The sequence below is a fragment of the Lissotriton vulgaris genome, unplaced genomic scaffold, assembly GCF_964263255.1.
Source record: "Lissotriton vulgaris unplaced genomic scaffold, aLisVul1.2 SCAFFOLD_1857, whole genome shotgun sequence".
NCBI lineage: Eukaryota > Metazoa > Chordata > Amphibia > Caudata > Salamandridae > Lissotriton > Lissotriton vulgaris.
Window position 1 is genome coordinate 199,273 of NW_028253705.1, and position 144,179 is coordinate 343,451.

The window sequence follows — 144,179 nt, forward strand, 5'->3', positions numbered from 1 at the left end:
TCTCACAGGAAACCATTTGCTGGGCCTTCTCCTGCCAGAGCCCCAGGCATAGCAAAAGGCTTTTTGTTTATGTCCCCTTAGCGTTTACATGTCACATCCCCAAGGGATGATTGATCAGATCAGGTTTTTTCTTTTTTCAGTGGGGGAGAGGAGGCATATAAGATCTGAGCCTACAACTCTCCCTAACATACCATCATCACAGATGTTTTACTCGGACGCCCTGGGTTCCCTTTTTTGATTCACAAGTTTGTGAACCTTTTAAAGGCTTGTTACTTTGTGTTTGAGGGCTCCTACACAGGCCTGCTTCTAGAGGGAGGGCCGGGTGGGCAAGACCCACCCTGGCTCTCCCAAGGTCTGTACTCAAGCAAACAGTGTCCATTTGTTTTTTTGTTTTTCAAGTGTCTGTGTGCCCTTACACTTTGTTTAATCACCTCACTTGTATGATGTTTAGTTAGGCTCCTAAAAGTATCTGCATCTATAGAGGATGTTGATGTCTCCCACACACAAAAGATCACCAGGGTGTCTGACACTCCCACTACAGCAAAATACAGTGATTGCAAGCACCCATAGCAATTGGGAATCAGGCAGCGAACTGTCACATGTGTATACACACACAAACACACACTCTTGGTCTCAGGGAGAAAACTTAGAGAATATATATATTAGTAGTGAGTTTTTTTTTTCTATAGTAGGGCCTTTCCTAAATGCGAAAAATGTTGCTTTTTGACAGTTAAATAAGAACGTTTTATGGACCATTCGGATTACTTCACATAATATGCGTGTGAATTTAGATAGTTATAAGTGCAGTTTTGTGACTTTTGCTGGAGTCATGTGTAACCTGCAGGACTCTGTTTTGAACACCAACACAGACTTCTCAGCATTTCATCCTTCTGAAGTTAATGAAATGGAAGTCTCTGGTTAGACAAATACAAATTCTTGCTATTTAGAATACTTTATAATGGTACAATGTGGCTCCATATATTTTATGAAGGAATATATTATATCAAGCACTATCAGACACAATTGTATATTTGTTCGATAAAAAATAAAGGTTCCAGTGTGAGTGTAAGTTAAAATGGAATGTAAACTGCAACACACAAAAAAACAAGTGTCAAAAGTACTAAATCACATAATTGAAGATTTTTTAAAAACATCTCAGAATTAACAACTACTGTAACTGTTTGTGAATATTGCAGGAAGTCTCGGCTTATTGATCACTAATTCTGTATATCATTGTGTGTTTTTTGTCAAGATACAATTTATGTATGCTAATTCCTTTGAGGAATATTTTTGCGCTGTAGCCTGCACATATTTCACCATGAACTTCTGTTAAAAACTATGCATTAGATTATCCCAGTGACCAAGGCCCATGTAAGGAGTTGACCTTGAACACTGTGCCTGATCTTGGTAATCCGAGTAAGATGGTAATACCGCAGTCCAGAGATTAATACTGTGCACAAGCCTGAACAATACAGAGCCTTACTTTAGCCTTTGAAAACCAGAATTGGGCAGTCCTTTTTACCCATGCTAATAGCATGAGGAACAGGATGGGAATTATCCCCGTTGACAGTATAAGCTGCTAAATCTTAAATCCTGATTACCTAAATTTATCAGCCATCTATTCCCAAATCAATTAATAAACAATCCCAATAGTATGGCTGATAGTGAACCAGGCCGAGGTTTTCAGGTGGAGGAGAGGAATGCTATCAGAGGAGGAACTTCCACTTCAGGCAAAGGATAGGTGTGATGCAAAAGGAACGGCTGTATTGCGGCATTTCTATACATACATTATATTCAACTATGAAAGAGTGATTTGTAAATCTCACTAGAACTCCTTAACTTTAGGTTATGTACTTTTAACATCACATGTTTTTAGAACATTAAAATATGCCTTGAAAACAGTACATGTCACCACTTTAGTATACTAAATTACACTAATTCCTGGTCTTATTATTGGTTGATACTGTAATAAATAATAATATAGATAATAAAAAGAATTAATCAGTATGACATTATTCCTGTAAAATATGAGTTTTGAAATTGCTGCTGAAAGGATATTCAACTAATGATTCACAACTAAAACACAGAGTATGGTCAGCTATGGTAACAGAGCACCTCCACCTTCGCAACCCATACATTTTAGTCATGCACTGTAGCCAAAAGTCTCATCCCTACTATTACGTCTAGGCATGGCTATGCTTAGTTGACCTTGAGCACGGTCACTGCCCTTGCCCTCTAACAAATTCCATGAACATCCAAACTGGCACTTCTTGCAGCTGTGCTCAGAGGGTAGGGTGTGCAGCCATGCCTCATGCCTAGTACTGTTGCAAACAGTACAATTTGGGTACTGAGAAGGGCCAATGTTCTGTTCAATTAGGCCAAACATTAGTAAACATATACATCTTTCACTTCGCAGACTTGTGAAAAGTGGGCCTATATTGTCAGTGTCTAATACAGCAGATTTTTTGTGTGTGGAGGTTTATATAGCATGAACTAGGCCCCGAGGTATCAGCGCACTTTGCATGAGCACCAGTTACGTTACAGACGGACACTTTCATTTTAGTAGGCACGGGGAGATTATGCGATTTTCCCAGAATCACAGGATGTTGAGCGTCCATGCAGAGACTCAAACCCAGTTCCCCAGCTCAGAGATCTACCACCTTAGCTGTTTGGCTACATTCTTTCCACAATGCTCACAATCTTCCTGAATGCTTTTATTTTTTGCCTCCACCTCATCCATCATTTTGGCACACCCATGTTTCTTCATGGCCCTCCCGGAGTCAGAATCTTGGAGCCAGGCATGCTCCTGCAGAGAGGAGAAGAAGGTCAGAGGTCACCAGACAGGGCGGGTCGTTTGGGAGGACATTGTTATCTTGCAGCTCGGAAACACGACAATGAATCTGCCGGACCATGGAGAGAACCAGCCTGGGATCGTGAGCGCCTGATGCCCAAGATCACACATGCTGTACAGTCCCGCTGGTATCTGTTGGTACAAGCATCTCTGCGGGGCTGCAGAAGGCTGGTGCTGGTATGAGGTTGGACACCCTGGAAAGGGGGAAACATTGTGATGAGAGTGTGCACATATTGTGCGAGCCAGATCAGGGACAGTATTTGCTGGGCCTCCTCCTGCCAGAGCCCAGGGCATGGCAAACTGCTTTTGTTTACTGGCTCCTGTCACCTCACTAGGAGCCAAGCTCTGGGGAGGCGGAGGTTTCATTTTGGCGCATGTTACCCAGGTGCATCCACTGTTAGCCTCTTAAACTGTCACACAAGCAGTGATAATGGTACAAATACAATTGTGCTTTATTATTTATTTATTTTTCTCCAATAGTGCAAAGTTTCTGCTTTTGTGCTTTTATTATTTCCATGTTTGCCCTGGCCTTCCGGGCCCCTTTAGTGTTTACACATCACATCCCCTTGGGATGACTGATCAGATCAGGTGTTTTTTTTCCAGTGGGGAAGAGGGGGCATGTAAGATCTGAGAAGCCTTCAGCTTTGATAATTTTCTTCATTTTGTTTTAATATGCAAATTCAGGTGTTTAAGTTTCACTCGCACACAAAACAGATACAATGCAAAGTTCTCTCTACCTAATATAAACTTACTTTAACTTGTGCTTGTGTTGGTTGTCTATTTACTTATGTATTATTGTGTAACGTCCTCTGTTGTGTCTGCAAAACGTACCCTTTGTCCCGAATTTTTGTCCTGAATTTTTGTCCTGAATTCTGACCCTCTTTCCTGAATTTGTGTCCTGAATTTTGACCCTTTGTCCTGATTTTTTACACTCACTGTCCTGAATTTGCACCCATGCCAGTTGGTCACCCTACTTGTGCTGTCCTTGAGAAATCTGTTGTTTTGAATATAAACTTAAAAGGGACTTAACATCATGCCTCCGCTCTTTCCCATGGTCTCATTGTTTCCCGTGTGTGCCATTTACCTTTCCTCCATTTCGATTGGCTGGCTGTAGCATATTTTCCTGCATTTACCAATGCTTGTTCCTCTTCTGCTTCTCTTATCAGTTTCCCACCACTGACATACTGTTAACATCCGCTTTGGTGGAACTATATATTCATAAAGTTTTTCCTTTTACTATTGCAGTATATTTATATAGCAAATTATCATAGGGAGGAATAGAGTCACAGAATGTCGTGAGGCACAAGCCGAAACTCGAACCAGAATCCCCAGCTCTTGATTCCGCAGCTCTGGCCACTGCGCCACATCCTCTCCACCTCTGTTATTTGACAGGGATCTCTTTCCTTCTCCCGGACGATGATTGCATGAAAACAGCTCTTTATTAATTACATAAATTTCCGAAACCAATGCATTGTTTTTTTTAACTGTCAGGATTATGTCAATTGCTCTGATTAATTTACACTGCTTTAAGGGTGGCTGTTTGATTAATGCTTGCTGCCTTGGAAATCCCAATTCTATTTGGGTTCATTGTAAAATATGTAGCTCTATGTGCTTGCTATAATACAGTGTGGTCTCTCACCTCCTTTTGATGTTGTGTGCCACGTGCAGTGATCCGTCATGTACTGAATTCTGTGGAGCAATGTCTGTGCTAAACCTATGTTGAACTGTGTGGGATGTCGGTCCTGGTCAAAATGGGTAGAGATGCTGGTAACTAACTGATCATGTAATGTACAATTGGTATCAAGCAGATGCTTTGAGGTCTGTATTAATATTTTGAGTGCAATTCATCTTTCTTGCTGTTCCTCGTGTGTTTCTTCTGCGGCTCCTCCATCTGGCACTCCCCTCATCTCACTACACACCATGCAAAAGATTTACCACAACTCATTCTTTCTACTATGAATGGTAAATTGTCTTTAAACGTCGTTCTCTCTCTCTTCTGTGGTCTGAGCGGTTTCACTAGTTTCTGTACAGCTAATACTTATCTGATGTGTCTGTCTCTCTGATCCGAGTGGACCTTTCTAGCAGTCCCTAATCTGGGTAACTCTCATCTGGTTTGTGCTGATCAGAACGCGGGATTGGGAAATCCTTAAATGGTCATGTTTCTCATCAGTGAGTGGAAAAGTTCTCACCCACCCATGAATACCACATCTAGGCGCTTTTACGGACATATGCTTGAGTTATTCTGATTTACTCTGTTTCTATCTTCAGGAGGGTGTTGGGTTTGCTCACATTAAAAAACCTTCTCAGCCGTGTTTTTTTTCACAGGATAATATTGTAGGCAGGAAGTATCCCCCTTTGATGTGGAGCCGATTTGGCAACTTGACTCTGGACGGGTTAAAAAACTGCAAGAAAAACGAACACAGCTAAAACTTTTACCTTTCTGTTACTCTCAAAAAGACATCCTTTCTAGTTCCCATGATCTGAAACTATGCATGTATCATTGTCTTTGAGATAGCCTTCACAAACATTGACTGGGAACTCCCTGGCCAATTCACTCTGGGACTCACAGAATGTTCATTTTTCTTTTGTCAATAAACCCTTTCGGACTCTGATTGGTGTGTGAGATTTCTTTGTCAGAGCCTGTTCCTTTTTGCCTGGAAGCGACTGCCCTTGGCTGGACCTGAGGACCGAGTCTGACTGGACCTCCACGTGACACCCCGAAGCACCCAGGGTAACACAGAGGTTTCTTTATGAAGAAGCTTGGATAATGGACAGCCTGGTGTTTTGTCCAGCTTGTGAATCCAGCCAAAAAGTGTTCAGGGCATTTTAGTATTTTGCAATGGGAGTTTGATTGTGGTTACTGCCTGTAATAGATAAAAAAAATTTGTTTGAATTGAGATTAGTCAACTGTGCAGGTGACAAGAGGATAAAACTGGTTTAGCCAGGTATGAGGGTGTCCTGGGACTTAGGAGCTAGAAGCGTGAATGGAACCTATGGTATAAGAGCAAGAGGTTCTAGCGCAGGAGACAAGAGTTGCCTTGAACACCAGTATAGATCCCAGTGGATGAATGTGTTGCAAGAGGTACACTGACTCAGCTGCACCATACCTTCTACAAGGCTCAGGAGGCTGTGTCCAAAGATGTTCTGATTGCAGGTTGCTAAAGTATACACCAAGTGAAGGATGGAATGCTTGAATTAATCACAGCCACTCCTTAATTTTCACACCATGCCCCTTCACTTTGAACTCAGCTATATGCAAATCAGTATTGACCCTGCTCCAATGGGAACCGTCCAGCCTGCACTGCCAAGCCAGGTCCTTCCTGAACATGAACACAAGCAATCCAGGACCAGATTCACCCTTAATATGGGTTCATCAGCCAAGTATAACTTGTTGTGGGTGACAAAGTGTGCACAAGACCCACGTCTGGGCATACCCATCCCACTTAGGGTAACATATTAAAGTATACAAAAAGTGATGGATGGAATGTTTGCATTAAACTCAGCCACTGGTTAGTGGTCGGCCTTATCCGAATCCATCATTATTTTGCACATCACACAACTTCAGATTGGAACCAGCTATATGAAAATCAGTCTTAACTCTGCTTCAATGGGAACCTTCCTGTCCTTAGTGCGACCCTGGTCCTCCCTGAACTGAAACACAAGCAACACAGGACCGCTTTAGCGCTTGTTATGGGCTCATCAGCTGGGTATAGCTTCATTACAATACCACAGTGTGCACAGGAACCTCGTCTGGGAATACCGGTTCCACTTAGGGCAATATACTAGAGTATACAAAAAGTGATAAATGTAATGCTTGAATTAATCTTTGCCACTGGTAATTACTCATGGCCGAATCTCAATCCATGATTATTTTTCACACCATGCCACCTCAGTTTAAACATTGCCATAGCCAGGTTGTGACACCAGAAGCAGAACTCATTGAGCAATTTTAATATGATCCGATCTTGTGACTTTGGGGTGGTACTTGGAAATCTGCAAAAAATGAAGGAACGCATTAAGCAGTCTCCTAAAATTCAACTTGTGACCTCCAGGTCGCTCGCTTTGCTCTTCAGTGATACACACAAAGCACAGTTACTATTGCACCAGTATTGGAAACTGAGACCTGCTGGAAACAAACAAGTATCTGCTGATGTTTCCTTAAACTATTGTCCTTTTTTAACAGCTGAAACACTTAGGGCCAGATGTAGGTGGCCAAATAGCGAGCGCTAACGCTGAAATTCGCAGAATTTAAGCGTTTGCGATCGCTATTTGGCAGCGAACAATGTAGGTGAGTTGAAACCTACTAGCAAAATAAGGAATTGCAAATTTGCGATTCCTTATTTTGCTCTTGCATTTAAGGAATCGCAAATTGCAATTCCTTGAACGCAATGTAAGTGGCACAAAAGAAAGTGCACTTTAGTCTTAAGGAATCCTTTAAAAAAGCATTTTTTTGCTTTTTTTAAAGTGCCATGTGGCACACATTCATGCCCTAGGGCATGTATGTGCATCACATGTGCACACATGCACATTTCAGGGGTGCAACAGGGCGTTCTTTTGGAAGCCTTGCACCCTTCAAATTGCGCCCGCAAATTGTGAGTGCCTCTTGGTGACTCGCATATTGCGGGAGCAAATCCTATTCATTCCTATGGGCCTCTTTGCCCATAGGAATGAATGGGAAGGTATTTCTTAATTGTGAATCACAATTTGCAATTCACAATTAAGGAATATTAAGGCATCATAAAATATTGTGATTCCTACCTACATGGCATTTTTCGATTCCTTAATAGCGATTCCCTAAAAATCGCTATCAAGGAATCGCAAACATGCATTTACCTACATCTGGCCCTTACAATAAATGTAGTCATTTGAACAATTCTGTCTGTGGGCAGTCTGAATGTCAAAAGTTAAAAATTTCATTGATGCTATTATTTACAATGTCACTGAACTGCAATACTGTGGCAACTATATAAATATGAAATACCAGCATTTGTAAAGCGCACAGCTACCTCCGGAGAGGTGTCCCAGCGCTGGGGGCTGTCGGAAAGATTAAGCAAGCTATTGTCCAGAATCACATGGTGCTGGGCTAACCTGCCGCCAGAGCCAGGGATCAAACCGTGAACCCTGCGGTCCAGAATCAGGCACCATGGCCGCTGCGCCACACCTCCTCCAAACAATGTGTGTATGCTGTTGTGCATTGAGGTGCTGGGAAAGGCTTTCACTTTATTACATGGGGGTTGCTTAAAGTCCAGACCTTTGCTTTGAACAAATGTATTAAATCTTTTGGCAGCCATCCCAAGTGACCAGCCCCACTTAGGCAGTAGGCATGGACAAGGGGAAACTTAGCCTATCCAATCACCCTTTTTCCACCTAATAGTTCCCTTATCCAAATGCTGCAGCAGAAAGGCAGTGATCATCGGGAGACTGAGTCGAGTCACGGTTAAGATGTGCATCTTTTGGATACAAATAAATATAAAACCCTGAGGGTCTGACCGCCATTTTAGCCTAATTTTAAAGAAGATAATATAAAGTTACTTCCTGTTTGTTGCACTTCTTAGTTTCCAGTCTGATGGTGTCCTGGCTGTGGGTTGTGCCTAAAGCCACAAGATATGGTGAACTTGTCTGCAAGATAAGCCAGGGTGCTGGTTGTGATGGGTTTATTATTATTATTACAGTGCTATTTAGTGATTGCTTTATTATTATTTATTAGGGTGTTCTTTAAAAGGATTATGCAACAATATGTGTTTTATTGTTGTAAAGAGATTTATTAGTAGTGATAAGTAGGGACCTACCACTACTACTAAGGCTACAAACACAATAAAAAGTTTAGTCAGAGTCTCAATTAATTATTCCCTTGCTCAACCATTGGGAGCTGGCTGCTAGCAGGCAGGGTTACCTTAGGCGACAGTTGTGATAGCATTTAAAACACTGATACATTAAATATATAAGACATAACACACAATAAAAATACAACATCAATTTATAATAATAGGCTATGTATTTATAAACAAATAGATCTCATAACAACAAACATCCTATGTAGTGAATTGGAGATATGAATGTTTAGAGAATAAACACTTTCCAGTGTTTAAAAACCAAAAGCCCCAACTTGGGACATCTAGTTGCTCTTGACCATGACAAAGTCAAGGTTTAAGGCTGACTGCACTTATAAACTTTTTCAGAGCTTTTTCTCTCAACTTCGATCAATGTACTTCTTCAGGCCGGATTGCGTCATCGGTTTGGTCCAGCACAAACCCCCGGTCATCTTCTGGAAGTCTTGAGCTTCAAAACTTTCAGCGGGACAAATTTGAAATCAAGGCCGGGTCACAGTTCAACGTCGGCGGCTTCATTCTCGACGATGTGTTGGTCACCTCAGTGTTTTTTTTTACCAAAGTTGCTCCAAACTTCTGGAACTTCCTCCTAAAGTTCCTCTTGTGTGTTCAAAATGTCCAAAACACTAATCCAAAGGTCTAGAAGCTCTGAGAAGGTCCTTGGGTGTTGGGACAACGTTTCCCACAATTCACCTGGTCAAATCCGTAAAAGTTCACTGGACCCACTCTCTAGATGGGTCTATCTTGGCGTAAATGATGTAGGTGGAGCTTTTAGAAGAGAGGATGTAGCCCCAGGCAAAGGCGAGCATGTAAACTTAGATCAAGTCAGCCTGCTTGTGATCGCCCGATTGAACTGCCTAAAAAGACAAAAATAATCATGATACATTTTATAGCATCCTCATTACGAAATCATGTAAGGTTAATGATTAAGAATCTGAGTACCATAATAGAAAAGGACGAATCTGAAAATCAGATTGCCCACTATAAATAAACACGGTCAAGAAGCTGTGCTGATGGAAATCCTCACTCCCATACAGATTATAGCACATCCTCTCTTTTAAAAGCTTATTTGCTCTTATAAAAAAGCTGCACTTTGAGTGATATCCTGTAAGCATTTCTGGTGCAGTGGTGATATTTGAATGTTATCTTTATTTTGGGTTCCATTTATTGATGGAAGTGCGCCTCTTGGTTTATCTCCTAGATTTCAGTGTCGACCTTTTCAGGTTTGATCTTCTCTCATTTTTGCGCCATTCTGTGTAATCGGTGTTGCCCCCGCATTAAATTTAATTGATACTTTAACTCTCTGTGCCTATTTAATTTGAAGGAAGGCTGACTGCATACTTGCCACTAAGTAAGTACATTTGCTTTACTGGGCAGACGTGTTATCCTTATACCAGTGACTTAGCAGTTGGCCTTGGTGTATAACCCACATCTATTTCTCTACAGGTATTCTTGATAGCCGCGTTCGACATATAAGTAGCTACCTTGGTCATTCCATTGGATTCCTTTCTTCATTGTGACTGACCTCCGCAAGTTATCAATGGTGCGTACCTCAGTATGTTTATTTGCATTTTCCCAGCCAGCTGGTTCTGTTGATATTCAGTTCCAGCTACACATCTTTTTCTTACTTTCTTTACTAAATTCCCATTCTATTTTCCTGCTGAAATCACATAGTAGATATTAGAATCAGCAAGAAATTATTTTTGCTTTTATCACTTAAATGACGTCTTTCCTTTTACCACTCTCTCTATATATACACTTGTTAAGTGATTCTATGCATCTAATTTCTATTTGGAAGTGTTTAGCTTTTGCCTCTAATGTAATTCTCTCATTTTCTGGCATATTTAAGGCATAAGAAAAACCTTTGTAAAAGGGTGTTTATGTGTATGCACATATTGTAAACTACAAAAAAGTTGTTCTGTCTTTTCTTTGCTGGTCTTTTCTCTGTTGCCGCCTTTTGTATAAGATTTTAAATGTGGCCCTTTGGCTAAAAAAGATTATCGTTATGTATAGTATGTGATGTGCTATATGTTGTTTTTTGGTTGTTGTATATTTATGTGTATTTTTGTTTATTTAAATTAACAGTCCTGCAGACGTCCTCCAGTAGGACGAAACGCGTCCGTGTTTGACATATAAGTAGCTACTTTGGTAATTCCATTGGCTTTTTTTCTTCGTTGTGATTGACCTCTGCAAGTTATCAATGCCCTGAAGAAGTCCTATAGTAGGACAAAATGCGTCAGCTGTTTCACTGTGAAAACTGATGTTTATGACCACTTTTTTAAATAAACCAGAAAAATGGAATAAAAGAAAAACTTTGAGTGATACCTGAACTGTATATAGTTTATATAGTTGCTCCCTTAGTCTTTGCAATTGATGTGTGGTGCACCTGTGCTTATATTTCAAAATGGTATGATCCTATGTGGATTAGCACTGTGATGGTGGGTGCGTTTCTGTATGCACACAAACCCCACAAAGTATAGAGGGGTAGAAATACCAAAGGCATAGCAGTTCAGGTGCTGTGGCTCTGAGGGTTCCACTGTCAGGCTTTTTGTTGATGTATGTGGAGCTCTTTTAACCGGATCACTGACAGAATTTCGACCACCAAAATATCGACCTACAAGAATATCGAGTCAACAATATCGAGGGCAAGAATATCGACATCCTATCTACAACATGGTAAGTACAAAAATATCGAAAAAATAATATAGATGTCAAAAATATGGATGTTAAAAATATCGTTTTTTTTTTCTTTTAATATATAAATGTAAAATAAAGTATATAACACTAATAAATAAAATCTACATTGTTAAAAGTATCTAATAATGTTTAAAATTAATAAATAATACATATATAAAAATAATACATTAATTAAATATATACAGTAAATATATAATATATATGTACTGAACAATAAGTATTAATAATTATTTTACTAATTTATAAATTAATATAATATATTCTAAATTACTAATACATTTACAAACATAAAACAATAACAAAAATAAAATGTAACAAATATAAAAAATTAAATAAACATTTAATATTTTTACAATTAATTATATAAAACATTGGATAGCGTAAGGGTAAAAACTACTATTCCCACTCCAGAGAGTGCAACAGTAGGGAAAGCGTTGGATAGCGTAGGAGTTAAAATTACTATTCCCACTCCAGAGAGTGCAACAGTAGGGAAAGCGTTGGATAGCGTAGGAGTAAAAATTACTATTCCCACTCCAGAGAGTGCAACAGTAGGGAAAGCGTTGGTTAGCGTAGGAGTTAAAATTACTATTCCCACTCCAGAGAGTGCAACAGTAGGGAAAGCGTTGGATAGCGTAGGAGTTAAAATTACTATTCCCACTCCAGAGAGTGCAACAGTAGGGAAAGTGTTGGATAGCGTAGGGGTAAAAATTACTATTCCCACACCAGAGGGTGCAACAGTAGGGAAAGTGTTGGATAGCGTAGGGGTAAAAATTACTATTCCCACTCCAGAGGGTGCAACAGTAGGGAAAGTGTTGGATAGCGTAGGGGTTAAAATTACTATTCCCACTCCAGTGGGTGCAACAGTAGGGAAAACTGACCCTGAACTCAAAAAATATCCCTTTACCCAAGAACTGAAAACTGACCCTGAACCCTAAAAATACCCCTTTACCCAAAAACCCAAAACTGACCCTGAACCCTAAAAATACCCCTTTACCCAAAAACTGAAAACTGACCCTGAACCCAAAAAATACCCCTTTACCCAAAAACTAAAAACTGACCCTGAACCCTAAAAATACCCCTTTACTCAAAAACTGAAAACTGACCCTGAACCCTAAAAATACCCCTTTACCCAAAAACAGAAAACTGACCCTGAACCCTAAAAATACCCCTTTACCCAAAAACTGAAAACTGACCCTGAACCCTAAAAATACCCCTTTACCCAAAAACTGAAAACTGACCCTGAACCCAAAAAAATACCCCTTTACCCAAGAACTGAAAACTGACCCTGAACACTAAAAGTACTCCTTTACCCAAAATTAATTAATATTACAATTAAATTACTTCCCACCCTATTCCCCTATGAACCCACAACCCGCTCCAGTAGTAAAACATATAATTTACTTAAAAATATACATAAATTATCAATTAATTAATCAATTAATCAATTAAAATAGTTCATTGCAAATTAATATTTAATAGCAAAATAAATGAATCATTAAAAAATAATGATTTAATTCCAAATAAATTACTTCCCACCCTATTCCCCTATAAACCCACAACCCGCTCCAGTAGTAAAACATATAATTTACTTAAAATTATACATAAATATCAATTAATTAATCAATTAATCAATTAAAATAATTCATTGCCAATTAATATTTAATTGCAAAATAAATTAATCATTAAAAAATAATTATTTAATTACAAATAAATTACTTCCCACCCTATTCCCCTATAAACCCACAACCCGCTCTGGTAGTAAAACATATAATTTACTTTTATATTTTTTTTATTTATAAAAACATATTAAACACATATTATAACAATTAATTTAATTACTTAACTAAAATTTCTAACACATATTAGTAAATCGAAATTACTTACATCAATATATATGCTATCGATATAAGTAATTTCGATATTACTTACCTTAGGGTCGATATTCTGGCCATCAATATTCTGGACATCGATATTCTGTCCCTTCGATATTAGCAACTCGATATAAGTGTAAGTCGAAATTAAAGATTCGATATTTTGACTGTGTACCCTTTTAACCCGCTGCTTTCGGGGAGTCCACTCCTTCACTTTTTGAAGCAAGGCAGTGTAGTATCGGTTTTCAGTAGGCCTAGTTACGCTGCTAACAACTCTCAATACCTTAGAATAGAAGTTGGCACGGAAACTGGAATAGAAAAGACAAGTTTATTAAGACCCCTTGGGGTGGTGGTACATTCAGACAATACCCTTCGACAATGCATGAAGTAGCTCACCGAACGGAAGGCACATGGTCCTTTTATACCCACACAGGGGCTCGGAAAATAGGCGGCGCAAACACAAGACAAATTTATGTACATATAAGGGCATTTTCAGTGTACATTGAACAAGTGGGAGGAGCTAACGATTTGACCAGTTTGGGGTAAACATATCACAACAGTGATTTATCAGAAACAGATGTGGCTCAATTGAGCATGCGGGTATTTCGATCACAAGTTAAAAATAGCCTGTTACTAGGCAGAATATGTGAACATCTAGCAGAGAGGTAGGACAAAGCACATGGCAAGCCCGAGGCAATGTAAGACATACAAAATGGAGGGTAGCAATAGAAAATGGCCTCCGAAAACGGGCAACATAACAATAGAAAACACGTTAGCTTCAGCAAATGCTAACCTAATTGCTGTCAATTTACGACAGACGACCCTTTTAGCATTTAGCTGAAGCTAGTCCCTCATTATAAATAGTCTGGGTATACATCGTATACATCTATTAGCATTATTTCGGCTATATCCTTATTTAACATCTGCTGAGCTTTTGTTTCAGCAATACTTCTCTTGGAAAGGATATAAGTAGTGATGCAAACAGAACATATGCAGAAAATAAATAATATTGCAATATTGTACATAAAATAGTCAATAATTTCCATCCCCAAGTGGTAAATAATGTCCATATCCAACCTGAAAATGTCCATGTACCAATTTCTGGATGAATTTCTGCAGCAATTTTATGTAGTTTGGAAATTGCACTATACACTGAGTGCGAATGGTCTAGGATGTAAATACAGCAACTACTTCCGATGATGCGACATGCAACACCTCGATCAGCCAACATTATATCTAAAACTATTCTATTTTGAAGCGCTACAATTCTTGCAATTTTGAGCTCCTCTGTAATATTCCCTAGTGCCATAGCTGTCTGATTAGCAACAGCTTCTACAACATCAGTTAATCGTCTTACTTTTCTACTGTTTAGTGCAGCACCCACAAAGGAAAATAGGCCTAAATTAAAATCAACCTATTGTTGCAAAGTAGTATCAGTTTGATCCACTTCATCTGTACTTATTGCTCTCTTAACTCTATTTACCGAAAGATCAAGATATAATACAAAATTTTTATGATACAATTCAGGTGGCAAAAATACAGGTGGCAACAAAAAGGATATATAACACACCCCTGGCCATCCCACTGGAAGCTGGTGATATCCTTTATTTCCACAGATAAAATAAGAATTGTGAGAAGCCGTAAAAGTGCTATTATTTCTCCCATCAATAGTCAGAACAACAGTACATTCACTTTCCCCGACTGAAACTGTTCCCACATTTTTAATACATAAATCTGCTTTTGCTTTAGTAACAGAAATCTCAAAAAGTTCATCCATATTTATTGTTCTTGTTTTGGTGAAAACATACGGTGAGGAAGCATTGTCTGGCTGGTATTCTTCCCACTCCCATTTAGTTCCTTTTGCTTGAGGGTAACCATCTTTGTCTTGGTAACAAACTTTATTAAGGCAGAAGTTAATCCCACCGACTGAAGGTTTTCTAGAAGCAAACAAAAGTGCGTACCAAGCTTGACAAGAACCATTGTGAGAGAAGGGAATTGAAATAAAAGGCGTTCCTCCTTTTTTCAGGTGGGCTGGTAACATTCCGCACACCCAACAATTAGTGATGTTCGTAGCATTGTGCGTATGATGAAGCATCTGGGTAAAAGTGTTATTCAAATAAGATTGTCGATGTTTTTGCTCATGGTAAGGAAGAGTAAAATTAATATGCTCAGGCGGAACAGGAGTAGTGGCAAACAAATATTTTCGAACAGCGGGCACTTTTTCCACAAACCAAGCTGTTATCGCTATAACCACCATAGCAACAACAAATCCTACAACACAAATGAGCTTCCTACCACTCATTTTGGCAACAAAGTGAATGAACTTTCTACAAAACTTGTTGAACAAATCGGTGGAGCCCTTAGCCCTAGGGCAGCCGTTGATTTCTTCACCGAAGGTCAAGACGGTTGTCACTACACTAGGCAGGGCTGATCCCCCCCTTGCCATATTGGCATTCCGTTTCACTAACCCAGGGCGGTAGCTCAACCAGTCTTCTTTGGCACAATATATTCTTTCCTTGGTCTCAGTTGATATCTCTATGCTCCAGGAATAGTGTGGTCAGGGAAGACCTCCTCAGATTCGTCAGGTGAGATGGCTGGGTTTTTCTCCGTATCCAGGATTTCTCGATGGCCTGTCAACACAGCAGGCTCCACCAAGGCAGGTGATACCTTTCTACAATGGGTATCATGGAGACACCTTTTCCGGTTTGTCACTCGGACTGCTGTTCTTGTGACCAGGAGGACTTGTTCTGGACCTCGCCACCTCGGCTCTAGACTGTTCGACCTCTAGAAGGATCGGACCATCACCTGGTCCCCAGGTCGAAGATCATGAGCCTCACCCGTAGATCTGTCAGGAAGAGCTTCGCAGACCTGTTGATGAATAGAAAGTAGATTATCTGTTAATTGTGCCAAATAGTCATTCATCAATATACAGGGCACATCATGTATGGGACGTGGCTTAGGAACTCCCCAGATATTCATTGGCCTTTCAAATACCACCTCATAAGGTGTAAGGCCAGATCTTGAATGTGGCACTGATCTTATGGATAGTAATGCCAGAGGAAGAGCGTCCGGCCATTTTAAAGACGTGGAAGCCACAATTTTCGCTAACTTGAGCTTCAGAGTAACATTGTTAATGATTGCAGATGAAAGACTGCATGGAATTTCTGTTTTATTCCTAACCCTTTCGAGACATGCTCAACAACTTGCCCTATAAAATGGGGTCCGTTGTCGCTCCATAAAAGTTTGCAAACACCATATCAGGGAAATAATTCCTTTAAAAGCACCTTAGCTGTAGCCAACGCTGTATTATCCTTCGTAGGGTATGGCTCTATCCACTTACTAAAGGCACAAACCACCACTAGGACATACTTTAGATTATTGCAGCGTTCAAGTTGGATGTAATCCATTTGCAATACTTCAAAAGGTGCAGTGGGTGTAGCAAACCCTCCTGTAGGAGTTTGTGTCCCTTTACCAGGATTATACTGCAAGCAGACCAAACAGGACTGTACTACTCTCTTAGCTGTGCTGGCAATCTCAGGATGCTCCCAAACTTGTGTACGCGATTTCCTTATTGCTAGAGCTCCAACATGTGCCAGCCCATGTGCCATTTGGACCATAGGTTGTAAATAGGCTGCAGGTAGTTTCCATCTATCCATATCCTTCCGCGCCAACAACCTTCATCATCCAATACTCCTTCTTTGGAACATTGCTCACGTTCTGCTCCCGAGGCTGATCTCTGGACATCTAGCACTTCCTCTCTAGCATTATGCCATCGCTCAGCTTGAGATTTCCCTACATACATGGGGGGGGCATTTTGTCGCATCACAGTCTCACAAGGTACGTGATCAGCAAAAGCATTACCTTGTCCTATTTTATCAATCACCTTCTTCTGTGCGCTACACTTCACAATCGCTATCTTCTTCGGATATGTTAGTGCAGTTTAAAGGTTATGTACCAATTCTCCATGCAATATTTGTATCCCATGTGATGTTAGAGAACCTCTTTCCTTCCAGAGTAGGCCGAAATCATGGGCCTCTCCAAAGGCATAGCGACTATCTGTATAAATGTTCACACATAAATCAGCACTGAGCTCACATGCTCGTGTCAAAGCTATTAGTTCAGCTGCTTGGGTTGACCTCTGTGGTATGCGAGCTGTTTCCACCACTGTCTCAAGTGTCGTGATTGCATATGCGGCCGAGGTCGTGCCATCTGGAAGCTTCAGACATGATCCATCAACCCACAGTTCTCCATCTACATCTGGAAGGGGTGTATCTTGTAGATCAATGCGACCCTTTGTCTGTTCCTCCACAAGGAAAATTCAATCATGTGGCTCCCTTGACTGAGATTCAGTTACAGGATATGGCAACAAAGTAGCTGGATTTAGCGCCGCGCACCTCTTCAAAGTAATGTGAGGCGCTAGCAACGTTAATTCATATCCTGTCAGATGAGCACTAGTTAAATGCTGTGTCTTAGTTTGATTCAACAGGGCATCTACCGCATGGGGTACTAGTAGCAACAGTTTATGTAATAAAACTATCCCTTCACTCTGATGTATGGATACAGCTGTTGCAGCAACTGATTGGAAACACCCAGGCAACCCTCCAGCAACAGGATCAAGAAACGCTGAAAAGTATGCACAGGGAGGCTGCTTATCACTGTGTCTGTACTAAGACTGACAATGCACACCCATCTTTCTCGTGTACATAAAGTGTAAAGGTCTTCATATAATCCGGTGTGCCTAACACTGGTGCAGAACAAAGAGCTTGTCGTAACTGATGAAAAGCATTCTGACATTCATCTGTCCATGAAGGGGAATTGGAGTATCTTTCATCAAGAGTGCTAACAAAGGTTTTACAATGTGTGAAAACCCTAATATCCATTGTCTACAAAATGAATTCAAACCAATGAAAGCACGAACATCTTTCTGAGTGGAAGGCACTGGTGTGTCTAAAATTGCTTGAATACGATCTGGTGTCAGTGTCTCCTTAGATAGAAGGTGTCCTAAATAGGTCACCTTCGGTCTACAATATTGCAATTTCTTTCGTGACACTTTATGATGGTGTGTATCAAGGAAAGAAAGCAAAGATAAAGTACTCTCTCCACATTGTTCAGGCGTATCGGCTGCTAACAAAATGTCATCGACATATTGTTTGAGAGCCACTCCTTCTGGCAAATCAAAAGAATCAAGCTGCCTTTTCAATGCTTGACTGTAAATACTTGGGCTCTCAGTATAGCCTTGAGGAACTCTACAAAATCTATACGATCGATTATTCAAAGTGAAACCGAACAAATATCGGCTATCAGGATGAATAGGGATCGAAAAGAAAGCGTTCTTCAAGTCTATCACAGAGAATATGGTCGATTTGGTAGGAAACAAAGTAAGCAGCGTCGTTATATCAGAGACCACAGGATATTGTGGTACTACAATCTTAGCCCACTGAATGGAGGTAGTGGAATATTGATTAGTATTCCAGGTCACTTGTGAGTGTAGCTATTCTGCTGGGCACAATACGTTTTTGTTTATAAACCCCTCACACACCAACCTGGTTGGTGTCATGCTTCATCATCGGGGTCCAACCAGGCAGCCGAGTGCCACCTGGTTGTGCTTCTACGCCTGACTACAGCGGAGCAGGTGTTGTGCAAAAGTGTGATGTGGATGAAGGTGAGTGATAAGATACACCTCTGGGAATCCTTGCCCAATATTTTATTTGTGGCGGCCCAGGGTGTTGGTTAAAATTAGTGATGCAAATACCAGCAGAATAAATTGTGACTACTTAGTTGGCTAGGTGTTGGCGGTCTACATGTTTCAGTCCCAGAGACAAAATATGCAGGACTTCCGTCAGGACCAGGAAAATGTGAGTGAGTGGCAAAAAGTGGTGCCACGTGTGAATTGCTCCTACACACGCGCTAAGGTGTGTGGAAAAAAGTGAAAGAATTTAAAAGAATTAAAAAGTGCAGCTGTGTTACTTACAGGCACTGCAGGTATGCGAGAAAAATCCTGTAGAAAGAAAAGAGACAATATGCAACAATGCTTTATGAGAGTCTACTATTAGGATATATCTGCCATGCACAATAGGGTGATGTGTGGCATGCATGGCAAATTCTGTTACGGCAAGAACAAGTGACAGTCGCATTGGCGCAACATGCATTCGGTGGGTACTGGCTAGATTGCGCTCCATGCGATGGTGGCAGGACACATGGTGCATTAGCACTATATCTAAATGCTCGAAGTGTGATAGCTGTGTCAAATGCCGATGTATCACAGGGCCCATCCCTGTGGTGATGGCGACTGGCCCTGGTGTCGCTATTGTTAAAGAATAAGACACTACAGACATTTAAAAATACATGCTGAGTGCACTGTATATTACAGTGAGACGAACACACATATAAAAATTGCACATATGGCAATAATATCATTAGGAACAAAACACCGATAATTACTTTGCTAAAGGTTCCATTCCAGTAGATCGGGGCGCGGGGAGAGGTACTCCCGGGTACGTTCTAAAGGAATGGAGTAAATGGACGCCGCTGGCCGCTCATGACCAGCCGGGACGCCGTGGGCACCAGAATAGGTTTTCCACAGAGGACTTCTACATTACAAGTAAGGTCTTGCCTCCCCTTCCGCAATTGCGGGCTCACCAGATCCCCGTAGCCGATGGGGTACCGACCACTACCCTTTACTTGGCAGATATATCCTAATAGTAGACTCTCATAACGCATTGTTGCATATTGTCTCTTTTCTTCCTACAGGATTTTTCTCGTATACCTGCAGTGCCTGTAAGTAACACAGCTGCACTTTTTAATTCTTTTAAATTCTTTCACTTTTTTCCACACACCTTAGCGCGTGTGTAGGAGAGATTCACACGTGGCACCATTTTTTGCCACTCACTCACATTTTCTGGTCCTGACGAAAGTCCCGCATATTTTTTCTCTGGGACTGAAACATGTAGACCGCCAACACCTAGCCAACTAAGTAGTCGCAATTTATTCTACTGGTAGTTGCATCACTAATTTTAACCAACACCCTGGACCGCCACAAATAAAATATTGGGCAAGGATTCCCAGAGGTGTATCTTATCACTCACCTTCATCCACATCACACTGTTGCACAACACCTGCTCCGCTGTAGTCAGGCGTAGAAGCACAACCAGGCGGCACTCGGCTGCCTGGTTGGACCCCGATGATGAAGCATGACACCAACCAGGTTGGTGTGTGAGGGGTTTATAAACAAAAACTTATTGTGCCCAGCAGAATAGCTACACTCACAAGTGACCTGGAATACTAATCAATATTCCACTACCTCCATTCAGTGGGCCATTCCACATTGTTTTTCATGATTATTGATTTGGGGACGGGACTCGCCCCTCAAAACCCTTGCTCTCTCCATTGATTCCTCTGTACTACAATCTTATTCACTTCCCGCAAATCAATAATAAATCGATAGATCCTAGTATCAGTACCTTTTTTCAAAATGGGAAGAATAGAGCTATTGCAAACATTATAAGGGACTTCCTCCACAACTCCAATCTCAATCAAGTGTCGAATAATGTGTGTTAGTGCTTCTTCACCTTCTCGTGAGATTTTATATTGTGGCACTCCTGGTAACAAAGCACCCTCCTTGACACTAGTACATACTGGTGGAATAACCATCTGCTCTATATCAGTATCTGAAGTGGCCTACAGAACACTCAGGAGTGAGGCTAATGCAACATCTTCCTTAACAAGACAAAATCTTTCAGACACAGGGCAGTTGTCATTCAAAATAACACGCACCCCTTCGGGAGAACAGCGTATCGTAGCTCTGAAATATTTTAGCATGTCACGACCCACAATACTGTCTAGTGTGTTCAGAAAGAGCAAGAATGGACAAGGAGCGGTGAACTTATCAATGTGGAATGGAAGTGGTTGTGACAATGGGCTAAGGGAAGGTGTTCAATCGAACCCTATTTATGTAATAGTCGAGCCAGACAGGGGAGCCTCGGAACCAATTGTTTAGACAAGGAGCTACGAGTAGCTCCTGTATCAACCAGAAACCGATCAGTAGAACCCAAAACATGTGCTATAATATAGGGACCCCTTTGATCTACTGGAACTTCAACCGATTCCTTCCCCGACCTAGGCAATCTTATGCATAAGCTAAATCTTACAAATCAGATGGCACATTATCAGATATTTGATATTGGTTTCGCCTATCAAAGGTATTATACCCAGTCTGTCTTCGTTCACTAGAAACAAACCTAGCACGATCAATTGCACTCCCTCTAGGGCCTGAATATCCAAATCGATTCCTCACTTGGCCACGGCCACGTTGATTTTGCTGTGGACAGTCAGAAAGCCAATGTCCAAACTGTTTGCAATAAGCACACTGGTCAACCGACAAATTAGGACGAGTAAAAGATGGACCATAAGATCCACGTCTACCTCTATCATTGCCTCTAGAAGGAGGGGCATAAGCTTGAGCCATCATAACCTTTGTTTTCAAATCTTTAGTCGTTTTATCCTCATTACCTTTCGCTTCCAATTCCTGTCCCTCATAGTACTGAGCCATAGTTAAAAGATAAACTGGAGAAGAAGTAGTCCATGAACTTTCACTAGCTTTTAGGCGCCTAGCTATTTCCGGCAAAAGGTTCGTAACATATTTATCAACAAACAGATGCCTACCCGTGTCATCTGTAAATGATTGACCACTAAAGTCGTGAAAAGCTTCCTCAAAACGTGTGAAGAAATCTAAAATTGATTCATCTACTTTTTGTTTACACGAAGCTAACATAGTCCAATCTATCTCTTTAGGGGAAATAACCGTTTTTAATTTAGTCAAAATTGGCGTTGCAAGATCTAAAATCAATAGACACGGTTTCTGTGCAGGCTCTCTATCTTTATCCGCTAATTCTATATCCCGCCATATCGCTCCTAGATTCACCCGCTCATCAATTTTATGAATAGTTCTCCACATATCAGGGGGCAATATTAATCCAAAAAATAAATCAATATCGAACTGTGTCATAGTACAGGAACTAATAGCACCCTCTCCTTCTTCGTAGAAAGCCACTGGATTTTTCCACGGATCAGGCAAAGCATTTTTAAGAGCCATGACATCCGCTCTATTCCAAGGAGTGTAAACCCAATTATAAACAAAATAACTCTTTGCATCAGAATCTTTATTAGAATCTGTCCCTTTGCCTTTAGGAGGAATAAACAAAGGTGCAGCTTCCCGCATGGGTTTTGCATGAACTATCGTAGTCTTATCTGATCCGAAGATAGAGGCTTCCACCGCGTCGGTCTGAGGCGAAAGCGTAATGGCGTCCGCTGCCTTTTTCTCCACCTGCATTCAAGTTGCATCATCATGTACTTTAACCAAACGCCTAATGAAATCAGCTGCCTGTGGGATGAGAAAAAGACCATTACGCATATTCTTATAGTCATCTGCTACATCAGTAGGTTCCAAGTCTTTCGAATAGTTCCTAAACCGTTCAATAACTTCTCCAGCAAAGGCTTCTAGAAAATATAATTGCTCCCTTTCTGACCAAGACCTCATACCCTCTAGAATATCAGGGGCGGAAGCAACATTAAGATTAACTTTACGAGCGAGAGATCGAAGCTCAGCAGAACTTGCATTAGAAATCATGGAACGAGTGCCTCGTGCTTTATCCCGGTCTTCCGAGGATTTCCCATCAGGCGCTGCAGGAGCCGAAGGAATGGCATACGGTGGCGGAGAACGATCTAATAATGAAAAATCATCAAGTTGTTTATTAAGGACAGGATAAAGAGGTTGCCTAACAGCGTATTGACCAAAATATGCAAATTACGCTCCCTTTCCTCTCTCTCTTTTTGTTCCTTAGCTTCCTTATCCTGCAGCTGTAAAGCTTTGACATGAGCAGCCTTCTGTTGCTCCTTTTCAACTAAGGCCTGCTCATGCTTCATCCGCTCACGAACCGCTTTCTCCCACATTCGTACACAATTAAACATATCTTGTCCAGACTTTCGCTGAAACATACACTGCTCCACATACTGAATCTTTCGCAAATCAAATGACCCATGCATTGGCCAACGTAACTCAGGATCCTTTTTAGTGTATTTATTCTATAACGTACTATACATTATGGGAGAAAGACCATACTTAATATACATCTCCCTATTAGGTGTCCCCTCTGGGGGAGCCGGCTGCGCTTCATCTAATCTTAAACTGGTACCACTACAAATGCAACACATCCTTCGAAGTGCGCTGAAAACAGGCTTGCCAAAAATACTGCAAAATATGCAATATTATATTCAAAGTAGCACTTAAAGTATCTTCGTATGTTGCGCCGTTCAAACAAATATAAGAGCAGAGAAATATCTCCTCATTACCTGCCTATATGAATTGCAACTCATATATGCCTAGACAAAACAAAAATCAAATGTTAGCTAACGCATACAAAAGCCACAGTAATTGTCAGTAGACTACCTTACCAATCAAAAGCTTCTTACCAATCCTCTTAGCGTCCAGATTCCAACTGCCAAGTTCTCGAATTGACCAAACGGTCACTGCACGGCGTATCAATGGAAAAGATCTCAGTCGAGGACCGGCGCCACCTGGATTATCAGATCAGAAAGAGAGGAAAAAACGCCATAGATGCCAAGACTCGGGTCTCCTCCGGCAGTGATCACGTCCAAAGCGAGTTTCCAATCCTTCATCTGGACCAGTCCTTCCGGCATCTGAGTCGACGATGAGCCCCACGTTGGATGCACCAATTTTGTAGTATCGGTTTTCAGTAGGCCTAGTTAAGCCGCTAACAACTCTCAATACCTTAGAATAGAAGTTGGCACGGAAACTGGAATAGAAAAGACAAATGTATTAAGACCCCATGGGGTGGTGGTACATTCAGACAATACCCTTTGGCAATGCATGAAGTAGCACACCGAGCGGAAGGCACATGGTCTTTTTATACCCACACAGGGGCTCGGAAAATAGGCGGCACAAACACAAGACAAATTTATGTACATATAAGGGCATTTTCAGTGCACATTCAACAAGTGGGAGGAGCTAACGATGTGACCAGTTTGGGTAAACATCTCTCGACAGTGATTTATCAGAAACAGATGTGGCTCAATTGAGCATGCGTGTATTTCGATCACAAGTTAAAAATAGCCTGTTACTAGGCAGAATATGTGAACAACTAGCAGAGAGGTAGGACAAAGCACATGGCAAGCACGAGGCAATGTAAGACATATAAAATGGAGGGTAGCGATACAAAATGGCCTCCGAAAACGGGCAACATAACAATATAAAACACGTTAGCTTCAGCAAATGCTAACCTAATTGCTGTCAATTCACGACAGCAGGGCTGTAGTTCTTTGTGTGTAAAGGGTGCAGTCATTCAGAAAGCAATAATTTGAGTTGTGGCCAGGGTACCAGCAGGGCAGTGCTACTTTTCCTAGTAGTTTCAGGCAGGTATCTGAGTTGCTTGGCAGATCTCCCATATGCATTAATAGTTCCTGGGCATCAAGAAGGTGTGCGCATCTGAGCAATGGGATGCAGGTTGCCACCCAGGTGTATGACCTCTTCCTCCAAAGTATGGAGTATTCTTGACCCAGAAAACGCTATTCTTCCAAAATCCAAAATGGAGAAACTTTCTTCTGGAGGGTTAGATCTGGCTAAGCCACCCCACCAGTGTGGCTAAGATTTCCTAAAACTGTCCTTCCATCACCCTCACTCATTTTAATTACTGGGTCTCCTATCTGGCCAGGGGTGCAGGATGTGGGGGAGAGCCTGTTTTGCCCTAAACTGTCATTCCCTCTATGAAGACCAGTTTGGCTCCTCCACCCCCATCCTTCCTTTTGCTCTGCAGATACAGTTCTCCTCCCACAGGATGTACTTTGTCCTCAGTCAGGCCACTTCACACTTTATTAGAACAACTTGGCAGAGGCTGGCCAATAAGGAGAGGGCTGATGGAAGGCTGGATTTTGGCTCACAGAAAAGAATGTTCTATAACTTATTTTCTGTGATAGTTATAATAAATTAAACAGTGGCAAGTTTGGGGATTTATTCTAACTATCATTTTGATCATTTGAAGTATATTTTTAGCTCCTTTCTTTCAGTAGGTATACTTTATTAAATTATTCCCACATTAGACTATGGAGCCATTGTGCTACAATAGGGAAAAATAAAATTGGCAGTTTTCCATCACCAAGGCATATAAAACATTGTATATTGCCCCTGCTTATAGTTACAAGGCACCCTACCCCTGGTGCACCTAGGGGAGACTTTAGGGGTGACATATGTACAAATATTTTCCTTTGGACCTTCAAAGTACCTTCTAATTCCAAAATCGAATTTGCATATAATTTCAGTTTGAAAGCAGCCTGAAAAGCAGGGATGAATTGTAAAATGACAGCAGGCATCACAGCAGTATACACATTAAGCGATTTAAATGTACTTGCCCTCTAAACCTACATGCTCTACCATTTACTAGGGACTAACAGGTAGGTTATCAGTACCAAGTATAATTACACCTGATTGCCATGTACTTATAGTCAGAGCACAGTTCTTGGGTCTGGTTAGCGGAGCTCAGAGCACATTCAGAATCAGAAAAACAGCATTTAGTAGTCAAAATGGGGAAAAGGTGTGGGATACTGCAGAAAGCCCTAGTTTTCACATTTATAAAAAAAAGATAAAGACATTTATTTCACTCATTCGCACCTTTAAATAAAAAATACAATTACAAGTTCATATGCCATCTGTCAGAATGCCCTTTTTGTGTAGGTGGACAATCACTAATGACTTTGTACCATTTGTATAGCTCTCCATACTACTGACCATGTCAAGCTCTCTGATTTCGATTTAGTTCCTCTGTGCTCTTGAGAGCACATGATTTCAAGGGTATTATTTGTAATTGGATCTATTAGGAATGTGCTGGTGCTGGTGAGGTGTGTGATGTATGGAGACGTGATGTAAAGATGAAGTTATGCAGCAGCACAGCATTTTGAGAGGACTGAAGCAGTGTAAGAGGTAGGATTGAAATTTGCATTTACAGACCAGTGTTTCTTCTGAGTTTACTCACATGGGACACACTTACCAGGTTATAACTTCTAGTGCTCTAGTGCTATCACATTTTGACTATGCCAACGGGTTTAACATTAGACTACCAAGACACCTGATAAGCAATGTATAACAGACCCATGCTGTAGTATAACAAGTGCTAATTTAGAGAAGGCATAATCACATCACCACTACCAGAAAGACTTTTCATGTCTACCTCTGGCAGTAGGAGTCCTTTTCTGAGAGTTCTGCAAGTGTCCCACAGCACAGGACCTACATTCGCCAATCAAAATGCAGCTTCTACTGTCAAAGGAGGACTCTCAGATGCAGAATGCCACAGCTCCTGATCCCCCCTTTTGTAAAATATTTCTCTGTACAGACATTCACGCTCTGGAACACGCTGCAATAAAGATAAGGGTAATCAGCAACCACTGAGTTTCAAAAGGTTATAAAGACTTAAATATTTTTTTAAATGGCATTTTGTCAGTTTAACAAAGTCACAATCTGAGCTGTTATAACAAGTATGTATGGCAATATTGGAAGATTGCACTTTTAGACGCCTTAAGGCTGGTGCTCAAAACTTTCGACATTGATATAAAGAATTTGGGCAGCAGCATGCAATGTGGGATTTTTATGTTCCCAAAAGCAGCAGAGTGTATTCAACCTCTTAAATTTCCATGATTGTGCAACTTCTTCCAAATCACAGAATAACATTTTGAACTGTTAGATTGTTTTCTTCCCATCTTACAGCCTGATGGCGTGGTTGAATTCTTTTGAAGGCAACTATGCTCACCACAATAAAACCAACCGAGCTGACGAATTTGTCTTTGGTTGCATTAAATGGGCGTTTCGCAGGAGACTGCCCACAGGCTGCCACCTTCCACACTACTCAATGTAATACCGCAATCGACTACACTTTTACGTCTTTATCGATTTTCGGCCTAATAAAAGGGTTTAGGATAGGAAACCAGGATTACAGTGACCACCAGCCCCAAGAGTTCACACTCGACGTTCAAGGAACAGCAACTACTTACCCAACAGATGACACAAATTTAATGATAACAGGAAACCCCTGGAGAATCAAATGCAACACCCGCAATCCAGAACAACTCCAGGCCCTCGCGAAAAAAAGATTGGAGGAAAGTAAGCAGTTAAGCACCAGCCATTTAATAGCATGGGAGAACTTCATGGATAGCTTTAACCCAACCAAGTCAAAAAACAAGTCAACAGAAGGATTAGTAAGATCAAAAAATGCCGGGCCGCCTCAAGCAAGCACGCACAAAGCGAAAGATTCCACCTCTCACGACATCAGGATGCCGAACTAAGAGAGTTAAAAACCAACATCAACAGGGCATTGCTCAGTCTTCGCATACATGGCCCAGTTGATAACATCTAGTTCGAATTAAGGAGTCTCACGGCACGCAGGAAAAAAATAATCTGGCTCGCAAAAAAAGAAAGGGACGAATCAATTTGGGCTAAACTGATATACGATGCAAAAAACAACAACAGCGCCAGGTTTTGGCAGACCATCCGAATCCTAGAGAATCCATCTGCTCTAGGAATCAACTCATATATAACTGAGGACATCTGGGCAAAGTTCCTACTGAATCACTTCAACACAGAAGCTGGCGAATCCGCGGAAGCCGTACCGCAGCACCAAAGTGACCAACAATAATCCAGATCTGAAGGACCGGTCCTTCCCATCGTCTTCACAATTAAGCAGCTTGGGGGCAGAATCAAGAAAGGTCGCAAAGATGGAGCTCCAGGCCCCAATGGTCTTTCGCCAATCATATTTAAACAGGATCCGAACTACTGGGTTGAAGCTCTCTTTCCCCTTTATAATCACATCCTGGAAAGCAAGAGAATCCCTGACTCCTGGAAAGGATCAATTATTTCACTGTTCCACAAAAAGGGAGCCTAGTCCGACCCAAAAAACTATAGGTTCATTCCTTTAATTGACATCGAAGCCAAATTCTATGCAGGGCTCTTATTAAATGAACTTACAGTTTGGGCTCAGGAAAAAAACCTAGGGACGATCCACAGAATGAACTTAAGACTCAATCCTAAACTTTCTACTATTTTGGTATTCACAGAATGCACTTACTACTTTTGGTATTCACAGAAGTTAGGATTTTGTCTTAAGTTTGTCTTAAGACAAACTTAAGACAGACTTAAGACAGACTTAAGACAAACGTAAGACAGACTTAAGACACACTTAAGTTAGGATTTTGTCTTAAGTCTGTCTTAAGTCTGTCTTAAGTTTGTCTTAAGACAAACTTAAGACAAAATCCTAACTTCTGTGAATACCAATAGTAGTAAGTTAATTCTGTGAATGCCAAAAGTAGTAAGTTCATTCTGTGAATACCAAAATAGTAGTAAGTTTAGGATTGAGTCTTAAGTTCTTTCTGTGAATCGGGCCCTAATTCCCATCAATCAAACTGGCTTCCAGGAAGGTCTGGGGACCTCAACAAATATTCTCGCCATTTCTCTTCTGTCTGACGCCGCTAAAAAAAATCAACAAACCGCTATTTGTCTGCTTTATTGACTATAAGGCAGCTTTTGACAGCGTCTACAGGGGGATACTTTGGGCCAAACTAGCAAGGTGGGGAATTCCCACAATCCTTCTAAACCAGCTAATCCTGCTTCACACCGAAACTTGGGTCCAGATTAAACTTGGAGCAGGAGATACCCTGTCTAGGAAAATTCCAACTACCAAAGGGTTGAAGCAGGGCCCCAACCTTGTTCAACCTTATTGTCTCTGATCTTTCAACCGAGCTGGACAAGTGCAACCATCACGCCCCGAACTTGGGGGGCTTAACTCTATCGAACCTCTTGTATTCAGATGATCTGCTAGTAATCAGCCGTACTCCAATCGGCCTCCAGCATCTGATAAACACCACAAGTACCTTTGCTTGAAAAAATGGGCTGACCATAAATCTGGAAAAATCTAAAGTAATGGTATTAAACCAAGGTCCCAACAAACCCCACCCACGATGGTCAATGAGCAATCGGCTGCTGGTGCCAACAGAGGAGTACAAGTATTTGGGAATCATATTTGAGAGAAATGGCTCATTTTCCAAACAGAAAGCATCTATCAGAGGCAGAGGGACCGTATTGGCAGTTGCTTTAAAAAATATCAAGCAAAAAATAACCGGCCCTAGCCTTCTCCCTTTGCTGGAAGTGCTTTGAGTGCGGCTGCTACCCTCTATCACTTATGGAAGTGAAGCAATGAGAGGAAGAGACAAGGCTACTTTGGACACAGCGGTTGCCAAGGCCCTAAGAATATTATTTAATCTTCCGCAATTTACCTCACCAACTCAAATAAGACTAGAGTTCGGATTGCAAAAGCAGCAAAGCTCACGGAAAGGGGCCTACGCCAAATGCTGGTTTAAAATAAAGAGGGCCGAGCCGGGCACATTGAATTCACACCTGTGGTTGGAAATCTCAAGGAGAAATGATAGCCCAGCAATGAGTTACCTTCATTCAGCAATCAAGCTGCTAGCTTTACAGGACCTATGGGATTCCTGCTCATCCCAGAAAAGCTTCAAGGTCCTGGTAAACAAATCAGTAAAGATTGCATCTCTCGCAGAAGATAAAGCTACCCTTAGCAGGAGGGCCCACGGCTGGTTCGTAATCCAGGGCTACAAGTCATCAAAGCCCCAATTATACTTAGGAACAGGTTTTTCAAGAATAACAAAAGAACGGTTCCTTCATCTGAGGCTAGGAATCTTACCAGCAAAGCCCCACCTTCCTCCATGGAAATGAACAATCTCCTCTAATTACTGCAGACTGTGGGGAGATCTAAACGAAGATATAATACATATACTATGCATCTGCAATGGCTTGAGAGTGGAAAGGAGACAGTTTCTAAAACAGCTCCTGATTGCAAGTCAGGTTCAATCTTGCAGGGAGGCGGTAAAGGCCTGTTTTGAGGGCAGTAATATCCGCCTGTCTTGCAGCCTTGTTCGGTTTATGAGGGAAGCAAACGTAAAGTTAAGTCTGGAAGATCTTGTGGATGTGAATGCTTGACGCTTATGCATGCCTGACGCTTGTGGATGCCTGACGCTTGAGGATGCCTTTGGATGTCTGATGCCTGTGGATGCCTGACGTTTGTGGATGTCTGATGCCTGATGTTTGTGGATGTCTGACGCTTGTGGATGCCTGACGCTTGTGGATGCCTGACGCTTGTGGATGCCTGACGCCTGATGCTTGTGGATGTCTGATGTTTGTGGATGTCTGATGTTTGTAGATGTCTGATTTTTGTGGATGTCTGATGTTTGTTTGTGGATGTCTGATGTTTGTGGATGTCTGATGTTTGTGCATGTCTGATGTTTGCGGATGTCTGATGTTTGCAGATGTCTGATGCTTGCGGTTGTCTGATGCTTGTGGATGTCTGATGCTTGTGGATGTCTGATGCTTGTGGATGTCTGATGCTTGTAGATGTCTGATGCTTGTGGATGTTTGTTGCTTGTGGATGTCTGTTGCTTGTGGATGTCTGCTGCTTGTTGATGCCTGATGCTTGTGGATGCTTGTGGATGTCTGACGCTTGTGGATGTCTGATGTTTGTGAATGCTTGAAGCTTGTGCATGCCTGACGCTTGTGCATACCTGACGCTTGTGGATTCCTGACGCTTGTGGACGCCTGATGCCTGTCGATGTCTGATGCTTGTGGATGTCTCATGCTTGTGGATGTCTCATGCTTGTGGATGTCTGTTGCTTGTGGATGTTTGGCAGGTGTTGTTTGTACAGGTTTCGCAGATGCTGGCATAAGTCACTAAACAGACATTTAAACAAGCGTCTACTGAATCAGCTTCGGTGAGCTTTCCAGTGAGGTTATTGAAGTATTGGGGAGGCTGGAGACCGCTATTGCTGGGGGCGTGTTTACGAGTTTGTACCGGGGTACGTGGGAAGTTAGTCTTGGCCAATCTCCTATTATGGGTCAGGCGGTACAACCATCTCCGTGCTGCGTTGAACAATTGGATGCGGCTACCTATGAGGCATTTAAAGTGTTGCACGTCCACAAATCTTCATATTTGTATAACACACTCACCCTCCAGACATCCCTTGAATGCCTCGCAATAAGGGGAGAAGGTGGGCTGCTTTGAGGATTGGGTAAATATATCCAGGTATGCACAGAAGAACAGAGCAACCCAACTGTGCTAAAAAGTAGAAGTTGTGGTAACACTGAGCTGGCTGGCACCCCCGTGTGGGCCTAGGATCAGGCCTCTCTCTGCGGGGTCTAGGCATTCATTTTAGGCATGTCACTGTGGCCGCGAGAGAGTAGTCACCTGTACAACTTTGCACGAGGAAGGTGAGATATGCCACTGTGTTTGCATGAGCGTAGTCAATTGTGATACTGCGACTGCACGAGCATAGTTGTGCCTCCGAACCTGCGTGAGGTTAATGAGATGTGTCACTGTGCTGGCACGAACGGGGTAGACTGGGATTTTGTGTCTAGACGAGGGTGGTGTCCTGTATCTGCACGAGAAGGTTGAGCTGTAATACTGAACTCTCTGTGCCACGGTGTTTGCACGAAGGTGGTGAACAGTGCCAGTGTGCCTGCTGGAGAACGATTGTGTCACTGACTCTGGGGAGAGTACGCAGGGGGCACACAGTGACGAATGGCAAGAGATGCATACATGGTACTGAAGTTGTACAGCATGTATGCATACAATTTATGCGTTGGGCTGACGCGAGGGTGATCGGGCACACTATCGTTTGAAAAGAATGAGGAGTCATTCGAGCAGAGATGTAAACGGCGCATAGAACACTTGAAGTAAGTAAAAGTGCAGTTATTAAATAGAGCATACAGCGAGCCTATGAACAAGATTAAAATGATGCAAGCTCTGGTAGATCAGAATAACGAGACACAAAAGAGTTTTGCCCAAGATCACCCATTTTTCATGTTGGGAAGTCGGGAGTAGGTGCTCATTCTCCTGCCTCCACAGCCATCGATGAAGACAACACAGCTAATTAGAAACTATTGTAAACTGAAGGAATAAGAGGATGGGAGGGGGCTTAACTTTCCTTCTGTGTGAAAAAGGGTGCAAGATCACAGAATAGTCAGAGGTAGATACAAGCCAAACCTGGCAATCAAATAAAGAAGCCTGGGAAACAGAGCAGAATGGGAAACGATAAAAGCCCATTGGAAATAAAAACATTTTAAAGCATTTAAATATTTTTATTATATTCCTGCCGTTATATTTTTACACCTCATTGACCGAGCAGTGAGTGCAGCGGCAGCTGCAGGCATGTCATTGGAGCAACAAAAAAAAATGCGAGTCTCGGCCGTCACGAAGTGTGAAGCAGTGGGCGGGGAAGCAGATCCCTTTGAAGCTCTCGGAGGCCGGCCGTGAAAACAAGGCAGCGCTGGGAGGGGGGCTGGCAGAAATGCGAGTCACGGCCTGGCGGCCGTGAAGTGTGAAGCAGTGGGCGGGGAAGCAGGAGCAAATGGTAAGGGGAGCCTTTGAAGAGCAAGGCAGGGGGATAGAAGCGCGTTCACGAGCACGTGCACTTCTACAAATCCTCAGCTTTCTGGTTTGACTGCAATAGGTCTCTCTACAAGACCTCAAAATGAGCCTATGGTCCAAGGTTCTGAATTCTGGTACTCCAGTGTTGTCACACTTTGACTATGCTAAAAGGGTTTATATTGGACTATCAAGGCATGTAATTAGCAATGCATAGCGATCCACACACTGTAGCAAGTCAAGTGCTACATTTGAGAAGTCACAATCATGTTGCCACAACCCATAAGGCTTTGCCCTTGCTACTTGTGGCAGTAGGAATCCATTCAGGTGTACCAAGCCCAAAACAATACTTGGACACTTGTTTTATGTTGTATGGCCTGAAGCATGCCTATCTCCTGGGTGTGGATCCTGAATATCAAATATAGAATATTGTGGGAGACTAATATAGCAGACAAAATATTGAGAGACACAATTCAAAGGGTAAAGATAGATTCTCTATACCTAACTCCACATCCAGGTACCTAGAAGATATATGTATAGATCGTCAAGGTAGAGGATCTAATGAAGCCTCCATTCACGTAACAAGCTACCAAATACTCTGCTGATTATTTTTAGGGGTGCACATGGGGCTCTATTAGAGAAAAATACTGCCTGCCTGTGCAGACTATAGTGCCCGGACAGAACAACAGATATGCTGATAGAATATCCTTTTTTAAATGTATCTTGACGATATAACTCCAAAGTAGTAAATGTGCATTTAGAAATAGTATTTACCTATATACACCTACCTTCCTGCTATTATGGTAGTCGGTAGTTTGACTCATGAAAGGCCTGAAAAGATATTACCATATCATTCACGCCCTGCTGGAACCCATCCGGCTCTCCCTACAAGCCTGCATCATCTTTAAAACCATTCACATAATCTATGAAGCCACATCCAGCAAGTCTGTGTACCTGTGTGCCAAGCTCGCTATCCCCTCTGTCCCTCGACATACCTGCAGACAGAATATCAATAGACTGGAGACAAAGAAGTGCAATAAAACTTTTTTTAAATAAAACCAAAGTTCTCCATCAATGAACCCAGGATGTGGAAACAAATTCCAGTTTCCCATTAAACCCTCCTCCCCATGCTGCTCCTTCAATTCAGGAAAGAGCTGAAGACGCCCCTCTTTAAGGAATGAAACATCACGCACAGTAGCAGTCTATGATCCCTTTCAAATCCTAGTTGTCTTCCGTCTTGGTTTGCAGTGTACAAATACAGCATGGTCACATACATGCATACATACATTCAGACAGTGCTGTCTGTAAATCTCTCTTCCGAGTAGCGGGGAGTGTCACTGTGTCAGTGAGAGTAGAAGTGGTCTCTTTAATGGCTTCCATTTTGGGAGAGCTGGTAGCCTACATTGTGATGCCCACAAGCAAATCAAACTCTGTTTCCTTGCCCACATGGCATTAGAGCCAAGCAGAGATTTAGTTGGTTAGGATATTCCTGTGTTGGGAGTCCTCACCTGCATTATGTGCTTCTCTGATGGGGATGTAACTTTCATCCTGGACGGAACCTTTCACCCTTTTTCACAACATGCCATGCAAAAGGAAGCACATTTGTAATCAAGACATGACATGTTGTGAATTCTGAATAACTAAATAGAGGATTTGATAGTCCTATGCATTTTTATTCAATTGTTCCTATTTTATGTTACCTACATTTTGAGGTCGCGCTTAGGCAGAGCGCATCTGCAAGACATATTGGGGCAGATTTATGAGGCCCTTGCGCCACGTTTACGCCGCTGTTGCGTCACGCAAGGCGGCGTAAACGTGGCGCATCCCTACGAACGATTTACAACCTGACGCATCTAGGCAGATGCGTCACGTTGTAAAGCCCTGCGCCGCTTGTGGGCGTTCCGGCGCAGGGTGGGCGTTCCGGGACAGGTGCGCCTCGCAAAAGTGGCTGAGTGAAATCTATGAGATTTCACTCAGTCACTTTTAAGCCAATGCTGCGTCAAAAGCCTGCGCCTGCTTGAAGCAGGCGTAGGTCTTGACGCAGCATTGTTAAAATGGGGCACCCCCGAGCCTTGCTGGAGCTGCGTCGCGCTTGCGACGCAACTCCAGCAATGCGCCACATTTCCGGCTCAGATGCGTCACGCATCTGTGCCGTTTTTGCACCATAGTGCGCCGCATTATAAATGCGGCGCACCATGGCTGGCGGAGCTGTGGCGCACTGTGGCGCATGTTAACTGGCGCATCCCTGGGGATGCGCCAGTTAACATAAATCTGCCCCATTGTATTTCATCGGTGGGATTTTGGCATGCCCTGCATAGCCATTTGTTTATTGCTGTACCATTCAGAAATGCTTCCTTTTCATTGGTGTATTTTTGTAAATGCTCCTCCTTTCGGTGCCTGGTTCACTCCCAGGCGATTTCACTCGGTTAATATTTTTGTTTCCTATCACATTGCCGCTCGCACTTCTTTCTGTTTCGTCGTGTGATGGCCCCTCCTTCCTCCTCCCGTCTGGGAATGGCTGAGGCTGGCGATAGAGAGCTCTTTCAATCGTCGCAAAACACTTCACTGTAAACACACCCGTCAAGTGGCCCCATGTTATGTGCTTTACCTTGCGGCAGTCTCAGTCTTGACCTCTTCGCAAACCATATGTTCCATTCTGTGACTTATAGCGTCAAATTTCAGTTTTAGAAATGGCTGCGGCGGCATTGCCGTGGCATGGGACAACTTGGACACGATGTCTCCAGTTACTGATGATGGAGCACGATAGTGCTCTAAAATTGTAGGGGTGCATCATAATCAGGGATAGTCTTCACCTGCATATATTTGTGTGTTGTATTAACATTTGGTAATTAGAAAATGTGTTGTAATAATATTTTGCAAGTGAATGGATATACATTGTTTCCTGCCATGTAAGAGAAACGAAATGGCATTTATGTTTGGAAAGAGTAACCTTTAGTATATTGAAATTGCTTAACGAAAAGCCCATGTGTAACGTAATGCATTTTGATTTAAACGTGCATAATACTGGAGTCAGAACGTGGAGATTGTGCTTAACGTGTAACAATATCAGATGCGTGCAAAGGAAGCACTGTTAACTTGTGTGTATAATTGCTGTTTAAAGGCATAAATGAAATGTTCCCTTTTGTGTAATTGAAGGCCTATTTGTTATTCTTATCTTGGCCGATTTATGTAGGCCTGAAAATTTAATTTCCCTGGTAAGCTCTCACATTTGGAGGTAGTCGGCAAATTTCAGTAGCATGGAAGGTTGTTCAGTTCTCACGTTTCCGTTACAGGCAGAAGAACCTGCCATTGTTAGTTAAAACTAACGCCTTTTATTTTAGGAGTAAGGCATGGAGGAGAAGTGATACTCTGTAAACAGAATGTCGATAATTGGAAGCCAGTGTTCTTTCTCACTGAGGAGGCCTGGGAATCAAGGTCATCGAGTTGAACTTGGATGAAATGAGGAAGACAGTGGAAAGCTACCTATGAGACGTGCCCAGTGAGATGAGGTGATCTGTGGGCATGTTTAACACCTGTGTATTTTGCATTAGGGACAGTGTCCCGAGGGATGAGTCAGGAGAAGAAGGGAGTAAGGAGATGGGGTAAGGAGATTGATGAGAAAAGAGAGAGCCTCTTAGAACGAACTCTGTAGCTTTAGCTACTTGACCCATACAAGGTAGTGTACTTCTTAGGAAGTGTTCACGAGCTGACTCCTTTAATTGATCTTGCCTAGGGAATACTGAGTAGGGATGTCACTTTAGAGATAGAGTAAGGATTGTCTAATGCTTTTCACTTTTCAGCCGCAGATGAAGTTTGACTTAGACGTTGGGGCAGTCCTTGCCTGTGTTCCATTTTGGGAACTTTTCATTCTTTTCATGATCCATCAGATTAAGCTCACTCCTAGATGTGGCTTTGTATTAGTTCTGATGTACTTTTACAACCTAGTCCTGAGGGGCTTGTACATTCAGTTGTTTCTGGCTTTGTAACAAAACCTACTAAATTGAATTTCGGAGTCTATAATCTTTTGAGTAATAATCATCGGAAATGTTGGACTGCCTCAAATTAGTTATTTCTCCCCTTTACAATTCTCAGCAGGTAACAAAAGTTCCATTGACCTAGGGTTCCAAGTTAAATTCTGATAACGGAACCCATTGTTATCAGTTGGTAGCGAGAGGAGGGTTACCTCTGCCGTAAAGGGAGAAGCTAGGGAAAAGATAGTTATAAACCCCATAGAGCCCAACAGATGGCTGTTCAGAGGATCGAGAAAGGAGGACGATGGCGCTTGGTGGAGACCGACGGAGAGTAACGGTACATCGTGAACAGCAGTTCGTTGTTAAGTGAGTATGAATCGGGATGTATGTCTGTTAAATTGAGGTGATGATTTGATTGTGTGATGTCTTGCGGAGTTGGGATGAAAGTGAGTGATTGTGGTTTCAGACTGAACGAGCTCGGTCCATGTGATTTCTGTTGTTTGATGTCAGGCTCAAGGAGAAGCCTAAGATCCCGGGATAGATAGACTGTGATATGGAAGACACCCAGAGTTGTTATTGTCGGACCATTGATTGTGGGAGTCGTGAGATGTCATCGACAGACCCACTTGTGATAGGGAACGAGAGTGCAAGTGTTTGAGTGACCAACGCAGGTCGTGGGTTACTGTGTGTGGAAGACCGATTGATTGGATCCTATTGATTAGTTATACAGCTGTCCTGCCACTCGTGGGCAGATGGTCTAAGGCAGTTGTCCGGTTGTTTTACAGACAGACAGTTGCCAGACTGAGGTAGACAATTACTTGTGACTGTCTGGTCGTATGGTGGACAGACAGTCGGTTATCTGACTGTTCAGTCGATTTGTGGACAACCACTTACTAGATTCTATGACTGAGGTGTGTCAGTTTAGTAGATACAGTTTGAGAAGGAGGGGAACTGCTGAGAGAGGAGGAGGAAGGACGTAGAAGTGTGCCGCGCTGCAATAGATAGGTTGGTGTGAAGCTGCGTTGGAATTGGTTGATCACCATCAGGAAGTAGAAAGAAACATCTGGTGGATAAAAGATCATGTATTGCGGGATCTTTGAAGGGGACAAAGAGGAGTGGTAACTCAGGTGGGGGAAAAAGCACCACCCGAGGATACCCCTGCCCATTATATGGACACAAATGTAGGGTTCCATACTATAATTTGGCTTCAAAATTGGCATAAGATTACTGAAAAGGAGGGACATTTGGCTTTCCCAAGTTATGGTTCCTTCAGATTTGATGTGCTGTCCCAATTGAGAGCAATGATGACTACGTTGCGACCTCCACCCAGACCAACACAATTAGAAGCGATAGACGCATGGATGAGAGCATCACATGCAAGAAAAAGAGATCGAAGTCAGGAAAGGGTGAAAAAGTCAATCAAGGTGTTTCAAGATGCACAATGGGACGCACTGGTGAAAAGATGAAGTGTAGGAACTGAAAACTGACCCTGAACCCTAAAAATACCCCTTTACCCATGAACTGAAAACTGACCCTTATCCCTAAAAATACCTTTACCCAAAAACTGAAAACTGACCCTGAACCCTAAAAATACCCCTTTACCCAAAAACTGAAAACTGACCCTGAACCCTAAAAATACCCCTTTACCCAAAAACAGAAAACTGACCCTGAACCCTAAAAATACCCCTTTACCCATGAACTGAAAACTGACCCTGAACCCTAAAAATACCCCTTTACCCAAAAACTGAAAACTGACCCAGAACCCTAAAAATACCCCTTTACCCAAAAACTGAAAACTGACCCTGAACCCTAAAAATACCCCTTTACCCAAAAACTGAAAACTGACCCTGAACCCTAAAAATACTCCTTTACCCAAAATTAATTATTATTTAATTACCAATTAATTATTAATTAACAATAACAATAAAGTAAATATATTAGCACATTAGCTGTAATTAATTTAATTTAATAATTAATATTAATTTTCCAAATTAATTAATTAAGAATAACAAAAAATTATATATAAAAAATTACTATAATTAATGTAATTAAATAATTAATATTAATTAATTACCAACTAATTAATAATTATAAATATGTACAAAATTATATTAATTAATTAACTAATTAATTTAAATTAATTACCAATTAATTATTAATTAAAATATGTACAAACATATATTAATTAATTAATTATTATTAAATTACTTCCCACCCTATTCCCCTATAAACCCATAACCCGCTACAGAACATATTTATCAATTAATCAATTAATTAAAATTAATTAAAAATTATTTCTCAATTAATGAATTAATAATTCCTACTAATTAATAATTAATTTAACATAATTAAATTACTTCCCACCCTATTGCCCTATAAACCCACAACCCGCTACAGAAGTAAAAGACAATATTTAATTAAATTACATTAAAAATAAATAATAAAACATAATAAATACAATATAATATACACTAAATTTATTTAAAAATTGATATTAGTAACATCGAAGTTATTTATTTCGATATTATTGACATCGATATTTAAAACTTCGATATTACTGATATCATACTAATATCGATATTAAGACTGTCGATATTACTTACCTTCGATATTTTGTCCCATCGATATTTAAACTTCGATATTTTTGTATATCGATATTTAAAAATCGATATTTTGTCTGTGTACCCCCATTCACATAATCTATGAAGCCACATCCAGCAAGTCTGTGTACCTGTGTGCCAAGCTCACTATCCCCTCTGTCCCTCGACATACCTGCAGACAGAATATCAATAGACTGGAGACAAAGAAGTGCAATAAAACTTTATTTAAATAAAACCAAAGTTCTCCATCAATGAACCCAGGATGTGGAAACAAATTCCAGTTTCCCATTAAACCCTCCTCCCCATGCTGCTCCTTCAATTCAGGAAAGAGCTGAAGACGCCCCTCTTTAAGGAATGAAACATCACGCACAGTAGCAGTCTATGATCCCTTTCAAATCCTAGTTGTCTTCCGTCTTGGTTTGGAGTGTACAAATACAGCATGGTCAGATACATGCATACATACATTCAGACAGTGCTGTCTGTAAATCTCTCTTCCAAGTAGCGGGGAGTGTCACTGTGTCAGTGAGAGTAGAAGTGGTCTCTTTAATGGCTGCCATTTTGGGAGAGCTGGTAGCCTACATTGTGATGCCCACAAGCATATCAAACTCTGCTTCCTTGCCCACATGGCATTAGAGCCTAGCAGAGATTTAGTTGGTTAGGATATTCCTGTGTTGGGAGTCCTCACCTGCATTTTGTGCTTCTCTGATGGGGATGTAACTTTCATCCTGGACGGAACCTTTCACCCTTTTTCACAACATGCCATGCAAAAGGAAGCACATTTGTAATCAAGACATGACAAGTTGTGAATTCTGAATAACTAAATAGAGGATTTGATAGTCCTATGCATTTTTATTCAATTGTTCCTATTTTATTTTACCTACATTTTGAGGTCGCGCTTAGGCAGAGCGCATCTGCAAGACATATTGCATTTCATCGGTGGGATTTTGGCATGCCCTGCATAGCCATTTGTTTATTGCTGTACCATTCAGAAATGCTTCCTTTTCATTGGTGTATTTTTGTAAATGCTCCTCCTTTCGGTGCCTGGTTCACTCCCAGGCGATTTCACTCGGTTAATATTTTTGTTTCCTATCACATTGCCACTCGCACTTCTTTCTGTTTCGTCGTGTGATGGCCCCTCCTTCCTCCTCCCGTCTGGGAATGGCTGAGGCTGGCGATAGAGAGCTCTTTCAATCGTCGCAAAACACTTCACTGTAAACACACCCGTCAAGTGGCCCCATGTTATGTGCTTCACCTTGCGGCAGTCTCAGTCTTGACCTCTTCGCAAACCATATGTTCCATTCTGTGACTTATAGCGTCAAATTTCAGTTTTAGAAATGGCTGCGGTGGCATTGCCGTGGCATGGGACAACTTGGACACGATGTCTCCAGTTACTGATGATGGAGCACGATAGTGCTCTAAAATTGTAGGGGTGCATCATAATCAGGGATAGTCTTCATCTGCATATATTTGTGTGTTGTATTAACATTTGGTAATTAGAAAATGTGTTGTAATAATATTTTGCAAGTGAATGGATATACATTGTTTCCTGCCATGTAAGAGAAACGAAATGGCATTTATGTTTGGAAAGAGTAACCTTTAGTATATTGAAATTGCTTAACGAAAAGCCCATGTGTAACGTAATGCATTTTGATTTAAACGTGCATAATACTGGAGTCAGAACGTGGAGATTGTGCTTAACGTGTAACAATATCAGATGCGTGCAAAGGAAGCACTGTTAACTTGTGTGTATAATTGCTGTTTAAAGGCATAAATGAAATGTTCCCTTTTGTGTAATTGAAGGCCTATTTGTTATTCTTATCTTGGCCGATTTATGTAGGCCTGAAAATTTAATTTCCCTGGTAAGCTCTCACATTTGGAGGTAGTCGGCAAATTTCAGTAGCATGGAAGGTTGTTCAGTTCTCACGTTTCCGTTACAGGCAGAAGAACCTGCCATTGTTAGTTAAAACTAACGCCTTTTATTTTAGGAGTAAGGCATGGAGGAGAAGTGATACTCTGTAAACAGAATGTCGATAATTGGAAGCCAGTGTTCTTTCTCACTGAGGAGGCCTGGGAATCAAGGTCATCGAGTTGAACTTGGATGAAATGAGGAAGACAGTGGAAAGCTACCTATGAGACGTGCCCAGTGAGATGAGGTGATCTGTGGGCATGTTTAACACCTGTGTATTTTGCATTAGGGACAGTGTCCCGAGGGATGAGTCAGGAGAAGAAGGGAGTAAGGAGATGGGGTAAGGAGATTGATGAGAAAAGAGAGAGCCTCTTAGAACGAACTCTGTAGCTTTAGCTACTTGACCCATACAAGGTAGTGTACTTCTTAGGAAGTGTTCACGAGCTGACTCCTTTAATTGATCTTGCCTAGGGAATACTGAGTAGGGATGTCACTTTAGAGATAGAGTAAGGATTGTCTAATGCTTTTCACTTTTCAGCCGCAGATGAAGTTTGACTTAGACGTTGGGGCAGTCCTTGCCTGTGTTCCATTTTGGGAACTTTTCATTCTTTTCATGATCCATCAGATTAAGCTCACTCCTAGATGTGGCTTTGTATTAGTTCTGATGTACTTTTACAACCTAGTCCTGAGGGGCTTGTACATTCAGTTGTTTCTGGCTTTGTAACAAAACCTACTAAATTGAATTTCGGAGTCTATAATCTTTTGAGTAATAATCATCGGAAATGTTGGACTGCCTCAAATTAGTTATTTCTCCCCTTTACAATTCTCAGCAGGTAACAAAAGTTCCATTGACCTAGGGTTCCAAGTTAAATTCTGATAACGGAACCCATTGTTATCAGTTGGTAGCGAGAGGAGGGTTACCTCTGCCGTAAAGGGAGAAGCTAGGGAAAAGATAGTTATAAACCCCATAGAGCCCAACAGATGGCTGTTCAGAGGATCGAGAAAGGAGGACGATGGCGCTTGGTGGAGACCGACGGAGAGTAACGGTACATCGTGAACAGCAGTTCGTTGTTAAGTGAGTATGAATCGGGATGTATGTCTGTTAAATTGAGGTGATGATTTGATTGTGTGATGTCTTGCGGAGTTGGGATGAAAGTGAGTGATTGTGGTTTCAGACTGAACGAGCTCGGTCCATGTGATTTCTGTTGTTTGATGTCAGGCTCAAGGAGAAGCCTAAGATCCCGGGATAGATAGACTGTGATATGGAAGACACCCAGAGTTGTTATTGTCGGACCATTGATTGTGGGAGTCGTGAGATGTCATCGACAGACCCACTTGTGATAGGGAACGAGAGTGCAAGTGTTTGAGTGACCAACGCAGGTCGTGGGTTACTGTGTGTGGAAGACCGATTGATTGGATCCTATTGATTAGTTATACAGCTGTCCTGCCACTCGTGGGCAGATGGTCTAAGGCAGTTGTCCGGTTGTTTTACAGACAGACAGTTGCCAGACTGAGGTAGACAATTACTTGTGACTGTCTGGTCGTATGGTGGACAGACAGTCGGTTATCTGACTGTTCAGTCGATTTGTGGACAACCACTTACTAGATTCTATGACTGAGGTGTGTCAGTTTAGTAGATACAGTTTGAGAAGGAGGGGAACTGCTGAGAGAGGAGGAGGAAGGACGTAGAAGTGTGCCGCGCTGCAATAGATAGGTTGGTGTGAAGCTGCGTTGGAATTGGTTGATCACCATCAGGAAGTAGAAAGAAACATCTGGTGGATAAAAGATCATGTATTGCGGGATCTTTGAAGGGGACAAAGAGGAGTGGTAACTCAGGTGGGGGAAAAAGCACCACCCGAGGATACCCCTGCCCATTATATGGACACAAATGTAGGGTTCCATACTATAATTTGGCTTCAAAATTGGCATAAGATTACTGAAAAGGAGGGACATTTGGCTTTCCCAAGTTATGGTTCCTTCAGATTTGATGTGCTGTCCCAATTGAGAGCAATGATGACTACGTTGCGACCTCCACCCAGACCAACACAATTAGAAGCGATAGACGCATGGATGAGAGCATCACATGCAAGAAAAAGAGATCGAAGTCAGGAAAGGGTGAAAAAGTCAATCAAGGTGTTTCAAGATGCACAATGGGACGCACTGGTGAAAAGATGAAGTGTAGGAACTGAAAACTGACCCTGAACCCTAAAAATACCCCTTTACCCATGAACTGAAAACTGACCCTTATCCCTAAAAATACCTTTACCCAAAAACTGAAAACTGACCCTGAACCCTAAAAATACCCCTTTACCCAAAAACTGAAAACTGACCCTGAACCCTAAAAATACCCCTTTACCCAAAAACAGAAAACTGACCCTGAACCCTAAAAATACCCCTTTACCCATGAACTGAAAACTGACCCTGAACCCTAAAAATACCCCTTTACCCAAAAACTGAAAACTGACCCAGAACCCTAAAAATACCCCTTTACCCAAAAACTGAAAACTGACCCTGAACCCTAAAAATACCCCTTTACCCAAAAACTGAAAACTGACCCTGAACCCTAAAAATACTCCTTTACCCAAAATTAATTATTATTTAATTACCAATTAATTATTAATTAACAATAACAATAAAGTAAATATATTAGCACATTAGCTGTAATTAATTTAATTTAATAATTAATATTAATTTTCCAAATTAATTAATTAAGAATAACAAAAAATTATATATAAAAAATTACTATAATTAATGTAATTAAATAATTAATATTAATTAATTACCAACTAATTAATAATTATAAATATGTACAAAATTATATTAATTAATTAACTAATTAATTTAAATTAATTACCAATTAATTATTAATTAAAATATGTACAAACATATATTAATTAATTAATTATTATTAAATTACTTCCCACCCTATTCCCCTATAAACCCATAACCCGCTACAGAACATATTTATCAATTAATCAATTAATTAAAATTAATTAAAAATTATTTCTCAATTAATGAATTAATAATTCCTACTAATTAATAATTAATTTAACATAATTAAATTACTTCCCACCCTATTGCCCTATAAACCCACAACCCGCTACAGAAGTAAAAGACAATATTTAATTAAATTACATTAAAAATAAATAATAAAACATAATAAATACAATATAATATACACTAAATTTATTTAAAAATTGATATTAGTAACATCGAAGTTATTTATTTCGATATTATTGACATCGATATTTAAAACTTCGATATTACTGATATCATACTAATATCGATATTAAGACTGTCGATATTACTTACCTTCGATATTTTGTCCCATCGATATTTAAACTTCGATATTTTTGTATATCGATATTTAAAAATCGATATTTTGTCTGTGTACCCCCATTCACATAATCTATGAAGCCACATCCAGCAAGTCTGTGTACCTGTGTGCCAAGCTCACTATCCCCTCTGTCCCTCGACATACCTGCAGACAGAATATCAATAGACTGGAGACAAAGAAGTGCAATAAAACTTTATTTAAATAAAACCAAAGTTCTCCATCAATGAACCCAGGATGTGGAAACAAATTCCAGTTTCCCATTAAACCCTCCTCCCCATGCTGCTCCTTCAATTCAGGAAAGAGCTGAAGACGCCCCTCTTTAAGGAATGAAACATCACGCACAGTAGCAGTCTATGATCCCTTTCAAATCCTAGTTGTCTTCCGTCTTGGTTTGGAGTGTACAAATACAGCATGGTCAGATACATGCATACATACATTCAGACAGTGCTGTCTGTAAATCTCTCTTCCAAGTAGCGGGGAGTGTCACTGTGTCAGTGAGAGTAGAAGTGGTCTCTTTAATGGCTGCCATTTTGGGAGAGCTGGTAGCCTACATTGTGATGCCCACAAGCATATCAAACTCTGCTTCCTTGCCCACATGGCATTAGAGCCTAGCAGAGATTTAGTTGGTTAGGATATTCCTGTGTTGGGAGTCCTCACCTGCATTTTGTGCTTCTCTGATGGGGATGTAACTTTCATCCTGGACGGAACCTTTCACCCTTTTTCACAACATGCCATGCAAAAGGAAGCACATTTGTAATCAAGACATGACAAGTTGTGAATTCTGAATAACTAAATAGAGGATTTGATAGTCCTATGCATTTTTATTCAATTGTTCCTATTTTATTTTACCTACATTTTGAGGTCGCGCTTAGGCAGAGCGCATCTGCAAGACATATTGCATTTCATCGGTGGGATTTTGGCATGCCCTGCATAGCCATTTGTTTATTGCTGTACCATTCAGAAATGCTTCCTTTTCATTGGTGTATTTTTGTAAATGCTCCTCCTTTCGGTGCCTGGTTCACTCCCAGGCGATTTCACTCGGTTAATATTTTTGTTTCCTATCACATTGCCACTCGCACTTCTTTCTGTTTCGTCGTGTGATGGCCCCTCCTTCCTCCTCCCGTCTGGGAATGGCTGAGGCTGGCGATAGAGAGCTCTTTCAATCGTCGCAAAACACTTCACTGTAAACACACCCGTCAAGTGGCCCCATGTTATGTGCTTCACCTTGCGGCAGTCTCAGTCTTGACCTCTTCGCAAACCATATGTTCCATTCTGTGACTTATAGCGTCAAATTTCAGTTTTAGAAATGGCTGCGGTGGCATTGCCGTGGCATGGGACAACTTGGACACGATGTCTCCAGTTACTGATGATGGAGCACGATAGTGCTCTAAAATTGTAGGGGTGCATCATAATCAGGGATAGTCTTCATCTGCATATATTTGTGTGTTGTATTAACATTTGGTAATTAGAAAATGTGTTGTAATAATATTTTGCAAGTGAATGGATATACATTGTTTCCTGCCATGTAAGAGAAACGAAATGGCATTTATGTTTGGAAAGAGTAACCTTTAGTATATTGAAATTGCTTAACGAAAAGCCCATGTGTAACGTAATGCATTTTGATTTAAACGTGCATAATACTGGAGTCAGAACGTGGAGATTGTGCTTAACGTGTAACAATATCAGATGCGTGCAAAGGAAGCACCGTTAACTTGTGTGTATAATTGCTGTTTAAAGGCATAAATGAAATGTTCCCTTTTGTGTAATTGAAGGCCTATTTGTTATTCTTATCTTGGCCGATTTATGTAGGCCTGAAAATTTAATTTCCCTGGTAAGCTCTCACATTTGGAGGTAGTCGGCAAATTTCAGTAGCATGGAAGGTTGTTCAGTTCTCACGTTTCCGTTACAGGCAGAAGAACCTGCCATTGTTAGTTAAAACTAACGCCTTTTTTTTTAGGAGTAAGGCATGGAGGAGAAGTGATACTCTGTAAACAGAATGTCGATAATTGGAAGCCAGTGTTCTTTCTCACTGAGGAGGCCTGGGAATCAAGGTCATCGAGTTGAACTTGGATGAAATGAGGAAGACAATGGAAAGCTACCTATGAGACGTGCCCAGTGAGATGAGGTGATCTGTGGGCATGTTTAACACCTGTGTATTTTGCATTAGGGACAGTGTCCCGAGGGATGAGTCAGGAGAAGAAGGGAGTAAGGAGATGGGGTAAGGAGATTGATGAGAAAAGAGAGAGCCTCTTAGAACGAACTCTGTAGCTTTAGCTACTTGACCCATACAAGGTAGTGTACTTCTTAGAAAGTGTTCACGAGCTGACTCCTTTAATTGATCTTGCCTAGGGAATACTGAGTAGGGATGTGTTATGGCAGGGTTTTTGGCTCTATTTAGCAGTGATATAGATCATTAGTCTTGCTCACATCTAGTATAGGTATTCTTAGCCTGTGTTGGCCCTTTTAAGCCCTTTTTTCCAGACCTAGAAGAGGATAGCTGCTTAATATGATGATAGATCCTTTATTCTTGACTCTAACCTGTCTATTGCCTATTGGCTTTGACATATTTGACACATTGGTATGGTTTATGTAGGTATTCTGGCAGAGCTAAGGGGCATTTCATCCCTTTCAGGCCTACAGGCCTAGAGCTAGAGGGACTCCATCTTGATGAAGCTGAGAGGCTTTTCAGGGTAAAGGCAAAGTTTATAGTTAAGGCTGTTGTTCGCCCTAAGCGAACCGGAGAGAACCGGCCAGAGCTGAATCTAATCAGGAATTGTTCCCGGGCTCAGGTCTCTAGACGAAACATGCGTGGGAGCGTCTAGCGCAAGGAGCCTGGTGCATGGGATTGGTGGGAGGAAGCTGCTGGCTGGAACTTTCCATGAGGAAACAGCATTCTATATCAGTGAAGTGCAGAGGCGGAGCTAGTGAGTCGTGTTGAGGTGGTGGAGCCAAGCAGTCGTGTTGAGGTGGAGGAGTGGTAAGCAGTGGAGTGGAGTTGGCAGAGAGAGAGAGTTCAAGCTGGAGAGAGCTGAGTTGAATAGTGAGCTGGAACTGAAGGAAGCAGTCAGAAGCAGTTACTTATCAGGAGGAGGTGTGAATAGCTGGAGTCTGAAGTAATGCCTTTTAGAAGAGACGGAGGAGAGATCGTGGACTAACCTGTGGGAGCAGCTGGAGTTATTTGGACATTGGCGCAGAGGCAGAGTGAACAAGCTAGTTGAATGAACGGTGATCAGAGCGGCAGGAACCATTAGATTGAAGCTGGAAGGTGGAGACAGTTCGTGGGGGAGAGGAGTCCAGTGCAAAGTGATCAGCGCAGAGGTGTACCCAAGAGTGCAGGAGAGAGAGAGAGTCTGAGATGAGCCAAGGCACAGACGAGAGAGGAACCCAGATGACAGCTAGAACAAGACTTCACACTAATCAGGTGAAGGCGTTCCTGTTATATTAATTTACTTTACACTTGCATCTTAATCTTATCTTTATTCCCTAGGCTTTTGCATTGCTAATCTTTTCTCTTTCAGCAGTGTGTTCTACCTATAGTCTTTGTCAGTTACAGATCTGTGTAAATGTTTATATTGTTCTAATAAAATAACCCCCAGTTTGTAGCAAACTGGCATGTGTCTCATACTTTTGTTCAATCTAGGTAAATATATCTCCTAGGTGTTTACTAGGTACATGAATGGATGAGTAATCCCAATCAGGTAAGTGGTGATCACATAAATAGGGAGTGAGTGGACCTATGATGCCAAGAATAAGAGGTACATTATATTAATTGGCTAACTCCTAATATTGTAGTAGCAGACCCTTAGTGAAGAGACTTCCCAATATATATATCTGAAGGTGTTCATAGGAATGTGGTCGTCGTTGATATGCGGCGTTAGTGAGAACGTTGGGTAGGAGACCAGCGTGTATACCCACAGGATTGTGGCTTGAATAAGTGAGAGCGTCAGGGGGGAGACTGGCGTGGAGGTTTGCCGGATTGCGAACCGTTTGGAAAGGAGAGCATTGGGTTCTGCAGGCCCATGTGTAGACGCACAGGATTGTGTGTCATATCTGCCCTAGGGTAGACCGGTCTGGGTCGGGGTGGCCGCGAGACCAACTGATGTGAATATAAGTGTGGTGTAGGGTATGGATATCCCTAGTAATCAGTAAGTATTCTTAGTATCCCTATAGATTTAGTGGTGTTTTTAATAATATGAGCTTGTATATTGCGAGTTCCCCATCCTCAGGTAGGTACCCAGGTGCCTGGATAGTTGGTCCTGAGGAGGGATGTGATTACGTTCTGGCTGGGTTGGAGGGGCCCCTAGGGGCTGATCCCATCTAATCAGAAAATCTGGCCATTACATTTGGCGTAGTCATCATCTTACGAATCCTGTGTGTCCTGGCCATGTGCTTAGATTGTTTTCCCATGTGTCGTGTGGGAGTGCCCTAAACGCCAATAACATCTGGCGTCACAAACTGCTTACCTATCCTGTGTGTCCTGGCCATGTGCTTAGAGAGTTTCCCATGTGTTCTGAGGGAGTGCCCTAAACGCCGGTTTTATCTGGCGTAATGTTGCAGTTTATGTAGCCTGTGTGACCTATGGGCTTGAACAGTTGCAGCGTGAGGAGATTGCATTACATCATGGCATTTGGCTTATTCAGGGTGGAAGGAATGGTTTTCATCTTGATGTTTGAACTGTCAGGGTTGAAGGATGGCATTACATGAGGGAGCCAGTTACATCTTTGTGATGGTCCTATTGTATAAATGTGTGTAAAAAATGCTTTTAAATTGCCCATTAAATTGCTTGCTGCATCTGCTTATGCTGTGCAATGTGAAATGTGTTCATTGTAATATGATTTGTGGAGTTCTTTGAATATAGCTCCTTGTAAATATGGCTTGTGAATAGCGCCATGTTAATGTGGCTTGTGAGGTGCATGTTCTCATGTTGATCTGCTGTGTTCCTTGTGCATTGCGCCTTGGATATATTGTTTGTGAAAAGCTTGCCTTGTAAATATGGCTTGTGAATAGCGCCATGTTAATGTGTCTTATGAGGTGCATGTTCTCATTTTGACTTGCTGTGTTGCTTGTGAATGGTGCCTTGGATATATTACTTGTGAGAAGCGTGTCATTTTTTGAATTTGTTTATTGTCTTGTAAATATGGCTTGTGAATAGCGCCATGTGGTCATGGCTTTGATGGAGCATGTTATCATTACGTTAGGCAGGAGAGAGCTGGATCTCTCTCGGGTGCTTGGGGATAACGTTTTGAACATGTGTGTACGTGTTATCTGTAAACGTGAAGAGATGAGTTCATGATTTTCCCATGTATCCGGAGTCATTGGGAATTGATTGTGCTTGAGCTGCCAAAGGGTTAATATCTTGAATTGAGATGGCAGTATTTATTTTTTTTAACATGCTGTTAACACGCATGGTTATCTGACCTGATTATAAAAGTCAGTGGATTGTTTGTGGTTTGATTTTGACTTTTACTGATTCCTTGGTCTGCCTACGTGCTTTGTCAGCTTCTTGACGGAAAGGTAACATCTTGGGCTTTGCGAAGGGTTCTGTTCATTTCACATTCTTTTTGAAATGCGTCTACGAATTTGTGTGGGTTTACCTTGGAACTGATGCGGTTATAAATCAACCAGTCGGATTGAGATAAGGGTTTGCACGGAGAGAGCTGTGTTCTTTTAAATACGATTTAAAATGAGTGAAATGTTAAGGAGGTGGCCCGTTAGAATGCATGCTACGGGCTGTTTTCATTAATTATTTCTTTGAGGGTTTTCCATCTAGAAAGGAATGTGCTGGTTGCAATGATCACAGGTTGAGAATAATCAATCTTGCCCGACAGTGCATGGTAACATGTGCTTTTAATTAGTGAAAGGCAACCGTGTGCTTTTGAAAAACAAAATGTGTGTGTTCTTATTATTATTTTCCCAAATGCAAGCTGAACCTTTTTTCGAATGTGGACATTTTAATATGCAAATGTCAGTTCATATACTCAGTTAGAAAATGAATATCTGTTTATTAATGTATGAATGTGGCCCTTTTATTAGGTTGGATTAAATAGCTTGCATGTTTAAATTGCACTGTAATGCATAATTACATGATGCACCTGGTTGAACGAAACTCAATGTTGAACTGTGTCTGCATTTTATGTTGTTTTAAAATTATTTCTCTTTCAATAGCTGACAATGGTCCATGTTAATTCTTTTTTTTTTTTGCAGACTGTATAATCTTGTGTGCACAACTGAGTTGCCCCTTACTAAATAAATGCCCATATTTTAATGTCTTGCCTTTAGCTGAATTAGTTAGACACAAGTCTTTTTAGAAACTGGAGCTTTTAAGTAGCAGTACATTGTAACTGAATTGTTTTTTTAAAAAATGCTAGCTTTCGTTAGTTAGAGCAATCAGGCCTGGGAACAAGCTTACAAAGAATTTGTTTGTCGACCGTGGCAGACCAGCTGGTTTGTGAAGACAGGTTTTTTCCTCTGCAGGCTCCGAACACGGCCCTGTCTTGTTATGATTGGCTACCAGCCACTTTTGCTCCGCGGACGGCTTGTTTATGTAAGGGTGGGGGAACTCGCTCTTCCTGGCTGTTGACGCAGGCAGCTTCATTGCCTGCTGATAAGGGATTCTTGCACACTCTTGGCCCTTGGCAGTAGGCCTGGGCGGGCTTCTCTGATCAGGGAAACGGAGGCTTGCAGTGCCCTGCTCCTGCTGTGAGATCATCATTTGGCAGTGATTCAAATTACTTCATATTGTAGCCTGGCTCCTGCTTTGAAGGGAGGGGCTGTCTTAGTAAGGATTAGGGTATGTTAGGCCCTGCTACATATCATTAAAAATTAGATTTTGAATGTTTTTAATTAATTAGGATATTTTCTTTTCAATAATAAAAGGCACCCGGGGTGCTTTTTAAATGGAAAATTTTGTCATGCAAGATTAATGATACTTGTTTTCTTGTCCCTAGGATTGCTGGGTTGTGGTGTTGGTGCATGGGCCCCCCCCTCCCACTTCCTTTTCTTATTTTAGTTTTTTACTTTCATGTTTTTATGTTAGTTTATTATTTTTGGATGATGGAACCAGACCAGACCAGACCGGAAGGGTGGTGGATGGCCGCATCGGAGGAAGTGTCCGGATACCGAAGATGCTGGGTGGTGACCTACACTGATGTCCACAATTGACTTTGGACTCTCTTTTTTTTTTTTTTCAAAAGGATTTGGTTGCGTAATTCCTTGGCCTGCATTATTCCCATGTTTCCAATCACTACGAGCAGGCCCCACTTTTAAAAAAAAAACACAAACATGTCACCTATTATAGTTTTTCTGTTTTCTTCAAAACAGTTTTTGCCAATGAAGGACTTTTTTTTTGAATGGTGGTGCACACATGTGTTCCACAGTGTGAAGAAACTAAGTGATATATATATACACCAGTTATCTTGTAGACATGGGGTTGTCTTTTACTGTTATTACATTTTCACCTTGATTGATCAAAGGGTGGTTACCCTAGACTTTAGGTTGTCCTGGGAGGTGTGTCTTTTAGTATGATTATGTATTAATGTTTGCCCAGACCTTGAAAATATTTTGTCATGTTTATTTCTCGGATTTCACTAAAATGTTTCCTTAAATTGACAAATGTCAGTAGGCCTCATTTAGGCCCATTGTTATTTTCATCCCACAAACAAGCCCCTACACCACTAGATTTCATGTGTCATCATTAGCTTAAGTTGACTATAGTAGGTAGGCCTCATTTAGGCCCATTGTTGTTTTTATTCCACAAACAAGCCCCTACACCACTAAATTTCATGAGCCATCATTAGCTTAAGTTGATCATAGTAGGTAGGCCTCATTTAGGCCCTTTTGTTATTTTATCATTCGAAATTGAAACACATTTAGTTCTTAAGTTGTCCGAAGTAGGTAGGCCTCATTTAGGCTTAAGTTGTCCGAAGTAGGTAGGCCCCATTTAGGCCCCTTGCTGTTTTCATTCAACACATAAGTCCCTACATCACTAGATTTCATCAGTTATCACTAGAAGTTGAGGCACATTTAGTTTCAGGATGCTTTGGTTAGTTTCTGTTGTTATCAGATCCAATCTTAGATATGTTTCAGCATTTAAGTCAAGGGTGCTTTGATTTGTTTTTAGTTGGTTGTTAGGTTTGTATTCGCTACAATTGAGTTTCAGGTGGAATTTCCTTAAGTTGTCTTTCTTTTTAGAGAGTTTTTTAGTTTTTTGATTTGTTGATAGATTGTGTTGATGTTTGTTTATATGGATGTTGTTGTTTATTGATGTTCGCAAGATAAGGATCTAAGGGTGGAATGTTATGGCAGGGTTTTTGGCTCTATTTAGCAGTGATATAGATCATTAGTCTTGCTCACATCTAGTATAGGTATTCTTAGCCTGTGTTGGCCCCTTTAAGCCCTTTTTTCCAGACCTAGAAGAGGATAGCTGCTTAATATGATGATAGAGCCTTTATTCTTGACTCTAACCTGTCTATTGCCTATTGGCTTTGACATATTTGACACATTGGTATGGTTTATGTAGGTATTCTGGCAGAGCTAAGGGGCATTTCATCCCTTTCAGGCCTACAGGCCTAGAGCTAGAGGGACTCCATCTTGATGAAGCTGAGAGGCTTTTCAGGGTAAAGGCAAAGTTTATAGTTAAGGCTGTTGTTCGCCCTAAGCGAACCGGAGAGAACCGGCCAGAGCTGAATCTAATCAGGAATTGTTCCCGGGCTCAAGTCTCTAGACGAAACATGCGTGGGAGCGTCTAGCGCAAGGAGCCTGGTGCATGGGATTGGTGGGAGGAAGCTGCTGGCTGGAACTTTCCATGAGGAAACAGCATTCTATATCAGTGAAGTGCAGAGGCGGAGCTAGTGAGTCGTGTTGAGGTGGTGGAGCCAAGCAGTCGTGTTGAGGTGGAGGAGTGGTAAGCAGTGGAGTGGAGTTGGCAGAGAGAGAGAGTTCAAGCTGGAGAGAGCTGAGTTGAATAGTGAGCTGGAACTGAAGGAAGCAATCAGAAGCAGTTACTTATCAGGAGGAGGTGTGAATAGCTGGAGTCTGAAGTAATGCCTTTTAGAAGAGACGGAGGAGAGATCGTGGACTAACCTGTGGGAGCAGCTGGAGTTATTTGGACATTGGCGCAGAGGCAGAGTGAACAAGCTAGTTGAATGAACGGTGATCAGAGCGGCAGGAACCATTAGATTGAAGCTGGAAGGTGGAGACAGTTCGTGGGGGAGAGGAGTCCAGTGCAAAGTGATCAGCGCAGAGGTGTACCCAAGAGTGCAGGAGAGAGAGAGAGTCTGAGATGAGCCAAGGCACAGACGAGAGAGGAACCCAGATGACAGCTAGAACAAGACTTCACACTAATCAGGTGAAGGCGTTCCTGTTATATTAATTTACTTTACACTTGCATCTTAATCTTATCTTTATTCCCTAGGCTTTTGCATTGCTAATCTTTTCTCTTTCAGCAGTGTGTTCTACCTATAGTCTTTGTCAGTTACAGATCTGTGTAAATGTTTATATTGTTCTAATAAAATAACCCCCAGTTTGTAGCAAACTGGCATGTGTCTCCAACTTTTGTTCAATCTAGGTAAATATATCTCCTAGGTGTTTACTAGGTACATGAATGGATGAGTAATCCCAATCAGGTAAGTGGTGATCACATAAATAGGGAGTGAGTGGACCTATGATGCCAAGAATAAGAGGTACATTATATTAATTGGCTAACTCCTAATATTGTAGTAGCAGACCCTTAGTGAAGAGACTTCCCAATATATATATCTGAAGGTGTTCATAGGAATGTGGTCGTCGTTGATATGCGGCGTTAGTGAGAACGTTGGGTAGGAGACCAGCGTGTATACCCACAGGATTGTGGCTTGAATAAGTGAGAGCGTCAGGGGGGAGACTGGCGTGGAGGTTTGCCGGATTGCGAACCGTTTGGAAAGGAGAGCATTGGGTTCTGCAGGTCCATGTGTAGACGCACAGGATTGTGTGTCATATCTGCCCTAGGGTAGACCGGTCTGGATCGGGGTGGCCGCGAGACCAACTGATGTGAATATAAGTGTGGTGTAGGGTATGGATATCCCTAGTAATCAGTGAGTATTCTTAGTATCCCTATAGATTTAGTGGTGTTTTTAATAATATGAGCTTGTATATTGCGAGTTCCCCATCCTCAGGTAGGTACCCAGGTGCCTGGATAGTTGGTCCTGAGGAGGGATGTGATTATGTTCTGGCTGGGTTGGAGGGGCCCCTAGGGGCTGATCCCATCTAATCAGAAAATCTGGCCATTACAGGATGTCACTTTAGAGATAGAGTAAGGATTGTCTAATGCTTTTCACTTTTCAGCCGCAGATGAAGTTTGACTTAGACGTTGGGGCAGTCCTTGCCTGTGTTCCATTTTTGGAACTTTTCATTCTTTTCATGATCCATCGGATTAAGCTCACTCCTAGATGTGGCTTTGTATTAGTTCTGATGTACTTTTACAACCTAGTCCTGAGGGGCTTGTACATTCAGTTGTTTCTGGCTTTGTAACAAAACCTACTAAATTGAATTTCGGAGTCTATAATCTTTTGAGTAATAATCATCGGAAATGTTGGACTGCCTCAAATTAGTTATTTCTCCCCTTTACAATTCTCAGCAGGTAACAAAAGTTCCATTGACCTAGGGTTCCAAGTTAAATTCTGATAACGGAACCCATTGTTATCAGTTGGTAGCGAGAGGAGGGTTACCTCTGCCGTAAAGGGAGAAGCTAGGGAAAAGATAGTTATAAACCCCATAGAGCCCAACAGATGGCTGTTCAGAGGATCGAGAAAGGAGGACGATGGCGCTTGGTGGAGACCGACGGAGAGTAACGGTGCATCGTGAACAGCAGTTCGTTGTTAAGTGAGTATGAATCGGGATGTATGTCTGTTAAATTGAGGTGATGATTTGATTGTGTGATGTCTTGCGGAGTTGGGATGAAAGTGAGTGATTGTGGTTTCAGACTGAACGAGCTCGGTCCATGTGATTTCTGTTGTTTGATGTCAGGCTCAAGGAGAAGCCTAAGATCCCGGAATAGATAGACTGTGATATGGAAGACACCCAGAGTTGTTATTGTCGGACCATTGATTGTGGGAGTCGTGAGATGTCATCGACAGACCCACTTGTGATAGGGAACGAGAGTGCAAGTGTTTGAGTGACCAACGCAGGTCGTGGGTTACTGTGTGTGGAAGACCGATTGATTGGATCCTATTGATTAGTTATACAGCTGTCCTGCCACTCGTGGGCAGATGGTCTAAGGCAGTTGTCCGGTTGTTTTACAGACAGACAGTTGCCAGACTGAGGTAGACAATTACTTGTGACTGTCTGGTCGTATGGTGGACAGACAGTCGGTTATCTGACTGTTCAGTCGATTTGTGGACAACCACTTACTAGATTCTATGACTGAGGTGTGTCAGTTTAGTAGATACAGTTTGAGAAGGAGGGGAACTGCTGAGAGAGGAGGAGGAAGGACGTAGAAGTGTGCCGCGCTGCAATAGATAGGTTGGTGTGAAGCTGCGTTGGAATTGGTTGATCACCATCAGGAAGTAGAAAGAAACATCTGGTGGATAAAAGATCATGTATTGCGGGATCTTTGAAGGGGACAAAGAGGAGTGGTAACTCAGGTGGGAGAAAAAGCACCACCCGAGGATACCCCTGCCCATTATATGGACACAAATGTAGGGTTCCATACTATAATTTGGCTTCAAAATTGGCATAAGATTACTGAAAAGGAGGGACATTTGGCTTTCCCAAGTTATGGTTCCTTCAGATTTGATGTGCTGTCCCAATTGAGAGCAATGATGACTACGTTGCGACCTCCACCCAGACCAACACAATTAGAAGCGATAGACGCATGGATGAGAGCATCACATGCAAGAAAAAGAGATCGAAGTCAGGAAAGGGTGAAAAAGTCAATCAAGGTGTTTCAAGATGCACAATGGGACGCACTGGTGAAAAGATGGAGTGTAGGCACCATCGAGGGAGATAGACTGTTTCCTTTATTAGTTAAGGTGGGAGATGCCCAAAAGAAGAGAGAAGAGGAAGATGATAGTGAAACAGATGACAGTTTATTGGAGAGGTTACTAGCAGAGCGTCCGCCTCCATACAACCCATGCTCAAAGGAGGGAAGGAGACCACTTACAGAGGAAACTGGGGAGCCGCAGACAGACTCTAGGGCAAGAATAAGCAGAAGGATTTCAGCAGGAACCATTGAGGAGTACAGTAGCAAGTGGAGTTAATATTGTCAAGAGATTACCGGAAGCTCTTACAGTGCTGGCCACCATTGGTCCTATAGTGTCAGTGTACAATCCATATCACGATTCATAAAAGGGGGTGGTGATGAACAGAGTGTCTGAATTAAGCAGACCACTCTTACCCAGTCCAAAGATCAGGGCTTGATCCATCACCGTTATTTTGCTCACTGCACCATCCCAGCTCAGAACCTGGCTATATGCAAATTAGTCTGTCCCTGGCCCAGTGCATCATGGGAACAGGGCAGACCAAACTACCAACCCAATTCTTCACCGGAAAGGAGACAAGCTTCCGGGGACCGGTTTCTGGCATTTCAGCCGTCGTCGGCCCGGCTTGCTTGAATCCTGATGGTGCAGTGAGCAAGGGACTCATGTCTGAGTATACCCTGCCACACCTATAGTGGCCAAAAACGATACAAAAAAGGGGGTGGTGATGAACAGAGTGTCTGAATTAAGCAGACCACTCTTACCCAGTCCAAAGATCAGGGCTTGATCCATCACCGTTATTTAGCTCACTGCACCATCCCAGCTCAGAACCTGGCTATATGCAAATTAGTCTGTGCCTGGCCCAGTGCATCATGGGAACAGGGCAGACCAAACTACCAAGCCAATTCTTCACCGGAAAGGAGACAAGCTTCCGGGGACCGGTTTCTGGCATTTCAGCCATCGTCGGCCCGGCTTGCTTGAATCCTGATGGTGCAGTGAGCAAGGGACTCATGTCTGAGTATACCCTGCCACACCTATAGTGGCCAAAAACGATTCAAAAAAGGGGGTGGTGATGAACAGTGTGTCTGAATTAAGCAGACCACTCTTACCCAGTCCAAAGATCAGGGCTTTATCCATCACCGTTATTTAGCTGATCTGTTGACTGGGTAGTAGTATTCTGCTTAATTCAGATACTCTGTCCATCACCACTCCCTTTTCTGAATACAATCCATATCAGGCTGGAAACGGGAGCCTAATATGATCAGCAATAGGAGAAAGCACTGGTTCTGGAGTAAATGGTACAGGGAGTGTAACAGGTCACCCTTTGAGACTCATAGAATCGAGTACACCTTTGCCCGCCACTGCAGATTCTTCCAGAGGTCATATGGAACCAAGAGCAGTGAGATCAAGGTCTTTGGCCAATTCACGTTCCGATTTGAGGTTGTGGGAACCCCCAGTGAGAGGTCCTAGTGGAAGGATGACAGGAAGAGACATTGCTCAGGGAGTTTCAGGGAGTAAATCTGTCTCACAGACCATAATGGAAGGGAATCAGCGTGGAGATCAGAGTAGTGAGAGTGGACAGTTGAGTAGTGCATCAAGTCGAGGAACGATCAAAGCTGCCATAGCGGCCAAAGTGCTGGAGGGGATGAGGTTGAAGGCAGCAGTAGATGAGATAATCAGTGGAAGCTTGCCTTTAGAAAGGGTGGAACTTAGATAAATTGCTGTTTGTTATGCAGGATGTAACTCGTAAGGCAAGGGAAGCACATGAGAAATTGACAGAATTAGCACAGAGGTATGATGTAGATGTGTCCAAAATGAATATGTTACAGGGAAGTCACAGATTAAATAACAGTTATCAGGAACTGGAAGAGAAAAGTGTCATAGGTCTGAAAATTTGAGAATTGATTGTATGGATATGTGCATGGACCATGCCTGACAAATGGGAAGAAAGCTGGTCCAAGAATAAGAGGGTCTAGAGGGGTAAAGGAGAAACAATGCCTCCAGGAGGGGGGACAGTAGGAGTAGAGGCTTACCCTTTGCAAGAAGTAACGAGTGGAGGGTATATGCGTGTATCTTGCAGTAGAGGTGATTTAGCGGCGATTTTCCTCGGTTTAGGGAAAAACCAGTTGAGTGGTACAAGCAAGTTGATCGATTTATAAAAATCTCGAAAGTACTGTGGACTCATCTGAATGCATTGTTTGACATTGTAGTACCAAGTGATTTGTGGTCAGCATGTACAATTGCTGTTTATTGGACGTGTTTAGAAGCATAACGAGATTCTATTACACATTGTCCTTCACCTGTGGTCATACAAAAGTTAGACCAGGTAATCACATGGGTGCAATCCAAAATTTCACCACAAGACATTAATTGGTTTAAGATAGACTCACTGTTCAGGAGTCAAAGGAAACTGTACGTGCCTAATACGAGAGGTTCTTGCAAGCCTTCAAGCAGTACAATAGGTTAGATACTCACGATTTAAATGATATGGGGTAGTTCATCTCTAAATTTGTTTTAGGATTAAGACCAGAAGTTAGCTTTATGGTCCAACAGCAGCTGATCTGCTTGTAGAATAAATCAGTGGACGAGATTCTATGGTATGCCAGTTACTGTAGTGACGAAGTGGACTCAAAGCATAGGGAGCTAAATGATAAGGTAATGCTGGTCCAAATGCAGAATGCGTACAAGGTAGATAGACACAGTCAAGCGGGGGAATGTTATGAAGAAGACAAGGAAACAATCAAGGAGAGACACATAATGCGTCACGAAGGGGGAACCCATAGACCCTAAGGCAGGGATAGATTTTGCCACGCTAAAGAAAACTACTGCATGTCACTATTGTCATAAGATCGGGCATTGGAAGCACAAGAATAGATCAAATCCAGCTAATCAGGCTCAAGTGGAGGAAGTGGTGCAGGAACCTGAGGTCATCAATACGGTGATGAGGCCCATGTCCATACAGGGAGAGGCTTCAAGTCAGCAGGTGCAAGTTCCCCAGCTGCCGAGAATTCCACAAGGAAATCGAACATACCAGCAGATGCCCTTTATTAAGTCTTTCGATAAGTTTGATCCAGACCTATTGCAATGACCGTGCCTGGGGGCAGAGGAAGACTGTACTCTTGGATTAGTCTTGTAGATAGACCAGAGGGGACCATATGTAGAGGCGGATATAGACCGTCATCCCACCACTTTTTTGATTGATACTAGTGCTACCTGTTCTACTGTGTGATCTGCAGTAGTTCCCAACCTACCCCTCTTTGGACAATCAATCCAAGTTGTAGGAATGGCAAACAAGAAAATTACTAATCCATTGACTGATGCAATACCTGTGAGAATAGGAACATTTCATGACAGACGTCAATATGTGGTATGTGACTCAAATCCAGTCTGTTTGTTGGGTCATTATCTCTTGTGTAAATTGAACTGCACAATCTACTGTACACCCAAGGGAGTGGAATTGCAGACTAATGATAACGATACGGCATTTAAATGATCAAATCAGAATCTGTGCACAGAGATGTTCCCTAGGTTGATAGTTGCGGAACTCCCACTCGACTAGAGGGACTCTGTCTCTCTGGAAGTATGGGATTTCACAGGAGAAGAGATAGGATTGATCAAAGGGGTGGAGCCAGATAAGATCCAAGTTAAACCAAATGCCAAGTTCCTGGGAACACCCCAGTACAATCTGTCACCGGAAACAGTAGCAGGAATCAAGCCTGCGATTGAGTCTATGATCAAACAGGGAATCTTGAAGGAAATAATGGGAAGTCTGTGTAACTCACCCATTATGGGACCTCAGAAATCAAGTGGGAAGTATAGAATCATGCAGGACCTGCGAAAGGTCAACACAATTGTAGTTCCTTGCTGTCCAGTGGTACCGAATCTATCAGTGATACTGTTCCAGATTCCATGTGAAGCCGAATGGATCAATGGGCCCGATTCACAGAATGAACTTAAGACTCAATCCTAAAACCTACTACTATTTTGGTATTCACAGAACGCACTTACTACTTTTGGCATTCATAGAATGAACTTACTACTTTTGGTATTCACAGAAGTTAGGATTTTGTCTTAAGTTTGTCTTAAGTCTGTCTGAAGACAAACTTAGGACAAAATCCCAACTTCTGTGAATACCAAAAGTAGTAAGTTCATTCTGTGAATGCCAAAAGTAGTAAGTACAATCTGTGAATACCAAAATAGTAGTAAGTTTAGGATTGAGTCTTAAGTTCATTCTGTGAATCGGGCCCATTGTGATTTATGTCAGGCATTCTTTTCGATACCGTTACATGAGGAGAGCCAATGTTTATTCGCTTTCTGTCTGGAAAATCATGTGTTAACATGGTGTTGTACCCCTCAAAGGTACACTTAGAGTCCATCGATCTTCAACCAGCTTTTGAAAAAGAATCTTGAGAGTCTCGTACTGCCACAGAACTCAGTTCTCGTGCAGTATATTGCTGCGTCTGAAATGGAGGATTCTTGCAGGATTGATACTGTTGCTTTACTGAATCATCTAGCAGAGAATGGACACAAGGTGTCCCCAAAGAAGGCACAGTATTGTCTGACTGAAGTTCAGTATTTGGGTCATCGAATCAAGAAAGGCAAGAGAAAGGTGTCACCTGAACGGAGTGAGGCGATCATGAATATGACTGTGCCTACCACTCAGAAGGCAGTCAAGATGTTTCTGGGGATAGCTGTGTACTGTCACCAATAGATCCACCAACTTTTTCTTGAAGGCGGAGCCCTTGCAGAGGCTGACATACAAGGATCTGAGCGATCCGGTACCAATGAATCATGACTGTCTGATTGCATTCTTGGCATTGAGAGAGGGCCGGTGTCGTGCTCCAGCTCTAGTTATGCCTGATTACAACTAATCCTTTTTGTTATTCTGCTATGAGCGAGAAGCTTGTACATTGTTAGTTATTACTCAGTCATGGGGGTGTCCGTAGACCAGTTGCCTATTTCTCAGCTATTCTAGATCCAGTAGCTTCAGCGTTGCCCGGATGTCTCAAATCTGTTGCTGCAACCGGTGTCAGTACTGAGAGATGTGAGAGCATTGTTATGGATCAACCACTTACAGTTTTTGTTCCACAATCAGTTGAGCTCCTGATGACGAGGACAAAGACACAGCTCCTGACGAACAACAGACTCACATGCTATGAGCAGGTTATACTTGCCTCAGAGAATGTGACCCTGAAAAAGTGCTCTGTGCTAATTCCTGCTACTTTAATACCTTTGCCAAATGTTGATGATGGAAATTGTGAGGACCATGACTGTCTCGATGTGACTGAACTTTGCACCAAACCGAGACGTGAAATTGTTGATGAACCTCTGCCAGAGTCTGATGAAATCTTTTTTGTAGATGGTTCATGCTTAAGGGACAATGTGGGTCGTTTGAGAGCAGCCTTTACTGTATGTACCATTTCTGGTATTGTGGAAGCTGCTTGCTTACAGGGAGTATACTCCACACAATTAGCTGATATCATTGCCTTGACTCGTACCTGCATAGTTGCTCATTAAATCCATGTGGTTCATTACCCCGGACAGCTATGGTCACAGAGAGGATTTTTAACATCATCAGGATCTCCTATCAGAAACGGGGAATATGTAAGACAACTGTGGGAAGCCTTGCAGCGAACACGAGAAATAGCTGTGGTAAAATGTGAAACCCACGGGAAGGGTAATTAATTTGTGTAATTGGGAAATCGATATGTGCATGAAGTTCCACGTTTTTGCGCTGAACAAGTGTGCATTTTCACTGGAGATTATACAGTAGAGAGCCCAGAAAGATCCGAGCTCAGCATGATGTTAGCCATGCCAGACAGCTGGGATGAGCTCAAGCGTCTGCAGGGAGAAATTTCAGAACAGGAATAAGCTGCTTGGATTAGAGCAGGATGTGAGAGGAGAGATGATGGCATTTGGGTTTCAGGTGATGGTCGAGCAGTGTTACCAGATGAATATTGAGCCTTATGGCAAGATATATTCAGGGAGCAGTGCACATTAGAAGGGAGGCTATGGTGCAAGTGTTCAAACAAACGTGGTACAATCCACGGTCCGTGCGTTTGCTGAAGCAGTGTGTCATAGGTGTCTTACGTTTCAGCAAATGAATGCTGTGGTTGCATTGAGACACATTGGGAGGTCTGGCGGGCATTTCAATAGAATCCAGCTCGATTTTGTAGAGATGCCTATGTGCAATGGCTTGAGGTACATTTTGGTTGTGGTGTGTGTTTTCTCACGGTGGGTGGAAGCATATCCAACAAGGAGATGTGATAGCCTCAGAGTAGCAAAATTGTTACTTAGGGAGCTGATACCACAATTCGATTTTCAACTTCATTTGAGTCGGATAGAGGAACACACTTCCACAGCAACATTATGAAGTTACTTTGTGCCGCTTTACATGTTGATCAAAGACTGCTTTGTCGCAATCGACCAGGGGCTTCTGGTATTATGCAACAGATTAACGGGACTCTGAAAATGTAGATGGGAAAAGTGTGCTCGTCCACATCTCTGAAATGGCCTGATGCATTACCACTGGTGTTGATGAGTGTTTGTAGTATCCCCGATAGGAGAACTGGCCTTTCACCACATGAGATCCTGATGGGGAGGGCGATGCAGTTACCAGCAGTGCCATCTACAGCCTTGATAAACATCACAGATGATTTGATCCTTGATTATTGCAAAGGACTGGCTGACGTGGTCCGTTCTGTGTCTCACTAGGTTGAAGCTCAACTGCCCCGACCTTGAGGGACCTATGCCACGGCCTGTGCCCAGGTGACTGAGTGCTAGTCCGCAAGCATGTGAGGAATAGTTGCATTGACACCCGTTGAAGGGGCCATTACCAGGTGATTCTGGTGACAAATACAGCAGCGAAGTGCGGAGGCTGGTCGAACTGGATTCATGCCTCTCATACTCGCAGTGTCAGAGTTTCAGAATCTTTGGAAGAAACTGCTCCTCCCGTAGAAGAAAATCCAGCTGTGGCAGCAAGGCCACTAGAGAGGATAAGCCAAGCTGTGGGGGTTGCTGACAAAATTGGTTGCCCACCAGAGTAAGCTGAGGGGGGTCACGCTACACAAGACCCAGGTATTGACACTGAGGCAGAAGGTAACGTTGTGAATAATATAGAGTCAGACTCAGCTGAAGGAACTGGTGCACAAAGTGGTCAGGTTAGAGGAGGAGAGCTGAACTTGCAGAAGAATCGTGGCCTGTAAGACAAAGGAGGCTGAATCTGAAACGAGCTCCTGAGAGAGATCTTGCTTCTGTGTTGGAGACATCTGAATCAGAATTGAGTGATGCAGAGCAAGCTCAAGAAGGTCCAAGAAGGTCAAGTAGAGTAAGGGTGCCTTGCCAGAGATACGCTGCCCCGTAGTTGACTTATATAGTCACTGATGCTGGAAGTAGTGAAGACCGGGAGACTGAGGTCTTCACAAGTGGTCAGCAGAACACCCGAGTAGAAAATTGATGTGGGATTGATAGTTTCTCGATTAGAAGTAGAAGGAGTGCTGACAATAACTGTTCGAAGACCTCCGATATTGAGCTGAGTGCAGATCCTAATCCTTCAGGAACTGTCCTTTCCTTTGGATATCAGCCATCTTCTCATGAGATTACAACAGTTTGTCTTGAAATTCTGCAGCGTGCACTTTTTGAAATTGGTTCTGAGCTTATAAGAGACTGTGATTGAACTGTGAACCATAAATAAGTGATTTAAGAAGATAACCTAGGTCCGAGTGGAAGAAGAAGAAGTTTAGGGTTTTCTATAGAAGAAGAAAGAGGGCTAAGGAAGTCTTTTTGAACTGTGTAAATAAAACCAGAACAACACACTGTGAAAGAATATAACTGAACAGCAAGTTGAGGTGAAGAAATGAGACTTTTAGTGAATCCTCTTGCTGAACTAAATATACAAGCTAAAAATGGAGGCTTGAAGTTCGAGCCATAGGTGTAAGTGTGTGATAGGTACACTCATAGTAGGGGTGACAGTGGTAATAGCAGTAGTTAATACTGTAACAGTAAAAATTACACATGATGTAGAAGTTGAGGGAGTGGGGGTACAATGGACATCCACACCTCCTACTTCTAGCACTAAAGATGGTATCATAGGAGCTGAAAAAGCTATGCTAGATCAAACTAGTTGTATACTGCATGTAGATTTGTCTAGAGGGGATTATACGCTTAATGCCTACGCGAAGCTGCTATATGAATATGTAAATATGATAGATGTGATAGACTGTTATGTGTGTATGCAGTTGCCTGTGTCTGTAAAAGAAGATATTCTTTATCATTATCTCCCTTTGACGTATGGCATTACATATAGTTTATTGTTTAGTACGTTTTATGATAAGGGACTCGCTCATCCTTCACGGACTGAGTGGTCGCTCCCTGGGTCCCTGGCTGAAGCCTGGTATCGTAGCGCTGCTGTGCTGAACATTCGCTCTGAAAGTTACTTTTGTTTATAGCCTGCTGTGTGCTTTACATATTGCTTTGTGGAAATAGCGCTCTAGCTCACCAATATCATAGCGCTGCTCTGCTGAACATTCGCTTTGAAAGCTACTTTTGTTTATAGCCTGCTGTGTGCTCTGTCTAGCGCTTTGTGGAATTAGCGCTCTAGCCCTCATTTTAGTACTTTCCTATTTTGTGTGCGCATTCACCAACAGCGCTCCGCTCGCTCTGCTCCTCCCCCCGCCTCCATTTTGGTTGTTTGTTGTCGTCCTCGTGTGCCCGACCCGCCTCCCAGCTGAGCCGCCCTCCCACAGACTTTAACAGCGCTCCTCGTCCTGCAGAAGCTGTGACTCGCTCATCCTTCACGGACTGAGTGGTCGCTCCCTGGGTCCCTGGCTGAAGCCTGGTATCGTAGCGCTGCTGTGCTGAACATTCGCTCTGAAAGTTACTTTTGTTTATAGCCTGCTGTGTGCTTTACATATTGCTTTGTGGAAATAGCGCTCTAGCTCACCAATATCATAGCGCTGCTCTGCTGAACATTCGCCTTTAAAGCTACTTTTGTTTATAGCCTGCTGTGTGCTCTGTCTAGCGCTTTGTGGAATTAGCGCTCTAGCCCTCATTTTAGTACTTTCCTATTTTGTTTGCGCATTCACCAACAGCGCTCCGCTCGCTCTGCTCCTCCCCCCGCCTCCATTTTGGTTGTTTGTTGTCGTCCTCGTGTGCCCGACCCGCCTCCCAGCTGAGCCGCCCTCCCACAGACTTTAACAGCGCTCCTCGTCCTGCAGAAGCTGTGACTCGCTCATCCTTCACGGACTGAGTGGTCGCTCCCTGGGTCCCTGGCTGAAGCCTGGTATCGTAGCGCTGCTGTGCTGAACATTCGCTCTGAAAGTTACTTTTGTTTATAGCCTGCTGTGTGCTTTACATATTGCTTTGTGGAAATAGCGCTCTAGCTCACCAATATCATAGCGCTGCTCTGCTGAACATTCGCTTTGAAAGCTACTTTTGTTTATAGCCTGCTGTGTGCTCTGTCTAGCGCTTTGTGGAATTAGCGCTCTAGCCCTCATTTTAGTACTTTCCTACTTTGTTTGCGCATTCACCAACAGCGCTCCGCTCGCTCTGCTCCTCCCCCCGCCTCCATTTTGGTTGTTTGTTGTCGTCCTCGTGTGCCCGACCCGCCTCCCAGCTGAGCCGCCCTCGCCCCTCCCCCTCCACTCTCCATATATGACAGGAGTTCCCGCGCGCAGCGTTCACGCGCAGCGACCACGCCCAATCCGCGCCGAAGGTGCGCCAAAGGTAAGCCCGTCTACGCCTGGACCGCGCCCAGCGCCAGACCCCCTGCCCCTCGCGCTGCCCAGCCCTCCCGCATTACCTACGATGCCTCCACCCTCCTAGCCCTCAACCCCGGCCGCTCCCCCAACTGCGTCCAAGCCGCTCCTGGACACACCCATGGACCTTTCTCCTGCTACTCCTGCAAATTCAGCGGCACCGACAACATCTCCGCTCCGACCACACCACAGAGTCCCGATCCCAACCATCTACAATGCATCCTTCTCAACACTCGATCGGTCCACAGACACGCCATCGACCTATGGAATCTACTAGACACCATCTCTCCTGACGTCGCCTTCCTAACAGAAACATGGATGAACGCCTCCTCCGCCCCAGACATCACCATTGCCATCCCTGAAGACTATAAGATCACACGCAAGGACCGTACCAGCCACACAGGAGGAGGAATCGCTATCGTCCATAAGAAATCAATCCGCATCTCTACCAGCTCTGACGTCAACCTCGCCAACTCCGAACACCTTCACTTCCAGATCCACATCGACCCCAAGACCACACTCAGAGGCACCCTCCTCTACAGACCACCAGGACCCCGCGCAAAATTCAGTGAAGACATCGCGGACTTCGTCACTCCTCACGCGCTCCCCTCCAAAGAATACATCCTTCTGGGAGACCTCAACTTTCACCTTGAAAAGATAAACGACCGCAACACCACCACCCTCTTGGACAACCTCGCCAACCTTGGACTTAAACAACTAGTCACTTCCCCCACCCACATCGCAGGTCACACACTCGACCCCATCTTCACATCCAGCAATCATGTCTCCTTCAGCCACACTACAGATCTCCTATGGACCGACCACAGCTGCGTTCACTTCACCTACAACAAGCCGAAACCCATCAACCACTCTCAACCTACCCTGCAAAGAAACTGGAAGAAAATTACCACGGACCAAATCTCCGCATCGCTCCTTCGAAACTCCCCAGCCCTCTCTTCTAACGCCAACGAAGCCGCCGCCAACCTCACCCTATGGTTGTCCAACACCGCCGACACCTTAGCTCCACTGAAAAAACGTCAAAGCAAACCTGGCAGCAAGAAGGCCTCATGGGTCAACGACGATCTCAAGAAGTCCAAGAAGCTCTGCCGCTCCCTCGAAAAGGCCTGGAAAAAAGACCCAACCACCAGCACCAAGGACGCCTTCAAAAGCGCCACCCGCACTCACCACCAACTGATCCGAAAAGCCAAGGAAACAGCATTCAAGGATCGACTTGACAACAACGCCCACAACAGCAAGGAACTTTTCAACATCGTCAAGGAATTTTCCAATCCCTCGGCCAACTCCAACGACATCACCCCCTCTCAAACCCTCTGCGACTCCCTAGCCTCTTTTTTCCACAACAAGATTGCAGACATCCACAACAGCTTTGACAACCAACCCGGAAACCAACCCACCCTACCATCTGCTGAACCTCCTCCCCCAGTGAACACCCTTAACGCTTGGAACCCAATCTCCACTGAGGACACCATCCGCATGATGAACTCCATCCACTCAGGATCCCCCACAGACCCTTGCCCTCACCACATCTTCAACAAAGCAGACTCCGTCATAGCACCGCACCTCCGAGACGTCATCAACTGCTCCTTCAACTCCGCTACCTTCCCTGAAGACTGGAAACACGCTGAACTCACCGCCCTTCTGAAAAAACCAACAGCAGACCCCACCGAACTCAAAAATTACCGCCCCATCTCGCTTCTTCCATTCCCGGCCAAAGTCATCGAGAAAGCCGTCAACAACCAGCTCGCCGCCTTCCTCGAAGCCAACAAATCACTCGACCCCTCACAATCTGGCTTCCGAGCAAAACACAGCACTGAGACCGCCCTCATCGCAGCAACAGACGACATTCGAACTCTACTGGACAATGGAGACACAGTCCTCCTCGACCTCTCTGCAGCTTTCGATACAGTCTGCCACAGCACCCTCTTACAACGCCTCAATAACATCGGAATTCAAGGAAAAGCACTTGAATGGATCACCTCGTTCCTCACCGGAAGAACCCAGAGAGTCCGCCTTCCTCCATGCAAGTCCGAGGCCTCTGAAGTCATTTGCGGCGTACCACAAGGATCCTCACTCAGCCCCACCCTCTTCAACGTATACATGAGCCCCCTCGCGGCCATCGCACGCCAACACAACCTCAACATCATCTCTTACGCGGACGACACTCAACTGATCCTTTCTCTCACCAATGACCCCAGCACCGCCAAAACTAACCTACACGAAGGAATGAAAGAAGTTGCCGAATGGATGAAACAAAGTCGTCTGAAACTGAACTCAGACAAAACAGAAGTCCTCATCTTAGGTACATCCCCCTCTGCATGGGACGACTCTTGGTGGCCGGAAGCCCTTGGAAAAGCACCCATCCCGACAGACCACGCACAGAACCTTGGCGTCATCCTGGATTCTTCACTCTCAATGAACAGACAAGTCAGCGCCGTATCCTCTTCCTGCTTCAACATTCTTCGCATGCTCAGAAAAACATTTCGCTGGATCCCCTCCGAAACAAGGAAAACAGTCACCCACGCTCTGGTCACGAGCCGGCTGGACTACGGAAACACCCTCTACGCAGGCACCACCGCTAAACTCCAGAAGAAACTCCAACGAATCCAAAACGCCTCAGCCAGGCTCATATTAGACATCCCACGCAACGAACACATCTCTGGTCACCTTAAAGACCTCCACTGGCTACCCGTCAATAAGAGGATCACTTTCCGTCTGCTTACCCACGCACACAAATCACTCTACGACATCGGACCAGATTGCCTCAACTCTCGACTGTCCTTCTACACCCCCTCCCGCCAACTACGTTCTTCCAGCCAAGCCCTCGCCACGATACCTCGCATTAACAAGACCACCATGGGAGGCAGATCCTTTTCATACCTGGCTGCTAAGACATGGAACTCACTCCCCGCTTACCTTTGCCTCACCCAGAACCACCTAGCGTTCAGAAAGCAGCTTAAAACGTGGATATTTGACAAATAATCCTCCTCCCCTCCTAAGCGCCTTGAAACCCGCTGGGTATGTAGTGCGCTATACAAATTTTATGACTTGACTTGACTTGACTATGAATAATACTTTCCTAATTATGATGCAGTGCTTTCAGAAGTTCCAGCTTATAAGTATTTGAACAAGTATGATTATTATAAGCAGGAAGATAGAGTGGGGAAGTATTTCATACCTACTGTAACTTTAGATACAGCTTATGCACATCATCACACTCTAACATGCTCATTAACAGATGTAGAGAAGAAATTTATAGATCAAGTGTAAGATAGACATAGACAATTAACAGTAAATTGTAACAATAGGGAAGGAAAAGTTGAGTGGCTCAAGGAGGAGTTAGCACATAAAGCTAAAGGGAGCAGTGGTCCAATAGTGTAGGATTTTGTGCAGAGAGGGAAGTTATGTGTGAGACAAGTCCAGACATATTATGATAAGGTCTTGGTGGTACAGAGTGTGTGTGATCAAGCTTTAACCATTGAGGCTACAGCAAAGAAGTTCTTGCAGGATGCGATACAAGTGGTCCCAAACGTGTATTTCGGGTGTGGGAAAAATACCTATGTGCGATTTTCATTGAATTGGTATGGTACGTGCTATGTGGCAGTGGTGTTTCCGAAGATTTATCATGTGGAGGATTTGGGCCATTTGGAAGGGGGATTACATCCTAGGGGGAAGTGAGGTTCAAGTGCTAGAGAGATTGTGGGAGATGTCTTTGGAGCACTGGTACCAAGTTTGGGGGTGGTGTTGAACGATGTCAAGATTAGAAGGTTGTCAACTATTGTGGACAAGTTGTCAGCAAACACAGCTCAGTCGTTGCTAATGGATAGAGAGATGGTGTTGATAAGGGCTATGGTGATACAGAACCATCTTGCTTTAGATGATTTACTGGCAAAGAGGGCGGAGTCTGTAAAATGCTGAAAGTTCAACAGTGCTGTACTTATATACCGGATAACAGCAAAGGTCTCAAGAAGTATATGAGTAATATCACTGAGATCCACCATGAGGTGCATGACTTAGCCACAGAAGGAGTTTGTGACAACATGGGAAAAAGGTTTGGTAAGGTAGGAAGTTGGTTTGCGTCCCTTGAAAAGGGAATTCTTTGTTACATCTTGAAGCCTATCATCATAGTAGAGGTCTGTGTGATTGTTTTGTAGGGATTGGTGAAGGCTTAAAAGTGGCATAAAGCAAATTGAGTTAGGAGATCTCTTTGAGAGCAAGAGCAAAGGGTGGAGAGGAGAGACAGCAGGACAGTCATCAAGAGAATATGAAAAGCCTAGAGAAGTTCCGACAGGGAAGAGTGGCTACAGGTTCTGTTTTGGTCGGTTCTCTCTCCAGGGAGTGTGATTTGTTATGACACTTGTCATCAGAGGGGGCAATTGATGGAGCGCCTTAGTACTCTAAAATTGTACGGGTGCATTATAATAAGGGATAGTCCAAACCCGCATATATTTCTGTGCTGTATTAACATTTGTTCATTAGAAAACATGCTGTAATAATATTTTGCAAGTGAATGGATAGAAATTGTTTCGTGCCAAGCAAGAGAAATGAATTGGCAGTTATGTTGGAAAGAGTAACCTTTAGTATGTTGCAATTGCCTAACAAAAGGCCCATGTGTAATGTAATGCATTTTGATTTAATCGTGCATAAAGCTGGAGTCAGCACGTGGAGATGACTAATTGTGCTTAATGTGTAACAATTTAAGATGTGGTAACTTATGTGCATAATTGCTGTTTAAAGGCCTAAATTAAATATTCACTTTTGTGTAATTGAAGGCCTATTTGTTTATTCTTATGCTGGCTGATTTATATAGGCCTGAAAATGTAATTTCCCTGGTAAGCCCTCGCATTTGGAGGTAGTCGGCAAATTTCATATGCATTCAAGGTTGTTCTGTTCTCACATTTCTGTTGCAGGTGGAAGAAGCTGCCTATGTTAGTTTAAACTAACGCATTTTGTTTTAGGAGTTAGGCATGGAGGAGAAGTGATACATCGTAAACAGAATTTCGATAACTGGGAGCCAGTGTTCTTTCTCACTAAGGAGGCCTGGGAATCAAGGTCATCGAGTCGAACTTGGATGGAGTGAGGAAGACAGTGGAAATTAACCTATGAGAAGTGCCCAGTGAGATGAGGTGATCTGTGGGTGTGTTTAACATCTGTGCATTTTGTATTAGGGACAGTATCCCGAGGGATGAGTCAGGAGAAGAATGGTGTAAGGAGATGGGGTAAGGAGATCGATGAGAAAAAAGAGAGCCTCTTAGAACGAGCTCTGTAGCTTTGCCTACTTGACCCATACAACGTGAGTGTACTTCTTAGGAAGTCTTCACGAGCTGACGCCTTTAATTGATCTTGCCTGGGGAATGCTGAGTAGGGCAGCCACTTTAGCGATAGAGTAGGGATAGTCTAATGCTTTTCTCTTTTCAGCCGCAGATGAAGTCTGACTCAGACGTTGGGGCAGTCCTTGCCTGTGTTCCATTTGAGGAACTCTTTGGATTAAACTCTCTCGTAGATATGGCTTTGTATTAGTTCATGGCTATGTATTAGCTCCTATGTACTTTTACAATCTCATCCTGAGGTGCTTGTACATTCTCGTTTTGTAATAAACCCACTAAATTGGAATTTGGAGTCTGTAAACTTTGGAGTCATAATCATCGAAAATGTTTGATCGCCTCAAATTCGTTATTTGTCCCCTTCACACTTCTCAGCAGGTAACAAAATATCCATTGACCTATGGTTCTAAGATAAATTCTGAAAACGGAACCCGGCCCTATCACTGACATGCTTTTATAATAGGAATAGCCAACTTACGTAGCCACGAGGATATTTTTATATTATTTTCAACCTTTAATTGTTTTCATGTTTCCTGGGTGAACATGTCATTTATCTAATGAATGTTGAAATAACTTGGAACCCACTAATACGAGTTCCGAGCGTGAACAGGACATGCATTAAATACTTCCACGTGTGCCGTGTGCCATGTAGCTTTATTTATATGCACCAGCCCCACCCCCAGAAATCAACCGCAGCCACTTGCAAACAATGCACACGGTTTTCTGTCCAACAAAAACGTATTTCTATTTTTTTTTAAATACAAGTTCTGAGCCTGAGCAGGACGTGCGCAAAGTAATTCTCTCTAAACACTTCACTTCACCGTAAACGCACCCGTCAAGAGGCCCCATGTTATGTGCTTCACCATCACTTTTTGAAAATACAAGTGAATATCAAAGCATTTTTGCTCTGCAAAACTCCAAAACCAGTTGTTTTACCTGCTTCTGGCACATGGGAAACCCGCAAAAACATTCTTCCACCTCTAAAGTGGCCACCCTGGACAACTGGGGGGCAAGCTTCACAACAGGGGCTGCTGCAACAGGTGAGGCAACAGGAGCTGCTGTCACAGGTAAAGCAACAGGAGCTGCTATGACAGGTGAAGGATATAATTGCGAACAATAAATGCCAGAAAAGGATGAATTCATTTGCAGAAACCCAAACAACAAGAGGCCCTTTCAACCGGCAAGTTTTAATTCAGATGATGTTCGGTTGTTTTAGCTTTGCTGCTCTTTTCATGTTCAGTCAAAATACTTTAATCTCTTGTTTTTATCTTGGTTAGCCGAGTTTGTGGAAGATTACAGTTAAACACTTGTTCTTCAGAAGAACAAAGCTGAATGTGTGAATTTAAAGCGGTGGATTGCAACTCAGTTCACACATGGACTAATCAGTGGCATGATCACATCTTTGCCAAGTAGGAGCTCACCATACACTGCTCTGTGAGTCATCAAGTGGCCTGAGCGTGACCCATCAATAAAGTGTATTGTAGTAGCTCAGTGGGCTAATGCGCATTCTTCAGAGACATTCTGTCTGAATTGCAGGCACAAAATCAATGTAGGGTAAGGAAGCAAGGTTGTTTGGGCTGCAAAGTATGTGTGTCATCAGGATTGTGAAGATTCCAATCCTAGAGAGGATGTTCATGGGGCTAATGCACCTGCTTTGCAAATATCGACTCCTGCTTTTCTCGGTTCCCGTATCAAAAATATGTGCGCTGCGATGATCTGTAATGTGTTGGTTTAAGGCCTTGCAAGTCAGCTCAGTGGGTCAATGCGCCTTTTGCAGAGATTATATTGTTATGGGTAGCTCACAAATACCAGTGTCAGAAAATAGTTGAGCAGGGGGTGTCTGCTGTGACAGTCTTTACTCAATTTGCATATCAGAGATTTGATTGTAATGCACGCTCACTGTTATCATTGTAAGGGTACTACAATTAAAGTTTATCAGTGGTGACAGCGGTTAACAGAGCAGCAATAAAGTGGCTTACTTGGCTAGACATATATGGCATCAGATATGGGTGAAATAATATTAACCTTTTACATGCAATGCCTCAAACTGGATTGTCTTTTATCATTCAAGTAATGTAATTACATGGATTCAGACTCCTGGCTGAAAGTACGATAGCAATAGTAAACTATGTTCTTTTAAAAACGAGTGAAGAAGCATTGTATAAAGTACAAAGTTATCAAATTTACGTAGTGGAGGCACTGCTGGGGTGCAGGCTTGTATACAGACCTCCCCAGCAGGTGCTCAGTCCACTGGGCTCTCCTTCCTCCTTAAGCTGAGGTTTGAATCCCGGTGAAGCTATTCAGAATTTCATCTTTGCGATGTCAATAACATACTAATGTATGTATCAATAAGGACTAGCTAAGGTTAAGAGAAGTAGGAGACTCAGAGCAGTACGTCAAATACGGAGAAACGTTGTTTTCCTTATAAAGCCCTCACCCACCGACCTAGTCGGTTACATGCTTCATCATCGGGCCCACCGCAGTGGCACCGAATGTGCCCCGGGTGTGCTTCAACGCCAGGTGACTGCGGAGCTGGTATGTTGCTGAGTGTGCAGTGAGTTGGGTGAGAAGGGTGAAGTTTAAAAGCTATACAGCTGGTCCCAGTACCCGAGGGTAAAATATTTTAATGAACTGGGCCTCTGTTAGCGGATAAAAGGCAAGTAGACGTTAATTGGAGTGCTAATTATGACCTCCAGCGTCTAGTGTGGTTTACATGTTTCAGCCAGTGCCTTATAGATTTTATACTGGCTTTCCTCAGGACCGTTTTAATATGTGCAAAACGTGCAGATTAAATAATAAAAATTAAATTATAGTGGTTGTGTTATCTTTAGGCTAAGTGAAGCGCACACTAAGGCGCTATAACTGTTAGAGGGGGAATCCCTTAAGCTTGATCAGTTTTGTCTTGTAAAAAGCTTCATGGGTCGCCTGGCAGAGAAAGAGACCGAGTGTTGCAGTCTGGTTCCTCCTTGGACCTGTTCGTCCTTCCGCGGCGCCCGTGGAAGGACGAACACATAAGTACACTCCATGACACACAATCCCCTCCCCACATAATTCCAATACACTCAAAACACAATATTACTATCCACATAAAACCACTGGACACCATGCCACATAATTCCACTAAACAAATCGACTCTACATCACACAATTTCACGCCAGTCAATAACACAACTAACAATGCCAATCCAACCCACATAATTCCACCACATACATCCACTCCACTCCATAACACATCGGTAAGAGACATTTACATTCACAATGCTGATAGCTCTAAGTCGCTTTCTTATATTATATATTATTTATCTATTTAACCCCTTGGCCGCGGCAGTAATTCTGCCAAGGGGCTGGAGGTAGGGGGGACCGCGCGGCGTCGCCATGCTCGTGACGGAACCACTCCGTCACGAGCCACGGGCGAGCTGTGCTTGTGACGGAGTGGTTCTGTCACGGCCCCGCCCGCTTAATACAACGCGACGCGCAGGCATGAAATTGATGCTGCGCAGGCGCGGCAGCCGGGACGTGACGAAACTATTCCGTTACCAGCACAGCGCGTCCATGGCTGGTGATGGAGTGGTTCCGTCACCAGCATGGATGTGGTTAAATATTTAAGTTTTCAATAATGCTGGCTAGACCCAAGGGTATTAGATCGCTAGACAACATTGTTAGGCAATCAGCAGGTAATAATACCTAATATCAAATCAAATCAAATCAAACATATGTATAGATCGCGCTACTCACCCGCAAGGGTCTCAAGGCGCTGGGAGGGGGGGTGCTGCTACTGCTCGAAGAGCCAGGTCTTGAGTTTCTTCCTGAATGGGAGATGGTCCTGGTCAGTCGTAGGTGGGTGGGGAGGGAATTCCATGTCTTTGCTGCCAGGTAGGAGAAAGATCTTCCTCTGGTGGTGGTACTGCGAATCCGTGGGACGGTGGCGAGGGCGAGGCTGGTGGATCGAAGCTGTCCGGTGGGTGTGTAGAACGTGAAGCCGTTGTTGAGGTATTTGGGGCCCATGTCGTGGAGCGCCTTGTGAGCGTGGGTGAGGAGCCTGAACGTGATCCTTTTGCTGACGGGGAGCCAGTGCAGGTCTCTCAGGTGGGCAGAGATGTGGCTGTGTCGGGGGATGTCCAGGATGAGTCGTGCAGAGGCATTTTGTATGCGCTGGAGTCTTTTCTGTAGTTTGGCTGTGGTTCCAGCGTAGAGGGCGTTCCCGTAGTCCAGTCAGTTGGTGATTAGGGCCTGGGTGACCGTCTTTCTGGTTTCGGTGGGGATCCACCGGAAGATCTTTCAGAGCATGCGCAGGGTGTTGAAACATGATGACGAGACGGCGTTGACTTGCTTGGTCATCGTGAGGGAGGAGTCCAGGATGAAACCCAGGTTGCGTGCGTGGTCTGTGGGCTTGGGGGCGGTGCCCAGTGCGGGGGGCAACCAGGAGTCGTCCCAGGTGGAGGGGGATGGTCTGAGTATGAGAACTTCCGTCTTGTCTGAGTTCAGTTTCAGACGGCTGAGCTTCATCCATCCTGGAGGTTGGCTCTGGCGGTGGCGGGGTCTTTGGTGAGGGAGAGGATCGGCTGGGTGTCGTCAGCGTAGGAGATGATGTTTAGGTTGTGTTGGCGTGTGATGGCTGCGAGGGGGCTCATGTAAACATTGAAGAGGGTGGTGCTGAGTGAGGAGCCTTGGGGTACGCCGCAGATGATCTTGGTGGCCGCTGAGCGGAAGGGAGGGAGGCGGACTCTCTGAGTTCTGTTGGAGAGGAAGGAAGTGATCCATTCCAGTGCCTTTCCTTGGATCCCAAAAACACACAGTGCCCACACCACAATTACTTAATCAATACTTTGATAGGGAAAGAAACCAATTTATTGTGACTTCCCTAAGACAATCTTACTTTATGTCCATTACTTTATGCTTTTTGTCTTTTTCGAAAACTTATAACAGAAAAAAGGACAATACATGTACAATATTTACAAGACTAAATGCATTTTGTACGCTGGGGGTCGCGTAACTAGTACTAGTACTAGAACTAGTTACGCGACCCCCAGCGTACAAAATGCATTTAGTCTTGTAAATATTGGGGCTTTTTTTCAAGGCAGACTGCCCCAGTACATCTCTCCTCTATGCCACGAACTGACCAAGAGCCGTCTCTGGCAGTCACTTCTGCCCGTGGCGCACCTGACTTTGCTCTCTGTGGCATCACCCCACATTTTAAATGAAGCCGTCATGGCGGACACGCAGAGTGTGCTAGGGAATGCAGGACAGGAGGGGGTAATGCAAGCTTCACTGTTCGCACCGGCAACAGTATTGGCACACAGGATCGCTACCCCTTTACACACAACAGGTATCTATCGAGTATAATAAGTGCAAGCTTCCTTTGCAAGTACAAAACAAGGAACCCAAGATTCTTTTGCCCACAAGAAGCAGGTGTGGCTCTTGGTCCAATGAACTCTAGCCCTTTGATTTATAAAGGATATCAAGTCTCTCTGGTGTCCAGACCACCAGATTCAAGGGCCTGTTTTTTTTTTTATCTGATATGATTCCATTTAAAACCACTTCTATGGTTTCCTGACATGCTGAGTCTGAGAATGCCCGGTTAGTCACCGGTACCCTTCATTACTCTGAATCCTGGTCTTCCCATTCCATTCCTTAACAATGAGAAGCTTGTCTTCCTCACAGAAACCTATTACCTAGCAAAGTCGAAAACTTCCCGCAATATGGGACCACCCACCTGGCCCAGCATGCAAAAAGGGGGAAGTGAGTCATTCACACATCCTGAGAATACCAAAGAAATTCAAGAAGAAAAGCACAAACCAATCACCATAAACAGAAACAGGGAGGGAAGGACGGGCTCAGGAATGGAACCGGAAGACCAGGACTCAAAGTAATGAAGATTACTGGTGAGTAACTGGGCATTACCTTCTTGTCTGTCTTCATGACCCATCACTTAACAATGAGCCCGTACCAGAGTGCATGGTGATTGATACACAAAGACCAGAAGGAGGCAGCAAACACCAACAGGTCAGTGTAATGGCAACAAAAAAGAGTACAAACCTGCAGCCATTAGGTGTGTTTCTCTCCTTATTGCACACGCACAGGTGCCATTTTGGAAGGGTCAGTGGTCTAGTCTTGAGATCGGCTGACCCTTTCCCTCTACCTAATGGGAGCCGCAGCACGGACGCGTGCTTCGGGCTAGCCACTGGCGTGCCAAAGGCAAGCCCGTCTGCACCAGTCCGTGCTCAGCGCCAGCCCACATGCCAATTTTGCTCCCCAGCACCACGATGGCTTGAGGTACTGTAGGGAAGAGCTACTCATTTTTAATTCAGAAGCCTAGTTCTGTACAGCCCTCACGCTGTCCCCTGCAGATGCACCAATATGTCAAACCTGCCCAGTCTGCTTCCTCAGACTCAATTGCTGTGAGATAAACTTGCCTAGCCTTTCTGTGGTTAGTACTCCGAAATGCATGGCAGAAATGATAAAATACTCTTTATTGATCGCTCGTTCGCTCATAAAACATGCCATGGAAATGGCTGATTTTTTTGGACAGTGCTAATATTGATATCGCTTTTCTAACTGAGACATGGGCAGATGCCGCTTCAGGCCAGACTTGGTCTTTACCACCTCTCGTGCCTACTTGTTAATCAGGCTGGATCATATTGGGAACAGAGGCAGTGGCCTAGCAATTGTCTTTAAAGAAAAAATCAAGTTTAGATTTGACCCCCTACCCCATCCTGGCTCGGACACCCTGGCTTTCGAAATTGGTCTTTCAAACCACTATTCCTTTAACGGTGCCTTGATTTTCAGACCCCCTCCCGGCCCTGGAAACATCTTTTTAACTATGGATAAGTCACCATGGGAAATTAAGGCCAACTCCTCTGATTTTACTATCCTTGGTGACTTTAACTTCCATCTGGAAAATAAAGAGGACCCAGATACTCAGGAACTTATAGCCTCCTAGGGCCATATGTATCAAGGCCGAATGGGTCCGCAAATGCCGAAATTCGCAGAATTTCGGCGTTTGCGAAGTCATTTTCGTAAAATGGTATGTATGAAAGAATTTGGGTGCAAAATAAGGAATCGCAAAATTTGTGATTCCTTATTTTGCGATTGCACTTAAGGAATCGCAAATTTTGCGATTCCTTAAATGCAATGTATTGAGCAAAAAACATTCCAAAATGCCCTTAAGGAATCGCAAATGACCACCAACTTCTAGTTGGTGGTAAGTTGCGATTTCCTTGAAAAATGCACATTTCAGCATTTTTCAAAGTGCCATGTGACGCGCATACATGCCCTTAGGGCATGTATGTGCACCACATGTGCACCCATACTTATTTCAGGGGTGCAACAGGGTGTCCTTTGGACACCCCTGCAAGCTGGAAATTATTCTCAATTTGCGATTAGCAAATTGCGAATCGCAAATTGAGAATAAATTCCCATTCCTTCCTATGGGCCAGGAGGCCCATAGGAAGGGATGGGAAAGTATTCCTTAATTGGGAATTCGCAATTTGCGAATTCGCAATTAAGGAATATCAGGAAATCGCTAAATAATTGCGATTTTCTTGAAACATACTAATTAGCGATTCTGAAATAGCAATTTCTTAAAAATCGCTATTACAGAATCGGTAATTGATATCTTGATACATATGGCCCTTTGTCTCTTTTAGGTTTTTCGCAATTAGTTTGCAATCCCACACATTCTGGTGGCCATACCCTATGTGGCATTTTTTCAGATTGTCCTTTTAGTTAGGTTTCTCCTTCTTTACCGTTAAAATGGTCAGACCATAAGGCAGTAATGTTCCAACTGAACTTAGTGGGCCACAGCCTGGAAGAGCCTATGATCTCACCTACTTCCACCTATCAACCTTGGCACTTCATTTCGGGAGCCAACTCACGAGGGCCTTAACTCCTTCTAATAAACCAGTATCTCCTGATCTTGATCAAGCAACTGATGATTATGATCAATGGATTAGAGATTCTATTAGCAGTCTAGCTCCAGACAAACACGGAAATAATACCCTTAAAGTACCATCTGGACCTTGGTTCAATGAAGAGCTCACACTGGCCAAACAATCATGTAGAAGGTTAGAGAGAAAGTGGAGGTTGAATTATAGTACAGAGGATAAGGATCTTTATAAGGCAGAACTATTATGATACAAAAAAGTCTGACCAAAGCCAAATCTAACTTTTCTATAAATAAAATTAACTCAGCATTGAACACACCCAAAGACCTATTCTCCACAATGGTCAAGCTAAGCAATCCCTCCCCAGCCAGAAATTTACATGTGGATGCTTCTTTCTGTGACAAACAGCACTGCGAGGCCTCAGGGTAGTCTATGCGCTATATAAATATAATTTTCATTTCATTTAATTTCACATTCTTTAAAGATAAGGTAGAGGTTATTTTTAACTCTTTAATTCCTAGCCCAAGCCCGGAAGGGACTTGCTTGAATGATAACCCACAGTCAGTGGTTTCCAATCGGTCCAAATTAGTAATTGTTATCAGTGAAGCCAACTCTTTGTAGACCGATTTCTTAGTACCATCTCAATCTAGAAATACCACTCTTTTGGCGTTCTCCCCCTTAAACATGGTCAAGTAATCAACTTGTTTAATCAAATCATGGTCGCCTTTTGACCCATGCCCCCCTAGAGTTTTACAACTAGCCTCTGCTATAGTTCCTGGACACCTCTTACTGATTTTAATCAAGTGCTCCATCTTGGCTACTTCCCCAAGAGTTGAAAAATGTCATAAATTATTCCTTTTCAAAAAAAAAACTGGATGCTGATAATCCCAACAATTATAGGCCAAATTCTCGACTTCCTTGTTGATGGAGAACGTCATAAACACCAAGCTTTCTCTATTCATCCAGGATCATAATTTACTGGATTCCTCCCACTTTGGCTTTAGAAACCAACACAGCTTTGATCACAGCTGCTGAATATGTCAGAACAACTTTAGATAAAGGAGGAAACACTGCCCTAATTTTGCTTGATCTTTCAGCAGCGGTCAGTCATGAACCCTTTATCAATCGTTTGTTCGAGATAGGAGATGAGGTACAGCTCTTAAGCTCCTCAGATCCTTTTTCACTGACAGATCGTAGTTTGTGGAATGTAACAGTCACAGATCTACAACTTTTACTCTTCCCTGTGAGGTACCAAAAGGGTTGGCATTGAGTCCCACTCTTACATTACCCCTTTGGCCTACCTGATCAAAGGCCTTGGCTTCTCAGTTGTCTCTTATGCGGACAACACCAAAATTGTAGTGTCAGTCAAAAAAATTCCTGACAGTACGGCAGAACGTTTCCACAACTGTATGTTACAGATTGGTAGTTGGATGTTCAACAATTGTCTGAAAATGAATTCTGTTAAAACTGAGGTGCTACATTTTGGCATTCACCCATCATTTTGGTCCCCTAACTGGTGGCCTTAAGAAATGGGTGCGCTCCCAACTTCTATCCCAAAGGTGAAAAATCTGTGAGTCCACTTTGATGAAAACTTTCCTTTGTGGGACATGCCAATGCCATCACTTTGTCGTGTTTCTTTATTTTTAAATCACTTAGGAAGATTTTGCCTTTCATCACTCCGGATCTACGCAAAGCAGTGATCACTGCACTGGTCTTTTCTAAAATAGACTACTGCAATAGGATTTTCTTGACTGCTCATAAGAAATCTCTGAACAAGTTCCAAATGGTCCAAAATCTTATGGGTCCAGAATCCATTAAAGAACTCTATCAACAATACATCCCTTCTAGGACTTTAAGATCCTCCTCCCAGGCCAAATTGGTAGGGCCCGATTCACAGAACTAACTTAAGACAAAATCCTAAACTTACTACTTTTGGTATTCACAGAAGTTAGGATTTTGTCTTAAGTGTGTCTTAAGACAAACTTAAGACAGGCTTAAGACAGACGTAAGTTAGGATTTTGTCTTAAGTCTGTCTTAAGACAAATTTAAGGCAAAATCCTAACTTCTGTGAATACCAAATGTAGTAAGTTTAGGATTGTGTCTTAAGTTAATTCTGTGAATCGGGCCCGTTGTACTTAAAGTCAAAAGAGGCACTTGGGGAGGCAAGAGCTTTGCAGTGGCCACTGCCAAACTCTGGAATATGATGCCTCTGACACTAAAAACCACAAAAAGTTAGTTTATTTTTCACAAGGCTCTTAAAACCTAGCTGTTTAACAACTACCTCAGTACTTCTCTGAGCCTCACTGTTGTCTAGTGCTTTTCTTTACCTTGGTCCACCCTCTGGAAGTCAGCGCCTAGACACCCACAGGAAGTAGTGCACTTTAAAAATCCTAATTTCATTTCATTTCAAACCACAAAACAGGTACATCAGACAAAACATGATCTCCTAAAGCAGCAGAAGCCACCATCCCCTACAGAAGACAATAAGGGGAAACAAAAGCATGAGGAGAGGCTCATGCAGCAGCACTGCAAACATCTTGGAAGGAGGCACCCTGAAACATGAGCCAGGCTGCGGAAAACAACACCCATCTGCCAGGCAGGCTTTCGCCCTAGGCACTCTACTGAGTCGGTAGTCCTTTCTGTCGGTAGTCCCTGGAACCCATCATTCTGGCCTTCTTCCCTGGGTTCACCTCCTGTCCCCTCTTCCTCAGTAAAGACTTTAGGGATAAAATTGAACAATCATCTCAACTAGCACTCCCAGATTAGTTCTGTTGTTTCCTCCTGCTTTATGACTCTCCGCACCATCCAAAAGATTTCTCGCTTTTTCTCCCTTCCTGCCCTCAAAATCATCCTCTTAGCCACGGTCATCTCCCGTATTGACTACGGCAACACTTTATCCTCTGGCATCCCTGCCTGAAAGTTACGGTGACTTCAGTTGGTTCCAAACCAGGCGGCCCGACTTGTATACAACCTTCCTAAATTCCATCACGTCACCCCGTTACTCAAAGCCTTACACTGGCTTCCAATTCGGGAATGTTCTCTCTTTAAGATGGGCTATATCACCTTCCAAGCCCGGGCAGGGACGGCCCCTGCATTTATTAATTCTGAACTTAAGGCCTATCTCCCTTGTAGAGAGCTGTGTTCTTCCTCCCAATCCCTTCTCTCGGTTCCTCGATTTAGGAGGAAGAAACTGGGAGGCATGAAATTCTCCACCCTTGCCCCTGTATTCTGGAATACTCTTCCTCTCTCGCTTAGGTCTTCCCCTCATTATCTAGAGTTCCGAAAAGCCCTTAAAACCTTCCTCTTCTCTCAAGCCTTCCCCCATTAGTGGCCACTTCCTGCTCTGATCACGGGTCTGCATCCCTAGCGCCAAGAAACCGCCTGGTAGTCGTGCGCTCTGCAAATATTTTAAAATTCAAAATCAAATTCAAATTCAAATCTGAGTCAGGAGTAACAAGGTAAGCACAAGATCCCCACCTAGAGAGACAACAGGTGACACATAAGGAAGCCACCACTCAAATGCACAGGAGTGGCCCAGGCAGATGGACAAAAACCCTTGAGATCAACTGAAAATATGGGTGCAAAGTAAGAACAACTGAAATCAGAGGTGTAAAGTAGCACAAGGCAATACCAGAAGCAGCAATGCAAGACCCCAGATGGAAACAGCAGAGCAGGGAACAGGATCCAGGAGCAAAAAAAGGGCCACCATGGAAAAAGGAGACAGACTCGTCCCCCTTCCCCAAGAGCCAAAGCACCCCCGATGAAGACTGAAGGTTGCCAGGGTCGAAAGACCATGAGAGAACCAGATGGAGTGAGGTACTTTAAGTGAACAACTCTGAGCCAACAGGGACAACACTCCCAGGACAAACTCCCAGTCTGAGGCGCAGGAGAGAGGACAGCAGAAAAGAGGAACAAGCAATGGAGATGGATGCACCAATGAACGCAGGCAAGCAGTAAACCTATAAGAAGGGGAAACCACGGTCTCGAGACAAGGACAGAACTAACAGAAGAACTGCCAGCAGAACCACTCATATCCCTTTCAGGAACCAGGAATGTAAGGACCATGGGATAAAGGAAGCAGTGAATGCCCAGGTTGAAACACAAGGGAACCAAGCCGCAAACAGAGGAAGAAGGACAAACAATGCCAAGGCAAATAAACCCAGCCAGGGAACAGGACCGGGAGAAAAACTTTAGAAAGAAAAGGGGCAAACTCAGGTCTAAAAGAAACTGCAGGCCCTTTACCACCTGCAGAAGAGAGACTCCAGAGAGAGAGAAACAAGACTAACCACAGCTCACAAATTGGCCAAACCTCTGGAGAAATCAGAAACAGAGACAGGCACAACTCCCCCCATCTGTCGACTGAGGCACAAATGACCAGGATGGATGTCTGAACAAAGATAGCATGGGGAAGAAAGAGGAGCTAAACAGAGACAGTGCCCACCATAATGCCACCTAAGCTCACCAGGACAAAGACTGGAAAGCCCAGCAATCTGACCAGCTGGCCAGGTTGGAAAAACCCATGGCAACAATAAAAAGTTGAAAAGAAGAACCCGGAAATGGCAGGAGCATAAGTCCACAGCTGACCAATCAGATGTCAGGAAATAGGCGGGCAGGCATCCAAAAGGGCGAAGGATGTGAGGAGCAATCTACAGGAGCAGCGAGGACAGTTCTGTGGAAGACAGAGCAGGACTTTAGGCCCTGCTCCACAACCGGGTGCGGACATAAGGAAGGGGACCAACATTCCCCCTGCATGACACAAAAAGAACCATTTCATTTGAGCTTCCATCCGAACACACCCACGTGATCCCTAACAGATGGGAGGAAGCCAAAACCGGTATCAGGGCCAAAGCTCACCAGACCAAAAAATGGAGAGATCCCCCATCTATACCAAAACCCCTTGTAGGAGGGGCAGACCCAACAGAGGCCTGGAGAGCGCAACATAATTAAAAGCAAAATGCACATTCACCCAGAAGGGTATCTTGGCAATGAAGAACAGATGGGTATAGCCACCCAGCTCTATGGTACTCATTTCATCGACCTCAGAAGGAGGAAAGGCTAAGTGGACCATCAGGATCTGAACCAGTGACTATGAGGCCAAACACAGGCCCCAAGTGTGGATGCAATAGTCTACTAAACTATCAGACCAGGCGAGCCCAATGTTGGAGACGCCACCGATGGAAAAGTATCGATAACATGTCCAAAGGAGACCACTGTGACAGAAAATAAAGGAACAGGGACCTACAGTACACCGCAAGAGGTCAGACCAGGGATGGAGCCAATCACGGCAAGAGTCCAACAACCAACATGCCAACGACAGCAGTGCAAACATTACGTGGAGAATACCCAGACCCCACACCCAAATATCAAGCCCATTGGGCGAGGGATGTGAAGGAGCCAAACCCGGAGACTCCAAGCCATGCTGACATATGCAGAGCAACATGGGCTGGGGATACCAAAAACATTGCTATTCCATGGTTCAGGTATGTGCAATCGCCAGCCCCGCCAGCCCCGCCTTGACCCTGCGCCCAATAGGAACAGTTCAGTACGAACTGCCAGGCCAGGTCCTCCCAGGACTGGAAACAAGCCTCCTAGGACCGGTTTTGGGCTTTCAGCCCTCATCATCCAGGATAGGTTGACTCCAGTGGCACAGAGAGCATGGACCCACGTCTCTTATTTTACTAAAGGCAGTTAACCTTAAATGATTTAATTTTGAAAACTGATTTTATTGGTCAATGAAAACTTGTGTTGTTTATTTTTTTATCCATTCAATGTTGGCTTCATAGCTTTGGAGGAACATGTTAATTTAAGGCACGTTTCCTTTTGTCAAGGAGAGGACATTGAAGATGCTACCTACTGTTTGACATTTTTTGTTGAGTTTTGCTTCCTAATTTTTCACTTGTCCTTTAAAATTTGGTTTCGGGGGTGCAGCCCTGCAAAGTACAACACATCAGCCTAAAGCATTTCAGTGTGATGGTCTGCATCATGGCACTGAAATGCACAGCCACACATTTATAGCACAACAAGACATAGGGCGGCTAAATTAGCCCATTTACAGAAAGCATGCAGCGCGCAATCTGCACTGCTTGCAGCAGGTTTGGGTGCTGGCTCAGCTCGCTCTGGGCTCAGGCAGGCTACAATGTTGCTAAGGAGGGAAGGAGGTATAAGTATTCTGATTGCCTTTGTCTCTTGTGATGAGAGACGTGCCGCTCCTACCTGTGGGTCGGATGTATGAGGCGAGGGCTGCGGACTGCAGCTTCAGTTGAGGTGCTGCGTACTGTCACACTGAAACAGCCCTCTTGGAGGTCGGGGCTCCCCTGTTGCAGAGGAGCCCCGGGGCTCCCCTGTTGCAGAGGAGCCCCGAAAGCAAGCAAGCAGCAAGCTTCTGTTTGTGCAGTCACAGCCCTAGACCATCGTAGAGCAAGCTTCTGACCCATAAAAACACAGCACCACACCCCAGTACAGCTAGGTTCCATTCTCTACAGGTACATTACCATACCTGGGTAGAGCAAGCTTCCGTCTTATAAAGGCACAGCACTGCACTATAATACCACAAGCGTATCTTCTCTGCCAGCATAGCAGTACACCATGGTAGAGCAAGCCTTTACTCTATAAATCACCAGCATCATTGCCTGGTACAACAAACTTCCATTCTATGTTGGCACAGCGCTATTCCAGGGTACAGCAGGCTTCCACCCCATGAAGGCGCAGCACCACAGTCTGGGCTCACGCAGGCTACAATGTTGGTAATTCATTCCATTAACGTGGCGAGCTCATCACCTATGACCCTGGCAACCGCCAAAGTGATGGTGCCTCAACAGGCACTGCAGCCTGCAGCACTGCAGTGAGTCCAGCAGCACCACTGAGGCCATGCTCAGAATGCCGCACCATTCTACGACTTCGAGCCCTGCACCACTGACCTATGTTGTGGGCTGTGCCATGCTACTACTAAGTGTGGGTGGCATTACACTGTATGTGAGAAAGTGTCACTCATAGTCGCTGAATGTCACTCATAATTACACTGAAATAATGAAAATGTCACACAAAAGCAATCTCAAACCTTGGGAGGTGGTAAAATTTGGCACCTCCCCCTGCCCTCACCCCAAAAAAAACGTTTCTGCGGACGCCCATGACCTTAGCATAACATTCCTCTTCAAAAGTTATTCTCAACTACTTGGATCTTTTTTGTGGTAGTGCAGCTCAAAAGTAACTAAATTGGGGGATTAAGTCCCCTTGAATCCTGAGGGTCCCTAGGGTCCAACAAGGCCACCAAGTACCTCCATTAAGTGCCACCCTAGATGCGTTGCAGAGAGGTGTAAAATGGGGTGTGGTCTAAGACCACCACTCTGCAACACATCTCTGCATTGCTTACTGGAGGTACCTGATGGACTAGTTGGCCCCCAGGGACCTTCAGGATTCAAAGGGACATTGGGCCAGATGTAGGTGGCTCAATACCGGTCGGTAATGGCTGAAATTAGCGAATTTCGGCCACGACCGACCGGTATTGGGCATTTGGGATGAAGGGGAGGATTCGGTAAATAACAAATCGGTATTTACCGAATCATAATTTACCGATTCGGTATTTACAGAATCGGTAAATGACATGTAGAAAGCACTTTGAAGAGTGCTTCTGTGCTTTAAGGATTTGTTATTTACCACCAACTGTTAGTTGGTGGTAAATAACGATTACCTCTGTAAATGCAATTCTGTGCATTTACACCTGAGCCATGTGACAGATATACATGCCCTTAGGGCATGTATGTGTGCCACATGTGCACACAAGCACTATTCAGGGGTGCAACAGGGTGTCAAAATGACACCCTGCCACCCTTGACTCTTTCCCTATTTTACCGAATCAGTAATATTCGGTAATTTTTACCGAATTATTAACTACATAGCATTTACCAATTCTAAAATAACGAATCGGTAAAATTCAGTATTTTAGAATCGGTAAATCCTATTTACCTACATCTAGACCTTAATCCCATAATTTCCAACATGTCAGGGACTGTGTTTTCACACTTGACATATCATGCCACGCCCCCTTCCTGCACCACTGTGCAAACCCGCTACTGGCGTGTTCTAAATTGGGAGATTAAATCCCCTTGAATCCTGTAGGTCTGTGGGGGCCAACTAGCCCACCAGGTACCTCCGGTAGGCGCCACAGAGATGAGTTGCAGAGTGGTGTAAAAAGAAGGCATGGCCTTGGACCACCTCTCTGCAACGCAGCTCCCTGGCGCATACTGGAGGTACTTGGTGGGCTATTTGGCCCCCAGGGACCCTCATTATTCAAGGGTAATTAATTCTGTAACTTACAACATGCCAGAGGGCGCGTTTGTAGATTGCTGCAGGGAGGGGTAGGGGCCTCCGGCGCAATGCCGGCTTTTTTTTGTAAATGGGGGGCTGTGTGGCTCCCCCTTCTTTTAGTATTTTTGGGGCCTAGGGTCCCCATCCCCCAGGGCCTGACCCCCTTTTTTTTTTTTTTTACTGGGAGGGGGCTGCGTGGCCCCCTTCCAGAGGCCAATTATGGCCTGGGACCCCATCCCCCGTGGCCTGGGCACCCTGTTTTTTCTTTATCTATTTTTTTTAAGGGAGGGGGGCCGCACGGACCCCCTTCCGAGGCAATTATGGCCCCTGTGACCCCATCCCCAGGGCATGGCCAGAATTTTTTATTTTATTTTTTTATCTGGAGGGGGACTGCATGGCCCCTCTCCTAAGGCCAATCAAAGCCCCGGAGACCCCATCCCCCTGGGTCGGCCTTTCCTTTTTTAAATGTAATATTGGGTAGGCGAGCCGCATCGTGACCACCCTCCCAGGTCACTTCGTGTCCCGGGGACCCCATCCCCAGGGCCGGCACTTCCTTTTTTTTCCCCCCAGGGGTGTGGGCAAAGTGATCCCCCTACCAGGCCACTTCTGGCCCCGGGGACCCTATTCTCCGGGGCCTGTCCTCTCCGTGGGAGGAGCACCAATTCCCCCATGGTCCCTTGCTTTTCCACAATGGGAGCAGCTAACATGCAGCTCTCCTTGTGGAAAAGCAATCTGCTTTGGATTTTGGAAGCGAGAGCAGGAAACCTGCTCTCACTTTCAAAATCCAAACCAGTGTTTGCTATGACAGAGCGGGAGCCGCACGGCTCCCGCCCTGCCATAGCAAACAGCAGTGTCCCAGGGGTGGGCACCCCAGGTCACTGCAGGAGCCAGCCCTGAGGGGTGGCGGTGCCCAGGGCCATGAAGGGCTCCAGGAGGGGGGCCACATGGCCCCCTCCCTACTATTACAAAGCCACGGGAGCTGGTGGTCCCGGGGCTCAGGGGTCAATAACGGAACCCCGTATTTACATATTCAGTGCCCCAGGGAGGTGGAGGTCCCTGGGGCATGTGGGGGGTCGGGCCCCCCACACAGGTTTTAATTAATAGAAGAGCCCCGGGGATTGGGAATCCCTCCACACTTTTTTTTTACAGTCCCAGGGAGGTGGCTGTCCCTGGGGCTGTAGGGACCCCCACGTGCCCCAACTAATAGATCAGCAGTGCCCCGTGACCTGGCCCACCCGGGGGCTTTTTTAAAACAAAGCACAGGAGCCCGTGCTTTGTTTTTTTTATAATTACGCCGGGATTCGCAACCCCACAAATATTATATGAAAAATATGCTTTGTTTTGCCCTGGGGGTCCTTGTGGAGTCTCAAGATGGCTGCCAACACTTCCTGGTTTGGAGTGTTGGCAGCCAATTAGAATGAAACTCGTGGTCGGGAGAGTTTGTGAACCCACCAGTGCCCCAGATATCAAAACTTTTTCTTTTTCTAATTTCTCAGGAACTAGTGAACGGATTTACACCATTTTACAAAAAGAGATCTTTCTGAACCAAGACCTACAGTTTTGCCAAATTTTGTGTAATTCTGTTTTGGGACCCCCTTTTTTCTTGGGACCAGCTTGACGAATCAGCCCAAAACTTTCAAGACAGGAGCTGACTGGATCTGGTCACTAGTTTTCAAAATTTCGCGAAGATTCGTCAACCGGCGCCAAAGTTATTGGGAAAACAAAAACGCTTTTCCTATGGAAACTAGGTCCTACCTATAACTACTTACTGGCGCTCCAAACAAAGGCGACTCAAGCACAAACAAAGGAGGAGAAAAAACAAAGAGTCAATGGGAACCAGAAGAGGGGGCTACAAGAAAACACAATAACCATGGATAGCACACCGGTAAATAAAACCATTGTTAACCTCTCATCACCGTCTCTGTCCCACCTGGAGAAAACTACTCTGTGCTTAGGTTTAACATGTTGCTCTACTTAATTGTTTAACTATGCTAACACACGTGTGGACATTTTTAAATTCATACGAAAACTGAAACTTAAAAAATTGTATTTGTTGAGGAGCAACAGACCTCCTGAAAGTGAGGTCCTCACACCTGAGGACATGGGTCAACCAGATTTAAAAGTGGGGCATGCAGATATGTTACAAACTGTGTATGAACTAGGTAATACTACAGGTACTAATTGGGAAGAACTGGAAGCTCAGGTAGGCATTGTTATGTTATGTTATGTTATGTTATGTTATGTTAAAAGAACTTGTTACCGCGCACGGTCACCAAGTGGTTTCATGGCGCTCAGAGACAAGTGGAGAGAGGAGCAGGTGAGACTAATCATAAGCTAATTGGAACAGATACGTTTTCAGGTTTTTACGAAAAGTGATGTAGTCAGGAGTAAGCCGGATTGAGAGGGGGAAGGAGTTCCAGGTAGAAGGAGCAAGGAAGGAGAAACAGGCACCGCCATGTTTCTTCCGTTTGAACCTGGGGGTGATCAAAAGATTGTGAGCAGAGGACCTGAGATGCCGTGAGGGAATGTGACGGTTGAGGCTAAGAGAAATAAAAGCAGGGGCAAGAGCAGATAGAGACTTGAAAACGGTGCAGCCCATTTTAAAAATACAGCGGGACGCGACCGGGAGCCAGTGCAGTCTTTTCAACAAGGGCATGACGTGTTGGTACTTAGGTTGTTGAAAGACCAATCTGGCCGCCTGGTTTTGTACCAGCTGAAGCCGATGAAGGTGGTACGCGGGGATCCCCACATACAAGCAGTTTGCATAGTCAATGCGTGAAGTGACCAGGGCCATAATAACAAGTATGAGAGCCTCTGGGGATAAAAACCTTCGGATTTTACCAATTCTGCGTAGGTGATAAAAGCAGGCCGAGGTAACGGAATTGATTTGAGGCCTCATCGACGGGTCACTGGAAATGATGACACCAAGGCTCTTCACGGACTTGACTGGGCAGGGGGGGGAGCCGAGAGCAGGGGGCCAGAAGTTAGGACTCCAAGGGTTTGTGGACCCACCGGTCAGGACCAACTCAGTCTTGCTGGGGTTGAGCTTCAGCTGGCTGAAGTTCATCCACTCATAGATGGTAAGCATGATCGATTGAAAATTAGAGCAAGAGAGAGGAGAGGGATCGATGGGAAAAATTAGTTGCAGGTCATCTGCATAATTGAAGATGGTGACAGGAGAGTGACGAAGAGAAGCTACAAGGGGTTGCGTGTACAGATTAAATAAAAGGGGGGATAAAGCAGAACCCCGGGGGACACCACAGGAAAGTGACGTTTGGGGGGCAGAGAAAGTGGAGAGTTGAACCGATTGAGAGCGTTGTTGAAGGAAGGACCCAATCCAGGCCAAGGCCAGGCCCTGGACACCCGCATTTCTGACACGGGCGATCAAGATAGCATGATCGACTGTGTCAAAAGCGGCCGACAGGTCTAGTAGCACCAAGGCCTGGGCCAGGTTCTTATCAGCCCCCTGTCTCAGCGCATCCATAACAGCCACAACGACTGCTTCCGTAGAGTGGGCCGGTCTGAAGCCGGCCTGCAGGTCATCTAGGAAGGAGTTTTTTCACTGAAGGCGCTTGGGCAGCGGGTGACATAAGTCTCCAGCACCTTCCCCAAATAGGGGAGGAGGGAGATAGGTCGATAGTTGCCTAAGACAGCTGGATCAGAGCCGGGTTTTTTAAGGATGGGTACTACAACAGCTTTTTTGAAAGCATCGGGGACAGAGCCTGTAGCGAGAGAATGGTTAAGCAGGTCTAGTGGGGGGCCTGGACAGGCCATGAAAGCATCCCTCAGGATTTGTGGGGGGCAGCAATCATTGGGGGAACCGGAGCTGACTACATGTAGTAAAGAGATAAATTCAACCGGAGAGATTGGAGGGAATTCATGCAGACAGCAAGGGTTCGAGGGAGGGAGGACACAGACATTGGACAGGCAATGGAGGGGGGAATATTGTTTTTAATGGTAGTGATTTTATCTATAAAAAATTAATTGAGGGAGTCACAAAGAGCCTGCGAGGGTTGGGGCTGGGCCGTGACGCGGTCAGGAAGGGAAAGTTCAGCTACGATGGAAAAAATATCCTTGGTTTTGGAGGCTGAACTAATAATTTTCTGGGAATAGTAAGAGGATTTGGCCAAAATGATAGATTGTTTATATAGTTTTAATAGGTCGGTATAAATGGTCTTTAGTGAGGGGTCATAATTTCGCCTCCACCGACGCTCAGCTTGTCTGAGGAGTAATTTATCCATTTTTAGTTGTTCGGTGAACCAGCGCTGCGTGTCATGTGGGCGTTTAGATCTGATGATTTTCATGGGAGCAACCACATCGCTAGCTTGGGTCAGCCATTGGTCCAGGGTGGTGGTTTGGGTATTCATATCAAAATTGTCACCGGGGAGTGTGGTTGATAGGATCGAATGAAAATGGGGGATATCGGCATGTTTCCAGTTACGTGCCGAGAAATTCGACACCGGTGGAGGACGGGTGGGCAGAGAGAGTTTCAATGAGAAAGAGATAAAGGAATGGTCGGACCGGGTGCAAGGATAAACTAGGGGAGGAGAAATGTCCAGGTTTACCGTCCATACCTGGTCGAGAGTGTGGCCTTTATTATGGGTTGCTACAAAAATATGTTGCTGGAAATTGAGGCCACATAGTAAGTCTGTGAATTCAACTGACAGGGCACTTTCCTGGGAATCTAATGGCCAGTAGTTGAAGTCACCTATAATCAGAATTCTAGCAGAATTAATGACCAACTGAGAAATGAGATCACCAAAGAGAGATGAGAAAAAAGGCATGTTAACAGGAGGGCGATACACTAAAACACACATAAAGGAGTATTTAGGGGACATAAATTTCAGAGTGAGTATGTCAGAATTTAAAATAGGAGTAGTTATTAGGGTTGTGAATTGAAATTTGGAGCGGATAATGGCAGCTACTCCGCCACCCGATCTACCTGATGCCCTGTTGGATTGAAGGATATAAAATCCTGTGGGGATGGCAGCCAGGATATCGGGGGAGGAGTCCTCGTGAAGCCAGGTTTCAGAGAGGAGCAGGATATCGATGTTACCATTGTCCAGTGATTGAAACACTTCCAGTTGGTGTTTAGGAAGTGAACGAGTATTGAGGTAAACAATAGAGATGGAGTGGGAGTCATGAGAACTGATCCTGGTGGGTGTAAGAGCGGCGTTACAGTGAGGGGAAAGGGAAGGGGGCCTGACCAAGAAGTCATGGGGACAGTGGGAAGTCAAGATGCCGCAAGTATGGGCCGTAGCAGCAACATGGGGGGCAAGAGGGGCAGAGCAGTGAAACGAGCGTAGATCCTGGGAAGAATAGGTAATGCGACTGAGCATGCATGGCCCCGGGCCTCAGTCGGCCGCGGACGGGCGCAGACGGGCTTGACTTGTCGGCGCTCCCGCTGCGCTCGTCTGCTGCGCTTCCTCCAGGTCGCCATATATGCTGAATGATGTGAACCACTAGACCGCTCACCTGCACGGTGGAGAGGCAGGGCGGAAGTGGCGCTCGTGTAGAGGACCCTCCGCTCAAACGGCACACTGCCGGGGCAGAACGGGGTCAGGAGCGAAAGTGATCAGGTAAGCAAGTTACCGTGTCCAGGAGTCAATAATACAAGTGCGGCATTGCCACTAAGAAAGCAGCATGCACCAGTTTTAAACCTAAATCAATCGTTTTCCCCTTACTTTCACATGACTCTATTGACACGTTCCATGACGTACTAAGGTACTGCCCAGACAAAAACATAAAATAGCTGCACGGAATAAGATGAATTTCAATTTATCATTCCAGCAAAGGGAAATTATTCTATATTTGGCCCAGGACAACAGCATAGTAATAAGACCAACCGATAAGGTTGGTAACATTGTGCTATGGGGTAAACAAATGTACATTGATGAAGCTAAGCGACAATTGAATGATGTTGACTTTTACTGTAAATGCAATACTACCGTTTACAACTAGAGTATTACTACTACCTGGGAAAAACTGTCAGAGTGGCAGCAAGCAGGGTTGATTACGTGGCATGTATATTTTTTTTTTTAAAAAGACTACCCAAAACTAACTATACTATATCTTTTAACAAAAATTCATAAGAACCCTGAGGTACCACCAGGAAGGACAATAGTATCATCAGTAGGCATTGTGAATGAGAACATATCAAGGTATGTAGATCACTTTTTAAAGGGATATGTTAATGAGTTGCCATCCCACATAAAAGATACCAAGGATTTTTTAAATAAAATAGAGGGTATCAGATGGGAGGAAGAATTTATTCTAATTAGCCTGGATGTGAATTCATTATATACCATCATTGATCACGTCCAGGGAATTGATGCATGCGTGCATTTCCTGGGTAAAAGAGACATATGTTACCTAGAACACACAAACATGCTAGCTGACATGATGAGGATATGGCTCACTAACAAAATTTTCATGTTTGATGGGGACCTCTACAGACAGACAAGGGGCACAGTGATGAGGACATGCTTGGCACCTAGTTTTGCGAACCTCTTCCTGGGAAAATGGGAGGAGGTACTTTGTGATAATGCAAACTTCCAGTCAGATTTCTAAGAAAATTGTAGTATGGTTGAGGTACATCGACAACCTCTTTATTATATGTAGAGGGAATGAAATGGAGGTTGCTGACTTTGTACTAAGACTCAACAATAATACATACAACATTACACTGACACACAACATCAGCAAGGAGAACGTAGAATTTCTCGACAAACAGGTCACAGTAAAAGTTAGTGCACTAATCATTAGCCTACATCGCAAAGAGACCGCAGGGAACAGTCTCCTCCATGCCGGTAGTGCTCACCTGATGCACTTAAATGGAGCATCCCGTATGGAGAGCTACTGATGGCCTGCAGGGACTGTAGCACAGAAGAAGCGTACACTAAGAAACAAGGCACCATGCTAAAGAGATTTAGGGAGAGTGGGTATTCCGAGTGGGTTCTCAAGAAAGTAAAATCAAAGAAACAGACAGAGCGAAGTCTTTGACATATGCAGAGAAAGAAAGTAAAAACACACAACCAACCAGAGTGATTACTACATGTAATCACCAATCAAAACAAGTCCACAAAATCCTGTCAGATAATTAGAATATTCTTTAAACTGACACCGTCATAGGCCCCAACCTGAGCGACAGACCTACGGTAACCTGTAGGAGAGGCAGACGTCTCAAAGACATACTGGTTAGAGGCGACATCACTGAAGCCCGGCAAGCCAATATACATAACCTTAATGGGTTCTATCCCTGCGGGCATTGTAAAGCATGCAAATCTAGTCAGACGGTGAAAGAATTTGAAATATCGGGAACCAGAAAGAACAGAAAAATAACACAATTCCAACGTGTAGTACTAGTTACGTCATCTATGTTTTAGAATGTCCCTGTGGACTCAGATACGAAGGCAGTACGACCTTTATGGTCAAAAAACGTATCCAAGAAAATCTCAGGGCCATTACTAATATGGCATCACATTACCCAATTGCGCTACACTTTCAAGAAAAACATCAGTCTAAAATCTCTCTCCTACGATTCTTCACTATCGAACAAATCAAATTGGGGAACAGAGGAGGTAACAGGGAACTAGCACTTAGAAAGAAGGAGTCCAAATGGATTTTAGAATTAGAAACTATACTCCCTGGGGGCCATAACCTTGATGAGGAGTTAGTAGCCCATTTACATGAAGACTGCTGAGCTTAATTGGTAATGACCCTACCATAATTAAAATACTGTATGATACCACTCATCTATGAATCTGAATACAGTTTTACATTTATTTAGTATGAGATGTATAATGTAGGTAGGTTTTAATCTATTCTCTTATCTTACTCTTTTCACAGGAGGAAAGTAAGGGAACCATCACCATCACATCACAGGCTCCCTACCCTTTTCTTCGACAGGATCATGTTCTGCACTAACTACAAGATAAGAGACTTCTGTTTTTTGCACTTTGCCACTATAGGTTCTTACAACTTTAGTTCTTGTTTTTTTCTTCAAATACATGACATAGGACATGTAAGGAATCAGCTGACCAACTGCCACTAGGTTCTTTAAATATACTGGTACAATGCAGTCGCATATGTTAATGGCAATACATGGCATGCCAGGTCACATTACTGGTCTCTTAAACCCGAATGCACTAGTCTGCCTGAAATATACAACACCAACACTTAGTTACCTCATATAGAGCATGCCGGCAATCCCCTGTGATTTAACAGAGGATAGAAACTGCTTAATCATGCCCCCTGAACCAAATCACGCCCCCTGAACCAAATCACGTCTATATTATGGTAAAACACAAGTATTATATACTCGTGAGTACAATGTACGATCTTGGCACTGTCCTGCAATAGTAGCGTGCATTTTTGAAACACTATGTAATATTGCAGGTACTGTATCACTGCTACATTGATATAAATTACCGAATAGCCTAGGGGCAGTATGCTGGAATTTTCAAAATGTAACAAATATCTTTTATTATGTTTATGTAGAAGGATTTTAGGAGGATGTGTTCATTACTAAGCACAAAACTCATGTTACAAAATGGCTGATATGTTTACCGCAGTACGTAAGCCACATAAGTTTGAACTTCTATGTCTATTACGTTTTGTATGCATATGCACGTCTTTTTGAAGCTACGAGATCATGTGATCAAGACACTTCGAGTGTCGGAACGCGTAGAGGTTGAAATAAACTCCTGGTTTTGGTATCTGGACCCCTGAGAGCACGTGATTATTGACTGTTTTGATTGGTGATATAGCTATCGCCAGTAGGTATATATAGTTAGGATTTATTCCCTATGGGATTTTTGAAAATTCTATGTCTAATAACTTTGGCGTTTGTGGACGGAATCGGCTGAAATTTTCAGGAAAATGGCACATTTTGTTTCTGAGCAGCCCTTGAAAATTTGGGGGGGTTTCGTCGAGGGGGGGCCGAGAAAAAAGGGGGGTCCCAAAACGCGTTTTTCCCATGTTAATTTCCATAGGGCGGTTGGACTCACTTTTAGCTCGAACGGCTGAATGGATTTGCACGAAACTTGGCAAAATTGTAGGGACTGTTAGCCCGATGTGCCTTTGCTAGGTCTCAATATATGTGCTCCAGTAGTCTTTGAGAAATTAACGTTTAAAACAAGATATATATCTGTAACAGCGCTCCAGGCTGCGCTCCGGTTCGCTTACTTTTCGCGAAACGGAACTTTGAGCGCAGAAAGCTGATTGGCTCCCCGGTGTCTGTCAACATTCTAAACAGTCCGGAGCGGCCGCCATCTTATCTCTCGGTAGGATCGAGAGAGAAGAAGAGGTGAAAAACGAAGGGGGAATTTAATGAAAGGGGGCAAGGTATACCCCTCTTGACCCCCTAGGAATGTTGTTGGGGTTATTAAAGGGTCCCGTGAGGAAAATAAAAAAAAAATGATTTTTCACGGTAGAAGCGCTTCACGGGCCGCGAACTGGGCCGCAAACTGGTAGCGAAACGGGAATTCGCCATTTTGTGCTTCGTTTTAATTAAATTACTAGGTATAAGGGGGTGCGGGAGACGTATCCTAATCCCCTATGTTTCATGAGGGTGGCTGAGGAGGCTCATATATGTTGATACATCTCTTCCAGCGGCTGTGCGTGAGCTTTTTATTTTTTTTGCTGCGTGACGTCTGTTAACGTTCGATTCGATGGAAATCAGGAAGTGTTGACCGCCAATTTGTCACTGCAATAAAATATTTTGTTATAAATGAATCCTTATTGATAAACATTGTCTGCGCCATCTTGCCTTTTTTCCAATGCCACAATTTTGTCGTGCACGGCAGCCATTTTATATGCCAGGCTGGTCCCAGGCTATCACCTACCCCTGCGGATGTAGTTTATGGCCCCAGCTGTAGAGAATCCAGACATGCCAACCCTCCCGATTCAGGCGTGAGACTACTGATTTCAGTGCTAGTCTCCCGCCTCCCGATTTCTGCAAGCAAAAACCCGGGGGCATATTACCAACAACTAGCGATAATTTTTGTCTCTAACTTGTTTAGAGACAAAAATTATCGCCGCACATCGGCGATTTTTATCGCAGATAAACCTTGCTATTAGCAAGGTTTATCGCAAATGCGATAAAAAACGGCAGCAATGCATGAATATCGCTGAAAAGTCAGCGATATTCATGTATTATCGAGCAAATGCTCTTAGCCATGTTATCCACCTCCCATTGGATAACATGGCTAAGAACTGCTCAGGGCACTATCACTGACATGCAAAGCGGGGCCCACGATGGTCGCTATCTCCTTTTAGCTGTCACTAACTGGTGTTAGCGACAGCTTGGTAATAGGGAGATAATTTTATCTCCGCTTTCTTGGCTTTTAAAGCCAAAAAAGCGGAGATAAACCCCCTTGATAATATGCCCCATGATTCCTCGGGGGTTTCAGCTGACAGGGCTTGGTATTGTGTTACGTGGTAATTCTTCCAGGAAACGTCAGAGGGTCGATGCAGGGGTTCTAGAAGGGGTGATAAACCATTTAAGCCTCATAAACAAGCGCATGGTCGCTGAAAAGTCAGCGATATTCATGTATTATCGAGCAAATGCTCTTAGCCATGTTATCCACCTCCCATTGGATAACATGGCTAAGAACTGCTCAGGGCACTATCACTGACATGCAAAGCGGGGCCCACGATGGTCGCTATCTCCTTTTAGCTGTCACTAACTGGTGTTAGCGACAGCTTGGTAATAGGGAGATCATTTTATCTCCGCTTTCTTGGCTTTTAAAGCCAAAAAAGCGGAGATAAACCCCCTTGATAATATGCCCCATGATTCCTCGGGGGTTTCAGCTGACAGGGCTTGGTATTGTGTTACGTGGTAATTCTTCCAGGAAACGTCAGAGGGTCGATGCAGGGGTTCTAGAAGGGGTGATAAACCATTTAAGCCTCACAAACAAGCGCATGGTCTTTTAAAGATCTGTGAAGTACTCGGGGCGGCGGTGTGTGTGTGTCCTCTTTCAGGAGCGGGCGGGGGGGGGGGAATGCCAGCAACTTCCAGGCTAGGCAGTGTTCAACACTTGCATCACCCTTTCTCTGCCTGCTATTGCGCTCCATGCTTCGGAAAGGTAAGAAAAAGAACGTGCATTTGAGTTTGAAATGTCCGATCCTGTAGCAGTACACTTGCAAAGCCCACACATGACAATAACCCGATTCAAGGCCCCATTCACCCGTTTTAAAAAAAATATATAACACTCCAACAAAGTAACATTATAAAACTTTATTAACTTTTTAATATAATGAACGGAACAAAAACTGTAAAAACATTTAAACATTTTTCACCAAAAAAAGCAACAATTGTCAGAAGCTGTCTTTTGTGCGAATAGTCCCAAGGCAGCACAACGTGCTGAGTTCTGGACGGCACCAAGGTGATGTCGCCTGGGTGCCGCACTGGTTTTGGTATCCTACAATGCTGCTCCGAAAATTGGCGTGGGGCGTCCCGGGTGGTGGCCTCGTCAGTAGCGGTCTGTTGTGCGAATAGTCCCAAGGCAGCAGAACGCGCTGAGATGTTGATGGCACCCAGGTGATGTCCAGTAAACTGCCGCACTGGTTTTGGTATCCTACAATGCTGCTCCGAAAATTGGCGTGGGGCGGCCCGGGGGGGGGGGGCGTGGGGGAGGCGGCGTGAACGGGCCTCCCCAGGTGGCGGCCATCCAGCTGAGTTGCGCCCGCTCTTGCGGCTACAGCGTCTCGCTCACCATGTTGTTGAGTTGCTCCCACTCTTGCAGTGCAGCGATAGGCGGCTGCCACATGACTCTTAAAATGGCGGACGGCTCTTCGGTTTTGGGCCTGGTCCACTAAAATGGCCCTGGGACACCTTGGAACTCGGACGCTTGCCTGCTAGGGCTTGGGCTCCATTCTCGAAAAGCGTCCCCTCAGCCGTGAAGATTCTACAAAAGTCTTGGGGGCCCTTGACTCCCGCAGGCTTCCGGTGGGGAGCGGCTGCCATGGTTGCTCGCGGAATGACCACGACGGAGCCACGAGATGGTGGTGCTCTCATGCTGACGCCAGCTTCAGTCTGAAACATCCAGAAACAAGGTGGGGCTTTCATCGTTTGGGAAAAAAAAATGTTCTAAACCAATGAAAAGTGTTATTTTTAGGTCATATGACCAAGCCTTCCATCTTTAGGAAACCAAAAGTAAAATGAACCAATGAAAAGTTTTATAAACAAGTCACATGACCTGTTATGCGGCATAGGGCTACAAAAAGCGTAGAAAATCCGTTGGCACGTGAGGCGGCGTCAGTAGCGGACCGATGTGCGAATAGGCCGAAGGCAGCACAACGCGCTGAGATCCGGATGGCAACGAGGTGGTGTCCAGCAAATTGCCGCACTGGTGGGGCCATCCTACAATGCTGCGCCGAAAGCCGGCGTGGGGCGCCCCGTTGGCCTGTGAGGTCGCGTCAGTCAGTGGGGGCTGTGCGTCTCCCCCAAGATGGAGGCTCCTCGGCTGCAGTGCGGCGCCCCTTAGCGTTTCACTCGCCGTCCAACTGAGTTGCGTCCGCACTTGCGGCTACAGTAGGCCGAAGGCAGCACAACGCACCGAGATCCGGATGGCACCGAGGTGGTGTCCAGCAGATTGCCGCACTGGTGTGGCCATCCTACAATGCTGCGCCGAAAGACGGCGTGTCCAGCTGAGTTGCGGTCACTCTTGCGGTACAGTGACTCGAACGCGCCGAGATCCGGATGGCACCGAGGTGGTGTCCAGCAAGTTGCCGCACTGGTGTGGCCATCCTACAATGCTGCGCCGAAAGTCGGCGTGGGGTGCCCCGTTGGCTTATGAGGTGATGTCAGTAGTGGACCGATGTGTGAATAGGTCGGAACCAGCACAAGGCGCCAAGATCCGAATGGCAAGTCCTGGATGTTGAGTGCCATAGTTGAGAGTTCTGAGCAGTGCTTGTAAGACTGTCTGAAGCTTATTTGCACCTGCTGCAGCTTCACTATTGCCCTGGTGTGGCCAAAGGTCGCACATGACATAGGCGGCCGGCTCCCGAGGTCCGGCGGAACTTTTTTCCTTTTCTTTTCTGCTTCTTGTCCTACAATCCGTTTCATCTGAAAACACGACCAGGTCCCTGAATGTGTGCAGGGGGACGCTATTGAGTGAATGAAAATGGCGGCTTGACACAAAGCTGACTAACGCGTTGCTGTTGATGCTATACAGACAAAAATTGGTTTTCAGTTTGTACATTCTTCAGGATTTTTTTTCCATCCAAGGCTGATTGAGAGTTTGTAGAAAAATGGCTTCAGATTTTCCACATACTACTCTTCAACATTCTTCCTAAATGTAACAATGTGAAACTCACTAGGAGAACGGCTGTTTATGTTTCCTTTCAAAATGCTGCCAATAATATTTTCTGAATGGAAGACACCATCTTGTAGCATAAAGGGCCGAAAGGGGTTCTGGTCTGGCCGATGGTTGGTGGAGACATTTTGACTATATCTTGGACCTGCCCGGCCTCGCCCAAAATGGCGCCGGTATAAATGGGACTCGTAACTCCTTGTTGTGTACTGGTTGAACAACCTTGATATCACGAGATATGAATGCAGTTTTGATGCTCATGGCGGGCGGGGACGAGAATTGATTGAATATTTCGACATCCCTATTGATATTAAGTTCTGATGTGTTATTGATTACTGTACTATTGAAAGTTCGAATTAACGTCACTCATGGTACTTGCACGCAAATGTATATAAGTGGCCCTGTCGTATTTTAATTACAAAATGTACGTCCACCGATTCCGCAACTGTTAGACACCTTAGTTCTTGCAACCTAATGGCTCGTTCGTTACGTTCCTCCATAATGTAAATGTCTCCTCATCATATACGATTCCAGTTTGCTCCGTGGCCGGCCCACGTGGTTATAGGCCCGTATTTGTATACTGACATTTTCACAATAAAGGTTTTTAAAACAAAACATGGTAGTAGTATTTACATTGGTAAAGTTTTTACTTTTAGTCACTGTTTTCGAATCAGTAAAAGGCAAGTGAAATAAAGTAGTCCAATTACATGACGGATAAAAGGTATAATATGTAGGAACGCAGTAAAGATAAATGGTCAAGGGCAGTTGTGTTTTTCATTTCTGCAACATAAAGTGATCGATAAGAATCTGATAATCAGGCGTATCGGCGACTAAAACAGCAGGCCGAGTCTCTTTTATTCAACGGCTCCGTCATGGAACGAAGAAACGCCCTTTTTCTCAAAAAAGGAATATATTTTACTTGCAGGACAGTTGTAAATTTTCCAGGAAAGTACATTAGCCTGGAATATTATAACATATGTTTAAAAAAAAATAATGTTCGAAAACAATAAAAAGCGTAATTTTTAGGTCATATGACCAAGCTTTTCATCATTAAAATAACAAAAGTAAAATGAACCAATGAAAAGTTTTATTAACAAGTCACATGACCTGTTATGCTTACGTTACGCGCTGCGCGCCTCGGATCACTTCCGGGTGCGCTAACGCGGCGTGTCATATAACGCATTACGCGACAACGTAGGTCAAGAATATAGTCAAAATGTCTCCACCAACCAGCGTTCGGAACACAACCCCTTTCAGCAGTCCAAAAAGTTCTGTTAAATGACAACAGAGGGGACAGGCAACAAGAACCATCAGTCAAAGAGGGGAGGGCAAGTTCTTCTCTTCCGGGTCATGTTGGGGCGCTACCGGAACTGATCGAATTGGTAGTCTACAGTGTTTCTGGATGTTTCAGACTAAAGCTGGCGTCAGCATGAGAGCACTACCATCTCGTAGCTCCGTCGTGGCCATTCCACGAGCAGACATGGCAGCCGCTCCCCACCAGAAGCTTGTGGGAGTCGGGGGCCCCCAAGACTTTTGTAGAATCTTCACGGCTGAGGGGACGCTTTCGAGAATGGGACCCAAGCCCTATCAGGGAAGCGTCCGAGTTCAAAGGTGTCCCAGGGCCATTTTAGTGGACCAGGCCCAAAACCGAAGAGCCGGCCGCCATTTTGAGAGTCCTGTGGCAGCCGCCTATCGCTGCACCGCAAGAGCGGGAGCAACTCAACTACATGGTGAGCGAGACGCTGTAGTCGCAAGAGCGGGCGGTAAACAGCTGAATGGCGGAAGAGGCACAGTGTAGCAAAAGCGGGCGGAATGGCAACTGAAACGGTAAAGGGGCGCCCCGCTACAGCGTGTCTTCAGGTCAAACGGATTGTGGGACAAGGTCCAGAATAGAAGAGTCATCAAAAGGCAAAAAGTTCCGCCGGACCCCGAGAGCCGGCCGCCTATGTCGGGGGCGATCTCAGGCTACACCGGTGCTATAAGACTTGGGGAGGGGGTCGGAGCCAAGTGTCTTCTCCGAGTCCATGGCCATCACACCGCCCCTCGGGGGCCTCCGTCAAGCTGTTTAGGAAGGTTTCATATCACATTGTTTTCAAATGCAGTCAGGTCCACAAACGACACTCACTTACTTTGAGAATAGTGAAGCTGCAGTAGGTGGAAATAAGCTTCAGACAGTGTTACAAGCGCTGCTCAGAACTCTGAACTATGGCACCCAACATCCAGAACTTATGCCATTTGAGAATGGCAGTGACATTGAAGCAACTCAGGGACCAAAACCATTAACATACTTTCACTTATGAAAATCTTACTTGGGGAGGGGGCAGGAGCGAAGCGCCCCCTCCCAGTCCGCGCCACCACACCGTATGTTGAAAATCTGAAGCCATCGTTCTACAAAGTCAACCAACCTTGGATTGAAAAATCTAGAAAAATGTACAAACTGAAAACCAGTTTTGGTCTGCATAGCATCAGTAGCAACGCTTGCTATCAGAGTGCATGAGTTTCATGCTCGATCGATTGAGCTAGCCGGATCAGGCAATAAAAAGTATAAAATAGTTATGTAAATAGTTATTTAATAAAATGTTTTACCCTGTTTCTTTGCTGGTGTGTTGTCTATATTTTTAATATTTGCATAGGGTTTGTCGTTATTTTGGGCGGGGTGGGTGACGGAGTCGAGCTGTCTTGCAGCCCTCATGGTGTGGAGCTCAGTTCATCTCACTATTTTCGTATTTCTCATGAAGGGTTGTTCCTAATATTTCTATTTTAGCGAGGTCAAAAAGAGATCCAATTAGTGGCCTACTGATTTTGCTCGATTACTTTTATTTTTTTACACGATTTTTCACTATCTGCAAAGACTAAACAGAGTATTGCGACTTTGTGCTTGTTTGTAAATAGAGAATGAACCAAAGAGAATCAATTGTAAAACAGTAAATGCTTGGTTAACAATCAATCAAATGGAGAGACAAGCAGGTACGACGGATTACAACGGGGGTAAAGGTCTGCGTTAACTACCGTTCACTATCTGCAAAGAGAGAGTACTACTAAGAGAAAAGAGGGGAGGGGGGGTGCAGCGTTCAAAGCACATCAGCGTGCATAAATACGAAAATGTTTTTATCTATCACGTACTTGACATTTTAAAGCTTTTCATATTTGCTATTAAAAAACCATTGAAATTCACTGAAAAAACCATAGGTTATAGTCGATATATAGTTAGGAATTTGCATTTACAAAACCTTGAAAATTCAATGAAAAAACCATTGGTTTTAGGCCATATATAGTTAGGGATTTGCATTTACAAAACCTTATTTTACTCGCATAAAACCATTGAAATTCCATATATAGTTAGATGCGCTAACTATATATCGCGCACCCGCAATCCACTGCTGATGATGTCACATATTACATCATTCATGACATGGTCAGTGACATCACTGATGACATCACTGATGACAACTCAAATGACATCACTGATGACATCTCAAATGACATCACTGATGACATCACTGATGACAACTCAAATGACATCACTGACAACATCACAGATGACATCATTCATGTGTTAATACGATGAACCTCTACAGACTCTGATATATCCTTAGATACACTCAGTGAAAACAGACACTCACAGACTGTCACTCATCCATGGAGTTACTCATACACCTAGACAGTCATGCAAAGAATCAAACACACCTCCAATTCATCAACTATACAGTTATACACACCTTACTTATTGAAACATATTCTAACACATATTTACTCTCTTATACAATCCTTGATACAGGTTCACAATGATCCATACAGCCACTCACACATTCACTGGCTCTTATGCACAGTTATTTATATATGTTAACTCTCACATGTACTGTGTTTTACATATGTACTTACTTTGACATGTAGCACTTTTGAAACCATACATCTAGTGAATCAACTGCTTACACATCTATGCACAGTCACACACCTCCCAGCCACCGACACACATACTCAGTCTCCCATACAAATACTTGAGCAACCAATCAATAACCCATATAGTTATTCATATAGCTACTGATCAACACATGCAGCAGTTTACAGAACAACAGATATAATGATGCACAAATTAATACAGTTTAATCACTAACCCATGCACTCAGTGAGACACATTTAATCACTCACTCATACAGTCAGTCATGCACCTACTAAATCCTTCATCCAGACACTTATACATCCACTCATTCTTCAATATGTAAGACATATTTTAACTTTACAGAAACATACAGTCACTGGATGTTGTCATCAGTGATGTCATTTGAGTTGTCATCAGTGATGTCATCAGTGATGTCACTGACCATGTCATGAATGATGTAATATGTGACATCATCAGCAGTGGATTGCGGGTGCGCGATATATAGTTAGCGCATCTAACTATATATGGAATTTCAATGGTTTTATGCGAGTAAAATAAGGTTTTGTAAATGCAAATCCCTAACTATATATGGCCTAAAACCAATGGTTTTTTCATTGAATATATATATATATACAAATACTTTCAAAAAATCCAGACGTACGCTCTCAGGAAATGAGTCAGAAAACACGAATGCAGGAACACAGGTTTATTCCACACAACGCGTTTCGCCTTACGGCTTGATCACGTGTAGACATTCAAGAGACCAAACATAGTGATAAAGTAATTTGTGAACATAGAAGAGGGACCAGTTGGTTGGTAAAGTAAGTTGCGCGCAGGCCATCTTAAGTTAGTCACATTCTAGTGAAAACAAACTTTGTTTGCACAGTAAATGTTCACACACATATATTGTTTATAAATTACAAGCTATAAATTCTGAATTATAAATTATAAACGTCCTTGTCTGATAAGAATAATCAACGATCAGTACAATGATTGAAATGCTACACACCGACATGTATTGATCGGTCAAATGTTGGCAAGTGCCAAAGGACCATAGATTGTCAACCTGGAAATACATCAGAGATTAGTCGTACTTGACTACCCCTGCCAATTCACAAAACTGGTGAGAATAAACCAGTCATTGCCTGAAAGCTCCCAACCATGACCTTCGTAAATCAATGTTGACAAGTGCCAAAAACAAAAACAAAAACAAAAAGAACGTTGATCATCATCCTCTTTTGATCGTTCACAAAGTAAATCAGTGCATAACATACGTGGTCTCACACAAGGAGTGCAAAGGGTAGGTACGCCCTTGAAGTGAATGTTCGTGAAAGGGCCCCATCCTTTCCCCCTAAAAAGAGAAAAAAGAGATATAGTGAGAAAAAGTGAAAATAAAAATCACAGAACAACATGTCTTTCTAATGTTTCAATTATACAGTTAGCATTTTTTTAGGAAAACATTAGAACATAGAAACCCAGCAACCTATAATCAGAGCTATCATCATTCTTTCAGATGTACTGCTAATTCTTCGTCCATGTTCAGGCCACCTGGGGTCTTACTATGAAAGTCAATTATATAACGTGATTCTTTCTTCCTGAGGGCCAAAACTCTGTCTCCCCCTCTAGGTTTAGTTGGAACATGTTCCAGAATCAAGTAACTACACTCAGAAATGTTGGAGACGTGTTGTTGTTCAAAGTGTCTGGCCACAGCGTATTTAGGATCACGATTCGTTATGCAGATCGGCGTTAGTGTCAGCAGACTCGTAAACTGTACCTTTGGTTCCAGCCAACAGCGTTGCTGTGGGCCGGTCGTGGCAGCCATTGTGGTTTTAATGTGAAGCATAGTAGTAAGGTGTGCGGTGCCCTCAAGTCACAGTGCAGGCAGCAGCTCAGTGACGGTCGTTCGGTGGCATCGATGAGACCAGAGCTGTAGTGCGGAATGAGGTGGTGCTTGTGACAGTGCTGACAGGTCACGGCTCAAGCGACAGTGACAGTAGATGGGAGCTGGTGTCGGGTAGCCCAGACTGCGGTGTGGGATGGGGCGTGTGTTGTGTAACATACGAGCGGTGCCCCAAACCACGGTGTGGTCATGGGTGTTGCAGGCAGTGATGTTGTCAGTAAGACCAGGGCTGCAGAGTTAAGCATGGCAGTCTGGAGTGTGGTGCCCACAGGTCACGGTGCAAGCAGCGGCTCAGTGGCAGGCGTCGCCGTTGGTGAGACCAGGGTTGCAGTGCGAAGTGCAGCGGTGTCCTCTGGGGTGCCTTCAGGACACAGAGCCCACAGGGGTGTCGGTGATGGTGTCGGCTGCTTTCCCCCTCTGTGGTAACTGAAACCACATCCCCAGAGGCAGTTCCCAGAGGTAGGTAAAGACTTTGCTGTCCCTGAGACTTCTTGAACAGGAAGCAAGCTCTATTTCACACCCTTGGAGATACTCAGTGACAAGTTAGGAATGTTCAGTCCACTCCTTTCAATGCCCAAGGCAGGAATAGCAACTGCAGGCCAACCCAACAAAGCAACAACACAGCAACAGGGCAGTACTTCTCATAGGAGTTCTTCCAGCTCTTCTTCTTGGCAGGTTCATTGATTCCAGTGAGCTCTAAAGTTCTGGGGTTTGGGACCCAATATTTATACTACATTTCTCTTTGTTCTATTGGACAGAGAGGGTCTGTGCTCAGTCCAAACCAGTTTGGTTGTCTCTGTCCCGGCTTCCGAGCAGGAGGTGGAGACAGCATTGTTCAAGGAAGACCAGGCCCATTCAGGTGCAAGTAAATCCCCTCCCACTACTTTAAATGCAGCCCAGGTCTATTCAGCCCAGTCCTGACTCAACCAGGAAGGGCAGGACACACCTCGACCCCCCCAAGTGGATGTCTGTAGAGAATACACATCCCCAGCTCCTGGCACACAGGGTGGCTAAGCAAGAAAATACCTACTTTCTAAAAGTGGTATTTTCAAACCCAAAAAATAAAAATCATCTTTACTGAAAGATGCATTTCTACATTCTATTCAGGCATACTAAACATCATTTCTCTATCTTTTCCCCATGAGTCGATTACTCCTAAAATATGACTGAGTATCCCCCATTCTATCATATGGGACAGATTGACCTTCAACCATGGAAAACCAAATTACACTGTAGTTCACGATCAGGACATGCCACAAACACCAGGACATGTCCAACCTTTCACATACACTGCACCCTGCCCATCGGGGAACCTTGGGCCTACCTTAGGGGTTACTCATATGTAATGAAAGGGAAGGTTAGGGCTTGGCAAGTGGGTGAACTTTCCAGGTCGACATGTTTGATGATTTGATGATGATTTGATTTGATTTTGGGTTTTGTAAAGCGCTCAGCTACCCTTAGGCATCCCGGCGCTGATGAACACATCCTGGAAGGTGGAAAGTCAAGTGAGGGAGCGCTCAAGGGAAGAGTAGAGTCTTCAGTCCTTTCCTAAATCTGAGATGGTTATGTTCCTGCCTAAGGGAGAGTGGGAGGGCGTTCCATAGCCTGGGGGCATTGTACGAGAACTGGAGCCCACCTGTTCTGGCCTTCGAAATTCTGGGGATTTTTGCCAAGGAGAGGGAGTTAGATCTGAGATGTCTGCAAGATGTTTGATGGGACACCAGAGGCCTGAGTATGGGAGGGCCTTCATTGTGCAGTATTCGATGGGTTATGCACAGGGTCTTAAAGTCAATCCTTTCCTTGACTGGTAGCCAGTGCAGACTTTTGAGAGCTGGTTTAGCGGAGTTCCTTGCAGCGGTTCCAGTGAGTATTCTGGCCGCAGCATTTTGTGCACATTGAAGTCTGTGGACTACAGAGACTGGGGCCCCCAGATATAGGACGTTGCCATAGTCCAATCTGGAGTTTACCAGCCCCTGAATCAAGAGCTTCCTGGATTGAGGGGGGAGAAGATGGGTAATCTTTCGTGCCATCTTTATGAGGCCGAAGCACGTTCCCGCAGTTTTCCTCGCTTGTGTTTTGAAGCTGAGCTCCTGGTCAAGCCATATCCCTAGGCTTTTTACTTCAGATTTAGGGGGTGGGGGAGATCCCATGCATGGTGGCCAGGGAAGAGGAGTGGGGATTTTATTAGGGTTTCCTAAGAGGAGTATTTCCGATTTTTCCCCGTTCAATTTCAACCGGGACTCGCACATCCACTGGTGCACTTTTTCCAGACAGCTACATAAGTTGGTGAGGGCGTTGTCTGATTGGTTTAGGGAAACAACGAGCTGGGTGTCATCGGCGTACATTATTGATTTAATCCCGAAAGGTTTGACAACATCCTCGAGGGGTGCCATGTACACGTTAAAAAGTCTGGGGCTCAGGGAGGACCCCTGAGGCACCCCACACTTGAGTGCCTGAGCTTTGGAGATGGAGTGCCCATCTGTTACTTGAAAGGACCTGTTCTCAAGAAACGATGAGATCCAGGCTAGGGCTGAGCCCGCCACTCCCGTTAGTTCAAGACGGTGAACAAGGGTTGCGTGGTCAACCGTGTCGAAGGCGGCACTTAGGTCGAGGAGGATCACTGCCACTGATCCTCCTGCGTCGAGTATGCCCCTAGCTTCTTCGACCACGGCTAACAATGCGGTATCCGTCCCTTGTCCTGGTCTAAAACCCGTCTGGGTTTGGCGGAGGAGATGGTTGGTCTCCAAGAACTCAGAAAGATGTTGGTTAGCTACTCTCTCTGCGATTTTGCTCATTGCCGGTAGTAATGAGATTGGTCTGAAGTTTGATGGGTCTGCTGGATCAAGATGCGGTTTTTTTAAAAGAGCTTTAACCGTGGCTGTTTTCCAGTTTGCTGGGACAATGCCAAGCTCAAAGGAGGCGTTGATCAAGTTGGTGAACGGAGGGGCTATAGTGGAAGCAACTTGTTTCAGTTTACTGATAGGAGCTGGGTCTGAAGGGGCGCCGCTTTTGACTTTGTGCAGGACGTTGAGAAACATTTCAGTGGTGATGTGGGGGAAAGAGAGCAAGCTCGGGGTGTTTTGAGAGATCGGGTGGTGGGGGCCTCTTGAAGAGGTACACACCGCTGGGAGGGAGTTGAGAATTTTTTCGATTTTATTCGAAAAAAATTCGGCCATCTGGTTGCATTTTGAGCCATCCAGGTCGGGTGGTGAGGGGGGTTCCTGGATTTTGGAGAGGCATTTGACTATCCGATAGGTCTCTTTAGCGGAGTTGGTTGCGGCTGCAATTTGGTCCTCAAAGTAGGCGGCCTGTGCCGTTTTTAAGGCGTTTTTGTAGAGCCTAATGTGGGCTTTGTATCCACTTCTGTCGTCAGTGTTCCAGTTCTTTCTCCATTGGCGTTCAAGCCTTTTGCCTTTCCGTCTTAATTCGCGCAGTTCCTCGGTGAACCATGGTAATTTGGAGGATCTCCTAATGGGAGGGAGGATTTTTAACGGTAGGACAGTATTGAGAGAGTCGCTAATCCAGTTGTGTAGTTGAGTTTCGGCTTTGGAGGGGTCAGGGTCAGCTATGGGTAGGGTAGAGGACAGAGAGTGTTCCCATAAGTTAGCGTCCAGTTTTTTCCATGGGCGAGACGGGGCCCGTGGGAGAGGGGTATCCGTGATCTTCCCTGGAAGTTGGAATTAGAAAGGGACCAAAAAATGATCAGACCAGGGGAGAGGGAGAGGAATATGAGCCGAGAGTTGGGAGAGGTTCGAGAAAATGGGGTCCAGTAGATGTCCTTTCGAGTGGGTGGGGTCATTACCGAGTAGTCGAAGATTCAGAGAAGTTAGTTCAGTTTTTAGGTCGGTGGCGAGTTTGTTGTTTTGGTCATCGAAGTGGAGATTTAAGTCCCCGAGGATGGTGAAGTTTGGGGTTCGACAGGCCAGGGAGGAGATGACATCGATGAGTGAGTTTGTGAAACGCCCTACCTGTCCTGGCGGGCGGTAGATTAACACCCCCGTTAGCGTGGTGGAAGGTGGCAGATGTAAAGAAAAGAGAATATTTTCACTGTCGAGGATGGGGCTGTCTTTGAATTGACATGTGAGGTTGTCGCAATAGATAATCGCGATGCCGCCTCCCGTTCCTGTAGGTCTATTGAGGGTTTTAATAAGATACCCAGGAGGTAGTGCTTGGATAATGTCCGGGTCGGAACTACTGGACAGCCAAGTTTCTGTTAGAAACAGAACGTCCAAGTTTGACTCGGTTAATAGAAGATTAATTTCAACGTGATGTTTAGGGAGTGACCTGCAATTCAGTAGAGCCATCTCCAGGCCGGCAGGTTCGGAGTGGGATAAGGGCATGGCCTTGTAGGCGCAGATAGGGCAGCTAAGAGGCATCTGCTCAGGGCTGATAGATCCGTTACATCTGGTGTTTGACGTATCTCTGAGTTGGTACAGAGTTTTTTGTGAGTATTTGATTCGGGGTTGATCTAAACCGGCCAGGGGTAGAGGCCCTAGGCTCGGTCTGGCGCGGACGGGCGCAGACGGGCTTGCCTTAGGCGCTCCCGCTGCGCTCGTCCGCTGCGCTTCCGCCATATGCACATTTTATAGGAGCTGACTGCGGAGGGGAGAAGGGGGGTGTGGCCAAGCAAGTGGGCGTGGCCTGACTCCTCGCGCTGCGAGCGTCCGAGGAGTGGAGCAGTTTCTGTGTCTGCTGGCAGCGATAGAGTCCGCTACGTGGCTGGGTCAAGTGCTCGATTTGTAGGGAGTTGCAGGGTGCTGTGGTGAGTCTTAAAAGCTAGCACACGTTATTCAGTGACAAAATACAATTTTTAAAATAAGCAAAGCAATGCGCTACGCTCTCTCCCGGCTTCCGCCTCAGGAGTGTGGTCAATTACTACCTGGCGCTTTCAATCAGCGTTTAAGTAGTCGACTCGGGGGGCGTGGCCAAGCAAGTGGGCGTGGCATGACTCCTCGCGCTGCGAGCGTCCGAGGAATGGAGCAGTTTCTGTGTCAGCTGGCAGCGATAGAGTCCGCTACGTGGCTGGGTCAAGTGCTCGATTTGTAGGGAGTTGCAGGGTGCTGTGGTGAGTCTAAAAGCTAGCACACGTTATTCAGTGACAAAATACAATTTTTAAAATAAGCAAAGCAATGCGCTACGCGCTCTCCCGGCTTCCGCCTCAGGAGTGTGGTCAATTACTACCTGGCGCTTTCAATCAGCGTTTAAGTAGTCGACTCGGGGGCGTGGCCAAGCAAGTGGGCGTGGCCTGACTCCTCGCGCTGCGAGCGTCCGAGGAGTGGAGCAGTTTCTGTGTCAGCTGGCAGCGATAGAGTCCGCTACGTGGCTGGGTCAAGTGCTCGATTTGTAGGGAGTTGCAGGGTGCTGTGGTGAGTCTTAAAAGCTAGCACACGTTATTCAGTGACAAAATACAATTTTTAAAATAAGCAAAGCAATGCGCTACGCGCTCTCCCGGCTTCCGCCTCAGGAGTGTGGTCAATTACTACCTGGCGCTTTCAATCAGCGTTTAAGTAGTCGACTCGGGGGGCGTGGCCGAGCAAGTGGGCGTGGCCTGACTCCTCGCGCTGCGAGCGTCCGAGGAGTAGAGCAGTTTCTGTGTCAGCTGGCAGCGATAGAGTCCGCTACGTGGCTGGGTCAAGTGCTCGATTTGTAGGGAGTTGCAGGGTGCTGTGGTGAGTCTTAAAAGCTAGCACACGTTATTCAGTGACAAAATACAATTTTTAAAATAAGCAAAGCAATGCGCTACGCGCTCTCCCGGCTTCCGCCTCAGGAGTGTGGTCAATTACTACCTGGCGCTTTCAATCAGCGTTTAAGTAGTCGACTCGGGGGGCGTGGCCAAGCAAGTGGGCGTGGCCTGACTCCTCGCGCTGCGAGCGTCCGAGGAGTGGAGCAGTTTCTGTGTCAGCTGGCAGCGATAGAGTCCGCTACGTGGCTGGGTCAAGTGCTCGATTTGTAGGGAGTTGCAGGGTGCTGTGGTGAGTCTTAAAAGCTAGCACACGTTATTCAGTGACAAAATACAATTTTTAAAATAAGCAAAGCAATGCGCTACGCGCTCTCCCGGCTTCCGCCTCAGGAGTGTGGTCAATTACTACCTGGCGCTTTCAATCAGCGTTTAAGTAGTCGACTCGGGGGGCGTGGCCAAGCAAGTGGGCGTGGCCTGACTCCTCGCGCTGCGAGCGTCCGAGGAGTGGAGCAGTTTCTGTGTCAGCTGGCAGCGATAGAGTCCGCTACGTGGCTGGGTCAAGTGCTCGATTTGTAGGGAGTTGCAGGGTGCTGTGGTGAGTCTTAAAAGCTAGCACACGTTATTCAGTGACAAAATACAATTTTTAAAATAAGCAAAGCAATGCGCTACGCGCTCTCCCGGCTTCCGCCTCAGGAGTGTGGTCAATTACTACCTGGCGCTTTCAATCAGCGTTTAAGTAGTCGACTCGGGGGGCGTGGCCAAGCAAGTGGGCGTGGCCTGACTCCTCGCGCTGCGAGCGTCCGAGGAGTGGAGCAGTTTCTGTGTCAGCTGGCAGCGATAGAGTCCGCTACGTGGCTGGGTCAAGTGCTCGATTTGTTGGGAGTTGCAGGGTGCTGTGGTGAGTCTTAAAAGCTAGCACACGTTATTCAGTGACAAAATACAATTTTTAAAATAAGCAAAGCAATGCGCTACGCGCTCTCCCAGCTTCCGCCTCAGGAGTGTGGTCAATTACTACCTGGCGCTTTCAATCAGCGTTTAAGTAGTCGACTCGGGGGGCGTGGCCAAGCAAGTGGGCGTGGTCTGACTCCTCGCGCTGCGAGCGTCCGAGGAGTGGAGCAGTTTCTGTGTCAGCTGGCAGCGATAGAGTCCGCTACGTGGCTGGGTCAAGTGCTCGATTTGTAGGGAGTTGCAGGGTGCTGTGGTGAGTCACACTGCGCGCAGACACTGCAGTGACAGGTCTGAGAACCCTTTGAAAGGCTGCTCATATGGTTGGCACAATCAGTGCTGCAGGCCCACTAGCAGCATTTGATTTACCAGCACTCTAAGTGCACTTTACTACAGACTTACCAGTAAATCCATTAGGCCAATCATGGAAACATCAATCCATAATATAATTTACAGCAGGAGTACTTACACTTTAACACTAAACAGCTGTGAGAAAGTGCGAAGAGGCACTAAACCAGCAAAAACAGAGTCAAAACTGGTAGGTCAGAAAGCAAAATAGCAGGGGAAACAGGCCAAAAGATGCCAGGTATAACAGTAAAGTAAAATTGCATTACCATATGTAAAGCCAAGCCTCTGCCATGTACCTGTGCGCAGCAAGGGGTTTACCGAAGAGCCTGCAGCCATACTCCCATTCCCTTATATATAAAGAACATATATATTCTTTCCCCAAAAATTTGCGATTTTTTTTTATCAAATGCATATATCAATAATAAACCCAATACAAGGTTTATTATTATTAATTACTGTTCAACTTGGCCCTCTTTTCAGGGTCATCCCTAAACTTTTTGCCTTTCTCCTAGCCTTTTTTCTGACATGGTGTTTGTGGTTTTAGGACTCTGGGCACTTTAACACTGCTGTTTAGTGTAAACTGCATGTGCTCTCTGTGATAAATCTGGTAAGATTGGTCTATACCTGTTTGGCCTATTAAATTTACCTGTCAGTCCCTTGTAAAGTGGTATCTCATATACCCAGGGCTTGTAAATTAAATGCTACTGGTGGGCTTGCAGCGCTGATTGCGCCACCTACCAAAGTAGCCTTTCAAACCTATCTCTGGCCTCTGCCGTTGCAGGGCCTGTGCGCACAGTTTTACTGCTGCTGTGACGTGGCACCTAAAGTGTGTGCCATGTCTGTGACCCCCCTTTTACTGCATGTCAGTCACCCGTAAGGTAGGCCCTGGCTAGCCCTATGGGCAGGGTGCATTGTAGGTAAAAGATAGGACATGTACCTTAAGTGTGTGACATGTCCTGGTAGTGACAAACAGCCATTTTGGTTTCTCAGTACTGTGAGGCTGCCCTCCCATAGGAATGCATTGGGGATTCCCTGATAAGTGTTTCAGTGGTAATTCCTGATATGAGAGGAGCAGCGTGGTCAAGTTCAGTATATTTGGAATGGTGATAATAAATGCTACGCAATGGTATTTGCAGATTTTGTATAACTATTTTAGAAATGCCACCTCTAAAAGTTGGTTTTTCTGTGTGCTATGTGTCTGCCTGCCTGATGTGAATTGCATGTCTGGCTTTTGAGTGACAGGGGCTGGTCAGGTGTGTGTGGCTCCAGGAGGGGCAGGGTGAGTCAGCATTAGGCTGAATGAGACATCTGCATTTGGAGTAGTGGGAGGAGAAGTACCTTGTCCCTGAATAGGACTGTGCCTAGCCTGTACAATGCTGGATCTGCCGCCCTGTGGTGTGTCTGATGACGAGCCCCCACCTGACAAAGGGGAAGAGGATCCTTGTAAACAACGTGCTCCAATTCCCCCGTGAACCAATTTTGGCTGGTTCCCCGAAGCCCTGTGCCAGGGCAGACAAACCAAATATGCAGTATAAATCAAGGGGCTGTGACCCCATGAAAGTGTGCTTGTTCTTGTGCTGGGGGCTTGCTGCTGCTGGGCTCCAGGAGGAACAGCCATGAGGGACTGCCACCCTGCTGGAGGGCACTGTGTGCTGGCCTGCCTGGGTCCAGCCTTGTGCCCCTCGAACTTTGCCCTGAACTTTAAGACACTAGCACCTTGTGAGTGCTTTGCTTCTGTTCTGGAGAGGGTTATCGGTTTGTGGCCAGGAGGAGAGGAGCTGGCGTCTACAGTGCAAGGCTGTGAGGGAATCCCGGTGTGTGGGGCTCCCACCTGTGCTGCTTTAGAGACGGGTGCCCACCCCATTCCTATGCTATTTTAATAGTGGGTGCCCACCCCGCATGGTGTGTTCGAGAGGGAGCCCACCCAGCTTTATGCGTATTTTAGAAGGCTGGTGCCCACCCCGCATTTGAACCTTATTTTTAAGCGGGTGCCTACCTCTGCATTGCACCACCGAGTGAAGGTGCCACCGGGCTGCTGCAGTGTGACCTGCAAGCCAGGCGGCCTTGTCTGGTTGTGGGCGGTTCCAAGGAGCTCCAATGCTCCCAACCACAACGTGAGAGAGACGGAGCCTAGTGACGGCTCCTCCTGCCTCCTGCCGTAGGACGGGAGGGACGCCTTCTCATGAGGGAAGCCCCACGCACCTGCACCCTGAGGAGTCGCAAGACAGACAGAGGTGTGCTCCAACTGTGGAGGCTACATGAGAGTGCTGCCCATACCGAGGGAACAGCAGCCGTCTGTGAGGAGACGCCACACAGCCCCCCAGACAGCCCGGTGAGTAGGGCAAAAGTGTGAGCCTGGTGGGGAGGTTTGTCGAGGCACATTGTCAGTGCCTGAGTGGACCCGCAGGAGAGCGGGCCGCTCTAACGCGAGGCACGTTGTTTTCAGGGCCCTAGCGATGGTCCAGAGGGCACAGAAGTTCCAGTGCCTCATGGTTTTTGTTCTCAAGTGGCGCCGCCGTAGAGGGCAGCTGAAACGTTGGCCACATTTGTTTTGCCAAGTCCCTATGGGGACCCCAGAGGCACAGTAGTGCTAGAGACAATATTTCTTTGGGGGAATTTTAATTCTTTTGATGAGAAAGGAGTTAGGTACACTCCTGCCCTGCTGCAGCACAGTGCGTGCCCTTTGATGATGCTACATTGGCAGCCAAGCCCTGACATTTTGGATACAGGGTTTTTGAGCCCCAGAGAGAAGGCTAGCTGGCCAGGGGGTCAGTATTAGGTTGGTAGGGTGCCAGGCCCTAATGTGATTTAGGGAGTGCCTATGACTAAAGTGATCTATGCATCATGATGTATGCCTCTGATGTTTATGCTCATAGGCTTATTGCATACTGTGTTTATGCTGGTGCTGCTTATTGCCTTATGTGATTTATACTTAAAAGTTTGGAGGATATAATGCTGAGTACAGTATTTTGCCAGTAATTACTGGTTATGTTCTACGCTTACTATTTGTGCTTTGTGATGGCTCTGACAGTGGCCCAATAGGCCGTGTCATGTGTATATAATCCCCTGTAAATTGTGCTTAGTGCCATACAGTGTATATTGTGTGATTACTATTCTAATGTGTTTTGGATAATACAAAGGCTATTTTTAAATATAACCTTGTGTGGAGTTTCTTTTGTGGTGTGCCTATCCGGGAATCTCAATTCGTATCTGGGAGTCCACTTTCGACTTTCTAGGGAACATATTTATTCCCCTGTAATCCACCCCTTTGAATCCTGTGAGAATGACGCCAAGATGTTTTGGATATGCTTTTCACAAAAAGGACAGATCTTAGCCACACTACTCCCTTAGGCTGAGGCAAAACCCAGCACTCGCCCAAGACGAGATAAAGATACCAATCCAAACATATGGAATAAAACACAAATTACTTCATTCATACACTACTTCAACAAGGGCAGGCTGAAAGCATTCGTCATGGCAGACTCCTAAGTAACAATTGGATAATTGAAATAAACGGTCAAAAATAAAATGCTATATATATATATATGTAATAACAAATTAAAGGAATAAGAAATAACAGAAAGAAAGACAGTAAAATATAGAAAGTAGAAAGAAAATAGAAAAGAGTTTGGTTAGGAACATCTCACCGACTGATTCCTCCACACCATCTCGCCAACCAAGATGATGGTAGTCTGGTACTGCAGCAAGGCGAGAGTTCAGTCAGGACACAAAGTTTCCACTGGCCCACATCAATACGTCTCTTCTGTGGTGAACTTTCGTCTAGCCCACGGAGGCCCCTTGCTTTTTCAAACATAAGACAAAGCTTCTAGAAAGCCTCACCCCTTCTCATTGGAGTTAACCGGGCTGGCTGGTACCAGTCCGCGTCAAGGTCAAGACAGTGACTGGCCGAGCCCCTGTGTTTTGGCTTTGAGGCAAAGTTTGTAAATTCCTTTGATAACATCCAGTTCGCTCTGGTCTGTGAGGTATAAAAAACAAGTGAGGAGCAAAACATACCCTCCCCACCTTGTGAAGCTCAGAAAATGTCGACAGTCAAGTCAATGTAGTCAGTCTTGCAAGCGCTGTCATGCATGTAAAGAAGCTGCAGAGCAAAATTAGTAAGCAAGGTGACAAGCGATCATGTCAAAGCCAATAGCAAGCACAGCCATAAATCAAGATAAAGTAAAGAACAAGATTGACAATAAACTATGTCAAAGTCGATAGTAAGGACTCAAGAGAAATTCAATTCAATTCAATTCAGTGATTTATATAGCGCGCTACATACCCAGAGGGTCTCAAGGCGCTTGGAGAAGGGTGGGGAGTTACTTGTCGAATATCCAGGTTTTAAGTTGCTTTCTGAAAGCTAGGTGGTTCTGAGTGAGGCGAAGGTGAGTGGGAAGTGAGTTCCAGGTTTTAGCCGCCAGACAATGCCCTACTTCATGACAATTCTCACTAGGCAGGCATATGTAATATTGTTCTACATTAAAGCTAGAATAAAAAAACATGCTGAAGTCAAACTAAGATGGTGATAGTTGACAGTCATCATGGGGTACTTGACCACACAAGTGGCCCATATATACAGGAGGGCATGCAGCCCATCTTCCTGAACCTTAAGAGGCACATCCCTGAGGCCAAATACAACAAAAAAGGGGAGGAGAGGCCTCTGGTACCTGGGGCAAAAGCCAATTTAAAGGGTCTGGGGCATGCATCCCCCCTCTCGGAGCCTTCTTGGGTCCTGGGGACCCCATCACCTGGGTCAAATGTAACAAAAAAGCAGAGGAGGCATGGAGTCCCCTCTCCGAGCCTTATTAGGCCCCAGGGATCCCACCCATAATGACCGAGCATTTATTAAAGGGACGGGACATGCAGTCCCTAAATTGTGCCTAATTAGGCCCCAGGGACAAAATGTAAATAAAAGGGGAGGGGCAGGTAGCCATCCTCCCTGAGCCTTTGTGGGCCCGATGGGCCCAATCCCTGGGGCAAAGTTTAATAAAAAGGAGAGGAGTTGTGTGGCACTTCCCTCTAGAGAAGATGACGAGACTACATGCAAATAGTTGAATTTCCACCAAACAAGTGTACTTCCTCTTAATTACATAGAGTAAGTATTTCTTTTTGTTTGGTGGAGATTTCCTCATATTCCTCTGCATCAAGTACGCACCATCAAAGATGGCGGGAAAGGCACTCAGGTCACTTTGCTAAGCAACGTTTTCCATCAGCCTGTGAAATGGTGGGAGCACCTTTGCATACTACTAATGTGGAAGGGGCGGGACATACGGGCAGAGATTGTAGGTGATCTTGCACATTTGCATGCTCAGCAATAATTAAAAGGGAAAACCATTGACTCAGCTCTCAGACCAGCAGATGGTATGAAAAAACCTAGTAGTCTTGGACAGTCACTATAGAAGAGATTGTGCTCCAATAAATCAATGATGCATTCACCTTTATCAAGGATTTCAGATCTTTTTTCAACATGGAATTGTACAGAAAACACTTGTGCTTTGTCTTGGCCAAGAGCAAAAAGTTAGGGTGATTTTCCTTTACAGAGGTAGAACTTTATATGGGCCACCTGCTATGATTATATTTGCACTCACTTCCTTTGAGCTTTAATTTCTGTTAAATGAGCACCGAGCCATAATGAAACCATGCCCGTTTATTTATCTATGAAGTCTGCACAGTTTCACACAAAATGTCTATCAAACTGGAGTACTTTCTACTGGTTAATTGGTAAGTGCTGATTTTTTTGATGAATGTCTTGTGCATATTCTACACTATAGCTATATAAAGGACCATAAGGTAATGTCTCCAAGTACCTTGTGTACATTCATTTTACCAATGTGATTGTTCCTCAACCGTCTTCATACAGAAATCAGTGACAAAATGAATCCTCATATAGAGAAGACAACGAGACCACCAAGAGTTGATTCTCCACTGAAAAAGGGTATTTCCTCTTATTAATTGAAGTAAATACTTCTTTATTTGGTAGGGATGTCCCCATCTACTTCTGTATCAAGAATGCACATTCAAAATCGTCAGGAAACGCCCTCAGGTCTCTTTGGTAAGCTGAAATGTGGGAACACTGTAGCATACTATTAACATGAAAGGGGCGGGCAAACTGGGTGAAATTCAAAGCGAGAACCATGGACTCTACTCTCAGATGAGGAGACAACAAGAAAGAACCCACTCGCCTTGTACAGTCACCACAAGAGCGATTGCACTCCAATAAATCAATGATGCATTCACCTTCATCAAGGATTTCAGATTGATTTTCAACATGGAATTGTAGAGAAAACACACTTACTGGTCTTCCTAAAAAGGGAAGGGGCCATGCTGCCCCCATACTGGAGCCTCTTTTGGCCCCAGGGACCCAACCCTCAGGCCTGAATCATTTAAATGTTGGTGTCCCAGTGCCCACACGGAAAGACCCACCAAGCACATGTCGGATACTGAAGGGTAGTCCCAAGCCGTCGCTGCAGCATCAGCTACCCTCATGCTGCAAGAGCCAGCATTGTTACCACCCAAAGGGAACAGCTATTGTGCCGATCATCTGGCTGGAAGCAATCTGTTGCTCTGTTTCCCTTTTTCCCAGCCCTTCTAAAGGCTCAGGGAGCGGGGGCTGCATGGCTCCCCCAAAAATACTTTGGGCCAGAGGATAGTGTCCCAAGGCCCAATACAGCTCGTGGAGGTGGCCCATGTGCCCCTCCCCATAATATTAAAATTTGGCTCTAGGGCTATAAACGGCTCATTTAGCGAGACCGCATGCCCATCTCTCCTTAATAAAAGAATGAGGCCTCAAAGCGCCATTTCCTTTTTTGGAGGGGTCGTGATTCCGCTGGAGTACTGCTAGATTGCATCAAGATTTGCAGATTTCTTCCAATTCAGCCGTGGGGTGGGGGCCGCACAGGGCCTAGCAGACAGCGTATGCATACCTTACTCACTTATATAATTTTTATTTTATTGCAGGACTGGAGACTAAGGCAATCAGAGCACCCGCTCCAGCAGCACTCTGATTTCTGAAGGAGCGAAATGGCCCAAGGGAAAAAATCTCACTGGGCCAAAAAGAACTCTCTGTTTTAAAATTGCTGCTCCTCCAAACCTCTTGCATACCCAACCATCCAGATTTACAATTTGTTGAAACCTTAATTTCTCCAAAACTATGGAACAAATTTACACCACATTGCAAAAAGTACAATCTATGGATCAAAATCAAGCTACCTGACTAATTTGGTGTAATTCCGTTCAGCAGTTTTTGCTTTCGTGCTTCTTAAAGAAGTCCACGGAAAATGTAATGGTATTTTGCATTTTTGGACTCCCCTTTTTTCTTAACCCCCTCATGTTGGGTCCCCCTGAAACTTTCCATCCACACACTAGGCAAAAAAGTGCACTTTTCTGGAAGGTTTTGCAGGGGTTTGTCAAACTTGCCAAGTTATTAGCACCACAAAAAATGCATTTCCTATGGAAATGCAGACTTAACTATAACTACCCAGTTGCAATGGCCACTTGGTAATACAAATGTACACATTCTATGAAAAAAACAATGGATGAGGATAGGTTATAGTTAGGAAAACCTTAGTACTAATTTGTATACAAAACTAACGTAAACTACCCAAGCATTAGAAATTCTAAAATTCAAAAGTTATAGACTTACTATGACTCACGCACCTCCGTACACAGTGTTTTGAACTCGCTAGCCAGACTATATTAGCCGTAACTTGTGCCTTTCACATGCACCTTATGCCCTATGATATTACATCGCTTGTCACACGTTATATGAAAACTGTGCATGACTGAGGGGCGAGTTATTGTGTAGAATTTCGAATGCTTGTGTAGTTTAAATTGGTTCTGTATACTAATTATCAAAAAGGTATTCCTAACTATAACTTATACACAACCTTTGTTTTTTAATTTCATTTCAATGTTACTTTAAATAAAAAATGTGTTTCAAATCATAGAGTAGAGTGGAGGGTCATTGAGTGGAGTGTCGTAGTGTATAGTAGAGGTGAATGAGGTAGAGTGTAGTGTTGTAGAGTGGAATGGAGTGGCATAGAGTAGATGCTGTTGAGAGGCATGGAGTGGAGTGGCGAGGAGTGGAGTGGTGTAGAGTGGAGTTTTGTAGAGTGGGGTGGTGTGGCCTATCATACAGTAGAGTGGAGTAGATTGTAGTGGCGTGTCATAGAGTAGAGTAGAGTGGAGACGTGTGGCAGTCACAGCATGGAGTAAAGTGTATGTGCCATTGAGCGAAGTTGTATTTCATAGAATGGAATGGCGCACCAGGACCAGTAAGGCGAGTGAGACTACAGCCTCCAGCACACCCAGGGTCCCAGGAGGCAGTCCTGTTACTGGCAGCAGCTGTGCTCAATCTATGTGCTACATAATGGGACCCCCTGTCCCGCAGTGTGAGATGCAAGCTGTCCATGACCAGGCAAAGCCCGGACCAAGGGCATGCTCGTCCTGTGCCCTCATTACCTGGAAGAGGCTGGATTGGGCCGCACCTCTTGGTGTGTGCTTAGGAATTTCTTTCCCCATTCCCTGAGATCTCCCTGTTTATTCTTTGCCGGTCTAGTGGTCCTTCTTCATCTCTTTGAAGAAAGGAACTGAGTTTAGCCTGTCCTGAAGAGATCTGTGGCCTCTGTGGCTTTTATCCTTTGCCATATGTCTGCATTAGGGTTATACAAGTCAGCTGGTACCCAAGTCTATGAGAAGGGGAGTGCTACGGTTTGATGGGCCCTCGAGTGATGCGGCTTTGGTGATTATGGGCAGAAGCTAACATATTGCAACTGTGAGTAAGGGAGCTGGCCCAATATAAACATTTCTAACTGGCGCAATGGGTGTATTAAACAAGCAAATTGGTAGGGTGGAAGCAAAACTAGAGGCCCCCCTTAAAATCAGTGACCTCATTAGTGAAGAACTAATCCGAATCCCTGGTCATCATGGTGGAGAGAGTATCAGGGGAAGATTGGCAGAGTCACATGGCCACTATCTGGGCCAGACAAGTCATAAAGGTTCTTTAGAACGTGTGAGCACGCATCTCCAATCTCATTAACCCAGATTTAGGGCCCCTGACAAAAAAAGAAGACAAAATTTAAGAAGACGGGTGACCACCCCCAAAAGAGTCCTAACCCTCGGGGCAATGCTGCTACTAAAGTTCAGCCTGCAGGAAACTCTATCCCTTGTGCTGCCGAAGACATGATTCTGTGCGGAGGTCCGTTATCCTCAGAGGAGGCCAGTAATAAGAGCTCCTGGAACCTAACTCTGACTGGAGGTCAGGTAATTGATTTGGATGCATCAGTGAATTAAATGCAGAAGACTGACTGACACCAGTTGTAAAGCCTTCTGAAAATGATTCCCAGCAGATCACTGTTACAGCACGAGATCTATCTGGCCAAGGGGCTTACAGAAACCCCTCGAGAGAGACCGAGATATCACCCCCCCCCCCCCTAATTGTAAGCGCCCAATTTGAATTGTACTAAAAGCATCACCCCGCTTTCCGGTTCCTATTGTGGGATGTAGCAGGTTTTAGGAAAAAGACAGATTCACCTGACTGGTGGGAAACGATGGTACAGAGCAGGAATATCGCCGCAAAAATATCGCCTTACATAAATATCGCCGCAAAAATATCTACAGGAAGAAATATCGATGAAAAAAATATCGTCTGACCAAAATATCGACAGACAGGTAAGTAATATCGTTAACATTAATATAGTTGTAATAAATATCGTTTACAAAAACATAGTTTACAATAATATCGTTTTTTAAATAATTATAAGTAATGTAGTGTTTTTAATGATTATTTGTAGTCAAAGTAGTATTTTTAGTAGTATATTATTATTTAATAATGTATTTTCAGTTGAATTTAGTATTAATAGTTCCGTAGCGGGTTGTGGGTTTATAGGGGAGTAGGGTGGGAAGTAATTTAAATATAATGAAATAATACATTAATTAATGTTTTAAATGAATATAAATAGTTTATTAAATAATAGTTAATTAAATTTAATTAGTTAATTGAATAATAATTATGTAATTAATTATGTTAATTTTTTTATTATTTTTAGGTGTGTGTACAGGATTTTTTTAGTGAAAATGTTTTTGGGTAAAGGGGTATTTTTAGGGTTCAGGGTCAGTTTTCAGTTTTTGGGTAAAGGGGTATTTTTAGGGTTCAGGGTCAGTTTTCAGTTTTTGGGTAAAGGGGTATTCTTAGGGTTCAGGGTCAGTTTTCAGTTTTTGGGTAAAGGGGTATTTTTAGGGTTCAGGGTCAGTTTTCAGTTTTTGGGTAAAGGGGTATTTTTAGGGTTCAGGGTCAGTTTTCAGTTTTTGGGTAAAGGGGTATTTTTAGGGTTCAGGGTCAGTTTTCAGTTTTTGGGTAAAGGGGTATTTTTAGGGTTCAGGGTCAGTTTTCAGTTTTTGGGTAAGGGGTATTTTTAGGGTTCAGGGTCAGTTTTCAGTTTTTGGGTAAAGGGGTATTTTTAGGGTTCAGGGTCAGTTTTCAGTTTTTGGGTAAAGGGGTATTTTTAGGGTTCAGGGTCAGTTTTTAGTTTTTGGGTAAAGGGGTATTTTTAGGGTTCAGGGTCAGTTTTTAGTTTTTGGGTAAAGGGGTATTTTTTGGGTTCAGGGTCAGTTTTCAGTTTTTGGGTAAAGGGGTTTTTAAATATAATGAAATAATAGATTAATTAATGTTTTAAATAAATATAAATAGTGTAATAAATAATAGTTAATTAATTTTAATTAGTTAATTGAATAATAATTATGTCATTAATTATGTTAATTTTTTAATTATTTTTAGGTGTGTGTACAGGATTTTTTTAGTGAAAATGTTTTTGGGTAAAGGGGTATTTTTAGGGTTCAGGGTCAGTTTTGGGTTTTTGGGTAAAGGGGTATTTTAATTATATATATGTATTATTGTTGTTATATAAAGTAATGTGTAAAATTAATTTATATGTCCACATTTATTAAGTTTATAATTAAAAAGTGTAGTAAATTTGTTTGAAATAGTTAAAAAATAAAAGTAATGTAATGTATTTTGTTAATAGTACTTATATTTATTTATTATTTAATGTAATTTTAATTATTTTAAAAAGTCGATATTTTTTACATCTATATTAATTACAACGATATTTTGGAGTCGATATTTATGTACTTACCTGTTTAAGTATAGGGTGTCGATATTTTTGTAAACGATATTTTTGCAACGATATTTATGTCAGCTATATTTTTGTTTTCGATATTTTAACACCCTACCGGAAACGATAGCTACATACCATATTATCTGCCTCCAGGAAACTTGGGAGTTAACACAAAACTTTATGAATGGGTTTCTCGTTTATCATATCCTGGCACATTAATCAACTGTGGGTAGGGCCAAGGGAGGTCTGGCTACATACATCACTAATACCTTCTCCAAAAATGTGGTTACATTCTTCAACCGCTCAGTCTTCTTTCATCTCTTTGTCTAAGATGTCTTAAAAATTGGATTTGTTAATTATTCATTTGTATAATAACTCTTTTGATAGTGTGTTGACTGTCCTAGATATGACCATGAAGGCCTTATGTACCAGTCACCCCAAACTGTTACACATGTTCTGGGCAGTTGATTTTAACACACATCATTGCTGTCTGTTTGCACAGTCTGTGTGAGGGATCACAGACATTACTGATGAATATGAAACAGCTTTAAACAATTTATTGGTAAAGTTACATCTCAGGATGATTAATGACTTAGGGGATGACCTTTCAGACTTAGCAACAACCTTTATGAGTAATGCACGCACACACCTCTAAAATTGATTATATGCTAGTCACAGAGAACATAAGTACCTGTGTTACAGAATTTGTAATCAAATTCACAAGATACAGTGACCACACAGCACTTACATGTAAGTTAAGCTTACGAGGGATGATAAACGCTTGCCCCACATTAGGTGTCACTCGTGTACTGGTGAACAAAAATGAGTATACTAGAAAAATGGGAAAAGGTGGAAGACATGAGCTTTCTCACCTCCACTCTACTCCGTAATAAGGCTGAAGTGGCTCTATGCTTAGACTCTCACGCAGACCCCACACTTATCAAAACGGTGTTCCTACCCATTATGGATAACAAAAGGCAGTCTTTGTCATACAACAGCCCTAGGCCCAGTGCTAGGGCTGGTTTGACTCTAGATGTACTAATGCCCTCACAGATTTACATAAGGCCCCATTTATTAAACCTTGAGTAGTGAGATTAATTAAGAATGCTTGGGCAAATTGCAAGGAGGCACTTGCAGCCCAGAAGAAACAAATAAAGGAGGATTCATGGGAAGTGCGTCAGGTGGCTAGCAAACTAAAAGTCAGTGCTTCATTTTGGATGGTTATAAATACGCCTTATTTTAGGGAATCATCTCAATCTACTATAGAAGACCATACTCAAGAAGCCAAGTGGTAAGAATATTTCTCGATGTTAATATTTCTCAAGCATATATATACCGGCCTATGTCCCTCCTGGACGCCACAGTGAAGGTTATGGGACAAATCCTGCTGCACAGATTGGAGGAGTGGGCCTTTACGAACAACAATTTAACAAAAACAGAATACGGCTTTAAAGATCTGCCCCCAATAGGCCAGTACTTGAATTCTATAAGTCTATTCTTATAGGGAAATAATATACAGTGGCTAAAAAGGTCTCAATATTTCTCTAATTTATGGATTTATCAGCAGCTTTCAACTGCATCACACATTCAAATTTCGGGGGAGCATCAGGAGGCATTTCCGCAGCTGTTGCTGCTTGTGTTTCGAGTGAAGGCTCGCCGGCAGTGTCAGAAAAAGGCGAGCCTTCGCAAATGAAGATTTCACCAGAAAGCAATTCGCAGAGGCTGCAGGGACAAGCTCCTGGGTCCCAGTCTACTAGTGAGTCTCTTAAAATAAAGGGAAAGCGGGGAAGACCACGAGCAAATGCAGTACCTTCCCTTAAAATAAAATAGACGGTCGATTTTTAAGAAAAATAAAGTGCAGACACAGGTTTCTTCTATAAAGGTCTCTCATGTGCAGAGCGCTTCATCTAGTGGCCAGGCTGAGAATAGGCCCAGCTGGTCTGCTAATACATCTGCTGTGACTCGGAATATTGGTATTTTTGGCAGGTTTAAAGCAAATGACTGTGTTTTTTCTCCAGCATGATATCAAATGAGAACGGGGATGTCATTGTGGGACAGGACATCTATTCACAAAATCTAACAGGTGATCGGTCATTACCCATACACAGAGTTAAGGTTTCTGATAAGGCTTCTGACATTTCAGTTCCAGTAGATTTGGTTAATCATTCCAAGGACATTCTTCCTCAAACGGGCAGGATGCCAGGCCCTGTTTCTCAACATCTTGGAGGGCAAGGTGAATGGGTATGGATTCCTAAGGATATTTCAGACGAACGCAGGCTACTGCAATAGCAAGCGGGCTGTAAGGATCCGACTGCAAAATTACGCGTTTTGCAGTCCCACGGGGCACAATACTGTCAGGTACACCAAAGGTCAGTGAGAGTTTTTCAAACAGGCATCAGGCGTCCTGCAACGCCAGAAGTCAGAACACACGGAAAGTTTCAGCGGCTTTCCCAACACCTTTGGAGGACAAGAGAGCGGCTCACTTTAAGAAAGTGGTCAATTGGAGGGAGTTCAATGGTGGGGTCGGGGACGGGGAACTACCCAGTCGTAGTGTTTGGGGTGGTAGGTTAAGTCAGGATGGGGTGGTAGGATCTTTTTCGAGGGATGAGGACAATGTCTCCTTAGAAGACGGGGAATTGTCGAATTCTGGTGACAGGAAAGTTGTTTTGCCAAATAATTTGGAGGGTGCAGGGGGGTCTACTAAAGACTTGTCCAGTTTTTATTTTTTGCAGAGTAGCAGATCGGACAAAGATACTTTTGGAGCACACGGGAAACAGCAGAACAAAGGGGTGAAGCACGCTTTCGTGGCAGAATACCAAGCTTTGAATAAGTCAAGGGAGCATCAAGTACAGTTTGCGAAACGCATACGTTTAGACAAGGGTGTGGGTACTGATGGGCAACATTATGTGGATTCTACGCAGGGTGGCGCTCATGATGGTAAACAAAGGGGTACAGTGTCTGACATAGTTTCACCATTAAAAGTGAGAGAGCGCAATTTGAATAAAATGTATATCCGAGCTATATTTATAAGCATATCGTATAAACGTAGGAATGAAATGTATATCGAACGTGAAGTTGACGCTTATAGCATAAAGTTAACAGATGTGACCAAAGTAATATAGGAAACATAACTGTATTTACTCTTGAAAATGCATTGGATTTAGAAGGCCCGTATACGTAGTGGGCTAATGTAGAAATGTGTAGAAATGTTTACAAACTGTAGAACGTGTAAAGTAGAATTCATGTACATGTGTAACTTTAAATGCAGAAACGGCGAGAAATGTAAATGGAGAAATGTGCAGAGAACATACATAACGATGTAACAGATGAGAATATAAAGTTATCTTCTATGTAATTTATATTCTATGTAATTTATACTCTATGTAAAATGTATTCACATTTAAGCAAAGGATTTGCTAAATACGATTGTATATAAATGTGTGTTAAAGGTTATACTGTGTAGAAGAAGTTTTGTAGAGTTTAGGTCATTTGTGATTTTAACCTGACTGGCCAAGGGTTCGCAGGAGTGTAGTCCGCTGTTGGTAATTTAGTGGGCTCACAGGAGTCGTGAATAGACTTGATGTGAACGTGCGAGCCAAGGAGTCTAGTTCTTGTTAGATTTAAGGTGACAATGTCGGACGAAGTTTATTGCCTAAACATGAGAGGAGACGCGTGGAATTTGAGTCTTGTTTTGAAATGACCATTCACAGGACCAAGAAAGGTTACGCATATAGTCGTAAAGAGTAAAGTTCTGATGAGGTGATAGACTTTTGCTCCAAAAGTGTCAAATGTAATGTTAATGAAGTCACTAGCAAGAAGACGAAGATGGCGGCTAAGGAGAAAGGTCAACTTAACGGACGACACGAAGAGACGAAGCCATGGAAAGAGCTAGAAAATGACATCATGGGGGAAAGTCCGTGGTGGGCGTCGAAGGGGCGTTCCACCCACACTGTGATTGTGTATTTTAGGGACAGCACCCCGGGGAGAAGATAGCGCAGATGGCATGAGCAGATGTCCAGAGAGAGAGATCAGAGCGCAAGAGAGCAGTAGGCCGAGGACCCTTAGAGAGCGGATGGGTAGGCAGAGAGGGTACTGCTTCTTAAACTTAAGTTACCTTTAGAGGCTAAGAGAGTTTGAACTTCTTAGGGAGTCAAACTGCTGACACCTTTTTAGGGTACTAGAAACTTGCGAAGTAGGGATGTCACCTAGTATAGAGCAGGGACAGATTTAACTTGTATTCTTTTCTTTTAGATGACGCAACAGAACCACAGTATATCTATGCTTTTTAATTTGTTGATTCTGGAACTGACTTTAATTGTATTCGTTTGTAGATTGAGGTGCTTTAGGGAATATATGTTCCTACTAGTTCCTGTATATTTGCTGAATTTTATCCTGAGAGGATTGTATTTGCAACTTTTCTTAATTTTATATTAAATTTTTAAACTTCATCAGTTGTAAGTGGTTCTTCAGAGTTGCGTCAGTTTATGGGGTTTATCTAACCTATGCGGAGTTTGTCTTTTACTCAATGACAGAAAACAACCGATCCAAATTTGACGAATGAGATATGTTATCAAATTGATCATAAAAGATATTAAAATCTCATTCCCCGCAGTTGGTAGCAGAGAAGGATGGTTTTCTTCTTGAGGAAGACAACCTAGGTCAGGTTTAGTTTACCCCAAGGTCCCTAGTCATCGACGACCAGAAGAAGAATCCCTGCCGAAGACGGTGCTGACGGTGCGTCGAGAGAAAAGCAGCAGAGTCGGTCGAGAGTGAGTATAAGGGTCATGCGTTGTAAGATTGCGGTGTTTTATGTTGTTCCTGTGTTGTAATGTCAAGCGGAGTTGAATGCCTGTAGTGTGATTGAGGGAAGGTTGTGAGCGCGCGCAACCGGATAAAATCTTATGTCCAGAGAGGGCTTAAGTGGTTTGGGTGTATCGAACACCCAGAGTAATTTGTCTACCATTTAAAGGGGGTCATGAGGTACCATTGATCGCCCGCAGACCGATGATAGGGGGAGCGTTTGAGTGAGTGTATGAGTAACGGACGCTGGTCGTACGTTTACTGTGTGTAAGTAACCTATCAGTTGAGGCAAGCGTCTGACCGTCAGAGGGAAGACGTTACGCCAGTTGAGGTAGCAATTACAGTTAGACTGTGGCCGTACAGTCAGAGAAAAGTGATCGCTTGGACGGAAGTAGTCATTTTTCGGCGTATGAATGAAGCGCATGTAAGACCGCGAGACAAGCTGAGAAAGGAGGAAACTGCTGCAGAGGGGACGAGTGACGTCAGCGTAGAGTCGCGCTGAGATTGGTCGGTTAGCGTAGAACCGCGTTGGGATAGGCTGATTAGCGAGAGTCGCACAGGGATTGGTGGTTTGTCATCGGGACGTAAATAAGGAAGAGAATTAATAAAGGAAAAATCGTAGATTACTGAAAATGAAGTGCTTTAAGAGTTTAAGGGCAATCTTTAAGAGGAATAGAAGAAACTTATATGCCGGAGAAGAAGCTCCACCAGAAGGCACACCAGCTTATCATATGGCAGTGAATGTAGGCTTACACTCGATAATGTGGATCTCCGAGTGGAATAGGCTAACAGAAGGGAATAAGGAACTGACGTTTCCGAGATACGGAACGTTTAAGCTAGAAGTGTTGAACCAATTGAAAGCAGTAATGCTTGCAACAAGACCTCTACCGAGGCCAACACAGTTCGAAGCACTTAGTGCATGGTTTAGAGCAGCACACGAAAAAAGCTTAAAGAGACGCCAAGAAAGAGTGAGACGATCGGTAAAAGCAGTGCAGGATGCAAAATGGGACGAGGAAGCTAAGAAGTGGAGAGTACAAAAGATAGAAGCAGACAAACTGTTCACCATGATAGAGACTACGGGAGAAAAGAAACCTCTGGAAGAAGATGAGGATAGTGAACCAGATGACGATCTGATAGAGAGGCTATTAACAGATAGACCACCCCTGTACAACAGCGAAGTCGCAAGTCCCGTACTACAGCAAGAGGACGGAGCTAGATGGGGGGAATATAAATCGATCCCAGTATCAGAGTGGGATCCCAAGAAAGATGAGGAAGTACCTCAATCTAGTTCCGAACAGAGAGTAGTGGGAAGATTCGTGGTCCAGAAGGTCACGGAAACACAGCATGCAAGATCGTATCAAATGCCAGACGCTCTACAAGTACCTGTTACCATAGGCCCTATAGTGTCAATCTACAACCCAGAGGGGGTCCAGCAGGAGGAACAGGCACGATGGGACAGGGAAAGGGCAGAGATGGAGATTAGGAACAACGCGATAAATCCTCAGAGGCAGATACTAGCACCAGTGAGTCGGAGTACCCCATTAGATTCCGCAACGGGTCCCTGGATAGAACAAGGGGGTCAAAGAGGATCAATGGATTTGAGGGGACCGAAACCAAAATCCTATAAGGAATTAAGGGAATACCTGAGAGAATGGGATACTGCCGAAGAGACTCGGAATAAAGGTTTAGAAACAGGAGCAGAGTGGAGAGACCAGGATAACAAGATCCTCTCTCATTGTGGAGCTGGCGAAAGCAGCCCGGAGTGGGAGAGAGGGAGTCAAGGAAGCAGGGGAGATACTTGTCCTACTATTAGTGGCAATAGGCAAATGTGCAACGACAGGAGTACAGGGTGTGGGGAAGTGCCTCGCGTCACCTTTAGTGAGGGAGAACGAAGGACGCAGGAGTACCGAAATACTTTCAGATGCACTCACCATACCCCGGATGAAAATGTGCAACATTGGAATCACGGGAACATGGAGAGTCGCGAAGGGTCTCGCCATGCGTCCGGTGATCAAGAACGAAGTCATGAGAATATAGGGAGTCGCGAAACGTCTCGCCATGCATCCGGTGATCACGAACGAGATCGCGGGAACATGGAGGACCGTGAAGGACCTTACCGTTTGTTGAGTGACACTAGACAACAAGCGAGTTATAGTGGTTTAGAACAGCACGGAGGATCCTATCTCGTATCTGGAGAAACCGAGCCGAAAAGACGGAATGTAGTGATGGGGAATGGAGCAATGTTCCACCACACCCCAAGGGAAGATGGAAAAGCTTGGGATCTAGAGAGATGGGAACAAAGAGATAGAAGAAAAACTCCTCATAACTCACCTGTGCTTAGGCGTAGGGCGCATAGTGGAGGTGAGAGGGATGTAAGAGAACAACCTAGGACTGACGTACTGAGAGCTGAAATAAAAGCAAGACGCATAGATGCAATGAGTTTAAAATCAGACTTGGATGAAATAATTGACGGCACAGTAGCAATAGAAAGGTTAGAGTTGTACGATCCAGATGAAATACTGTTTTTATCTAAGGATGTTACTCGAAAAGCAAGGGCAGCTCATGAAAAGTTGTCCGAATTAGCAGAAAAGTATATGATAGACATGTCACGAACTAAAGCCTTACAGGCCAACCATAGGCTGAATTGCACGGATCGGGATCTAGATGAGCGTAGAACGATTGGGCTAAGAGTACACATAAGGGAACTAATCATGTGTATCAGAATATGGAGAGATCTGGATAGATGGGAGGAAAAATGGTCCAAGAGGGGATCTGTCAGACGGAGTACACTTGTGAAATCTCAGGATACAGACTTAATGAGAATGGAAGCTTTCCCTTTGCGAGAAATCGCGAACGGAAACTACGTTCATGTACCCTGGAGTAGGGGGGGATTTAGCGGCATTCACTAATTCTTTCCCAAAGCTTAGAGAGAATCCTGTGGAGTGGTACAAGCAGGTAGAGAGATTCGTGAAGATCTCTAAGGTGCTGTGGATCGATTTGAACACTTTGTTCGATATCGTGGTACCCGGAGATTTGTGGACGGCATGCAAACTTAGTATTGAATGGCCCGCTTGCGAGCCTCCGAGGGATGCCCGGACAGGCGGTCCATCAGACAGAGTCATGGAAAAATACGAGAGAGTAATAACATGGCTAAAAGAGAAAGTGCCGGTGCAGGATATAGACTGGGTTAAGATAGATCGAACAACTCAGGAGCCTAAAGAGACCGTTCACGAGTACTATGAGAGATTGCTGAAAGCATTTAAACAGTACAGTGGGTTGGACGTAATGGATCCTAAAGACATAGGACAGTTTGTGTCGAAATTTGTTCTCGGATTGAGACCGGACATAAGCCTGATGATTCAACAGCATTTGATCTGTTGGCAAAACAAACCTTTAGATGAAATTCTGAGGTATGCAAGGTACTGTAGCGATGAGATAGATTCGAAGGCAAAGAAGCTTAAGGAAAAGCTGATGTTGGTACAGATGCAAGCAGCTGGAAAGGGTGGACAGCGGCAACAGGGAACAGGAACGCCAGCAAAGAAACAGAATAATCAGAGCAGAGATGAGGAAGAAAGACCGAGACCAAGAATAGATATTGCGACACTGAAAAAGACAACGAGGTGTCATCAGTGTAACGAGGTGGGACATTGGAGACGCGAGTGTCCTTACAATGTCGAGACAGGCGAATTAGAACAAGAGGAGGAAGAGGTACAGAACAACGTGGTTAAGGGAGCAACAGTCCCGAAGGGAAAGTTTATCAAAGGGGGGACTCAGACTCCTCGAGCCCCGTTTCCTCAACCGCCTCGCATTACAAATGGAGGGAAAACCTATAGACAAATGCCATTGTTCGTAGGAGGAGAAGAATGCTACTACGTTGATCCTCTTACAGGGCAACGAGTGAATAGGGAAGAAGACTGTACTCTAGGAGCAGCCCTGGAAGTAGATCAGAGAGGACCATACGTAGAAGCCGAAGTAGCTGGATGTCCTACGACCTTTTTGGTGGATACGGGGGCCACTAGATCCACGTTGAGATCAGCGGTAGTCCCAGGTCTGCCGATATCAGGAGAGATGATTCAGGTGGTAGGAGTCGCAAACAAGAGGATGACGAATCCTCTGACGGAACCAGTGTCAGTGAAGATAGGGAATTACAGTGAAGAACATCAGTTTGTGATCTGTGATTCTAGCCCGGTGTGTTTACTAGGAAGAGATCTGTTGTGTAAACTGAATTGCACAATACATTGCACACCTGAAGGAGTAGAAGTGCAGACCAATGATGAGGATGCCGATTTCAAGGTTGTAAATTCGCAGGAATGCGTGGAACTATATCCTACCTTAACAGTGGGGGAGCTTCCACAAGACTTGAGGGAGAAAGTGTCAGCTGAGGTGTGGGATTTTACTGGAGAAGAAATAGGACTGATCAAAGGGGTAGAACCAGTAAAGATCATGGTAAGACCCAATGCCGAGTATCCAAGAACACCACAATACAAGTTGACACCGGAGACGATTGCAGGAATAAAGCCTGTGATCGAATCCATGATTAAACAGGGAATACTGAAGGAGATCGTGGGTAGTCCATGTAACTCTCCGATTATGGGTTTACAGAAGCCTAGTGGAAAATACAGAATAGTGCAGGATCTTCGAAAGATTAATAATATTGTTGTCTCATGTTGTCCAGTGGTACCGAATCCATCAGTGATATTGTTTCAGATACCGTTCCAAGCTGAATGGTTCACCGTGATAGATTTGTGCCAGGCTTTCTTTTCGATTCCTTTAGATGAAGATAGCCAGTATCTTTTCGCTTTTAAGCTGGAAGATCGCGTTTTAACATGGTGTCGTATCCCTCAGGGGTATACAGAAAGCCCATCGATTTTCAATCAGCTACTGAAGAAAAATCTTGAAAGTCTAGTACTGCCCAAGAATTCAGTTCTGGTCCAGTACATAGACGACCTCCTAGTTGCGTCAGAAACTGAGGAAGCTTGCAGAGTAGACACCATCACCTTACTAAATCATTTGGCCGAGAACGGACATAAGGTGTCTCCAAGTAAATTGCAATATTGTCTTACTGAAGTGCAATACTTGGGCCATAGGATTGAAAAAGGAAAACGGAAGGTGTCTCCAGACAGAATAGAGGCGATCATGAAGATGAACGCGCCTAAGACACAAAGAGAAGTCAGGATGTTTCTAGGCATGGTCGGTTATTGTCGACAGTGGATAGCCAACTTCTCACTGAAGGCAAAGCCGTTATTACAACTGACGCACAAAGGAGTGAGTGATCCGGTACCATGGGACAAAGACTGTTTGATGGCGTTTTTGCAGCTGAGGGAGGACTTGTGTTGCACCCCGGCTTTAGGAATGCCTGATTACACAAAACCATTCTTGCTTTACTGCTGCGAGAGAGAGGGTTGCGCTTTAGCAGTTTTGGCCAGATACATGGAGAGGCGCGTAGGCCAGTTGCGTATTTTTCGGCTACATTAGATCCAGTAGCCGCAGCGTTGCCCGGATGTCTCAAATCCGTAGCTGCAACGGGTGTCAGCATTGAACGATGTGAGAGTGTGGTAATGGGACATCAGTTAGTGGTGTACGTGCCGCATTCTGTGGAATTGTTAATGACCACGACCAAGACTCAGCATCTGACAAATAGCAGGCTCACACGCTACGAGCAAGTCATATTGGCTGCCGAGAATGTGACCCTAAAAAGATGCTCCGTCTTAAATCCTGCTACGTTGATGCCACTTCCAAATGAGGTGGATGATGAAATTTGTACAGATCATGACTGCCTTGATGTGACTGAACTATGCACCAAACCGAGACCAGATATCGTAGATGAGCCATTAACTGACCCCGATGAAATATTCTTTGTTGATGGTTCATGCGTAAGAGACGATATTGGTCAGCTAAGAGCAGCTTATGCAGTTTGTACAATTACCAGAGTTGTAGAAGCCGCCTGCCTGGAAGGAGTACATTCCGCTCAGGTAGCTGAAATTATTGCTTTGACGTGTGCCTGTTTAGCAGGTAACAAAATTCGAGTCATCCTATACACCGATAGCCAGTATGGTTTCGGGGTAGTTCATGATTACGGGCAGTTATGGTCTCAAAGAGGTTACATGACCTCCTCGGGTTCTCCCATTAGGAATGGAGAATTCGTGAGACTATTGTTAGATGCATTGCAAGGACCATCAGCTATTGCGGTCGTCAAATGTGCTGCGCACACGAAAAACGTAGATTTTGTGTCGCAGGGCAACCGCTATGCTGATGAAGTAGCGCGTTACTGCGCAGAACAAGGATATTCTCACACTGATGTGAAAGTGGGGGGAATCCAAGAAAGAACTGAATTGACAATGTTGTTAGACACTGTAGATACGTGGGATGAGCTAAAGAGTGTTCAGGAGAATGCACCAGATGATGAGAAGAAGGGTTGGGAAACAGCTGGGTGTATAAAAAATGAAATGAACTTTTGGATTTCTGCAGATGGGAGAGCAGTTTTACCAAATGAACTTGTTAGTCCAATGGCAAGGAAATTGCATGGATCAGCACACATAGATAGAGATGCCATGGTGAGAGTATTCAGACAAACGTGGTTTAACCCTAAGTTTAGAGTAGCGGCAGAAGCAGTATGTCAGCGATGTGCGATCTGTCAGCAACTAAATGTAGGAAGGAGAACACCAGTCACATTGAGTCACATAGGAAGGTCTGGGGGGCCTTTCAATAGGATGCAGCTTGATTTCATAGAAATGCCTAAATGCAACAGACTCAGATACGTTTTTGTGATTGTCTGTATATTTTCTAGATGGGTTGAAGCTTACCCTACACGTAGGTGCGATACACTTACAGTAGCAAAATTGTTGCTTAGAGAGTTAATACCGAGGTTTGGGGTGCCATCCTCTTTGGAATCGGACAGAGGAACTCATTTCAACAGCGAAATAGTGAAGATGCTATGTTCAGCTTTGAGTATCGATCAGAAGCTCCATTGCAGTTATCGACCAGAAGCTTCAGGGATTGTACAACAAATCAACAGCACAATAAAATCCAGACTTGCCAAAGTTTGTTCATCAACATCCCTGAGTTGGCCAGACGCACTACCAGTGGTTCTTATGAGCATACGTAGCACACCAGATAGAAAAACAGGTCTCTCTCCACATGAAGTGCTAATGGGGAGAGCTATGAGATTGCCATCGGTTCCGACTGCAGCGTTATTGAACATCACAGACGATTTGATCTTGGACTACTGCAAGGGACTATCTGATGCCATTAATTCTGTGTCCCTCCAGGTCCAGGCTGCAGAGGTTCCATCAGCACAGGACTTGTGCCATGACCTGAGTCCGGGGGACTGGGTTTTGGTGAAAAAGCATGTCAGGAAGAACTGCTTAGACGTGCGCTGGCGAGGACCATTTCAAGTCATACTTGTTACGAACACTGCAGTGAAGTGTGGAGGCTTGCCCAACTGGATACACGCCTCACACACCCGAAGAGTTCCAACACCTCTAGAAGAAACAGCTCCTCTCTCGGATGAGAATCCAGCGGAAAGCGGAGAAGCCACAGAGGGGGAAAGCCAAGCTGTAGAGGTGATCGAAGAGGCTGAACCTGTGTCGGAACAAGTCGACGACGGTCAGGACACCAGTGAAACCGAAGCTGTATCGGAAGAAGGAAGTAGTTGGGAATTCGAGTCAGAGACCGAACAAGATGTAAGTGACCAAGAGACGGGTCCAAGAACAAGAAGCAGGAGGACAAGGAGTGATGAATCTAGTTGGCCAGAACGAAGGAGAAGGCCAAGCTTAAGAGCACCACAAGAAAGTACCCTTGTCCCAATCTCTGAAGAATCGGACCAAGAAGAGGAAACTACAGACTCAGGCACTGAGAGTCCAAGAAGATCGAGAAGGGTACGTGTGCCCTGCAGAAGGTACGCCACCCCAGAGTGGACTTATCTAGCAGATGTCTTGGGGACAGAAATCTGGGAGAGTGAGAGAAGTGAAAGTAATCGATCTCGATCCATTCGTGGCAGTGGAGATATGGATGTTGACTCCTGGACTCGAGACTGAGGGGTTACTGACTTTCACACTTCCCATACCCCCATACTTGAGTCGGATCAAAGATCTAGTGCTAAATCGATTACAGTTTCCGACTTTTGGACATCAAATTCCAGAACAAGAAGAAAAAGTCATTCGTTTTGAACTATTGGAACTTGTTGTGAAAGCTGCAGGTACGAGAATAATTGTTGATGTATAAAGACTTTTGTATATAAGTTATAAAGAAGAAGATAACCTAGCGCCGAGTGGAAAGAAGAATAAAATTAGGGATTACATTTAGAGGACGGAGAAGGGTTAGGGTTGTCTGTTGTTAAAGATAAAGAGACATTGTTGCGAAAAAGAGACTTTGGTTGATAGAGAGCACTTTACAAACTGAGAAAGAAAATAAAGCAAATAAAGCAAAGACTGGAAAAGAAAAGAAAAACTTTTTCGCAAGGAAGGAGTTACGCTGTTTGACAACATGGAGAACGACAACCCAAACCGAAAAGCTAAATGCATAATAGGTACACTTATAGCAGTAGTAATTTTTCTCATAATTACAGTAGTGACAATATCATACATAATAGGACATGAAACTGATAAAGAAATAGCGGATGTAAAGCCTGTAACGACTTTGAAACCTGCTCTTGATGGGAAGAAGGAGGAGAGCAATGAAATTCGTGAAAAAGCGTTACTGGCAGATGAAGCTCGTAGATTACATGTAGACGAGTCACAGGGAGACTTTAGGTCAAATGCATATGCCAAACTATTATACGAATATATCGATGCCATGGAGGCCAAAGATTGCTATGTTTGTATGCAATTGCCGGCTTCTGTAGATGAGGGCATCAGATATCATCATCTCCCACTGACTTATGGGATAACATGTAGTTTACTGCTTAGTATATTTTATGGTAGAGAAGGATTCGAGTACTACTTTTCAAATTATGATTCGGTATTGCCTGAAGTTCCGAATTATAAACAAATGAATAAGTGGGACTATTACAAAAAGGAAGATAGACTAGCCAAATTCTTCCTTCCTTGGGATACCCTACATACATCATACGCACGCAGAAATAATCTGACTTGCAAAGTGTCAGAGATTGAGAAGAAATTCATAGGACAAGTAAATGACCGATACAGAAGGCAGAAGATTCTAAAAATGTCAGGACAGTGGAAAACTGATTGGACCGAAGAAGAAAAAGCACATAAAAAGAAAGGGAGCAATGGTCCAATAGCTTTGGATAGAACGCAGAAAGGAAAGTTATGTTTAACTCGAAGCAAGACATATTATGAGAACGTATTTGTAGGTGAAGTTAATTGCGAACATTCTTTTCGATTAGAGTACTACACGAAAGATTTCATGAAGGAGATGCAAGTGATTCCTAATGTATATTTTGTATGCGGAAGAAATGCTTATGTAAAACTGCCTGACAATTGGTATGGTTCGTGTTACTTGGCAATTGTCTTCCCCAAAATATATCATGCAAAGGATTTAGTGATCATAGAAGGAAAGGCTTCGACAAGAACGAAAAGAGAAGTAGGAGATGCAGAATTAGTAGGAGACGTATTTGGAGCAATGTTTCCTATGTTAGGTTTAATACTTAACGATGTTAAGATCAGGAGACTAGCTACAGTAGTAGATAGATTGTCTGCAAGTACTGCAAGGTCATTAATGTTAGTAGAAGGCGAGATGCAATCGATTAGAGCAATGGTTCTTCAGAATCGACTTGCTCTTGATGTACTATTAGCAAAAGAAGGCGGAGTTTGCAAGGCTTTGAAGGTTCAGGAATGTTGTACTTATATTCCTGATAATTCAAAACCACTTGAGAAGGTCATAAGAAACATTACACAGATTCATCAAGAAATCGAAGATTTGACAAAAATAAATGTTTGGGAAAAAGTAGGTCATGGAGTAGGAAAGGTTGGAAGTTGGTTTGCCAACCTTGGTAAAAGCATTGTATGGTATATATTAAAACCTGTATTAATAGTATTAATTTGTATAATCACATTGTTAGGATTTGTGAAACTATATAAATGGTATAGGACGAACCGGTTACAAAGGTCCATGAGAGAACAAGAAAGGAGATTAGCTGCTTTACAAGATCAACAGTATAAAAGTTTGAGAGCACTTGAAATGATGAAAAGAGGGAATGATGTAACTAGTTCTGTGTAAAGGTCCTATTCAAATTGTATTTAGTGATGACTCCTAAAAGTCATCAAAGGGGGGAACTGAGAGAGCGCAATTTGAATAAAATGTATATCCGAGCTATATTTACAAGCATATCGTATAAACGTAGGAATGAAATGTATATCGAACGTGAAGTTGACGCTTATAGCATAAAGTTAACAGATGTGACCAAAGTAATATAGGAAACATAACTGTATTTACTCTTGAAAATGCATTGGATTTAGAAGGCCCGTATACGTAGTGGGCTAATGTAGAAATGTGTAGAAATGTTTACAAACTGTAGAACGTGCAAAGTAGAATTCATGTACATGTGTAACTTTAAATGCAGAAACGGCGAGAAATGTAAATGGAGAAATGTGCAGAGAACATACATAACGATGTAACAGATGAGAATATAAAGTTATCTTCTATGTAATTTATATTCTATGTAATTTATACTCTATGTAAAATGTATTCACATATAAGCAAAGGATTTGCTAAATACGATTGTATATAAATGTGTGTTAAAGGTTATACTCTGTAGAAGAAGTTTTGTAGAGTTTAGGTCATTTGTGATTTTAACCTGACTGGCCAAGGGTTCGCAGGAGTGTAGTCCGCTGTTGGTAATTTAGTGGGCTCACAGGAGTCGTGAATAGACTTGATGTGAACGTGCGAGCCAAGGAGTCTAGTTCTTGTTAGATTTAAGGTGACAATGTCGGACGAAGTTTATTGCCTAAACATGAGAGGAGACGCGTGGAATTTGAGTCTTGTTTTGAAATGACCATTCACAGGACCAAGAAAGGTTACGCATATAGTCGTAAAGAGTAAAGTTCTGATGAGGTGATAGACTTTTGCTCCAAAAGTGTCAAATATAATGTTAATGAAGTCACCAGCAAGAAGATGAAGATGGCGGCTAAGGAGAAAGGTCAACTTAACGGACGACGCGAAGAGACGAAGCCATGGAAAGAGCTAGAAAATGACATCATGGGGGAAAGTCCGTGGTGGGCGTCGAAGGGGCGTTCCACCCACACTGTGATTGTGTATTTTAGGGACAGCACCCCGGGGAGAAGATAGCGCAGATGGCATGAGCAGATGTCCAGAGAGAGAGATCAGAGCGCAAGAGAGCAGTAGGCCGAGGACCCTTAGAGAGCGGATGGGTAGGCAGAGAGGGTACTGCTTCTTAAACTTAAGTTACCTTTAGAGGCTAAGAGAGTTTGAACTTCTTAGGGAGTCAAACTGCTGACACCTTTTTAGGGTACTAGAAACTTGCGAAGTAGGGATGTCACCTAGTATAGAGCAGGGACAGATTTAACTTGTATTCTTTTCTTTTAGATGACGCAACAGAACCACAGTATATCTATGCTTTTTAATTTGTTGATTCTGGAACTGACTTTAATTGTATTCGTTTGTAGATTGAGGTGCTTTAGAGAATATATGTTCCTACTAGTTCCTGTATATTTGCTGAATTTTATCCTGAGAGGATTGTATTTGCAACTTTTCTTAATTTTATATTAAACTTTTAAACTTCATCAGTTGTAAGTGGTTCTTCAGAGTTGCGTCAGTTTATGGGGTTTTTCTAACCTATGCGGAGTTTGTCTTTTACTCAATGACAGAAAACAACCGATCCAAATTTGACGAATGAGATATGTTATCAAATTGATCATAAAAGATATTAAAATCTCATTCCCCGCAAAAGTTAAAGAGGCTGGAAACAAAGCAGACTCTGATCTTAAAACGGCAACCATTTTTAAATGACTGCCTTATATGGGTGTTGCTAGGCCTTTGTGTGCACATTTGAGCAAGGCTATGAAAGATAGGATATGGAATGGGGATTTAATTGACATTTTTAAACTTCTTCACAGGGAGATACAAGCAAAAGAGGTTTCTAAAGAAGAGGCTTGGGAACTTTAAAAACGGCCAATGGTTCCTACCAATATAGATTTGTGGACTTCTGCTTTTCTCATATTTGCTAGCTTGTATTGCTAAACATTTGCTGACAGATCAGTCTCCCCTTTTAAGTATATTGCTATCATTAGGAAGGCCGCACATGAATTTGGTGGATACGCATGGCTCCATTACGATGAGTAGTTCAGGGCTAGGTTAACATTGATGCCGGACAAACCTTGGGGGGAGGTTGACAATGAGCTTTGGGTTCAATGGATGTACCCTCAAAGGCCACCCCCATCTTTAGACACGGCCAGTGGATTGGCGGTAGCTTATCGGCCCTTTCAGTCTAGGCCCACCCCGGGGGTTGGGGGCATGGAACAGATTTCAAAGCATGTTATCCAGTGCTTGCTGGAATTTCAACAAAGGCTACTGCGCTAGGAACCCTTGCAAATACAAGCACGAATGTTCCAGATGTGGGGGTAAACATGCAGTCACGCAATGTTTCAGGGAACAGACACATTGGGGAAACAATTTTTCCGGTAGAGGACGAGGGCTTACACCACAGTTTGGCAACAAGGGCTTTTACACCAATCAAGGTGGACATTTTATGTAACTGGTTACGATTATACCCAGACACCCAGGATGCTAATCTGCTATATTGGGGTTTTCGTGAAGGTTTTAGGCTGGGTTACCAAGGCCCAAGAAGTCCCAGGTTTGCACAGAATTTAAAATCTGCAAATAGTTTTCCTCACATAGTTTGGGAAAAACGTTTGACAGAGGTTCGAGAAGGACGGATGGCGGGGCCTTTTGATCAAGGCCCTTTGGACAATTTAATTGTGTCTTCATTGTGCGTTGTACCAAAGAAGGCACAGCAGAATGATTCAACATCTGTCATGGCCACAAGGTTATTCAGTTAATGATTTCATTGCAAAAGAGGACTCCATGGTACATTTTGAATCAGAGGATTCTGCTTTACTTATGATAAAAGACAAGGGTGAGGGGTCACAATTAGCTAAGTGCGATATTAAATCCGCTTTTCGACTGCTGCCCATACATCCATCGGATTTTTCATTACTAGGCATTTTTTTTTAAGGTAAATATTTTGTTGATAAGACCCTCCCTATGGGCTGTGCCATATCATGCAAACTGTTTGAAGCCTTTAGTTCTTTTCTTCAGTGGTGTTTTTCGTTCCACTCGGGGCACAAAAGCATTACACACTATTTGGATGATTTTCTTTTTATGGGAGCAGCTAATTCCCAACAATGTACAGTTGCTTTACATGATTTTCAACTTTTTGCAGAGACACTGGGAGTGCCTTTAGCGGAGGACAAAACTGAGGGCCCTTGTTGTTGCCTTAAATATCTGGGCATAGAGATTGACACTATCACGATGCAAGCTAGACTTCCCAAGAAGAAGATTACAGAAATAACAGGCCTTTTAGTACATGCACGCTCTGTACAGAAATTGACTTTGGTGGAAGCTCAATGTTTACTGGGACATCTAAACTTTGCTTGTAAAATCATTTGCACTGGTAGGTCTTTTTGCAGGAGATTGGGTTTCTCTATGTCTGGTTTGAAGCTCCCTCACCATAGACGTAGGGTGACAGCACATATGCAAGCTGATTTTGAGGTTTGGTCCACATTTTTATCAGACTTCAATGGCATAACACTCTGGTCACTGGGCGATGACTTTGTTTGGCAATTGCAACTCTTTTGTGACGCTTTTGACGCTCATGGTTTCGGCCTGTTTTGGGACGGTAAGTGGTGTGCGGAGAGATGGAATGACAATTGGGTTGCCGAGAAAAAGAGCTTCGCTTTTTTAGAATTTTTTCCACTCATAGTGGCGCTCACCATATGGGGTTACAAATCGGCCAATAAAACAGTGTTATTTAATGTGGACAACAAAACAATGGTGGATTTAGTGAATGGGCAGAAAGCAAAAGACAAACAGATGTTAAAGTTGTTACAGATCTTTATGATGGGATGCTTAAAATGTAACATTGTTTTTAAGTCCAAACACATTGTAGGCATATCTAATGATATTGCGGATGCCCTATCTCGTTTTTAGTGGGAGAGATTCCGTGGTTTGGCACCCTGAGCGGATTTGCGAAGGACTTCCATTCCCAGCCAGATATGGAGTTTGGGGATATGACTGCTTATCAGCTTGTCGAGAACTCTCTAGCACAAAGCACCAAGTTGGCTTACAGAAGAGCTTGGCTGGAATTTTTAGGGTTAGGTGCTACATTTAGAATTTGCAATGGATTGGGTTTACGGCAGCGTAGAGATGATGTAGTAAATTTCATTATGCTTAACATTAAAAAGAACATTTCCTCAACCACTATTGCTGGTAAACTGGC